At 34.0% G+C, this 111,395-nt stretch overlaps 2 protein-coding genes across 2 annotated transcripts; one reads left to right on the top strand and one right to left on the bottom strand.

Moving 5' to 3' along the window:
• Window positions 1–32,760: 32,760 nt before the first annotated feature.
• On the top strand, window positions 32,761–71,543 carry LOC126735355 (uncharacterized). The gene is made up of 5 exons (XM_050439315.1): window positions 32,761–32,855; window positions 61,091–61,298; window positions 67,665–68,427; window positions 68,582–68,904; window positions 70,359–71,543. The coding sequence occupies exons 1-5, from the start codon at window positions 32,832–32,834 to the stop codon at window positions 70,841–70,843; spliced, it is 1,803 nt and encodes a 600-aa protein (XP_050295272.1). The 5' UTR covers window positions 32,761–32,831; the 3' UTR covers window positions 70,844–71,543.
• Window positions 71,544–84,036: 12,493 nt separating this feature from the next.
• Window positions 84,037–110,514, bottom strand: LOC126735683 (odorant receptor 30a-like). Its single transcript, XM_050439748.1, has 8 exons — window positions 110,467–110,514; window positions 110,046–110,313; window positions 101,916–102,205; window positions 101,517–101,749; window positions 94,477–94,576; window positions 84,379–84,483; window positions 84,146–84,301; window positions 84,037–84,093 (listed from the first exon to the last, which is right to left on the bottom strand). Exons 1-8 carry the CDS (start codon window positions 110,512–110,514, stop codon window positions 84,037–84,039), a joined length of 1,257 nt encoding a protein of 418 aa, XP_050295705.1.
• Between the last annotated feature and the right edge of the window lie 881 nt (window positions 110,515–111,395).

Raw genomic sequence — 111,395 nt, 5'->3', positions numbered from 1 at the left:
AAGCTTAGCCTTGGTTTGAGTGATGGTTTTTTTCCGTAAAAAATAATGCTTAATGAGCACACGAAATTAACTTTTTTCCATTTTCTTCTCAAAACGAGTGGTAGTCTGCTATCAACAGCTGTCAAACACAAACTAAATGATGCAGCTTGTTCAAATTTTGACAGGCGTCAACTGACAGTTCTCTGTTAACAGGAGCAGAGTTGCCATTTCCATTAAAGGGCGGGAAATTTAAAAAGTCACGGACTTATTGACCCGCCCTCGCATTTTAAGCATTTTCTCTGTGTAGTTCTCAACTTCAGCTTTAAACTTCTTAAAATTCTCAAAGACTTCATCCTTTGATTTAAGAAAGTACACAAAAGCCATTCTACTATAATCGGCAATAAAAAGCAAGAAATATCTTGATCCACCTAGAGAAACCGTTTCCATTGGGCCATAGAGATCTGTGTGTACTACTTCCAGAACAAACTTGGCTTTAGTACCGTCCTCCTTAAATGGTAATCTTGACTGCTTAGCCTCGCAACAAATTTCAAAATTTGCCTTTTCAGTTTTAACCAAACCACTGTAATCCAGCCCTTTCACCATTTCTTGAGACTTCATCTGGTTAAGATAACTGCTATTGATGTGGCCAAATCTCCTATGCCAAATCTCTCCACTTTCGATAGTCAAACCAGTAAACAGCATAGTACTTGAATTTTTGACATTCAACCGATAGACTCCTCGAACTAAATCTGCTGTACCAACCAAGTCACCAACCGAGTTGTAAATCAGGCAAACATTTTTGTCAAATTCCACAGTATTGACTGTTACAGGCACAGTTTTATTTCCAAACACTGTATTAATTAAAACATTGCCACAACTCGTGGCCTCTACAACTGTTCGATCAGCTATAATCTCTTGGATCTCAGGTTCATACCCATTTAATATCCAATCTTTATTGGCTGTTAAGTGGATACCCGCACCACTGTCCACATACCAATCAGACTTATTAAAATGACTACTCAGAAAAACAACACTAAAAGTATTCACTCTTTTCTGATCATTACCTGATTTCTCAGATCTATTTTGAGGACACTTGTTTCTAAAATGTCCAAGTTCAGAACACTTAAAGCACCTTACTTCAATTTTGTCCTTCTTATCACACTTTTTATACTGCGAACTAGACTTTGAATAACTGGAACTCGAACATTTACTAGCAAAAGCACTGCCTGAAGCACTAGTTACATCACATTCCATTTCCAACAATTTTTGTTTAATGGAATCAACTGAAATATTCATCCCAGCATGCTCTATCGCTAGATAGGACTAAATTTTTCTGTGAGTCCAGCTAATAATAATGACCCAATCCATTCATCATCTATTTTAAATCCTGTAGCACGCAATTTTTGTCCTGTTTCTATAACCTGGTTAACATAGGATTGCATTGTATCGCAATTCTCCAACCGTATAGAAATTAAATTGCGTAAAAGACTTATCTTTCTACTGTACCCGGAATCATCATACAACTTCTTTAAAATTGACCACAATTCAACACTAGTTGTAGCATCCCGTACATGAACGTGTAACGATAAATCTATAGTTAGAATTATCTTCGCCTTTGCTTTCGCATCATTATCGGTGACAACCTCCGATAAGCACTTTTCTAATCCTTCTAACACAAGGATTTGTTCAACGGCAAAAGACCAATCGCGATAATATTCTCGGCCACGCAGCTTCGGCACGTTTAACATAAAACTCGAAGCGGCCATCGTTCACTGAACCTAGTCCCGATACTATAACGACAACACACACAGGACTCCGCTAAATCCCAGCGGCCTGGGCCCATAACCTGTAAAAAACTGAGGTTATATCGGGAAATAAAACTCACAGGTCCAGTATTTACAAGCGACTGACTTGACTTTATTATTACTTATCCGTTGACAGTATGATTGACATAAGAGTGACACATATTAAGACAAGTTCACATACATTATGTAACGCAGCGCAATAAGTTGCTACATGCATTAAAAACATTTAAAGCATACTATTCAACAGTTTCTTCCATCTAATAATATTAAATAAGTTTTTGTTTATTCAAGGCTTCTTAACTTTCTGTCGCATTATCTTTTCTTGAAAACTTTAAAGTAATAGTCACAAAGGAAATTATAAAAAATGTACCACATATCAGAGGAAGATTCACAGGATATACATATTTGATCCTAGTCTAACTTTCCTAAATCTTTAAAGATATGTTCAAAATTTGTCACTAAGGATTTATTTTGACGAGTGCTGTTTTCTATAGTGGGTAAGAAAATTAGAATTTAGAATTGTATACTTCTATTGGTTTTCGATTGTATCTTAAAAAAAAATGCACTTCTTGTACCATCCTTGGCGATTTTTTGACAGAAATTTTATTATCTACAACTTTTCTATAGATATATATACACAAAAAATGCATTATTTTAGAGATCCACCAAATATAGAAATAAAAAATACATCAACGTATTAGTACCTTTTACAATATAATGGTTTTATAAAATACGAGTAAATCTTGATGTTAAATAACAATTAACAATAACATGCCCAACAGCATGACTCTTAATGAATAGTAGATACTGATAATCAATACAAAATAGAAATTAGGAATCAAACATCATATATTACATAAAATGGTGTTTCTGCATATAGCAAGAAAGGTGTGTCAAACTATAACAGTTTAAATCACGTTCTATAAAGACATAGTTGAAATTTCTGTACATTACATAAATGGAATTATGCATTTTACCATCATATCCTGTTTTATTAGGAACACTTGGCTTGTTATATTTTTAAATAATATGTTGTTCTTTTTTATTCAGATTTATTATTAAAGACATAATACATAGAATTGAAATATTTTATAACCTTCTTGGTAAGTGTCCTACTTTCGAAAATAAACTATACTTAATATAAAATTTTACTTAAAATATTGAGAGAATGATAAATATCTAACTAAGCTCAGTAGTACCAAAAATAGAAACTTTTCTAGCCATATCTTAAAGTTGAAAATAAAAGAGAAAAAAAAACTAGGAGAAAAGAAGAAAAGGGGAAAAGAATAAATATTGGGAGATCTTCCGGATATTAGCAATATAGTCCAAATTTCCCGTTTTTAGGCATGATGCACGTAATTCCTACCTGTACTATCCTAACTTAACTACCTACAGTAGAGGTAGTGGCTCCCAGATTGAAAAAATTGATGCATAATGCCTGGCAGGTAATGTCGAATGCAGGTTATGCATAGAAGAAGATAAAACAGGAAAATCCTATGTAAAGCTCCAATACTAGAAATAATTGCACCGGCTATTCTTGGAACTGTTGAGAAATAACCCAACAATAGTTTTTTCTATCATCAAGATGTATTTATTCTTATTTGTGTTATGTTCACAATTTTAAGGACATCATCAATCCCTAGAAGGTTGCTAGAGGGCATCAAATTCAAGTGGTAACTCTTGAACACCAATACCAATTGTATAGCTCATAAGTTCCCATGAAACTGTTAGGCACCTTCAGGTCTTAGGCCCCTTTTCACATCCCTTTTTGATGAAGCATACACTTATTAAGCACTTTTGCACATACTAAGTAAAAAAAATTGGAAAGATTTACTCGGCCAAAGTTAAGTTGTTCCAGTCGATCTTAGTTGTTGACAATCGAGCTGAGTCTTTGTCGGAGAAAGTGTGTGAGTCGTAATCGGGGACTTGTTATTGCTTAAACTCTAGCCTGGGTCGCTCTTTAGGCTCTTGGTAACTAATTACGGATCCAGGAATTGCAGTACACAGTCAACTTTTGTTGCTGTTACAGTCGAGTTGACTCGTTGTCGGAGAAAGTGTGTGAGTCGAGTCACGGTCGCAGTGAGAAGTTGCTCACGAAGTTTTTTCCTATTTTCCCTACTACCCCTAATACTGAAGATGAGTTTGTATCTTTCTCTCTATCTATACAACTTTAGTGACCAGGTATAGGTCAATAATCCGTAATAACCAAAACAAGGGTCTCTATCCGTCACTCTTAATCACCTAGTGAAGGTTCATAAATTCCCTTATATTCTGAACGTAGTAAAAACCTACTTTTATGAGGTAAATAGGTGTAAAGAGAGAGGTTTCTAGTGAGTAAGAACTGAAAAAGTAAAGTTCCCTGCTAAGTAGCAAAAGGAAGTGTAAATAAGGTTAAGCATACGTTAAGATAGCAAAGATATTTTGTAGTTTACATTTGCCATACTGAAGAACTGGTTTATTTTCCTATCTTTGGAGCTAATACATGGGTATATTTTGTATTGTACAAATTTGTTACGTTAATACGAGGGCGGGTCATTAAGTCCGTGACTTTTTGGATAAAAGACAGGTTTTTATATAAAAAGTTATTTTATTTTTTAACATAGTCTCCTTTGAGTTCTATACACTTAGTCCAACGTTTCGTCAATTTTTTTAATCCCTTCGGAAAAATATAATTTGTCGAGGTCATCAAAATAGGCATTTGTTTGAGAGATGATTTCGTCGTTGGAGTCAAATCTCTTTCCACCGAGCCACTTCTTTAAGTTTGGGAATAGGAAATAGTTACTGGGGGCTAAATCTGGAGAATAGGGCGGATGAGGAAGTAATTCGTAACCTAATTCATGGATTTTTGCCATGGAAACTGCACATGTGTGGACCCTTGCATTGTCCTGGTGGAAAAGAACTTTTTTTTTGGTCAAATGTGGTCTTTTTTCTTTCAGTTCCTCATTGAATCTATCCAATAAGTTGGTATAATATTCTCCATTGATTGTTTTCCCCTTTTGAAGATAGTCAATGTGGATTATACCGCGTGCATCCCAAAAAACGGTCGCCATGACTTTATTGGCTGACAAACCCACCTTTGCCTTCTTGGGCGCCGATTCACCCCGAGAAATCCACTGTTTTGACTGCCGTTTGGTCTCCGGCGTGTTGTGGTGGATCCACGTTTCGTCCACGGTGACGAAACGACGCAAAAATTCGTCCATATTGCGGTTGAATAACGCCAAACACCGCTGGGAAATTGTCACACGGTTGCGTTTGTGGTCGATTGTGAGCAAAGGCGGCACCCATCTTGAGGAAAGCTTTCTCATACCCAAATGATCATTTAAAGTTGAAACTACCAAACCATGTGAGATACCTATGGCTTCCACAATCTCTCTCACTTTCAATCTCTGATTGGCTAAAACCATATCGTGAATTTTTTCGATTGTTTTGGTAGATGGTGATGTAGAGACCTCGACTGGGCGTCCAGAACGTTCGGCATCTTCCGTGCTTGTACGGCCACATCGAAATTCAGTAAACCACTTCTTTACTGCTGATGCATACTGGATGGTGCAGAGTCCCCATAATATTTATCAAGCTTAGCCTTGGTTTGAGTGTTGGTTTTTTTCCGTAAAAAATATTGCTTAATGAGCACACGAAATTCCCTTTTTTCCATTTTCTTCTCAAAACGAGTGGTAGCTATCAACAGCTGTCAACAGCTGTTAAACACAAACTAAATGACGTAGCTTGTTCAAATTTTGACAGGCGTCAACTGACAGTTCTCTGTTGACAGGAGCAGAGTTGCCACTTCCATTAAAGGGCGGGAAATTCAAAAAGTCACGGACTTATTGACCCGCCCTCGTATGTTATGTTGATTGAGCGCCATATAAATTGTGGCCCTTTGATGAAGATAAAAAGTAAATGAATACCGTCTACTAGTATTCTTTACTCTTCAGTAGCACAATAATTAGGCTGTTGTGTCTTCCTTTGTGTTTGGCAGAAGCCAGGCAGCAGTTCTCCCCTGAATAGGAACTGCCTCACCCTAACCGCACCGCGAAAAAATGGTTTCAGATAAACCGCATGGATGACGCGTCAGATAAATGGCTAAAGACAGATCTTGTGAATGTACACAGGGTGTTCTATTTTTATGCGTTTTATGGGGTATCTCGCTTATGAGTGGAGATAGAAACTTGCGGTTTTAGCGACAGTTGGCTACTTTTTTGTGAAACCTAATAGGCCGTTTTCAAAACTTTGACAGCTGTCATAGTTTTTAATCTACAGGGTCTTTATAAAAATTTTAGATTTTCGAACACTCCTCGTATCTTTGTTACTGTATAACACATTGAAAAAGTAAAAAAAGGTTTTGATACGAATTTTTCCATAAAATTTGATTCCGGCATCTATTTTATTGTAAGGTTTTTTATTTTTGAGAAAAAAAATTAAATATAGTTTTCTTAAATAGAACACTCTGTATATTTATACACCCTTAAATTGGTCGTATTTTACCCTTGTCAAAAATATATAACACTATGTACTTTTTTCAAAAATAAGCAAATAGATAACGATTTTATAAACTTATATACAAATTTTGATATAGTAAGCCATGAATTAATACTAAAATGTATAAAAATTAGGTGCTTATAATCCTACATATAATCCTACCTATTATAATTCTGCATAAAAAAGAAGAAAACTTGTAACTAGAAGAATAAAACATTCAATAAATTAACAATAATAATTATTAAGGAATATACCACTTACATATGTATATAAAATTATAAACATTGCTCAAATTGTAACCCATTTTCTCTAATACACAGTACATATATTCTCAAATCTCTAAAGGCATCTTGTATAGCACGCATATTTTGAATTGAATCATATCGTCTTTTGTAAACTTTATTTTGAAGATGGCCCTATAAAAAATAATCAAAATCGAAAGGTCAGGGAAGCTAGGTGACCACCGAACAGCTCCATTTGTCGATGTAGTTGCCAATCTAAACCTAAGTGTATGGAAGGTCTGGTCTGTTTTTCATGGCAACGGAAAGCATCTCTTTCATTACACTCCCGTGCAAGATCTTGAAGAAAACGACTACCAAAGACGCATTCAATTTTGCAGCCTCCTGCTACATATGGGTGTGGATAACCGCGATTTCTTGAAAAACATACTGTGGACAGATGAATTCAAGTGTTTAAGGGAGGGAATTCCCAACTTTCATAATTTGCATTATTGGGCACCAAAAGAAGAAAACCCAAAAATGAAGAAAGTCGTGTCTTTTCAAAGGAAATTCTCAGTAAACGTTTAGGCAGGCCTAATTGGTAATACCCTTATTGGTCCACATTATTTACCAGATAATTGGAATGGGGATAATTGTCTACACTTTTTATTAAATGATCTGAACTCTTGAACGGGGTTCCAAATTTTCTCAATGAAGAACAAATGTCGTTCCAACACGATGGGTGCCCAGCGTACTGAAGATTGGCGATCCGGGAGCACCTAGACAATGCATTTCCCAATACTTGGATTGGCAGAGATGGCCCTATCCCATGGCCTGCAAGATCACCGGACTTGACGCCGTTTGATTTTTACGTCTGGGGCCGTGCAAAAGAACTTGTGTATTTCGAACCTATAAATACAAGGGAACAATTGATAGGAAAAATTAATGACGCTTTTGTAATAATGAGACGAGAACTAACATTACAGTATACCACAAGAGAAATAAGAAAGCGATGTTACGCGTGTATTAGAAATAATGGCCATCAATTTGAGCAAGACTTATAAATAAACGATTTGAATTAAAAAATATGTTTTTTTTATCAACCTGTAAAGGAAAGGGTCATGGAAACGAAAGGGCACAATAGGTTTAGCTGTTTTAGAACCGTGAAAGAGATAGCGCAACAGATTTAGCAGTGTTAGAAATAGACATAAGTTTATACCTGCTCAATTAGGTTGCTTTAAAGAAATTGGTTCACGTGTCCTTGAAGACAAACTTATTTGTTTTTCGTAAGTTACCTAATTAGGTATTTTTGTTACATGTGCCACATCGTTAGAAAGACTATTAACTAGAGAAGTTTTTTAACCCATTTTAAAACCACACAACTTTTTTTATTATTTTTTTTTTCCTTTGTAAAGTTGACGTAACATTTTTTTTCTATTGATTTGAGAAAGTTTATTACTATTAATTTCTCAGTTATTACCTAAATCTGAATGAGACAACATTAGTCTTTAAAATAACATTAATTGTGTGCCATTTTAGCCAAAAATTTAAAAAAAAATGAAGGTTAAAGTAAAAAAACGGGGAAAATCTAATAAAAAAGGAAGAAATATATTATTTCTTAAATTTGAGAAAAAACAAAAAAATACTATGCGTTTTAAATAGCCAGTAACTTCACCTATTCACCATTTCCGTTTGGCTGCTCACCTTCCAAACACCCTGTATATTTTGAACTTGAGTGATAAGTAGCGATTAGCTCTTAAGCTACCTTCATACATAACACATGCAATTTTTCTTCCAAAAATAAAACATGAAACACTAAACCCAAGTCTGCCTGACGTTCTCTTGGAAACATGTTATGCGGATTTTGTTGCGCCCAGTTTCGTGAATTATGTCTATTCAAAATTCCACTACTTGAGAAAAATGCCTCGTCCGACCATATAACTTGTCTCTCAAAATTTCTGGTACGGCACCGGTCTACGAACCAATGACAAAATTGAAGGCGTCTTTGCCAGTCACCGCCAGGACGTAAATTGTGAACGAGCTTAAACTTATATGGCTTAAATTTATTTGTTTTAAGTATCCTTTGCATCTCGATTTCGAAATTTCTACATCACGCTCTTTTTTCTTCTCTTTTTAGCAAGAAATCATATCATATTTATGACGATTTTCAAATCTAACTTGCATAGCCATTATTTTATTGCTTAAAAATTGATAAACACAAATTTATAATTTTGAGTCTTGCGGGAGAAAGTTTAAATTATTGATTGAAGTGTCAATCATCTCCATGGTTACCGATTTATTTTGTATTGAAAACTAGTATTTTGTTTTGGTCGTATTTTGATTAAAATATGACCAATTTAAGGGTTTTTTTTTACAGAGTGTTAAGAAAACTATATTTAATTTTTTTTCTCAAAAATAAAAAACCTTACAATAAAATGGATGCCGGAATCAAGTTCTACAGAAAAAAAGTCCTATAAAAACCAATTTTTTACTTTTTCAATATGTTATACAGTAACAAAGATACGAAAAGTGTTCGAAAATCTAAAATTCTTAAGTACCATCCCTCATGTTGTTTAATGGTTACTGGGAACATATCTTGGAGCCAAGATATCAAACAAGATCAAACAAGCCTTGGAGTAATGTGATGAAAGCATATTTACTAACGGCCAACGGTTAAATCACATTAGATACGCAGACGATGTACTGATCTTCACAGACAGTCTAGAACGCTTTGAAACTCTAATAACACGTATCCACAGCTGACTATCAAACGACAACCAATTCAAAAAGTTAAAAGCTACACATATCTTGGCACGAATATAAACAGTCTCTGGGATCAATCTTCTGAAATAAGACAACGTATTGAAGAAGCCAGAACAGCATTAATAAAAAAGAGCAACGCGGAGGTGCTCAAGGTACTCCTACGAAAATAATGAAAGCTTTCAAGATGTGGTGTTATAGACGCATCCTAAGAATCCCCTGGGTCGACGGAATCATAAATAATAGCTTGATACGCAGAATAGGACAAGAATGTGAAGTTATTACCACATTCAGAAAACGTAAATTGGAATACCTAGACCCTATTTTGAGGAACGAGCAATGGTGTGGCCTCCTCCGACGATCAATCTCCTGGGCAGAACTCAAAAAAAATGGTTTAAAATGACCACGACTGGACTATTACATACAGCTGCCAACAAAGTAAGAATTGCCATGTTAGTCGCCAACATTCGAATAGATCGCGTTCTAAAATATGGTATTAACTAGTACCTAATTGGAGTGTAGGCTTAATGAAAAATCTCGATACATATAAGGTCGAAATACTCTTGTTAGAGCAGTTTGTGGCTATATTATCACTTGGTTAAAAAATGTATAGACACACCTAACTTAAGAAATATTTGCATGTGAAATGCCGAAGAGGTGTAAATCTAACAGATGTTGTTATAAACATTTAATATTATCTACAAATAAAAATTAGGAATTTACATATTAGTCAACACGTTTAACCTAATTAGCTATAAATTAACAAAACACACTAATAAAAATACAAAATGATTACATTACTAATTTCTGGGTCGATGTACTTAAACGAAATGGTAATACAATAATCTATTGCTTAGCTTAGATTCTTTTATTCCTTTAAATAATTATATAACAATTATTATGAAATATTCGAGTGATATTTAAATTCGGCGTCATACAATAATAAATGTTTTAATATTAAAAGCAAATTTGTTTTAATAACGTTCACCCATAGGTAAGAATAATGAGTTGGCCATCGCTGCATGCTTAAAAATTAAATTTAGCCAATATTCCCCGCATACAATATTCAGAACTTTGTTGGTAATTAATTTAAAGGAGACTGTTGTATGTAGTTCGCCTGATGCCTTTCCAAGAGTCATCTGAGGCCAATAGCCTTGGAAAAACTAATAAGGTGCCCTGGTCTGAGACATTTTGGACACTACATTGGATTATCCCGATGACGTGGTCTAAAGTTTCCTCTTTTTCCAATATCAACGGTACTGCAGGTTGTCCGCAATAGTTGCGGTGTGAATATGGCTACCAGTATCCAGTTAAAAGACATAGAAAAAAACCATGATTAACCGAATTTCGCACTTCTTTAGCAGTAGTGTTTGCCTGGTGCCTTAGCCTGTCTCATGACAGGTGCTTTCGTCCATCTTCAAAGTGCTCTGCTATAGAACAGACTTTAGTAATGCAACAGTTACACATTTGATAATGCTGATTGAAGGTTCGGGTCTATTGGAACTTTCGCGGATCCCAGTCAAGCAAGGAAGTCTACTTCCTCATTACCAGCGTTACCTATAAGTAGACACTCGTACAAGCTGAACCTTGCAGCCAGACCACCAATATTTCTCTAAGACCTTTATATACTTCAGTTTAATTTCGAAGGGTGTCACAATTTGAAACTTTCTGTCTGTATTTTTACATAGCGAATACTTTAGCTTGGAAGACAGTGGCGTTCTCCCACAGTGAGTATATGAGGCCCTACCACAAAACCCTGCACAAACTTTATCGTTCATTCTGGAGCCGTCTATATACCACATGGCTTCCCTGTTCACTAATAGAGTATTGCTAATCCTTTCTTCTTAGCACATGGGTCATGAATCTCTTATATTATCGCAGGTGCCACATAACCATTAGAATACAGTTTCCTTATGAGATTTTCATTTCAGGCCCTATGAATGATTTTTCTATAGCCGCAGTCCAAACATGCATGATATAAGCCAACAGATCGCCAGTAAGCTTGTGTTTTTCAAAACTATATCAACGGTTGCTAACGATGTTGATAGACTCCAGGTAATTTAAAATTTGCAGGTTGACAAGTTTTTCCATTACCTTGGCGATTCATCATAGTCAAAATGTTATTGTCACACTTCGCACCGTCAAAACACTGGCCTGGTATTTTATCATAGACGTGCATGAATATTACACTAAGTTAAATATAATATTATAATTAAAATGTTACATAAAACATATAAAAATAAAAGGTTGTTGGATCTGATTCGAAGATTGTTTATCGTTGGATGGTCTGTAAAGGATCCTGGGAGTTCCATAGCTTCTTCCTGCTGGTAAAATATGTCGCTTCTAATAAAGACGGAGAGTCTGAAGTTGAACCTTGATTGTTTCCGAGTTCAGTTTCGTGTATGCCAGTGCTAAAATGTAAAGTCTGTTTGTTTGTAGCTGTTGGTTCACAGCATTTATGTTCTTGTTGGGACCTTTTATACTACAAAGATCCATTCCTAAATGTTTTACGCCTGATACATCCATTGGATCAGCCTTCACCCTGCTATCCGAACAGGAGGTTAATTTAACGCCAGAGTCTTTTGATTCAGGAGGGATCATTATGCAATTTTGTTGTTGTTCCTCACTTTAAAAACTGGACATATTGGCATGGCGATGAAACTTCAGTTCATACAGGCTACATATACTTGGTGAACTTCGAGCCGGGAAGACTGGCCAGACTATAATATGGTCGCAGGCCGTACGGAAATACCCTCTTCATCTTGTGATAGAGACAATACAGAAGAGGTCTCTGGAGAGATCCCTGGAGACTGGAAGCTTGCGCGGATTAAACCGACACCCAAAAAAGAAGAAAAGATGGTGCCCATCACTAATCGTCCGATTGCTATAGTACTGGCAATTGGCAAGATAATGGAGAACCTTGTCAACCAGCTAATTTTTAAATACACATGCATCTTATCCCTTACCCTCTTCCTATTATATTTCAACGACCTTCTCGACAAGACTTCTAACTCAGTTTTGCTGATAACAGGATAGTGGTGTGTTCCTTTAAGTCGCCCAACCAGATGACTTCGGCCGAGACTCAGTGTCATAGGTGCCACCAGGTAGCGATTAATAATGTCGATCTTAACATAGTTTTGTAGTAAAGTAAGGGCCACCTTATTGAGTTTAATGCAGCTGAGACTCAGGCTGCTGTACTTACAACGAAATCTGCCTCTGCCGTCACAAGTCCTATTATGTCTGGGCTTACTTTGCTGCTGTCTTCGTCAGTTCGCTTATTGAGTGTGGAGGTTGGAAGCAATATGTCTTGGTATGACCATGTAGTGGGATTAGCTAAAGTGGTTTCTTAAAAACTTGGGACTTTCCTTTAAAGTGGAAAGGATATACACCGTAACAGGTCTTAACGCAGTACAAGGCTCAACAGGATTGGTTTATCCTTTGAGTATTGCCCTCACATATGAGGTTCTGCACCAAAAAATATTTTGAAGCTGCTTGATTCCATTTAAAAGACGGCCATACGTTTAATAGGAGATCTAAAGATAACTAGGAACTTGGATAGTGGTCGCATAGAGGTAAGGTGGCGGATCTGACTCTGTTTTGTCAATACCATTACGGTAAATGCTCTTTTCAACTGGCCTATATCATTCCACCTAATTATACATACAATATCTACTCGACAGGCGGATGCGACTCATAAATATCGAGGGCATCTGTACAGGCCTAGAACCTCGCTACATCGGGACTCCTTTTTATGTAGAAGTGCAAGTCTGTGGAAACAACTCCTAAAGCACGTCTTTTCTGAACATTGCAAGTTGCAAAACTTTAATGAAAATATCTACAGACACCTTCTAGCACTGGCGCTACTCGTGATACTCGAGTACCACAGGGTTTTTCCTTTTTCCCTTTTCTGCCAGCGTATTCCATACAAAAAAAACGCATGGCATTGAATTGTTTCATAATGTTTAGAGACGGAAGGTTCAACATCGATCTCCAGGGGTTTGGTTTGAGTCTTTTGAATAGATCCTGTGATGCTTAGGCATGCGAGGCAGTATATTTCTTCTAGTTTCACTAGAATTTTTACTTTTTCGTATGCGGTCACCAAACTATAGCTCAGAAAATGATAGATAAGTAGATCCAGTAAGGGATCTAAGGAAAAGGACAGATAGCAGGTGCGTGATCTTACCAGAAGAATTTGAAATCCAGTGTGATTCAGGTTATGATATCCAATTGTCCTGGAGTATTTTAACTGTACGGCTCACATACTGTTAAATTTATAAAAACTTACGACAAAAAACAAAAAGTACGAGTCTATTTTTTTAGAATTAATCCTTATTTTTAATTTTTTACAGATAAATCTGTCTAGCTTTATTTGCATATTTAGTAACCTGCAATGCAAAACGTAGTCTTATCGTATATTCTATTCTCCGAATTTATTCATGAAATTCGTAATTTATCTGTTAATGGTTTCTAAATAGGGATCACTTTCATTATGTTCTATTCATTTCTAAGCAAACATTTTGGTCAAGAAAGTAGATTACCAAAATCAGCATTTATAATTCATATGAGTGTTATAACTGATCAGTTATATACTGCCTAACTAAAATAATAAATGCCACAGAATACAAATATTCAAAATGAATATTATTCAATTGAGAAATTACCGATTATCTAATTATTTTAATGATAATTATCAACCACAATAGTTAAAGGTAGTTTTTAAATTTCCTTGCGATTGACTTAGACTGTAGAGCAATTATACACACACGAGATCTACGATATAGCTTTCTTTATTGAAGCTCTACATATTGATTTATTGCTTGTTGTTTATCTAAACAAATCTGAATTTAACAGCCCATGATCTGAGGCAATTAGCAATAATCTTGTATTGTTAAACCCTTGTTAGGGTAGTTAGAGAGTGTCTTTAATCGGTCATAGTATAAAGTATCGTCCCAGATATTAAATTGTTAATTAATCATTTCTTGGAAAACATATAAATTATGCCGATACCTCCTCTAGAAGAGATGTTATCAAAATCTTGTAATTATAATTGTAAGGCAGTAGGCAGCCGAAGGGGTTGCTACGCACAAAAAAGCCAATAGACTTGGGAAAAAACAGTAAGGTACTCTGGCTTGAAAGACTTAATGTCACTGGGCAAACTGTTAATGTGCCCCCAGATTTTAAAAACTAGCGCACGTACAGTTACGGTCTGCAGTTCCATCCTCTTCCCAACACCATCCGGTAGCATTTCGGAATTTCCGTAATAATTATGGTGTGGAGAAGAATGTCTTAAATGCGAGTGTCCAGTTAAAAGGCTGTAAATATCTGAATTTTGCATCTCATTAAGCGCAGTAGTTATCAGTTAAAACAGGCAGATGGCTCATATATGTTTGCCTTGGCCTGTCTCATGTCAGGCGTTTCCGCCCATCTCCAGAGTGTTTACTTGCCCAGCAGCCTCCTGATTGATGCAACAGCTACATATTTTGCTATACCAGCTATAGCTTTAAGGCCTATCGGGTGATTCACAGATCTCAATCTATCAAGTTGGTTTTCTTATATCCAGCATAGTCTGAATGGTCAGGCACCCAGACAAGCTGAACACAGCGGTCCACCTTCGCTAGTTCCGCCACTCTAGCACGAGCTTGAAGCTTCCTTTCTCGGTCATAATAGCCTTAATAGCATCCTTGCTGTCCAAGCAGATTGCTACGACTCTATTGCAATGTCCGAAAGATTTTCTGTCCGCATTACAATGCAGCGAAGACTTCAGCCTGGAAGACAGCAGCAAGCTCCCTTAGGAAAAATGCCCTTCTGGTATATGAAGCTCCACCACAGAACCCTGCACCAACTTTATTGTTCATTCTGGAGCCATCTATATACCAAATGGTCGCCCTGCTTAGCAATAGCTTATTGGAGTCCTGCCACTACTCTCTGCCTGTAGCATCGGTCACAAAAGCGGTGCAATCCACTGTTTTAGGTGCCATAAGCAGTTACTTCATTAGGCAGTTATTGGCTGTTAATTAGTAGTTGTAGAAGCAATGCCCACACTATGCTTATTAAAAAACAATAACAATATTTTTTTTTCTATTATAGTACATAAATACATTTTAAAAATTAACGGCAGATCCTTACATTGATTCAGCCTCCATTGTCTGTGCAAAAGAGCTAGAAAGAAGAGCTCTAGAAATGGACACGTTTGATAAGTACCTTCCAGAGTGAGCCATTGAAAGCAAGGGTTCTTAAAGAAAGAAAGAAAAAGAGTGGGGTAAGACTCCAGGAGTTTTTGGCTGAGATGCAGAGAAAAGAGTTGATAGAAAAAATCTAGAAAACGTTAACATCCTAGAGTCCCATTTAAAAGCGTAATTTTTAATTTAATAATAATAATAATAATAATAATAATAATAATAATAATAATAATAATAATAATAATAATAATACGTTTATTTCCAAAATTACAAAATTTAAATACAAAATACTTATTCTACTTTACGTACAAGTACAAGGAAGAAATAAACGATTAGTACCGAAGCTGCTCTATTTTGCGGGGCTTGTGCTTGGGCTCTGGACCAATGCAAGATTACCTCCTATATTAAAAATACAATCAGCCAACCTATATTCCACTGCCATGACCCAGCCCCAGACCCGCCTAGGCTCCCTCCACCTTCAGAGCTGGATTCAGGAACACTCCTCCCGAACCCAGACTCAAGCCCGTTCCGCCCCTACCCAAGACCAAGATTCCTCCCATTATTATAAGGGAGAAGCAGAAGTTCGAGGAAGTTGCGGCCACCCTACGAGCGAAAGGAGTACACCATGGCTATGTCGTCAACACACGTGATGGAATTAAAATCTACCCCCAGTCAGTTGAAGACTACAGAGCTACCCAGGACTATCCGGACTCGAAGAAAGTGCCTTTTCACTCCTTATCCCTGCTCGAGGAAAGGAGACTCTACATCGTCCTCTGAGGACCTCTCGAGCATTGGCCAGCCGAGGACCTTAGGAAGCTGGGATTCCACCCCCACACCGCAGCCCGGTATTAACCCGGTACAACCGCAATAGGTAGCCTACGTTGCTAGTCCTAGTCCAGCTCCCGAGGGACGAGAAATCGATCTTCTCGTTATCGGAGCTGAGAGGCGTAAGGATCAGGGTGGAAGCCCAGCGAGTTCAGGAGGATCCAGAGCCCCAGGTGCCAACTCCATGTACATGCCCAGGCCAGGTGCACGGCGGCACACAAATGCGTGAAGTGTGGCCAGCTTCACGCATTTGTGCACCAAACCTCTAGATCAGTCAGCCACATGTGCCAACTGTGGAGGTGCGAACTACCTGGGATGCTCCGGGAACCCAAAGCAGATCCTGAAGTCAAAGTTGTCAGACGGCATCGCTCATTCACCTGGGGCGTCCAGGACAACCACAGCTCAGCAACCAGCCGCAGCTGCCGTCCCCCCTTCGCCTGGTACAGACCCGAACACCATGCTACAAGCATTCTTCGCTTCCATGCAACAGCAGTTCTAAATGCTGCTGCAGAGCATCGAACCAGTAGGAGTCCAATAGAAACCACACACTTCCTCACCAAGGCCACCAATTCTTTGTTTTAAGTCATTACCTTAGTTATTAAGAAATTATCCACTTAGTTAAATAGGTATAAATCTTAGGATTAACCTGAATATGTAAAAATATTAATAAATGTCAGTTTCAAAGTAAAACATATTCCACTTCCACCAGACACAGATGGCACCAGTGCCCAATTCCTTTAGTATCAAAATAGTGTTCCTAATAATTCACGTAATGTTTAAGAATATTAGTTTTAGAATGGGTTAAACGTTAATTAAATAAACTTTAGGAAAGAATTTACATTTTTTGAAGCAGTGTATAAAAGTGAATGTACCTGCATAACATTTAACACATACTGCTATACAATAAGCAAATTAGTAACAGTATAGCGAAGTAAGGCCTTTTCTTCTTAGTAAGTCACCAATATACAGATAATCTTTAAATATGAGATATATAACTAGAATCTAGGATGATTATATAGTATTATTGTGCATACCTTGTTATTATTATTAAGGCCGTTTGAACTAAGAAAGATGGACAATATAGTGAAATACTATACTAAAAAAGGAAAGCAAAGAAGACTCAATATATCGCATATAATTTGATACTAAATTTATTATTATTAGGTTTCTTTCAAAGTATGAATTCTAGTTTCAGATATACTATATTTGGAAAGGTATTTTGATGGGTTCTTGTAGTCGGTCAGGTAAAATCCTAAAAGGTAATTGTTTAAAAAGATTTGAGGGCATTACGAGTACATACCTATATAAAAATGTACTCGTAATGCCTTATTTATGCTTAGAAATTTTTTTTGTTTTTGAAATTTTATTATTTGACAAAAAATTACGAGAAGAACCAAACAGAAAAATGTCGGTTACTGAATACCTATAAAGCAGAATGTCATAAAACGAAATTTCCGTATCCTTGATAAAATCAGTAGCATGAGAAATTGTAAATCCACTTAGCTTTTTAATAAGTCCTGGTTAGAATACTGGAAGTTTTTTTAATGATCTTAGAATTTTAGGATAAAGTAATCTTCAAGAAGAGCGATCAATGCGAAAGAGGATATCATAGAACTATTTTACTTGATACAATTAGAGCAATCTAATGGGCTAAATATCAAGTTTTAAATATATTAAACAGAGGATAAAAAATAGTGGTAATATAGAGTATTGAAAGCGTACGACGGTATCGACCATAACTTGTTGCATAAAAAATTAGAAAAATATACGTTGCGTGTTTTTACAACTGCTCTGCTCTTACATGTCTGATCGAAAACAGCATATTATGCTAATGCCCGCTCTATATGTTACACTTAAACGTGGTTTTTAAGAGGTTCTACACTTGATAGTCTGCTGTTTATCATTTATACCAATTAATTTTCAGATATTGTGGATAATGCTAAGCAGTTTGTGGATAATATAGCCTTAATTCTGTCAAGAGTACCATATATACTATAAAGGGAAGATATTATAATATTGTTAATGTCTTGTCAATTTTTGAGAATACCAGCAATATCCTTTAACTGAATGAGTGAGCTGAGTGTCAGTTCTCGAACGACCTATTTTCTCAAATTGCAATTATCTCGAACGTTTTTTTTTCAAAACAATATTTTTTTCGACTTCCTCTTATCAGAAACAGAATTTTTTCTAAAGCATAATTTTTCTAAAGCACCATTTTCCGGAAAAGAATATCTCCCGTACTTTCTCGGAGGGTCAATAGAAATAGTTTGATATTTTTATTTAAATAAAAATCGTTAGATGAAACTACTGAATAACCCGACCTAACCCAACCCACTATTCTGAACTACAAAACTTTTCTTGGAATTAGGGTTGATTAAGGTTGGGCTAGATACATCATATCCACATTTCTTGCAAATAATATTATTTCAACCGTTTTTATTCTGGCGTTGCCTAAGTTATTAGCATATTTTAATAGTTTTGACCTGCATAAAATCTGGATGCTGTATTATCTGTTAAAGATAATCCAGATTTTTTTATGGACTCTAAAACAACATCGTCATCATATAAGGCAAAAAAAAACATAATGTAAAATAGTTTTCACCAAAATGTGTCAGGGTTAAGGATTGATAAAATTAAGTACATTTCGAATCAATATCATTTTCAATTGTTACTTAATTACTTTTCTTAATGAGACATGGCACTCTGAAAATATCACATATTATGTTTGATGACCGCTTAGTAAGATGAGAGTGTATAGTAGGTTCAAGGGGAGATGATATATTAGTGGCTGTATCAAAGGAGATTCCTGGGAAATTTCTTAAATCAACATAACTTAAGATACTTAAGCAGTGGCTTATATATTATAGTGAATTCATATATTTCATACCAAAATCATATTTTAATAAATATCAACTACTCAGTAAAAATGTTATCCCCCTTTCGGAAAAGTATCTGTGCTCGCTTCTGCTTGCCCAAGGCTATATCGATACTGAATCAGTTTTGCTCTCGAACTATCTACAAGTCAGAACCATTCCCAACCAAGATTTAAGAGGCAGTATCAGTTAAAGCAATGTTAAACTTAAATGCTTTTAATATGGAATTCTTGTTAGAGGACTTTAATAGTGGTGGAGAAATTTAGACTATCTAGGAAGTTTCCAAGGCATTTGGCAGAATAATAATAATAATAATAATAATAAACGACTTTTATTTGCAAAAATTCATTACATAATATTTGTATAATATGTTTCTTAACCTATCAGTTGGCGAAGTCTAGCCTAGGGCTATTCAAACTCAACCCTCTAACAGATTTCAAAAAATGCTAAATAACACACATGTGCCAAATAATTATGCACTTGAAACGCACTTTAAATAATGTAATCTTAACTTATAGTTAACAGTAATTAAAGAAAAAAAAAATGCTCAAAAAAGCAAATATAAAGGAACCTGAAAATGTTTCCGTAATACACCCAACAAAAAATAAATAAATAAACAAAAACATCAAAAAGAAATGGTCACTTTGCTGAGAAAATTTTACGCTTCGGGCAGCAGGCGACAGACTAGCGGTGGGTCAAATTATAGTCCTGTACTTGCTTACTCATTATTATAGACTTTAACACAGATTAACATTTTTTTGTTGTAAATACTTTCATATAATCGGGCAAAGAATTATAAAGATGAACAGAGGTATACAAAGAACTTTTTTGAAAAAAGGCTGTTTTATGTTTAGGAATCACGAACTTTGTTTTATTTCTAGTATTTCTAGAGTGTACACTGTCATTGGTCTTGATTTTTTCTATGAAGCACGTTGAAATATATTTGCGTTTATTTATAAGTTCATGAAAAAAGATTCCAAGATGTAATAGCCTTCGATTTGTCATATTTAACCATTTAGTTTCATTAATTTTATAAGATATGCTATCATATTTTCCAATATTGAATATTAAACGGCAACACATATTTTGGATTTTTTGTATTCGAAACTTGTCACAATGTCTGAGGCACGGGCCATAAACTATGTCTGCATAATTAAAGTGAGACAAAACAAGGGTTTCACATAGCTTTCTTTTTAATTCGACACTTAAAATTTGACGACTATTATATAATTGTTTTAATGATATATATGCTTTTTGAATAAGGTTTTTAATATGGCTTTCAAAATTTAATTCAGTATCTATTACTACCCCTAAATTACGTGCTTCTTTACAGAATTCAAGCTTTTCACCATTTATTTTTATATTACCAACAACTGAAAATATATTTTTACTTTTTTTTCGGCCAAAAAACATAAGCTTAGACTTTGATGAATTAAGTTTTAATGAATGTTCCTCTGAAATGTTTGTTATTAATTGCAGATCCCTGTTTATGTTTTCTATTGTTTGGTTATGATTTTTAATATTAAAATGACAATAAAGCTGAGTGTCGTCAGCGAACGCTTGAACTTTGCAACACTGAGGAGATCTTAAGACGTCAGCAGTGTAAATGATAAATAAAAGTGAACCCAATATTGACCCCTGTGGCACTCCAGATGACACTCTACACTCCTCTGAATACTCTTCACCCACTTTAACTCGCTGTGTTCTGTTTGAAATGCATGCTGTCACAAGAGCCAGAGCATCAGCACTGAATCCATAATATTTAAGCTTGGCGATTAGAAGTTCGTGATTAATCGTATCGAATGCCTTTGAGTAGTCCAAAAGTATTAGAACGCTCTCTAAACCTTCATCATAAGCTTGAATAATATCATGTGTAACAACTGCCAAAGCTCCAACCGTCGAGTGTGCTTTTCGAAAACCATTTTGGAAGTCTGGGATAATCGCATTTAAATTAAAGTAATTATACATTTGTTGATGTAATATTTTTTCCAAAATCTTTGACATAGCCGGTAATATAGATATAATTCTTAAATCATTATATGTAGTAGGATTTTTATTTTTTGGTAAAGGCAAACCTACACTATTTTTCCAAGAAGTTGGAAAATAACTCTGTTCAATACAACAATTTACAATATTTGTAATAAAAGGATCTATGAAAGGGCTACACTGTTTAATCATATTGGCTGTTACACCATCAGTCCCACAGGCATTCGTTTTAATGCTTTGAAGTGCTTTACTTATGTCATCAACTGTGCATAACTGGAAAGCAAAATCGCTAAAATTAAATTTATTATTATTATAAAAAAATATTTTATTATCACAATTTGAGACATTTTGTATATACTGCGCAAAGTGTTGAATCATTGTTTCTGGATTTGAAAGTTCCTCTGGTAGCTCCATATTTTGTTTTTTTCTACTATAGACACCTAAATCTTTTAGTGCGGTCCATAAATCCTTGTCCGATTTCCTATTAGAAATGAAGTTAATATAAGCCCTCTTTTCAGCTCTGACCATTGAAAGTGTATAGTTACGTAATTCTTTATATCGAGACCAATCAACAGGCGATTTTGATAGCTTATATTTCTGCAGGGCTTTATCTCTTTCTTTCATGAGGTATTTTAAATTTGGCGTCAGCCAAGGAGCCCTAGACTTTGTAACCCTTACAGTTCTTATTGGTGTATGAATATTAAATATTGTTAATAAAAATTCATTAAATAATTCTAGCTTTTTCTCTATAACCTTTTCGTATAATATATTATGCCACGGTAATGACTGTAAGTCAGAAAGAAAAGCGTTATTATCAAAGTTTTTATAGCACCTATATGTAACAAATTTTGTTTGTGCTTTTTCTATTTTTAGCCTCAAATTTGCATACACCAATCTATGGTCAGAAAACTCATCCGCCGATTGTGTACCACAAGTTAGAACAATCTGCCTATCTGAGACAAAAATAGGATCTATTAATTTACCACCATGAGCTGTAATATGTGTGGGTTCATCCAAAATCTGAAATAAGTTATATGATTCAAAGCAATGCAATACTGGATTATCCAAGTTAAAAAAATCCACGTTAAAGTCCCCCAGACATATTACAGTGTCATATTGTACAGCCAATTCCGACAAAACATTATCAAAATCTGGGATAAGCGAATCTGCATTTATATGGGGTGGCTTATAAAAATTTGCAAAAGCTATTACTTTAGTTCCCACTTGAAGTTTCAAACATATATTCTCTAAAGAATGAGATATAGGAAAGTTGAATTTAATCGTTTCAACCTTCAAATGGTTTTTAAAATAAGCAACTACACCACCTCCTCTACCAAACTCCCTATTAGAGTTAAAAAATCTGTAGCCTGGTATTTCAAATACCTGTGCATCCTGGTTATTATTTAGCCAAGTCTCGGTTACAAAGATTGCATCAAAATTATTATTATCAGTGACCAAAGTTTTAAAATTATTAAATCCGGTGTTAATTGATTGTAGGTTTATGTGTGCAATCTGCATCGTTATGTGGGTAAGAAAGTAACAAGACAATCTAAAAAGAATAATATGCCCAGCACCAATCCATCGCAAATCTTATAATAATGATTATTATCAATATTTCCCTTTCAAATATATAAAAAAATCAAGATACACAAATAAAATTGTAATTGATATGTAAATTTTATTACTACTTTTCTGCGAGCACTCCCCAAAGCGTAAAAAAAATATAGGTATATACAGGTAACCTAAATTCCAAGAATTACTATTTTAAATATTTAACCCCCTTCTAAAAACAAAAGAAACGTCCACCGTACTAGAATAGCTGCGTACACATTAATGTCAATTAAAATAGACTTGAAAAGTTTAATGAAAAGTTTACACAAAAATATTGATCAATACGCAAAAACAACCAACAAAAATGTATGTATATTGGTATTTAATACAACAAACAAAAAAAAAAAAGTATAATACAGCTAAGTGCTTGATTGTTAATTCCCAAGAATAAAAAACAAAAACAAAGTTTAGAAATGGTCTGTTAACCATGATTCTTAAAAGAAATAAATCAGAAGAAGTTATATCGTCAAAATTTTACAAAGAGAGAAAAAAAATAAGAATAAACTAGTTTACCCAAAGCTTATTACTTTAAAACTATTATGTACATATAAAATATTATTAATAAAAATAACAGATAGAACAATATGTTTATTTATGTATAGGTATTATAAATGAGTAATACTGTTTCATAATATTTACAGGGCACTACGAATGTGTAGATAAATAATAATAAATCTGCCCAAACAATCACACCACCCGCCAATTATTGACTGATTAATATTAGTAATCACTAATTGAGGCCATAAGAAAATAAAAAAATTAAGTACCTGAAATTCTATAGTCTCCGATTTAAATCTGTTCTAGATCCATCATTGATTTTAAGTATTTTATGGTATTTTCTTTTCTAACACATATTACACCATTGTAGCACCACACGGATTTATACGAAAATTTCTGAATCGCGGCCGTTAGAAGTTCACGTCGAGACTGTGTTAGATCCTCCTTGATTTGTATAGTTGTTTTTAGTTTTTTTTTGTTTTTAAGTACGGTCAGCCGTGCGCTGTCGCTTCCAAATTTTACCAACACAGCTGGAGGCTTATTATTGTTAGGGAATTTCGATGCGATCCTAAAACAGCTTACTATTTGGGAGTCGGGTATGGGGGAGTCCATTTTTTTAAACAAATCGTTTACTTTGGAACGGATATTTTCATTTTCAGTTTTTGGGATCCCAAAAATTCTAATATTTAGGCTTCTTGATGACTGTTCGTGGTCATTGAGTGTTTGTTTACATTTTTGATACGAACTTTTTAACTCATTTAATTCCGTTTGAAGACCATTGATGGTTTCCTCCTGCTTTTTCAACCTTTCGGTAAATTTATGTTCAAGTAATTTTGCTACCTTTGCAACGATGGTGTCCAAAAATTCATCAGAAAATATACCTTTAATGCTATCCAAATCACTCCTTGATAACACCATTTTCCCGCGCACTGTTATAACCTTACTTGTTTCTAACAGCAAATTTTACAGAAGCCTAAGGATTTTACTGAAGAAGACTGACTTTGCACTGCACTTGGCCACTTATACTTAAGTATAAACTTAATTTAGTGTATTTTAATTGTAATAATAATTAGATAAAGCCAAATTAGTACGACAGCTACTGCAAAGCGTGCTCACGCGTTAAGCGCCATCTCACCGATTAATCAGTAGCAAGACTTTGTTGGACAAGCTGGGACTGGTTGGAGTAAGCGGTAATTTGTGGAAGTGGATTGTCAGGTGTCTAGCTGAAAGATCCCGAAAATTAAAGGATTTAGATCCTATGGAGGACAGGTGCCTTAATTGTGTTGTACCTCAAGGGTCTCATTTAGGAAACCTGTTATTTAATATCTTTTTTCATAAATCGATGAGTATTTCCAGTTTTCTCAATTCATCTCTTTGTAGATAATCTAAAGTTAAAGTTACTTCTACTAATACTTACTTTAGAGCTATTTCTATCGTTAACGACTGTATTAGCTTCCAGTAAGATTTGTCTTGACTGTAGGAAATAATGTAGGAGTATTGGTATTGACCCAAATTCAACAAAATGTCATAGCATTTATTTTTCTATAAGGAAAAAATCCAACAGTTTTCGAAATTGCTAATGCTTCCTATGTCGATATGACAGGATCTTGATATACCAATTGAAAATACCTTATAGGTCGCATATTTGGGAAATTATTTCCAGGACACTTAAAATGTTCGGTCTTTTCAACTAGAAAAGGTATTTAAAGAATCTTTACAAAATTGTTAATGGGGTGGTAAATTGCCCTAATTTACTATATTCTACTGGTCTACTATATTAACTATAACTATTCCTCCAAGAAATACAATATCAGTTATTTCACCAGCTATATAGTAAAGCTAGTGTCAAATATAATAGTTCTATCTGTATTTTTGGTCTTATATAATACTATTTTGTAATTTGTTTTAAGTAAGAATATTGTTTGTGTAAAGTTTAAGGTTGAGATGAGATAATTACTAATATTTATTTTAGGTTGTATCTATATGCTAGATTAATTTGATTAAGTCTAATTTTTGAACTTCCATTGCCTTTGTTGTAAATTTAGTAGGACGTTTCGGCTGGAAAGTACCCTTGACCATTAACTAGTGTAAACTAACTACAACAACAAAGGTATGTGACTTCCGGTCATGTGTGACGTGAATTAGATCTTGCAGTGTCCTGATGTTGACAATATCAACACTGAGCTGACTAAAGATTCCCTGATTTTGCGTGATATGAGTTGCTTTTAGGAATCTTTGTTACTTTTAATGTTTTCCCTTGCACAAAATCTTTGCTTCTGCCCAATGTATGTTGTGTCCATTGGACCAAGCGTGTTCTAATATTTCTGACCTAGAAACGTGACAGTACAGTAGACTCGCGATATAGTGAACTAATTAATGCACCTCCAGTTCACTATATCGATTTGTTCACTCTATCAATTTTTTTTTAATGTACGTATTAAAGCAACGTTTGTCTTTAGAAAACTAACTTTATTAATGCGAAACAGAAAAAATATTACATATGTAATTAAAATAAAATAAAAAAATGGCAATCTAATCTATTTTTTCAAAAAATGAAGTAATTTTTGTTTGCTTTTTTGTTTTTACTCCTGTTTGCACCATCGTATTCCTTAAGTTTTGTAAAACAAGTATACTAGAATATTCCTCTTTATCTTTATTTTCTTCGGTCCATTGAAGGATGTTGTTAATCGACTTTATTGCCGAATTTGTTGTCACTCGTTCCTTATTTACTACCATTTCTTCTTGTACTCCATCATCTTGATCGCTTCCATCACTTTCACTTTGGTCATTAATTTCTTTTGTGTCAGGTAAGTTTTCTTTATTCCCATCGTCTACATCAATAGGTTGAATATGAACTTCTGGATTAAAAGTCTTCAATAAAGTAATGATTTCTGATCTCACTGTGTCAATGTCTTCATTTCTTGTTAGGCTCCGTAAAACACTTAAGGGGATGTTATCTTACTCATCGTCCACTTCGTTGGCTAATGGTGAAAGTAAATTATGCCAGCATTTTTCTATAACTTCAGGTCTTAAATTTTTCCAAGCCAAAGCCAAATTTAGAATGGCGTCCTTTAACGAAATATGTTTTAGAGCATTTCCGATATCCTGGTTAGTTCCAATAATTTGTGATAACACATTTTTTCGATAAAATAGTTTTGTCAGACGAATAGCGTTTTGGTTCATTGGCTAGATTAGCGGAGTAACGTTAGATGGCATATAAACAGTGAAAATGGAACCATCATCACTTCATAGCTGTTCTGCAGGTGGATGGCTTGCTGCGTTGTCCAACAAAAGCATGGCTTTAACTGGAAGGTTTTGGCTCTGTAGGAATTCCGTAACCTAAGACAAGAACAAATGCTAGAATAATGTGCAGTTTAAATTCTTAAAAGGAATAAAAAAAGGGCGTAAATTTGTAAAAATCGTAGTCTAAAAGGACTGAAACCATTTTTTCTAATTCTCGAGATACAAAGATGGTAAAATTTAAAACGTCTTCCTATGAGAAAACTTACCTCAGGAATAAACATTCGGTGAAACCATTCTTTGAAAATTGCAGCCGTCATCCAAGCAGTTTTGGAGTTTCTATAATGGACGGGACAGTTAAAATTTCGAAACGAACGTGGATTTTTTGCTTTCCCAATAATTAAGTTCTTTTAAAAGGATCAACAAGCTCGGGTTCTGACGATAATTTTTCTCCTGAAATCGTTAGGAAGCGTATTCCAAAACGTTTTTTATACTTTTGCATCCAACCACTGCTCGCATTAAAAGAAGGAGTTTCCTTGAATTGACTGTGAATTAACTTGGCCTTCTCTTGGATCATTAAACCAGTTACCGGAAAATTTCTCTCCCTTTTTTTTAAGAACCACTTATATAACGCTTTTTCCATTCTAGGACATTCTGATTGTCTCAAAGTTTTCGCTTTTCCAGGTCCTGTGAAAGTACTGTTGACTCGTTTCAAAATCTTTATCTTTCTGTGACGAATCGCGCATATAGTGGATTTAGCAACACCATATTGTCTAGACAAAACGGTCACTCCGACACCTTTCTTTAATTCTTCTAATATTTTGGCTTTATCGCTTAGGGTTAAATGCTTTATACTTTTTGCCATAATTATTCTGGCGGCGTGACGCGACCTACTGCACCCAAATACTAAAGAAAACTAATTGCCCGAAAAGAAACAAACCGTTTAATATCTTTTTTTTGTCTTAACTTGTTTGTTTACCTAATAAAACTATTGGGTTTACAATTTTGAGAAACAATTTGTTCACTTGACAGAATACATTAAGGAAAAAATGTCTGTTCACTATTTAGAATAGTTCACTAGACAGTGTGTTCAGTATAACGCAAGTCTACTGTATTCACTTTGTCTCGCCTATGTATGACTCTCTACAATGGCAGGGGATTTAATATACGCAATTCTTGATGTCCAGTAGCGATTCTGATTACTTAATATGCGTTCTGGATAATTTTTAGGTTTGTTTTAAACACTTACTACACTGTTTTATTTTATAGTCGATCTTTGACTGTCGTTACTGTTTGATACACCTTGCATCCCTTTGTTGGTTTTTTATTTATCGTTCGGACAAATTTATGAAAATTTTTTGATTTTTTTAAAACTTGAATTGAGCTATATATTAATAATAATAATATTAATAATAATAATAATAATAATAATAATAATAGTAATCTCTATCAATAATAATCAACAACCAGGCATATCACAACAAGAGAAATATTTTTACTGCCTACGTCGACTATAAGAAAGCCTTCGACTCAGTACCACACGAATGGCTTATAAACATTTTAAAAGTGTATAAAGTTGATGGTAATACTTTGTCTTTTCTAGAGAGCGCTATGAGAAGTTGGAGAACAACGATCCAGCTCAAAGTACAGGGTAAAAGCGCAGTAAGTACAAACAAGATTCCAATTTGAACAGGAATCTTCCAAGGGAACTCACTGAGCCCATTATGGTTCTGCCTTGCTATGAATCCTCTTTCGAACCGTCTTAACTCTACCAACTATGGGTTTAGCATCCGAGATAATAACACCGAGATTGCAAAGTTAAATCACTTACTGTATATGGATGATTTAAAAATAATGGCTGCAACTAGGAACCAGCTAAACCAAATGCTGCATATAGTAGAAGAGTTCTCCAACGACATCGGCATGCAGTTTGGACTAGATAAATGCCGTACTCTCAATATAATCCGAGGAAAAATTCAGCCAGGAGAATATCAGATGCAGAATTTCCAGACCATCGAGGCCATGGGCGAACACGAAATTTACAATTACTTGGGGATGAAACAATCACAAACGATTGAACAACAAACAATGAAATGCAAAATGACTAACGAGCTTGTGAAAAGGGTAAGACAAGTTTTGAGAACCAATCTCAACAGCAAAAATATGTTTAAGGCACTTAACTCCTACGCATGTTCAGCTCTTAGTTATTCTTTTGGGGTAATTAATTGGAGTAGGACAGACATAGAAAGGCTACAAAGAAAAGTGAGGACCCTACTTACTAAAACGCACAACCACCACCCTCGAAGTGCCACTGAAAGAACAATGCTTCCCCGCCACCTTGGAGGAAGAGGATTAATAGATCTGGGTAAACAACTTGAAAAACAAATCACTAACTTAAGATCCTATTTTTACAGGCAAGGAGAAAATTCCACGCTGCATCGCGGAATAAATCAAATAGACGATTCCACTCCTCTACAACTTAAGACCGAGGAAGCGCGCAGCTACCATCATACGGACCAGGAGAAACTCCGCATCTGGATGGAGAAGCCCCTTTATGGGCGGCATCCTAATGAGATCAGCCAAAATCATGTCGACACTGCTTCGTCGAACTATTGGTTGGTATCAGGCAAGATGTTTCCAGAAACCGAGGGCTTTCTACTCGCCATCCAAGATCAGGTTATACCAACAAGAAATTATCTCAAGCACATCGTCAGAGATCCGTCCGTACAAAACGACAAATGCCGGTATGGATGCCAAACATCAGGGACAATCCAACACATAACAGGAGGATGTCAGGCCTTTGCAGCGACAGAATACAAAAAACGGCACGACTCAGCTGGGAAAATTTTACATCAAGAGCTGGCAATGAAGTTGGAACTTATTACAACAGAGAAGGTTCCGTATTATAAATATACTCCAGAACCCGTAGTGAAAAATGACCGATATAAGTTATATTGGGACCGCAGTGTACTTACCGATCAACATGTAAGGCATAATAGACCAGATCTTATTTTAATAGATAAAATTTCCAGGAAAACAACTCTAATTGACGTAGCCATACCGAACAACAATAATCTGCAAGAGAAACACACTGAGAAAATCGCCAAATACAGAGATCTAGAAATTCAAATCGGAAGGCAATGGAGAATGGATAATGTTGAGACCATCCCAATCAGCGCCGTAGCAACAACATAATGGGCCTGGGTTCGAGACTATATCCGCGGGCCCCTAAAGAGATACTAACTTTCGTCTCTCCCTAAATCGACGGCTTAAGGAAAGAAAAAATTAAAAGGCTATTACATGTTAACTAAACTTTTATGAAATTAATATTAAGACAAAAATACTAATAACAGTAGTTATGGAAAAATATAAAAATATTAAAAACATATGTACATAATTATAAAAAACATTTACAAAAGGATACAAATACAAAGTTAATATAGAAGAAATACACCAATTAAAAAGTTACTTTTCGAGATTTAGCAGTCGCAAATGATTTAATAATTTTACTTTATATCTATAAAGCGAGCAATTTTATTTTCAATGGACAGCACTGCCAAAGAAGATAATCGATTTTGATTCATCGAATTCCTTAAATATCTTTTAATTAATTTTAATTTTGAGAACGATCGTTCTGCCGATGCAACCGTTACAGGAATTGTCAGATATATGAAGCATAATGTTATTATTTCAGTAAAACTACTACTAGACGAATAATTGTCAACCAAGATAAATTTAAGCAAATCTTTAACTGACCTAATATTTTTAAGTTCTTCAGAAAAACATGTTCCAAATGCTAATATTTGATTAGAAAGTATATCTGATATATTTCACGAATATTTTCAGCCATTTGGTATATTACTGTGTCACTAGAATTTTATAGAACTTCTGTATCCAAAATATTGAAGTTAGTAGATATTTGTTGTAAACTATCTCTTCTACGTTGTAACTGACTAATAATAATGTCCAGCGTTTTATAAAAAACTTCAACTCTAAAGATATCTTCCGCAGTTTGAAAAACAAAGTCATTTGCAGATTCATCAAACAAACGTCTACGTTTAGAAATTAATTTTTGGCCAAACTCTGGACTTATACCCTATTTACTCGCCGTGGCTTGAGCTTCTTCTTTTACATTTAGAAACGCATTTCGAAGATTAGATGTCATTTGTAACGTTTTTTAGGAGTTTACTCGATTTTTGTATATCTTGCTGCTCATTTTGTAAAAGTTTTAATGCTGCGTCTATGCTATTTAAAATTCTAGATTACAAAATAATTAGAAATACTGTTTCAAAGTTTTGCAATGTAGTTTTATATCCTTTAGAGTCGTCAATTTCAGTTTTATTATTTTATGTTAAAATAATTTTTGACAAGCCCTTAAGAGCATCAAGATACCTAAATCTTATGGCTTTTATAGCATCATTTCGTGAAGACCAACGGGTTGCTGATAGTTTTTTTAAGCTTTATATTCGACTCGTTCTTACATGACTCAAGCAACGCCCATCTTTTAACACTGTGAGCAAAAAAAACATTCAAGCTTTGCACTAAATCAAAAACATTTCTAATTTTTTCTACATTATTTACAGAATCGTTCAAAACCAAATTAAGATTATGCGCAGCACAGTGTACAAAAAGAGCATTTTTCGCCACTTTTAAAATTCTAGATTGAACCCCATTATACATACCGCTCATATTTGCGGCACCATCGTAACCTTGACCACGCAATTTCAGTTGCTAATTTCATTAATTGCATTTATAATTTCATTGGTAAGATTTTCCGATGTCTGATTTTCAATTGGAATAAAACCCATAAATAACTCTTTAATAACAATATCTACTAACTTCGGTATTTACTAATATTAGTAACTAAATTTCGGTATTTGCCTAAGTTCAATTTCAGGTTCAGGAATATTTTCACCTAAAAAAAAAAGTTAAAATAAACGATTATGTTATGATTGTTATACCACAAAACATTCATAATAGGCATAACCATTGATTTTAATTGCTTTTTTTACGGGTACACTGTTGTCGGATAATAATAATTATTATATGTATGTATGGTCTGCATCGGGACCGTCGTTTATTTATTTATTTATTATTATGTTTATTAACTGGCTACGGGTCCTTGAGAGTAGCGGGCCTGGTTCCACCGAACCCGTGGAACCATTGTAGCTACGGCGCTGATCCCAATTGTTATATCGACAACGAGTGTTATACCAAAGAGTCTACTGGAATACCTTAAACAACTAGGAACTGGCGAACATCTATATAAATAAGCACATGCAAAAGGCAGTACTACTGGCAACTGCTCGCAGCACCCGAAAATTCCTAGGACATCACTCTACATTTCAGGTCACTTAAGGGCACCGAAAAGGCCCCCCACAGACCACAGAGCTTAATCCTTTTGATATCGGAGGTATCTGGGATAAGTAAAAGTATCTTAGAGGGAGTGCGAGCCTTAACTGGCTGTAAATAATAATAATAATAATAATAATAATAATAATAATAATAATAATAATAATAATAATAATAATAATAATAATAATAATAATAATAATAATAATAATAATAATAATAATAATAATAACGTTTATTAATTCCCAATACAATTAACAATTCAATATTTACATTGCTGTAAAAGAAATAATAATAATATAATTGTGCGGGATTAAATGGCCTAATTTTCAGCATCCTTACAATTACGTAGGGGCTGTTGAAGCCACGAAGCCACGAAGTTATTTATTTATTTATAATTATATATATAAGAATGTATTTACAAAATAAAGAGGGAGAAAGAGAGAGAGAACAGTAAGAGAGATCGAAAGAAAAGAAGGTGTAAAGAAGAGATGACACTATAAATGCAGCGCTACATCACATATTGTATAATTAAATAGTTAAATAGGTTACATATTAAACAAAAATTTTTTTTCAAATTAAATTTCTAAATGAGCGGACTGACAATGTTAAATCACTAATTTTATACTTATTTATCAGATTGGCAGCATTATAGGAAAAAGATGATTTAAAAATTTCCTTATGATGTCTTGGAATGTCAACAAGATATCTTTTTCTTAGGTATATGATAACGTATTTTTTAACTAATTTTGCTAAAAAAACGTAGCTTTCAATTTTGAAGTTTATATAATATGTTCTTTCTTACGACAGTAAAAAATTGTTAAATTGTTAAACAGTAAATAATGTTTTTTTTTATTTCTTCATATTTAATTTAAGACCATTCACCGCTTTTCAACGCTGTTCTAACGGACTTAGTGAAGAGTGGGTATCTCATCATTCGCGGTTCTTGCATCGCAGATAAAATTCTAGACGATCTTTGCGGAAGATACAGTCTTCAGGAAGATTCGGTTTAGTGTAACGAACGGTGAAATGAAGTGCTTTTACGTAATTTTGGTATGTACCACTTTTAAACGCTTTCGATTAACATGCTGAGATTTATCAAATTTTCTTCGTGATAGATAATAAATGTTTTTCATATTTAAATCCTTTATTAGTTAAAAGCATTTTTTTTTAAGTGAAAAGTGTCCTGCTATACATACAATTCAACGAAAACTTTTTATTTCTGAGATATAGGGATAAATATACAAATTTAATACGAAATTCAATTTAATATTTCTCTATTATATATTCAGCTAGTTAACAAAAAAAAACAACAGAACTTAGTCTGTCTTCAGTCAGTAGTAATCATTTAAACATACAGAAATTTAACAAACCTAAAATCTATTATAATAAAATATCGATAAATCGATCCAGAAAACGTGTAATTACTTAGCCATAAAGTGTATAAATGGGAAGTGAACGTTTTAATATTTAATGATAAAGTGAGCCTTTCTTTTTTTTTAAATTGATGTTTATATTATTATCTCCATATTAAGGAATATCAATATACAAACTATTTATTTCTAATACTTTCTCGTATTATACTTTTTCGTACACAAATATGATACTATTATTTATATTAATATATTATTATTATATATTAATTATATTTATGATATTTGTGTTTCAATTTGTTGTTTTCCCTCTTCGTCAGGGTCTAATATCTGCTGATGAGGTTGTATTTAGTGTGCAGAACTTCATATGCTTTTTAAACAACATAATACCTCAAAAAGTTAAACCTGTTGTACATTATTTTTTAAATATTCTCCGACTTAGAAGCTTCATAATTAATGAGCAATTTTGTTCTTTTTCTTATTAGGGACTGATTATTGGGGCTAGTGCGTAAGTTGTATTATTTTTCTCCTAACTAAAGGTTCTATAATCAATAATTAGTATTTAATTTTTCTTATGATACACATAATATAGTTTTGGTTTATGTAATTATTTTTTGTTGTAAAATTAGGTTAGTGATTAGTTTATATAGGTTATAACTATAGCCAATTTTTTACGTTACTGATTTTAGTTTTTTATATTAAATAATTCTGCCTCGCTACCTATTTTATAAATGTAATTTTTGTGAACGGTGTTTTATGATTCAGCAGATTTTTTTATTTTGTTTTTATTTAAAGATATTTTTTCTTGTAATGCCTGTACTCTATTGCTATAAGTATATATTGTATTAGTTTAGAAGCAATAAAATTCTATTGTCTTGTCTATATTGCTATGAGTAAGTGTGAGAGTGTGGTGTTTTTTTCAATCTTCTTCCAATGTATGTCTACTAACGTTATGTTAATGTTTGGAATAACTTTTTCTATCTGTCTGTTCCTTGCAATGCGTATCATCGACTACACATCACAGTCCACAGTCTGATGTTACGTAGCCATGACATTTTCTTAGTTCAGATTCCTCTTTTTCTCTCAATCTTGCCCTCGACCATCAACTACAAGAATAGGGTTCTTGTATAGCGCTTGATGTGCTCCAGATATGCCGTTTTCCTCTTCTTGATGCTTTCAGAGAGATCGCATTTCTTGTTGGGGCGTCTTGGAACTTCCTCATTTGTCAGTTTCGGCATCCAGGGTATCTTAAAGATTCGGCGGTACATCCACGCCTCAAAGGCCTCCAGTTCCTTACTTGCACTTATCTTTAATTTCCAACTTTCCATACCATAGAGAAGCACCGACCAAGCATTTTGGGAATCTTAGTCATAGTTCAAGGTCAAATTCAGAGCGGGCAACCACCTCGAAACTCTAGGAGTGTTTGGCAAACTTGTTCAAACCAACATTTTACTTTATTAACCGATGTCCAATTTTTGAATAAGTGAGTGCTGAGATTTTTCCACTTTTTCTTCAAGTGTCAAAAGTTATTCTGGAGTTTTTAAATGCATTTAGATTTCTGAAGAAAATCACAAATTTTGTGTTTGTAGTGTTGATATTTAGACCAATTTATTTGCTCTGTTCTCCTACTACATTAACCAATTGTTATATGTCGTGTATATTGTCGGCAATCAACCGCGTCATCAGCATAATGGCTATTGTTAATCCATCCTTTATTAAACTTTATGCCTATGTCAACTTCTTCTAAAGCTCCCTAAAAAAATTGGTTAAATATAAATGAAATAGGAGTGGAGATAGAATTCCTGCCGAACCCGTCTCTTAGATTGTATAATTACCAATATATTTTATAATGTAATATATTACATATTAATTTAAATGTAGTAATTACTGTTGGATTATAAAATATATTTTAGCAATGGAACAGTGTAGAAAAACAGTTATGTTACAAAAAAACCAAGAAACTAAATATGCTATAAAAGAAAGACATAGATATATGATAGAAAGATATTTACTAAAGGGTGTTTCAATAAGAGCGCAAGATTTTAGTGTTCCTTAAAACATAATTTTCTGTAACAACGTATTAAAATATTTATTGAATTAGAAAATGTACATTTGGGATTTATGTATGAAATAAAATATCTTGTAAATGGCTGCCACGGCTTTTCCAGCGTAGCCGTTTGACGAAATTGTATACAATAACGTTATTGTTATTGTATACGTGTGGTGGTATTTTATTGATACAGCGTCTAGTTTCGAGATTAAATGCTTCGATGGCTGCAGGCTTATTGGCAAAAACCTATGACTTCAGATAACCCACATCCATATGTCTAAAGGCGTTAAATCGCAGGAGCGTGAAAGCAAATTCTGGTCACCAAATCGGGAAATGGCACGACCAGAAGCAAATTTGTGAAAGATCGTCATTGTTTCACGGGCGGTATGACATGTGGCACCACCCTGCTAAAACCATATGTCGTCAATATCAATAGCTTCCAAATGAGGCACAAGAAACTGTGTTATCATCACGATAACGTTCAGCATTTACCGTTGCTGCGTTACCTTCTTCGTTTTCGAATAAAAACGGTCCAATGATTCTTCCAGACCATAATGTACACCGTACAGTGACATGTTGTAGATGCATTGCTCTCTAATAAATCATTCATGGATTTTCTCCAAGCCCCAAATGCGACAATTTTGCCTATCAATGAAGCCAACAAGGTAAAAATGAGCCTCCTCACTGAAATTGATTTTGTTGGCAAAATCAGCAGGTTGACCAAGTATTGGTGAATTCTCTTCGTTGTTTATGGTCTGCTGGCAACAGCTGTTGAGTCAGTCGGATTTTCTAGGCATGCAACTTAAGTGAGAATTTGCTGAACAGTGACTATTGAAATGTCTAATTCTGGTACCCGAGGACGAATGGATGTCTCTGGCATTTCTGTCACACTTTCGCGAACTGCTGCGATGTTTTGTTTTGAACGATCTCTACAATCTTGTATCGTGTATTTTACATCACTAGCCAAATCAATACTTTCTTCAGTACAGAATTAGGGAAATCAATACAGAATTAGAAACATTATTTCGGCCGAACATTGGATGCACTTTACAAATAGCGCAACTTTCACCATTTTAATAATAATTTATGACAATCATTACGCATTGTTCTTCCATATAAAGCTACTAACCCCTTATATCTGGACTTTCGATCTGTCACGTCATAATCATGTGACGTTATGACTGCCGCGTAATTCGAATCTTGCGTTCTCATTGAAACTCTTATTGAAACACCCAATGACGAATATAAGAATCTAAATTTATATCGGAAAATGACTGGATGCATAGAAGCTGCCTTTTAATTTTCAGAAAACGATGTAGGTCAAGTTTTTTTATTTGATTTTTAACTAAGATATTCGTCTTTGAATTTGGTCACGATATTAAGCAAACATTCTGTATATTGTTAGTATGTAGTCTATACTAAAATAATAGGTGTCTTGCTTTGATTGATTGGAATCATGTTTCGTATGAGAATAATGTTGATAGGTGAGCTTTACAAGCAAATAGTCTTTATTGTTAATAAGGTAATGCCATAGAAAATAAAAAATTAAAAAGTCCCAGCATGGTACAGTCAGGACTTCAACAAAACAAGAGGTTTCTGCTTATCAGAATAAGCTTCACAAAAGACTGTCTAAGAAAAGTCTGGTCAACAAAACTATTAAAACAGATATTCTGCATTGAGACTGAAAAGTAAGTATATTATTAATCTGTGCAATCTACAGGTCGTGTCAAACATGAAGCCAATGATCTTAAAGAAGATGAAATAACTTGAGTCCTTGATTAATAGTCTACGTATGAGCTAAAAGCTTACCTAAGTTTATAGAATACAATGGACTAACGAGAGTTCTAAAGACACAAATAATGCTTTTGCTGACCTTATCTGAGGTCTAGCTGACCTTATCACATAAATACACAGCAACTGTTCCAGAAAATCTTATTTTTGTTTTTTTGCACCACATCTTTACAATTGAAGAAATACTGGACCAATTGAATTTATTGGATATTGATAAGAGGTCGAGACCTAATGACATTTTACCTTGGTTTATCAAAAATGGTTAAACTGCATCAGAAAAAATAAATTCTGCTTCAAAATTATAGGTATCGTTCACACAAATCAAAACGCAGCTTTACTTGGATCTAGTGATTTCCATTTGTTTAAAGAGCTCAAGTTTAACCTCCTTCTTACACTGATGCAACAAGGTTGCATTCTGAATGCAAAAAGAGTGACTAGAAGTGAGAAAATGGCTTGCAATTGCTGTCTTAGTTTTAACTATATCTGAGCCTTTAAATACATAAGTCTACTAAGTTAAGATGTTTACAAACCCTAGTAGAAACCATCCTTCCGAATTGGCTTACGTAAATTGCTCGGCATTCGCTATAATTCAATGCATACACGCGCGAGTTCGAAAGGACATGATCTTCATCCTTTACTTTCACAATATTTTTTAGGGCGTTAGACGTTCTAAAGGCGATTGGGAAATATATTTCTTAAAAAACTTTACCAACCCTTGTGAGATATCTCCAAAAATCTTCTCTCTTGATTGTTTTAGGTTGATTTCATTGTTTCATGGATTTAATTGTAGGAAAGTGTATGTTTATTTAAGAATTTATAATATAGTTTGTTGATGATGCTCAAAGCAAAACCGTTGTTAACTGCTATCTACCTAATTGTATTTAACTCTTTAAAGAAACCTATTTTAGTAAGAGGTAATTTAAATAGCCTAAAGAAAATTGAGTTATAGAAGAACATTTATGTGAGAAAGGAGAGTTGGAGGAAAATTGGATAATGTTTTCTGTAGCTAAGTCTTTCCTATAAGCTTTAAGTTCGATTTTGTCGTTATTACGGACTAATCCAGGAATGGAACTTTTCCTTCATTTTTTTTTTGAGGGGAAATTCAGTCATGCGATGTAAAAATATCATATATACATATCATAACATATCCCCTATAAGTTGTGGGGAAATTATAAGAATACTCATGAATACTTCACTTAAAAGGTGTTAAACACGACCCTATAGCTAAACCATTATTTTGCCTATAGATTTCATTATTAAATCTGAAAAATTCTGGTCAATAAGGAAGAAGAAACATAATCTATAACTAACTCAGGGTGATACCTATAGCTATAACATTCGTTAAGTTAAGAAAATACAGTCATCAGGAGGAATACTGGAAAAAAAGTTTTTTACATCTAGAGAAATTAAACAGGAATTATTATTTAGGACGAAAAAAAAGTGCAAGCTAGGGAATAATCAAAAAATACAACCAGTTTAATCGGTATGTTTTTCTTCGTTTTCGATAAACCATACAGGAAAGGCATTCTAGGGTTCAAAGTTTCCACCAGACATACATCCAACATCTTTTTAAGACAATGAAAAATTTATTAGTTGAGCCCTTTTGAAACATAAGAAAGTGATGTGTGCTCAAAAACCTTTATCTATACAGGGTGATTTTTAAGTTGATACTTTTTTTTTAACTGTGTATAGAACTCGGTAAAATATATATTTTTTTCAAATAACTTTTTTCGATACACTCAAGGGACATATAGAATAAAAAAAGTGAATATGGGTTTGTTTTTAATTGTCTGTGTATGTTTAGTTTTTGCTCGAATTCATGTATTATCGATCACGCATTGTACCAATCAGTTAGTCTTAGACACTTTTGGTTTATGGTTGTTAATTTTAAATTTGCAAATCCAAAAAATGGCACATCGTTATGAAAGCAATGAACTTGTGGATGTAACGTTTAGTTTTCTTAATATTTTATATGTTTTTTAGGAATTTCGAGGGAAATTAAAATCACCTGTTTTTCAGTCTTCAGTGTTTATATTGGTCTTGCTGTTCTTTACCATGCTATGTACAGATTAAAAAGGGGGAAGAGAGCCCCCTCATGCGCTTTTATAACTCACAATTGCCAACCAAATAAAACTAAATATTCCTATAAAAATAACTATTTACATTAAGCAAGCTTTACATTAAGAACTAAAGGCGAACATGTATGAAGTTATAAGTTACAATAAATGGCGGAGGCGCTACAAAACCTTTTACTTTACATCCCCCCTTATGAGATAATTATTTATATATATATATATATTTTTTTTTTTTTTTTTTTTTTAGTACTAACAAAAAGCTTATTCTAAAAAATTATATAATTCCAATAAAAAAAAAAAATTATAATTTCTAAAAGAAAGTAAAGTTTACATCATAAATTTAATAACATCATAAATTTAATAACAAACACATACATTTATACAAAATATACAATGAGCAAAAATTATTAAGAACAACGTTCTAAATTTATGTAACTAGTCGGATAACTTATTATTACTTCTTAAAAAATATGGTTCTCTGAAAAATTTTGTTTTATATTTACTATCATATTCATTATTAGATATATCTGACACAGGTTCTTTTTTTATAATAAGGTGTTGTCTAGTTCTTCTAAAACAATTACCAAATTTATCTTTAATTAGATATGACCTGGGCTCCTTACATTTATCCATAATAACACCATTTTCCCATTCATTATTTTTTTTAAACATTACATCCTGATTCACCTTCCCACCTGCCAAGTTTTTTTGAATTTTTATCATGGTAAAATTTTTTTTTTGTCCTTCTTTTAATTTTCTTTTCTTTTAATTCTTTAAAATCTACAAGTCCAGGACTAAGCATAGAATCCACAATAGGCAAATTGTCCTTTAGTCTGCGATTGAATAACATTTGAGCTGGTGACAAACCCAGATCAGGAATTGGAGTATTTCTGTATTTTAAAAGATAATAATCAATGTCATTCAGGTTACCCCTATTTTCATAAAAACATTTTTTTAACATTTTCTTATAAATATTTACAGACTTTTCAGCTAAACCATTGCTTTTAGGGTAATTCGGGCTAGAATTAATTAAAACTATATTACATTCACTTAAAAAATTTTGAAAACTTGACGAGTTAAAAGGGTTATTGTCGGATACTATAAAATTAGGAAAACCATATATGGAAAAAATTTGTTTCAAATTTTTTATTATGTCATCAGCTGACTTATTCTTAATTTTTTTTAGTTCTATCCAGCTAGAAAAATAATCCATTATTGACAAAAACAAATATCCCTTAAATTCCAAAATATCCATAGCAATTGTTTCCCAAGGTCTTTCTGGCATTTCATGTTGCAATAAGGGTAGTTTTGGATTATTATTACGAAACTTTAGAGATGTTTGACAATTCAAAACATACCTGCCTATGTCATTACTTATATTTGACCAATAAATAGTCTCCCTTGCCCTAGCTCTACATTTATTAATGCCTAAATGTCCCTCATGAAGTTTTTTTAACATTAAAGTTCTAAGATTTTTTGGTATGACAACCCTGTCCCCATAAAAAATTAAATTATTTTCTTCAGACAACTCATTTCTTATTTGATAAAATAGTTTTAGTTCATTGCACATTTTTTTGATATTTTTAGGCCAGTTGCTGTGAATAAAAGATTTTAATGAAATTAAAACATTATCATTTTTCATTTCTGATTCTAACTGAGACATTTTTCTCTCACTCATACATATTTTCTTTTGAATATCATGAACAAGAAAGTTATTTTGTGGGTCATCTTTTACAGGGTGTTTCAAAAAAGCTCGAGAAAGCAAATCTGCAATAAACATTTGTTTACCCGGCAAATAAGAAACTATTAATTGGTATTTCATTAGCCTTAAAAGCATTCTTGAATTTGTATTATTAAAACCTTTAAAATTAAAACTGTTACTCCCCTGGTTATTTCTGCGTGCTCCTATAGCGTCCAATGCACTCGTGGAAGGCTCTGCTTTCCCCATGTCCTCCATTTGTTTTTTGTCCTGGTCGTAGATCTTACACTTCGCCTCCAACTTCTCCAGAGTGAGCTTCTCCGTTTGAAATAGCTGCTCACGTAAGGACTGGTACTGCATGCCCAGGATTACCATGTTCCTGACCATTTCATCACTTTCACTGTACTCACATGAGGATACCAGGGTCTTCAGCTCGGTGATGTAGGAACTTATGGACTGGTCGGGCTTCTGCTTACATGTAAGAAATCTGTATCTTTCATACACTATGTTCTTCTTCGGCTCACAGTATGCAGTGAATTTCTTCTTCACATCCTCCAGTTTGGCCTTTTCCATCTTTATGTTTAGGGTGTTAAAAATTTCGACACCATTTTCTCCTACCAGATTCAGAAAGATTGCCACTTTGACCCCTTCTGCAGCCTCGTTTTTTTCAATCGCCATCAGGTAGAGCTCGAATTTTTGCCACCATCTTGCCCAATTTCTTGCAACATTGCCGGTAAAGAAATCCATGACAGGTGGTGCTCTCAGAAAATCCATTATCATCTAGTTTTGTACTGCCTCTCTGTGGGTTTTGTCTCTCGAAATACACACCTGACACCATGTAACGTTTAGTTTTCTTAATATTTTATATGTTTTTTAGGAATTTCGAGGGAAATTAAAATCACCTGTTTTTCAGTCTTCAGTGTTTATATTGGTCTTGCTGTTCTTTACCATGCTATGTACAGATTAAAAAAGGGGGGGGGGGAGAGCCCCCTCATGCGCTTTTATAACTCACAATTGCCAACCAAATAAAACTAAATATTCCTATAAAAATAACTATTTACATTAAGCAAGGTTTACATTAAGAACTAAAGGCGAACATGTATGAAGTTATAAGTTACAATAAATGGTGGAGGCTTTTACTTTACAGTGGATATGTTGCTATTTATGGAGAGTGTCTTTAAAGTGCTGCTGCTGCTTCGGTATTATACGCAGACCGCTTTCCTTTGCGGAATCATCCCACACCCAGAAGTTTCATAAATCTTAATCAACGGGCTAGGGATACTGGCGATTTACGGGAACATCGTAGAGGGCATGCAGGAAGAGAAAGGAGACCTGAAAATGTTCATAGGGAAGAACAAATTTTAAATCTCATCGAAGAAGATCCAATAACAAGTACTCGAGTTATTGCAGGGCAAGTCGGATTAAGTCAAACAAAAGTATGCACAACATTGCGCAAGAATCAATTTAATCCCTTTCACGTTCAACGTGTCCAGCGCTACTGTGCCTGAAGACTTCTCCCGCAGAGTTCAGTTTTGTGAATGGTTTCTATAACAACATGAAAATGATATTATATTTTTCGAACAAAATTTTAGCCATGGACAAGGCAAGATTCATCCGAAACGGAATTAACAATTTTCGAAATACACATGTTTGGTCTGTTAATAATCCCCATGCAATTTGTAGAACCAATTTTCAACACCGCTTTTCTGCTAATGTGTGGGCAGGAATTGTGAATGGGATACTTGTTGGACCATTTATATTACCAGACCGTTTGACGGGCGATGTTTATTTTGACTTTTTGCAAAATAATCTGCCTGTTCTGTTAGAAGACGTGCCACTGAATATCAGGCAAGCTATGTAGCTCCTGCAGGATGGAGTACCTGCCCATTTTAGACGAGAAGTGAGCGAATTTTTGAATATAAGTTACCCAAATCGGTGGATTGGCCGAAATGGACCAGTTGCATGGCCACCAAGGTCGCCAGACCTAAACCCATGTAGACTTTTTTTGTGGGGGTATATAAAAAGTTTAGTTTTCAAGACGCCTATCGACACACAAGAAGAACTAATAGCACATATTGAGCAGGCTGCAGCAACAGTTAGACAAAAATCGATTTCTCTATTGCATGCCGTTACGGAACAGTGGTTACGTCGATCAAATTGTTGTGTTGAAGTTAATGTTGACAACTCTGAACAACTTATTTAAATTAGACAGGACCGTACTGGACTCATTTTATAACATTTTGGCAATGCAATTTTTTTATTTTTCGGTATTTTGAATAAAGTTATTTAAAAAAAAAAGTTTATTTTACCGAGTTCTATACACAGTTAAAAAAAGTATCAACTTAAAAATCACCCTGTATAATCACATCTTCTTATTATCACTAGGTAAGAACGCTTATCAGATTAACAAAGTGTACAGGATAAGTTTTTTATTTTTTACCTGAAAGTTATTCAGAAATAATGAAAAATGAAACTGCTCAAGTAATTTTCGCATAAACTTGATAGCAAAAAACTATTTTACTTCCGAGCAAATGTATTTCCAACAATTGTCAAAGAACCAGGCTTTAATGAATTTATAAATACCCTAAACTATGTTGCTGATCTGCTACATCAAATCTTAGGTATTTTTTTTACGGATTTAAATATTACCAAGATATACATAATATACATTAGAATACCAGTCAAGACAAGCTATTTCCGACAAATTTTTGAAACAGAATTTAAACTTGGATTTGGAACTTCTCGTATAAAGTTTTGTTTTTACTGTTAGGAGTTGACTGGAAAAATTCAAACAACCAAAGAGAAACAAAACAAACAAACGTTTATTTATTACGTGACATTGCGTGCACACATAAGGATGCCTTTTACGACCTTCTCCGAGAAGACCGTTTTGTCCCGTGCTTTGATTGTCAAAAATATTAGTTACTGCCTAATTAGTTCCTGAACAGACCATATACTATATAGTTACCAAGTAAATATTTACAATTTTACAGTTGTAAAAGGAAATTTCAAATGTAAACTTAATCCTCATCTGTGACTGAAAATGATATATGAATGTGTTTACGATTTTCTTCAAAGGGCCAATTCTCAAAATAACCGTAGGTCTATTGAGACGACACTCGTTATGAGCCTTAAACATTTTAAGTAATTTACAAAATCTTAATTTAATTAAAATGAGAACGTGAGAAATGATCATTAGATAGGTAAAGGAAACGTCGAAACGACTAACGTGAGATTTTTTACTTTAAAAGAGAAAGATTGATTCATTAGCTACTAAATATTTGCCATCGTTAAGTTTATTTCTATAAATCATTTTTATGGAGGAACAACGCGACCAACTCATGAATATGCAAAGATATTATCACGCGCAACTTTCATTCATTTGTGTTTTTAATAATGTTACTTTATTTCGATAAGCTTTTACATAAGTTGATGGCACCACCGCCACCGATTTAAATTAATTATATTTTTATTGCCAATTATCTTCTTTCTTTTCTTCCGAGTGCAATATGCCGTCTTATTCCTCGAGTTTTTTTTTTTAAATACTATTAATTTAAAAATAGCATATTATTAACTTAAGACCGAAAGTTTTAGAATTCCGGTTTAAAAGCAAAATAACTAATGGTTATATTTTACGTTTCTTAAGGCGGAATAGGTTGTTTTTCATATAATCTTGTATGGTTGTGTCTATGTAATCAGATATATACATAAGATGCACGTCTATCATTGTTGAAAAATAAGGAACTTTCACCGATGGTTTTGCTGTTTTAACTTGAATTTATGTCTATTTTCATCACCTATTAACCCCTAGCATTTTTTTCGGGTGAGTTAGTATTAAATGTAAATGAGGTATAAGCTATATACAGTGAACTCCGGTTATAACGTACCCTCTAGGGTGAATAAAATTAGTACTTTATAACCGGAGGTACGCTATAAAAGAAACGCATAAAAATAAATATGTAAAGATTTGTTTGTTTTAATTAAAGGACTAAATTAACAAAAAATACATTCTAAGTATTAAATACAAAAAAAGATATAATATTAATTTGTAACATATAACATTGAAATAGGATACATATACATATGTAATCAAAATAAATCTGTACTATTTATTAGTTACGATTTTTCAAATAACATAACGTAATATAACGTAATATAATAATAACACAAAAATAACGTGTTATTTTTGTTTGCTGATTTTTTTTACACAATTTGAAATTCTCGATGTGCTTCTCAACTTTTAACGAGGCTTGTAAAATTGTATCATCAGATCCGTAGTCAGTATATTGTAAGAAATTCGTAACAGTTTTAATTGCACAAAGTGCTTCACAATAACTTGGAATGGGTTCGTTCACTGGTCCATCATCATCGCCGCTTTCGTTATTGGAACTTAAATCATTCGTTGAACAGTTTGATTCTATTACTTCGGCAATAATGTCGCAATCCGTTAAGGTCTCCGTTGCTACCAAATTATCGTCGATGGTCGTAAAATTATCTAGTTCAGGAAGATATTTTTCTACAGTAGTTACCTCTTGGTAGTGATTTTGCAACCAATAACTTAGCGGAATATCCCAGTCATCATCAACACTTTTATATTTCTCGTACCACTGATTCAGAGGCAAGTCATCATCTGAATCAAACTCCTCCATCGATTTCACTAGACCAGCATGTCGAAAGCAGTTTTGAATCGTTTTTTGTGAAACCTCATTCCAAGATTTCCGCAATTATTTGTATCGAGTCTAGGATTATTAAATTGAACGTTTCCTCACTATCCAATGCTTGAATTAGGCGATACATAAAATATCTACAGTAATAGGTTTTCAGGCATTTTATTATGCCTTGATCCATCGGTTGTATGACAGAAGTGCAATTGGGAGGCAAAAGTTCTAATCTGATATTTGTCAGATCTACATTCTTTGAATGACCTGCACAATTGTCCACTAGAAGCAATATTTTTCTTTTTTGACGTCTTAGTTTTTCATCTCACTTTTTCAAATAATTAATAAAAATGTCTGAAGTCACCCATGCGCGTCTATTCGATTTATGAATAACAGGCAGGTTTTTTATATTTTTCATGCACCTCGATCGTTCGTATTTACCAATGACAAGAAGTTTAAATTTTTCACTACCTGTCATATTTGCACAAACCCAAACGGTGTATCTTAGCTTTGATTGTTTGCCTCCCACACACTTTCTCCTCTAAATTTCAGTGTACGGTCTGGAGTCATCTTGTAAAATAGTCCGGTCTCATCCCCATTAAAAATATCTTCACAGCTGTAATTTTGTGCAATACCTGGCCATTTCTCGGTTTATCAGTTCACCACAGCTTCCCTGCTAACATCTCCTGCTTCACCGGACACTTTGCCGACATTGATGTTGTGACGAACTTAAAAACGCTCGAGCCAACCCGTACAGCACTTAAAATCTCCACCGTGTAATGCCTTAGATAAATCTTCCGCTTTTGCTTTTAAAAGTGGTCCACTTATAGGAATATTTTCGGTTCTTCTTACCACAAACCATCGAATAAGAGCTTGATCCACATCTGGGCGTACGGGATTCCTAATTTTCTTAATTCTTTGCGATTTAGGGGGGTGTATGTTCACCTTAAGTAATTAACAATACATTTATGTTGCTCCCTAAAAAAATTAAAATTTTGATAGTTCTACCTTAGAAAAAATTGTGTTTGCTGGCGCAGCTGATTAGAGGAGATAATTACGTACGTAATAACTTATTCTACCCACCAATAACAACAAAAGTAGCTCATCTTTGAATACTAAACTTATTTGTCTACATCTAAACGCTGCATAAAAAACGCTGCTATCGCACATTTCACGGCATTCATCTCACGCGGTTTTGATAACGCAGTTAAAGGAGTCCATACACCGAGAGACTTTGCATAGGCGCTTAAAAGCGGATTTTATCATGGTTAATCCCAAAATATGTAAGAAATGCGATCAAAACATAGTTAAATCGAATTTAAAATTAGTATGTGGAGACTGTAGAGGCCTTTACCACCTTAAATGCGGAAGAGTTGATGAAGCTGATGCAAAATTAATGATAGAAAACAAAACATCATGGCGATGTCCATTATGCGAGAACGATGTTGAAATCGATACTTTACGTAAAACACAACAGCGAAGATCGCTACTTATGTCCAAACCATCTGGATGCGTCGGAGACCTGGAGCTTAAGGAGATGATAAAAGGCTTACAAAATGAAATGCGGGAGGTTAGGAAATCAGTAGATTTTCTCAGTGAAAAGTATGAGGAAGAAAAACTAAGGAGTAAGGCTTTAGCAGATATGGTGAACAATCTCTCCAAAGACAACCAAGTTTTGAGGGAAGAAATTGAAAAACTTAAAACTGTGCGTAACGTCGAGGAAACTAGGAAGCTAGATAGAAATATCTGCATTGCAGGCCTAATAAATGACGATGAGGATAAGAAAAATACAGGGGACAAACTGGGTACTCTTTTTGACTTTTTGGAGGTTCCGGAATCAGAAGTTGAAGTATTTGAAAATATTGATACCAAAGCAGGAGTAAAGACTATTATCTCCCTAAAAAATAAGGAGACCAAACATAGCATCTTAAAATCCAGAGGAAGAAAAGGAAAACTTACTCTAAGTACCGTAGGTCTTGGCAATAAGAATACACCCATTTTTATCAATGAGGAGATGACCAAAGAAAACTACAGACTTTTTAAGAAAGCAAAGCAGCTCAAAGGCCTGGGGTATCGATATGTATGGCATCGTGATGGCAGAACTTTGGTAAGGAAGAATGAAAATGATAAGCCAATCCATATAAAAAATGAGGCTATGTTAGAGGAACTTTTTAGCTAATTATTTTATTTATTGTACTTTTGGATTTCTTTTATATTTTTATTTTATTTGTTTTTTAAATTGCTTATTTCTTTAGTGTTTTGGTTTGTGTATTTTTATATTTTTAAATGGCTAAAAACAGTTTTAACAATTTAAAGGTAGGCCACGTTAATATACGTTCCTTGCTACCTAGTGTTGTTGAAGTAAAGTTAATCCTTTCTACTCTAAACCTAGATATACTAGGAGTAACGGAAAGTTGGCTTTCAGAAAATATTTTAGATAAAGAGATCGAAATAGTAGGATATAACTTTTTGCGACTGGACAGGAAAACTAGAGGTGGGGGAGTTGGCGTTTACGTGAGGTCAAGTTTAAGGGTCCATAAGGTGGAATTGGTGGAACAAGAAGAAATTTTTGAGCAACAATGGTTTATTTTACAAATAAACAAACTTAAATTAGGATTTGGGGTTTTTTATCGTCCGCCTCAGTTTAATGTCCTTAGGGCGTTAGAGCATTTAGACACCTCGATTTCAAACATTCTTCCCATGGTAGATGAAACAATAATAATGGGTGATCTCAACATTAACCTTCTAGAATATAAATCTGTTAATGAGCAATTTGATTTTCTCTTGGACTCATTTAATTTTAAGCAAGTAGTAATGAATCCCACTAGGTTTTCAAGGGAAAAAGCTAGCTTAATTGATGTCATAATTCTGTCAAATGAAAATCTACTAATAGGTAATGTTGAACATAGAGATATGCATGAGCACTCTGACCATCAACTTATTTATTGCACTCTTGCAATTAATGCTCCAAAGATTTTCCCAAAGTTTGTTACGTTTAGAAATTTTAAGAGCTTCGACAGGGCAGCTTTTGATCTTGATCTTAACGCCGCAAATTGGGGTAAGGTGTTTAGTTTTGCGGAAATAGATGATAAGGTCCAGTGTTTTACACATATTCTTACACAACTTTTTAATAAGTATGCACCTTTCACCACGGTTAGAGTAACAAAGCCGAAAGCACCTTGGTTTACAGATACTCTAAAGGAAATGAAAAAATACAGAAATTCTCTACTTTCAAAATATAAAAAAAACAAACATCCTGGCGATTGGGAATCCTATAAAAATGTGCGTAACATGTTTACAACCGCAGTCAGAAACGAAAAAAGGGGATATATAAATTTTCTGCATAGAGACAAGAATAAAAAAGCCCTCTGGAACGGTTTGGCCAATCTTAATATCTATAGTAAGACAAAAGGCACTTCTACATCAAATCTACCAGATAGCCTAAAAGATCCGGAAGCAATAAACCAGTTTTTTGTTGAGTCGGTACGTCAGGTATCCACGCCAGTTTCAGCGGAGACCATTCGGGAATACCTGGGTAGAAGAGCCACGGATCAAAGGTTCGATCTGGAGCTGGTGGATACTGGAGGAGTATATGAGGCTATTTCGCAAATAAAATCAAATGCCAGTGGCATTGATAAAATATCATTAGAAATGGTTAAGATGTGCTGTCCTCGTGTCATTCCGGTGCTAACTCATATTTTTAATACTTGCATCGAGATAGGTAAATTTCCCTCTTTGTGGAAAAAGGCAATAGTGTTGCCGCTACCTAAGGTCTCTAACCCGGATGGCTTTTCTGACTTACGACCAATAAGCCTACTTTCTGTATTGTCCAAGATTTTTGAGAAACTCATATACAACCAGATGATTGAATATATCGTGAAAAATAATTTGCTCTCGGAAACGCAATCGGGGTTTCACCGTGGCTTTAATACTGCTTCAGCCCTTCTTGGAGTCTTGGATGATATTATTGATGCTTGGGATAAGGGTGAGACGACAGCTTTGGTTCTGTTAGATTTCAGCAAGGCATTCGATACTCTACATCATAACTTACTTTTAGCGAAGCTCTCCTATTACGGATTCTTACCGAAAGCTGTGCGTTTTTGCAGTAATTATCTTACAAATAGATCCCAGATAACAAGAGTGGAAGACTCGTTCTCTGAGCCAGCCGATTTAAAAAGAGGTGTTCCCCAGGGATCCATTCTGGGCCCTTTGCTGTTTATACTTTATATAAATGACCTAAAAAATAAAATTCGCGACTGTCGTATGGCTCAATACTGTGATGATACACAAATTTATAAACAGTTTACTAAGAATAACGTTGATGAATCTATGCAATCATTAGGTCAGTGCTTAGATACAATTCACCATTATTCAAAAAAAAATGGTTTAAAATTAAACCCAAAAAAATCGGCTGTAATTTACATTGGCCCCTTGGCATCATGGTCTCGTATGAACTGTGATCTTGTGATAGATAGTGAAAAAATTCTGAATTTAAAAGAACACAAAAACTTAGGTGTAACTTTTGATACAAATTTGAGGTTTAAAACACAAGTATCTAAAGTAGTTCAAAGAGCATATATGTCCCTGAGAAATTTGTATAAAAGTAAGGATCTATTAAGTATTACACTAAAAAGGCAGCTTTGTGAAGCTCTAATTTTATCACATTGTAATTACTCTAATTTTGTTTATGGACCATGTCTTGATGCTTCTAGTAGGTACAAACTGCAAAAAATACAGAACTCTTGCATTCGCTTTGTTTATGGGTTGAGAGGAAGGGATCATGTAACTTGCAAGCTAAAAGAATTGAAGTGGCTTAATGTGCAAAATAGAGAAAAACTTCATTACTGCAGTTTCCTATTCAAACTTTTAAAAAACAATAGTCCCTCCTACTTACGAAATAAACTTAAAACAGGAACTACCAGACATAATCGAACAACACGCACGGTTTTAAAATTTAATATCCCCCGACATAGCACTGCGATTTTTCAAAGATCATTTTCTTTCTGTGCTTCAAAACTAATAAATAAATATATTATTAGTCACTGTACTGATAAGTCTTTCCAATCCTTTAAAAACAACCTAAAAAAGATATTGATTGAAAGCCAACAATAAATATCGAGAAAAATAGCAATAATATAAAGTAATAACTTAGAATTAAACAGTCAACTGGATGATTTTATTTCAACTTTTTTTGGGATTGTTTTTTTTTTTTTTTAATTTTATTTCTATTGTTCTATTTAATTTTTTTAATAAGTATTTGTATTGTTAAATCGGTCATGCATATATATAGTATTATGATGTCAAGTAGTCGTTAAGCTGTAAAATTTGTATTTTTCTTTGTGAGTTATAGTTAATTTTTTTTTTGTCTTCTGTATATTTTAACATTTTCTATTAGTAACTACTTAATAATTATGTGTTTTTGTGATAGTAATAATATTATTGTAATATTTATGTGTACTCGGTTAAGTTAACAGCATGCTGCCCTTCGCCGAGTATAAAATAAAGGCCTTTTTATTTATTTATTTATTTTCACTTGCTTGCTTGATTTTTTCACGATTGCTCCAAATTGTAGAAACTGTTGTTTTTGCCATATTTTTCCTTCTCACAATTTCCGATTTGTTAATGCCACTTTCAATACTTTTAATGATGTCTATTTTTTCTTTCAAATTTATAACTCTGCGCTTATCCGTCATTTTACCAAAAAAACTACTAAAACTCGCACTCGCACAATAACCCGCAATGTCCAAACTAAAACTACCGGTCATCTCATTTTGCGTATTCTATAAAAATTCTCAGAGTCGAGAACTGGAAATCCCCGGCGGCCTCGGTGCCAACGCGCGACGACAGAGAAACTTCTCAGTATCGATTAATGGGAATCCCCGACAGAGGTGGAAAATTACTCTGCTTATAACGTACCTTTGTACGTTACAACCGGAAAATTACTGTCAATCGGGCAAAAATATTGAACGTTATAGCCGGAGTTAAAATTTTAGTTAGTACGTTATATCCAGTAAAATGACAAGACTATTTGGGCGGGTTCCGAATTATAAATACGTAATAACCGGAAATACGTTACATCCCATGTACGTTATAGACGGAGTACACTGTATATACTTTTGGTCAAAAGTAGAGAAACTAGCTTGTCAAATTGCATTGTTTTAGTAGCACACAAAAAAGTCATAGATACGTAAGTAGTCGTCATTTGAAATAATAATTATACAGATTGAAACAGATAATAAGATTAATAAATCTAGAAAGGAGCTTACGCTACATTGAATGTTTATGCCTTTTTCCTTCATGTAATAGACTCAGAGTTTTAAACATTATTAATTTAAAGGAAGCTGTGCTATTTTCCTTTTTAATTTTATTTATAGTGTATTTTGTACAACGAATACTCGAAAGTTTAACTAGCAATAATTGTTTAACCGAGTTTTTCACAGCAACCCCACTAACTCAAAATACCATTTCTTAGATAGCCAGTCGAGACTACCTTTAATTTATTAGATTCTTCTATGCAAAGAAAAGCACTTAGGGTTCTGGCAGGTCTTAACTTTAGGGATGATTGTCGCCAATCCTTTAAGCATCTTAAAATTCTTACATCCTCAGTATATCCTTGAGAATCTAAGAACCTAAAAAATTATTTCCATCAGTATGAAACAAGGCACAGAGAAAATCTACTACTGGCGTGGGGCATAAAGTTAAGACTATTACTTATTACTAAACTGGTTCATTCAAAAAAAAGTAACAGTCTTTACTTTATGCCCCACGCCAGTAGTAGATTTTCTCTGTGCCTTGCTTCATACTGATGGAAATCATTACGGCTTTTATAGCTATGAAAATTATTTTGTAGGTGCTTAGATTCTCAAGGATATACTGAGGATGTAACAATTTTAAGATCCTTAAAGGATTGGCGACAATCATCCCTAAAGTAAGGACCTGCAAGAACTCTAAGGGCTTTTCTTTGCATAGATGAATCTAATAAATTAAAGGTAGTCTCGACTGGCTATTTAAGAAATGGTATTTTCAGTTCGTGGGGTTTATTAAAAAAAAAACACATCAAAAACCGTGTCACCACGAACCGTACATGTAAATTACATTCATTGTTAATATCTGGATAAAAATTAAAATCCCTTGGGAATTTCAAGAGATACGGGCATTATATCGATTAAATAACAGGGGGCGCGGACTATAAATAGGTTGCTGGCGAACGTCATATGCTGCGTTCTCGATTTTGGTCGCTGGATATCGATCAAACGCTATAACATATATATAGCATATATATAATACAAGAATAACGAGCGCAGTTGCCAAATATCTTTATCGAGAGAATATCTCCGGGCGAGATTTACAGCGGTCCCATTCTGTATCGAAATTTGTCGATTTAAAAAAGCCAAATTAAAAATATTAATTATTATTAATGATTAGTATAAATATATTACTAAATAGTTTTGGTTATTTAATGAATTTCACTCTTTCTTTTGCTTTATAATAAAGAATGCAATTCAGTTTTTGCTAATTACAATAATTTATTATATCACTTTATTTTTTTCTATTAAAGTTGAGTAATCACTGGCAACATGGAATTCTAAGCATATTTATCAACAAAATATCCCCTCTGCTGAGTAGCGTATCGAGGGGGGGCCAAAGGAGGTGTTTGCCTCCCCCCAGAGACGAGGGAACGCAACTGTTACCTTCAGAATTTTTTAATCAATATTAAAAAAAAAATATTATAAAGCGTGCGAATAATAAATTACTGCAAAGTTAATATCGTCACAATTTATTACAATACAGGAACACAGTATTATTGTAACACCAATCTTCGAGTCACAACCATCGGCTTCTACTTTTAAAAATCCATGTTGTCCTTTAAATGACATTACTATTATTTTTAAAAGAATATTGTCAGATCAAGAAAGATATGAGGCAGTAAATGGCCTCTAGTTTCCACCACCAGGTTTTAATTTTCTAGCCAAACAACAAGGAAAGTGTTTAAGGAAATTTAACCAGGAATTTTTAGATCAATACAAGTGGCTTATGTATTCTGAAAAAGAAGATGGCGTATACTGCAAGTTTTTTTGTGCTCTTTATTCAAAAAGAGAGGTAGGCCACACAAGCCGACAAGAGGTAAGGACGTTATGTAAGAACGCATTTCGCTCATGGAAAAAATGTGGGGAAAGGTTTTCTTTGCATGAAAAGGCTGAATATTACAAACAATCAGTTTTAAAATATTTAAATTTAGAAGAAGCGGTTTTCGCCTTTACTCCTTCATTATCTAAAATTGTTCACTCAAAAATTATTGATTTGTTTCGTGCCATTACTCTTGCCGAAAATTGTATAGAAGAACTTAAGTCTATGAGAAAAACGCCAGTTTTGTGTCATTTCCTAGTATTTTTAAGGAAGCACGGAAGACTATAGAAAAAGATTTTGAAGGTGAGTTGAAAAAGCCAAGGTTAGCAAAATCTCAAAGAAATAGAGCAAATTATTAAGCCGAAACACCGCAAGACTACAATAAAGTTGAAATATATTTATTCCATTTTTAGATGGTAGTATTACTCAATTACAAGATAGGTTTCTTAAAGATAAGGATATTTGAATATCTTTTAACCCCCTTATCCCTACGCAAAATAAAATTGCTATGACGGGCTACAGCGTTTTGATCGTTTAGTGGAGTTCTAAAAAGTTGATTTAGGTAATCCTGGTTCGTCAATAATGTCTGCGGAATTTAAACATTGGTACCGACAGTTTGAAGACTTTCCTAAATCGGCTTTAACTGCCTTGGAAATGTGCGACACAGCCGTTTGTCCAAACATTTATACTTTATTACAAATTTTTTGCATATTACCTGTATTATTTAAAAAATATACACGTACATATCCTTACTTCCATTTATTTCTTGTCTGCTTAAAATGTATTAATCTATTTTCTTATGCGGCTTAGAACTAATTATTTTGTTTTTTATTAACATGATTGATTACAATTTCTATTTTCTGTTTTTACTTGTTTAACATAAATCTTTTGTGCAAATATAATCAACCTAGACCGAAATGAGTAAAATGAGTTGATTAAAAATATATATATATATATATAATCATTGTTTAAATATTTAGTTATAATGTTATAAATATCTGAATATATTTCTTCGTTCTTTATTATTGTTTACTATCTTATCCTCTACAAAATAGATTAATGTTTACGATTTGGTAGCAAAAAAAAATTATGGCGCCCACAATAATATGTACATAATTTAATTTTTCAAAAATTTAAATGAAAATCATCATTTTCATGGTATTAGGATTTATAGGATTCAAGTTTATCAGAATAATAAAACAAATATTTCAAAGTGCATGCATCTATCTCTCTCTAATCTATTTGTTAAAACCACCTCATTTTAGGTGAGAATTACTTTCTTTGGTAAATTTTAACGAAATTCTTAAAGAAATACAAGAAAAATCTCAGATCTAACGCAACTACCTTATCTAAACGTAACTTTCAATTTGGTTTTTGTAACATAACCTCCCAAAAACTTAATTGCTTTGTTTCCCTACAATTGGTACAACTGAAGTTTGTCAGAGTGTCCAACGTCGAAAGGACAGAATCACGCAAAATGGCAGTCACCTAGTAGTGGTCATTTACTTTTCATTGAATTGGCAGTCCAGGTATATTTATTAAGAATCTAGGAAAAAAACCCCTAGGAAAAAACACCCCCGGAAAAAAAACCCCAGAAAAAAAACCCTAGGCAGAACAAAGAACTTTCCGAAATAAATGGAAACATGAAAGAAAAAATCATAGCATAAATAATAATTTGATATTTACATACCAATACAGACTCATATTATCATTGGTTTAAACCTTATGTTATGAGAAATGGCATTTAAAAAATTATCTATATCTCTTTCCCCGTCATTATACTGCGGACATAATAATTTTAACCTATCCTGCAGTATTTGGTAGGATGCTCGCTTCTTTTTTACCTAGGGTTCGAGTCCAATTTTCACCAGTTTCGCTGAATCGACCGCTAGCTCCATTTTAATTTTTTTTATCAATAATCAAATAGAGGGATGTTTTCGACCAACAAGATTAGAGAATCGATAATTCCACCCCTCTGTTTGATTATTTGTTCGATCTTTATCTGCCAGTGTGGTCTCATGAACATTCCACAGGTTAATAGGAAATAAAGATGCAATATTTCTGATTCGCACAAAATTTGGATAATTTCCAATATTTTGAAATGTTCCAGAGACATAGGTAGCGTCGAATTATTTAAGTATATCTGGAAACTCCTGCGCCTCTGGACTTAATTATAATAATTTCATTCCCGCCTTTACTTCTTCTTCGGGAAGAAAAGCCAGCCCATCCAATTTTCCGCAGAAACTTCTAAGGCTCTCGTTGTCCATGTATGTTTTCTGCAGACCTAATTCTTGCACTTTTCGGAATGTGCTCTGGCATAGATGGTAAAAGCAGCCCTTTATGCGAATGTGATCGCCAAAGATTCTAGTCGCTGCTTGCATAGCTGCTTTCTTAAAGTCCATATATAAGACTGCTGGATCAAGAAACAAATTGCGGAAAGCACATTCATCAATTAATGATTGCAGCAGGATTTCATATGTCTGCTGGGTCTTCTTCTCCAATAAACAGTAAACCGCTGTAACGATAATGTTTTCTGGCGCCACTGAAACCCTTATTACATAGAGCTGTTTAAATAAAAGTGGCACCAGGGAAAAATTTCCATCCAGATACCATGTTTTGGCTGCTGCTAAATTCTTAAGACTGTCCTCATTGCAGAATATTATCACTCTTTCATCCCCTGTAGTTTTCCAATTGTCTGAAACATTGAAAACAATCAATTTAAAAACTCTAATATTTACTCAACGACTTAAACAAATTTTTTTTAGAAATGTTTTTGAATAAATGCTCAGCATATAACCAGAAAGATTTTTCTTCAAATGGCATAACAACTCATACAAGGTACCTAAGTTAGAAATAAGTAATATTTACCTTCTTTGATGAGATTCGTTAAAGTAGATGGTTCCTTAGGATTGTGACCAGCCTTGATGTTCCTTAGAGTTCTTTTCAAGTGATCTTCTTTGGTTACTCGACCTCTGGTTTCTGATGGTAACGCGGCTATACCCTCTGCGTATATTTGAGTTGGCCTGGCTAATGTATCTTTGCATCGTTCTTTCATACTTTTACCACCTCAACATTTTTTAAGTCACACGGATGATTGTGCTCAATTTTCTTCTCTCCAGAACGGTGATTGCAATCCGTGGCAACCAATCCTCTGCACTGTAAAATATACGGAGCGTCCATAAAGTAACCGCCCCTGCTACTGCGCTACATAATATACTACTAATAATTATTGAGCAGAGAAGTACTGCAGTTATTGTATTTTACAGAAAATAAAAGTAGATATTTCTGAGTATTTCTTGACTTTGTGGCATTTTGTTAAAAATGTAGATACTTTAAAATAGGATCTGGTGCACTTAACGGCTCACGAATTTTGGGATTTTTTAATTTAGAAACTGAAAAATCCTTCCTAATAAAACACATTAAAACAAAAAAATTGGTGGACAAACCCCTTTTTGTCCAGAAAAAAAAAATAAAAGTTGACATTTTAACCATTTATTCAGAACATATTTAAAACATACAGAAATAAACAACCCAACCCAACCTAATGCCAACCTTATATAGATACTTATGTACCTCCTTTTTTATATCAGCTGTCTTAGGACTTAACCATACCAACCCAACCCAACCCAACCTAGTGCCAACCCCGGTTACCGATCACCTTTTTTATATCAAGTTATAATATTAACATTTTATTCATATTTTTGATTGTATTATAGTTGAAATACATTGATTCTTTGAGTTTTATATATTTTCACATAAAAGTATTAAGGCTATGACCATGTAAAATTAAGAAATATGCCTTATACCTGATGTTATTTTGACTTTATTTTTGCAAAAAACTTGAAAAAAATGGTTTTTCCTCCATTTATTTGACATAAAAGTGTTTAAATAAGGGCAATAAATCATTTCCCCCTTAAAAAGTTTAGAGATTCTGTGAGCCTTCAAGTGCACCAACACCTTTAAAATATAAAAAATTACTTACTTTGAATGAGTTATATTTGCTGCACTTCCATCGTACGTTGTTAGCACAGGTTTTATGTACCGTGTAAATATAACCGTCCCAACATAATTTTGGATTACCGCTGGATGTTTAAAAAAATTCCATATCGACTTCACAAAATTTTTCACACTAACATCAACAATTCAATTCGAAATTTATAATGGTATAAACATAACATATAACTAAAAATAGACCCAACTTGCTTACATTAGCGGTACTCATACATTCCCATGATATTTGAGCCATGATGCCAAGTTTCCAATCATCCTTTCACAGAAGCTATTATTTTGTTTCTGCGAATACAAAATGATCCCATTTATTGCTCCACTTTTATTTACAGAAAATTTCCAGGCGGACCTCAAATACCTATATCAAAAATTCAAACCCTAGGATCATAAAATAATATATTTTTATGACCCAACAGACTATTAAAGAATCCCCCGAAGAAATTTTTTTTTTCCGGGGATTTTTTTTCCGGGGGTTTTTTCCGGATTTTTTTTTCCGGGGGTTTTTTTTCCTGTTACGATTTATTAAGTTCGTGTAATAGATCTATGTTTAGTCTGTAGTATCTTCCAATCAGATTTTATTAGCCTTGTTTGCTTTTGAGGACACTATTCGCCTATTCTGTTTGGTTGTTGAATCGCTATGAAAAATTTCTGTATGCATATCAAAACAGTTTGATTCAATTCTGTTTGGTTTATTACGTATAAAGTTCACGAATTTGAACATTAAACATTTTCAAGTATATCAATCACAGTTTCTTTCTAATTCGTAAAAAAACATTTTCGTTATGTAATTAGAGATCTATTTAGATTACCGTAATAAAGAAACAAATTATCGTAAAAAGTATCATTGAGTAAATAATTTCATGAAAAATGTTTAGACAGGTATCATGGATCACAAAAACGTCATGTGGCCGACTAGAGTGAAAGTACTCGTTTTCGAACACGTAACGTTTTGCGTACGTCCTGTGAAAAAGAATCACCAGTAAAGTGGCCTGAAACTGATTATTATACGTGCCGATGTAACGAGATGATCTCGAGTTATGTCGGTTAATTTACCAATTTAATTGTTTTATTGCGTAAGTAACCTAACTGGGAGTACAGAGAACAGATTGTTTAATGTTCTTAGGTTAACGTGTTTATTATCATTATAACGATCGCATTTAAATAGCAGTTAATACTTTTATGCTTTAATCAATAAATAATGTTTATAAGTAAGGTATAATAAGCAAACTATAAAGTACTGTGTGTGTATTTTCTATTAATTTTTTTTTATTCAGATGTGTGAGGTCTGCATTTCATCTTTCCATTTTACAAAAACAAGTATTGTTTAATAATATTCTGTTAATAGTAAGTATTGTGTTAATAGTATAGATGCAAAGTTTACTATGCATAAGAGAATCAATACAAAATGAAATACAAAACACAGTAAAACTTAATTTTCTCAGATTTAACTTAAATGCAGTTAGCCACTTTTGGGCTTTGTACCACAAAAGTATATATCCAATCCGGAAAAGCAAATCATGGAAAAGAATGTCGCCAGAAAGCAGTTTGAGGAAACTGAGTGGTACGCGAACAGAACAGAGTTCCAGATGAATGGGTTGACGTAGGTAATGACGGTTGTGAGGTACTTATCCTTCCTTATCTGAAAGATCTCTCTGTGATACGAATGAACCATAACTTCCATCTTGGAAGTAAATGTCCACATGGAAGAGGCGTACGTAAGGATTAAGCGGACGTTGATATTAAACAAGCTTGCCGCCGAAATAGAGTTAGGCATATATACTTAGAGATATCCCTTGAGCTTTCATGATCCATAACAGTTTCCAGGCAAACATGAATGGTGGACCAGAAGAGGTTAGATTCGGTTCTCCCTAAAAGAGACAGAGATGCATATATTCCTAGAGAAAAACGCAATATACGTCTTTCTGGGATTGAACGTCATCCTCCAGTGGTCCATCCATTTCTGAAGCAGGAGATGAGACTGGTGGCGTAAAGCAACCAGAATTCTTGAGGCATCAGCATATATAATTAGAAGCCTACCTAATAAGAAGTTCCTCAAGAAAGATTAAGAAGATTAAAAGGGGCTCGTAGTTCTATGCCTGTAGTTCTCCTTTTCTAAATAAAGCGGGTGGTGAAAGTAAAGCCGTTGGCGGTGACCCTAAAAAAGCGATTGGTGAGAAAAGAACACCAGCAGGGCTGGATTGGGCATAGATCAGCTGGGCATTATCAGATATCTTGTTCCAAAATAAATCTTTCTCAATAATTAGGGAGGGTGGAATCCATATTAGCCTGTATTCACTGGAGTCTTATTGAGTAGTAGCTGGTAAGGAGAATGGCTGATCATCTAGTTTTAAAAGATCAATAATAAAAATGATAATTTTTTCAAGATTGAAGGAAAAAGATTAATTTGAAAGCGTTGATGACCTGAGTGGGATTCTCAATGTGTCCTTCGAGTTTTAAGTGGACTTGATAAGGTTTTTAGTCGGTGGAGTTTAAGCTGTCAACTCATAATCTAGGAGTTTATATCCTAGAAGATTTTATCCTTGTTGAAGTCCATTGAAAGGTTGGTGGTAAATTATGTTTCTATGAGCTCAGTGAGAGCTTCTATCTTAAACTTGGAATCTGAGATGCGGTCTTGATAAGGTACGGTACGGACATTGGTTAGGTTAAAGTATCTCTCTAGGGACACGATCGGCAATTTTATTTCATTTTGTTCTAGTTCTTCAGAGTTAAATGTTCTCGAGTCTCTAATATATTAGTCCTTATTTGTCTATTAGAGTGGTTGTGTTATCGATTTATGACTAGGTCATTGGATCTAATACAACTTGAAACGACGGGTACTTTATAGCAAATTCTCATCGGTAGAGATTTGACAACACGCGTTGTGAACTGTTCCCATTTAGGGGAAAGGAGAGTCCAGTGCCTCGAGCAGTTAAACCGAGAAAGAGTAATTTACAACAGTATTGGCAGATACATAATATTTAGATCAAAGAGATCCGCAGTGATAGCATCTTACCAAAGTAGATCATGCCTTACAGAATACTAATATCAAGTCATATACCAACCACTATGCATAACTTTAAGCTTTTATCAATTGACCAACGACAACTATTTCAGTTCAACTTATTAAAAGCAAAGACAAGGAGCGCATTTCGAAAGCTATAAAACTAAAATAGAGAGTGTCTTGAGAATTGCAGTCTTTTTCTCACTCACTCCTTTTCTTACTGAATGTACATAAATACCCTAAGTAAAGAATTTGTGACAAAACTGGTTTCGTAATATGCCGATAATACATGTACTACTGTCTGGACATGACTTGACTCTCGAGAAAAGACTCATTAGTAGCGAAACAAATACAGGTTTGCTGTGAGGAGTACTGATGACTATTGAGAAACTTTGAGAACTTTGACTATTGAGAAAATATTTTATAAGTTGCAAATAAATAATTAAAACTAAATTTCAAAGAGTTGTTATGCAATAGCGTATTTTTAAATTTATTTTTATTTTCAGTTTGTGTTATTAGTTGTTTCACCATCAAGAACATCTTCAGCACAAACCAAAAAGAATGATGTAAAATCATCAAAAGAAACATCAGATGTATCTTCCGAAAAGCCTCCTCCAGCTATTATTGCTATAGAAATCGTAGACCCGAACGAGAACTCCACGTCTGCCAAAAACTCTAAACGTACGATTGATAGTGCTCTTGGATATGGATACAGTAAGTTATAGACTTTTAAATATTTATAGTAAAATATGTAAATCTAAGATTTGTTTTGCCCCTATCGAGGTTTGTTTTAAAAAAGCAATTAAGTATATTAAAAGAAACTTTTTATTTCTTTAAGGCAGAAATGTTAATTTACTTATGAGATTGCAGACAAGGCTTGGCATTATAACTAAAAATAGTAAATACCGAATTTCAATTAGTTAACATAGTTAACAAAAAATGAACACAAACTTGTATATTTTTCAGCTTTAGTTTTGGGATCCAAGATGTCAAGTTACTAATTAACTAAAAAAAACCTTTTCGAAGAACAATTCAATGTTTTATAGGTTCTTTGTATAAATTAAATGATTAACGTTAGGGTTTATGGTATAGCTCAAATATGAATATATTCATAATACATTCTATGATACGGTTTAAAATAAATTTATTTCATTTTCATTCCAAAGACTTATGCAGCGACACTACATCTAGAAAAACAAATGAAGCTTTTGAAAATAATAGAAATTTGTTTGTGGTTTTTGGACTTGGCAAAGCCTTTTGACAGTGTACCGCAAGTCCTTTTGCTTGTAAGTGTCTTGAAGGGAACTTGAGGGACAGAGAACAATTCTCAAGAATAAATAATGAATGTAGTGAAACATCTTATATAAACATTGGAATTCCACAAGGAATAGTTATTGCTTCTATACTTTTTGTAACTTACATTTATCTCTTTACTAATTTTAACATTCAGAATGGTTAACTGATATCATATACAGGTGATACGGTTGCTGTGTTTCATGGAACATCTTGGCAGGACATAAAAGAAACATAACCGGGATGGGCAATATGTACTAACTGGTTAAATTAATTTGAATTAAGTCTAAACTTTTAAAGGACGAACTATATTGCCTTTTCTTTAATGACTACTAATCGCCCTACCTTATTATTAAATTTGAATCCACCAAGTTAAAGAAGTTCCATTCACTAGATATAGGGCTGTTCTTGATAAACATTTGTCATGTATTTATTTTTATTTATTTATTTATTTATTCATGCCAAAAAGTTAAAACTCTTACACAAGTCAAAAATACGGAAAAAAAAGCATTACAATTAACATTACAATAATAATAAAACCCATGCAGTAACTATATAATACGATTAGATAAAAGCATTAAGTAAAACTGACAAATATTTAGCAGCTTTAACAGAAATATAATATAAACATAAAAAATGCAATACTTCCAAATAGCCCACAGTGGAGCAAAGAAATTCCTCAAATAAGTAAAAAGGGTTGTTAAATAAGAAATCTTTAACTTTATTTTTGAATATACAAAGTGGCAGAATCCTTACAGAGGCTGGAAGAGCATTAAAAAATTTTACTCCGTAGTGCGAAACCCCAGTTCTTGATCTGGTGAGTCGACGAAAAAATGGAGTTAAGAAGTCATTATTTCTGGTAAAGTGCCGGTGGGTATTAGTATATGTTGCATATACTATATAGATTTTCTCTCTATGTTAGAGAAAATGTGACTGACTAGGCAGACTAGAATAAACGCACAGGGTAAAGTGAGAATTTTCAATTTCCTGAAGTGGGACTTACAAGACTCCCTGTAGCCGAAACGAGCAATCACCCTCACACATCTTCTTTGCAATGCAAATATCTTAGACATGTGCACCGAGTGCCCCCAGCTCATGTCATTATAGAATGAAAATAGCTGAAATAAGCAATTCTGAGTATGTCCATTGAGACAGAATCCACTAAATTACGGAGAAGGAATATGCATCTTGATAATTTGGATGATAGCTCTCCAACGTGACTCATCCAGAGTGAGATCCAGGAAATTCACTGTTACATTCGAGAGATGTGGGAAAGAACCAAGATCTCGAAGAGAAAAATTAATCTCCTGGGTTTTGGTTTCGTTCGATCATAATATGTTTGACAACATAATAATATGTTCGACAATATTCGATTCACCAGCATCAGCAATTAAAGAAGTTGTGTCACCTGCGTAGAGATAAAATACAGAGCCAGTATCGCAAATAGGGAGATCGTTGACGTAAACCAAGAATAAAATAGACCCCAGAACGTAGCCTTGTGGAACTCTATGTTTTAGTGGTAAACTTTGCGATTCACACCCCCCAAACAAAACATACTGACTTCTATCATACAGGTAGCTTCGATCCTATCTAAATGAAGACTACTGGCGTCAAATTTGTAGTAGTTTAATTTTTGTAGAAGAATATCATTCTCAACACAATCAAAGGCTCTCGATAAATCATAAAATGTGGCATGAGAGTGCAATGGGATCGACACATCCTAAAACTGAAGAAAAACATTCGTGAACGTATACAGTGTGTTAGGGGTTCGATTTCCGATACCTTAATTACGTGTTTTATCTCCAATTTATTTTCGATCACTTTAATGCCCTCCACATGCATAAAAGTGGTTTTATTTTAAAGGTGATTAAATTCACCAACTTTTAAAACCAATTTTCCTAAGAAATTAGTTGAAATAATAAACGAAAAACTTTAATTTTGATGAAAAATGTGATAAAATTTTTTCAGTTATAATGCTTTCAGTAATTAAATCAGACCCTTAATATATCTTTTTTTTAATTTAGTTTGTACGCAATAAACTATGATAACAAATTAATATTTAATTATTACCGCCACTTACGCTAATAGTTTATGTAAACGGCCTGGCCAAAGCAGATAAAAATTTACAAAAATAAAATCCCTATAACGATTACATAGAAAAACAACATTTAACTTAAAGCAGATTAGAAAAAATTAGATAGAAAAAATTAAATTCACAAAATTTGCTCAAAGAGGCCATCATTGTTGTGATCGCCAGCTATTGCCCTCAATCGAACCTGCTGAGTAGCTCTCATAATCATTTCTCGGTCGTTCTTAATCTTCTCAGCTATAGTCATTATTTTTTATGACTATAGGTTTTTCACTATTTATTATCAAGGTGTGCCCTTATATCTCCTTATTGTAAAAATACTCCTCTTCCTTAATACCTAATAAAATATTATCTGTATAGGTGTAAGGATGCTTTATTAGCGTAAGTGGCGGTAATAATTTGACGTTTATTTATTAGCATAACTTATGGCGTATGAACTAGAAAAAAAAGATATGATAAGGGTCTGGTTTTTATGTTAAAGCATAATAACTACAAAAAAAACACGAAATTTTACCATTTTATGCATGTGGGGGGCATAAAAGTGATTAGTTTCAGTGAACTCGAGTAAAAATTCGAGAAATAAAATTTGTATATGGATGTAGATATTATCCGCTTTGGTGTAGACTATGCAATTCTGCAATGTAGGTTGGGTTACATACTCATAACTAACACAATGTGAATATAATTATTTTAGGGTATTATTATTATGTTGGTAACATTTTATTCTAGAAAAGAAAATATTAAGAGAACATGTGATAAAGTAATGGGTGATGTAGCTCTGCAATTCGCGTGTGTGCTATGTCCTATTATATACGGTTATCCATTTTATGCTTGGAAAAGTTAAATTAAACACACAAGATATTCAGATGAAGATGAAATTTTTATTTTGTTTTAAATATTGAATCATTCCATTATATGTGAAACACAATATCATTTAAATATCAGTGACATTTAAATGATATGTCCTGTGAGATCACAGGATCTTGCGGGCCAATACCCTAATCTTGAAATTAAACGTCCTGGAAACTTCTCTTGCAAAAGAGCTCGGTTGGCCTATGTTGTGTGACTTGTGGCCTCGTCCTCTTGGAACCACATGTCTTCCAGATCTTCTTTTTCGATTTCTCTTCAAAAATAATTGGTCAACATGCTTCCATACCGCTCAGAGTTTACTGTTAAGGCTCTCCCACGATTGTTTTCAAAAAAATACGGACGTGATGCACGTGCCTTACAATATCAGTAGCCGATCCAGTCTCTTCAAATGTTCTTACTGTATTTGAAATTGTTTACTCTGTAGGACGATTATGTCGACCGTAATCAGCTCGTAAAGCTCTAAACGTTGACACAGGAGAATCACCATTTTTATAGAACAATTTAATAATTTTAGTACGTTGTTCGACTGTTAAACGATCCATATTTATAAATGGCAAACCTTCAACTAAAAAAAAACGCTTCACATGACGTTTATTTCTGATAGGTGTCAAACGGCAGGGTTGTACTTAGCCAACCTCGAATTGGATAACCCGCTATTAATACATGCCAGTTTAGTCACAATCGGCTTGTCTATTAATTAGTATATATCATAATGGCTCATATTCAAAGGGGATAAAGAGTGCGACATCCATTTATATGGTTTTTATCGATAAAATTTGACGTACAACACGTGATTAAAGTCTCGGAAATCGAACCCCTAACACACTATATAATATGAAAATTTACTGATTTTAATTTATCTATTTCTGGTCGAATCACTTTTAAGGTTTTGCTAGAAATTTAATTAAGGTTAGGTATGTATAGAAATTCTTTGAAACAACTTAATGTAGTACGAAAACTTTGTTGTGAAAGTGCTACGGTTGGGAAGTATCTTCAACAGTAATCAGATGTAAACTAAAAGCAATAATTATTCTACAGGCTAAAATTCTAGAGGTCTATGACCTCTTAAATTTTGTGGCAATTCTGAATTTTTCCGAATTTCCTTTAACATACGGAATCGTTAAAAATCCTGTAGGATCCTCTAGTTGCTGTGACTTTTCTTTTATCTTATCTCTGCTGCTTTCATAATAATTATCTTTATTAGTTTGCATGTCTAAGGTGATATTTTTTATATCTCTGCTGAGATCCTACCTTTATTGAACTAGAATGATTGTGCTTAGGCTTCCATTATTATTCTTTACCAGAACACCTAAGAGGGGCAGTGCTGACTCAGTTTCCAACTCCATCGTAACCTTAATGCTTGGCCTAATGTTATTAATGTAATGCAGGAAGTTTATTAGCTCGGTATGGCTGTCCCAAATAATAAATATGTCATCGACATATCAAAGCCATTCCTTGGGTTTGGATGGAACTATACTTATAGCGTGCTTCTCGAACCACTCCATGTACTCGTATAGATTGGCTACTTGGTTGGAAATAACGACAATCCCCTTGGATGCCCTTCGTTTTAGGTGTAAAACCTACTTTGATTTTAAAGTTGAGGTTACGAACATAAATCCTCCAAAATGTCCATGATTCCTTCCAGTGGATGTCCAGTGAGTATTGCAAGTGTCGCGTCCTGTCCGTCAGATATTTCCCTGATGATGTTTAACGGATTCTCCGATAGGCAAGATAACAAGGGAAAAACCACAGCAACTTGAGGATCCTACAGGATTTTCAGGGAAACTTCGGAAAAAATCAAGACAACTGCCAGAAAATTCAACATTAGGACTACCTTCTAAATTATTTATGTTTCTTGGTCCCCTGTTTAACGAATGTAAATATTTTGGATTATTACTTATAAGGATATATGACGAGCTTAGCGTATAGAGTGAGATCATCACATACCAGGGCTGAACTGTTTGGCAAAATTAATAATATCCTATATAATATATCGGTATAATAAGTTATTATACCGACAACGCTAGGCTTTCAATGGAATGTTAAGTATACTTTAACCTTCACATTGAAACTTTGGTGATTACGATTGGCATATAATAGACTAGAGATTTAATATGGATTAGAAAAGAAGAAAACAGATAAGAGAGCTCAGCATATAAAGAGCTGAAAAGAAGACGAAGAAGGAGTGATGAATTAGCTTCACGTTACAATAAATGATTTTTTACAGAAAATTGTCTAGACAAAAAATAAATTATTTCTAGAACTGAATCGCTGGTTTAGGAACAGGTTATCAGCAACTTTGCTCTCCAGGTATCACTACACTATATTTTTAGGGACAAAAGAACCACTATCGGTTCGATTTTTCGAATTCAGTGTTTTCCAGAGTTCAATTCCGAAACCTTGAACACGTTTTTTTCTGAAAACTTCAAAAAAAATCAAAAATTGTTTATGTGAAGATTTTTAAAAGCGAAAAATCACTTTTTTTAGTTAGTTTTGACGTAAAATATAGACAGCACCATTTGTGGGATTTTTTGTAATTTATTAGATCATAACTTTGCGTTTAAAATTATCCACTTATTACTCGAAAAGAAAAATAAAATAGTACAAGTATACACGGTATACAATTTTAATAATAATTATTAATGTCTCAGAAATTACAACAAATTAAAACTTAATTTTTTTAATTTAACATTACCAGAATATGAAACTTCAACTTTAAGATTACTAACGGATAAAAGACCGAAATGTTTAATGTGTATCTTTATTTCCATTTTTCTCAACATGTGTGTTTCTTATTTCCCTTTATAACATAATATTTATTGTTTTAGATACATATGATACTTCCAAGCAACGTTACGAAATATACAAATATTCTCAGCACGATATACCGCCTTACAAAGGAAGTACATCGACCGCATTCAAACCGCCGTCCAAACAATTTTCACCTGTAAACGTGCAGCAGAGCATCCAATACTCCCTGCCCACAATAACACAACATATTCCAAATATGCAAAGTATATTAAGCCCTGGCACAACCTTATACTCCAGTTTAAACTCTCAGGGTCACGTCGGAGGCCTCACGTCTAGTTTATCAAAAGTGTCTGGAATCGACGAACAAAATGGAAGCCCTGTTCCAGTGATTGTACTTCGTATTTATCCAGATCAACTAAAAGATTCTACTATCCAGGCAAATTTGCCAGATAGTCATCCGTTTGCCAAGTCAGTAAACTCTATTAACATTCAATCTTTATTATCGCACTATATAAAAGCCCTTCGGAATCCAACTCCAGAAACATCATATGAAGGTCAAGGTCAATATACTTCTCAAAGATTTAAAGGACAATACCATACACCAAATGATGGTTATCAACAACAATCACCTCAGTATCAACAATATCAACAAGCACATCAGTACTATACTCAGGAAAGTTATGACCAACCAGAATATCAAACTAGTCAACCTGATAGTGGAAATTATCAATACTATCGGCAAGTATATCCAGAAGAAAATCGACCAACTCAAGAGAGTTATCAGCAATATAGTGCACAAGGAGTGCAAGTTCAAGAGGCACCTGCTAAATATCAGTTCAGGTAAGCAAATCCCACCTCATGTTTAATAATTAGTAGTTAAAGTAGTGCATGAAATATTAAAAAAAAGTTTTATAACAGTGCTAATGCACTTTAGCAAAAAAGACATTTTTGCATTGGTCTAGAAACTTTACCACTTACTTTCTTTTTTTTATAGGTATGTAGCAACTAAACCCCAAAAACAAGCACCAAGTAAACCCACAGTTCAACCAACACAAGAGCCACAACAACAGTATTACTACGTGACTCCTAGTAATTATCCTCAAGACTCTGCTCAATACTACCAATTACCCCAAGAAAGTCCAGTTTCTCAGCAGTACTATCCTGCAGAGCAGCAACAATACCAACCAAATTATGAGTCTAATCCAGAGCAGTACTATTCCCCTTCCCAAGCTGCGTCTAATAACAATGAGAAGCTTTTAACTGAGGAAAATTATCCTGGAGTTAAACATACAAAAGTCATATTTAGGACTAAGAATGGTAAGTTTTGATAGATAGTAAGTTACGTAGTTCAAGATTTAAATTCAAGCATGAGGTAAAGTTTTTACTTTTCTGTACATTAGACAGGTCAGTAGTGATAGTAAAAGGTTTTTCGCTGAATGTATCAATATCATATTGTCTGCGGGTAAATTGATGCACCCCTCAATTTCCCATTGCACCAGATCAACAGCCTTGGAAAATCTGTTAAGGCGCACTGATTTGAGAAGATTTATGTCGCTGGGCAAACTCTGAAGTTTCCAAGGTACCTGGACCTTAGAACATTGAAAGGCTAGAATTAGCATTGCCGTGGAACTATGGGTGGTTTGTTTGCTTGCAACATCTCTGATACAATGATGCCGAATGCTTATGTAGGAGTTGCAAAAAACACTTTATAATATCATAAAAATTTGTCACATATTTTACAGGCACGAAACAATACAAATGCACAAAACAATAAAATATGTAGCATTTTTTTAAATAAATTTTTGTTAAATGAATGTATATAACGTATATTAGAGAAAAAGGCAACATTGCATTTAGAAAAAAAATTTGATTACTGTTTTTCGACAGGCAAACCACACAAATCTATAGGTGGTGATTGCTGAGATACCACTTTATATCACGCGATAGAAAAGCGCTGTCGAATGCTTTAGAGAGATCATTGTTCATTGTATCTACTTGATGTCCCTGTTCTACTTCCGAAACTAAAAATTCTTGTAGATCTCAATATTAGTTGTTGTAGATCTCCTTCTATAAATAAAACCGTGCTGAAGAGGAGTGATGTATATTTTGAAGGTTCTACAAATTTCCTCTCTTATGATTAATTAAAGGAATCCAATGATCCTTGAAAGATTCTGTGAAGAGGGGAAACGAGGATATACAATATTGCGAGTTTTTGCATTATTGGATGTGATCGTTTGTGTAGATGTTGTACAACAAAACATAGTTCAGTTAATAAAAAATATCGCACTTCTCATATATTTTTTGGTTGGCTTATTCTTTTATGGGGGCTTTAATTAATTTGAGTAATTATGGATTGTTTGTAAGTAAGACCATTGTGCTTAATAATGGGAGCTGTATTAATCCACTGTAATCATTTGATTTGAATTTATAGGTTTACATCAATTTAATTCAACTCGTGCAAAAATTTGGTGGAAGGGTTCGAGACGAAATTGCTGAAAATCTTATTCAGTGATTAAGCTCATTTTTTGGTTAAATATTCAATAAGCAAAACTGCTACGTTTAAAGTAAAGACAACATTTGCCTCGTTATCACTGATGTATGACCTTAGCAAAACGTAATCGAAATTGGATTTTCCATCCTCTAAAAAAACACCCTTTACATTATTAATATAGCCTTTGAGCTGAACCTCTTTATAAAAAATTGAACCAGTAGATATATTAATTAAGATTGTGCTATTTAAAGTTTGATTTTAATTATTTTCTTTATCTTAGGAGGAATAAGAACTACGCAACAGGATTTAGCCCAACAAAATAAAGTAAAAACCATAAAAATTCATGTTCCTAATGACATAGCAAAAGTAGAGGTTCAAGAAAGTGAAAAGGCATATCAAGGTCAGCCTGAAACGTATTTAGAACAGCAGCCTACAGCACCAGAAACATATGAGCCAAGCAGTCCTAATGCAAATCAACAAAACAAATACGTCTTACCGCAGCAAGAGTATTATACTGAAAAAGATACCACGTCTTCCAATGATGAGCGGGGATATAATTATCAAAATATTGACTATGATCAGATGATTAGGTATTTTCAGCAAAGGAGCGCGATGCCCAGCTATTTTTACCAGAATCCTGAAGAAAAAGATAGTAAAACGTTACCCAGTGAGGATGTGATTGCTGCCTATGAAGAAGCTGCTTTTCCTTCTACCACAGGATCACCCGAAAAAAAGAGGAAGGTTAAGGGAAAGAAGAGGACATAACCAATAGGAGCTAAAATAAGTAATTGAATTTTAAAAAACGTGAAGAATTTTCTGTTGTATTTATGTGATGAAAAAAAAATGAAGTGAGTACCTGTATTAGTTAAGATTTAATAGAATTTAATACAAGATAGTGATGTAATTTGTGAGATGTTCATTACGAGATGATATAGAGATTTAGAAAATTTAATAAATTCGTGTTAAGATATGCAAGGTAATAAAGTCATTTTGCGTTATTTAGATTAGTTATATATTTTGGAATTTTATGTAGTATCACAGTGCACTACTGAAAAAGTATCGCATTTACTGACTAATAAATATGTTTAGTGTCCCACCTTACATCAAAAAAATCTCTTTGTAAAGATATAGAAAAAGATTTCTGGATCTGTTAAGAAATCCTTAAATATATTTTTTAAACCGCCTTTTAATGTGTCTTTCTTATATTACGCAAGAACTTGTACTACTAATATCGTATATAACTCAGGTCAAAAGGTGTGAGATGTGACTTGGATAATTTGCTATCCTTCAGGCAGCAGACTTAACACTTGTCGAAATTCACGTTCTTTTGCTCTTCGGTGTGCAATATATTACTAATAAAACAAATTCGAATTTTTCAATTGTAAATTTATTATTATATGTTATTATACTTTATGTTAGAAAATAATATGATTGTTAATTAAAATAAAGATAATATTTTTTCAGACGTCTTGTATGATTAATAAACCATTAAAAAACTGATAGCATTATAAGTTATTCTTCTGAATTTATAAATGACACACACTATAACGCAATCCTCAATCAATTTTTTACAATCTAAACATAGCCTTTTTCTGGACTGTATAACAGTGGCGGCTCGCGCCCTGTAATCTAAGGTAGGCGACATATTATTATAACAGTACGCACACCGAGTAGCCCGAGCTCCCCCTCCCCCCGCTTTTTCGGGATTTAAAAAAAAATTGTGGTGCCACGGCCAGTTTTCATTAATAATTTACTAAAATTAAGAAAAAAAATAACGTTTTCGAAATCTTTTAAAAAAAATTACCTACAAATAATATTTTTTTTTTAATTTAGATTTCAATCAACAAAAAAAAATGCGGAAACAAAAAAAACATAATGAAACACACCTTTACAAAGATGTATGAATTTAAATTATGATTATGTGTTATATCCATATTTCATTTAATTTCACTAAATCCTTAGATATATACACTACCTACTGTTATTGACAGATACCTACTATAAGATGCAAAGATGCAGTAAATATTCTTCTATATTATAAACAAATACAAATAAATTAATTTTTATTAACATAGATCTTTTTTACTTACTTACCAAAAATGCATGGTTATTTAATTATGCACCTTTGAGCTTATGTAGTTTTCTTCTTTTTAATACTATTTCTAAAAAAGATTAAAGTTGAATACCATATAACTAAAACTAGACTGCCATGAAAAATTTACATGTTTAATATTTTTTACATTTAAGTAAGAAAACAGAATTTGTATTGCGTGCTAAATTTTTTTCCACTTGAGCTAGGTTTAGTACAATCGTACTCTAAAATCACCAGCCCTTTCCCCTTTATCGATCGACGAACGAGCGCTTCGAGCGAATTGACGAAGACGGTCGAACAGTGCACTTTTTGTCGCATAGAATAATTTTGTTTCACGTCGGCCGCTGTAAGTTTTGTATGGGAGATTGCTGCCGTAGAGACCATTAAATACAGGCGGTTGGAAATGTCGCCTTCCCATATTGTATAATATCGTATTCATTTGATTTTATGAGGCGAGTCGCTTTAGACTAGCTCAGGTTTCACGTAAAGTGGCGATAGATGCATGCATATTAACATTAGACTAGGAGGTTTATCAGATATTTTAATATTACATTAAAAAGAATGATTATATTATTATGAAAATGTAAATACGTTAATTATTCTCCTAGTTTTTGTACAATTTTATTAGTATTCTGTAGTTAAAATTGATTCGTAGGGTTTCTTTAGGGTTCTACTTACGTTTGGTTTATTATTTTTATCTATAGTGTTTAGTTTTTAAGTATTCATCTTGTTTGAGAGCCCCATTTTGGCCCAAATTTAGGTTATTTAGGTTATATTATTGTAAATCCCTGTAGTTCTAATTTTCTAGAATTTGTATACTTGCTTGTTTTGACTGTCAGTATTCTCCTAAAATTATTGGTCTCTTTCGGCAAAAACAATGAAGATAATTCTAAATATTTCGAAACTGTTCCATCGGGTTTTAAAAAGGACACGCTTTGTGACAATTCATTCAGTTTTAATTGTTTAGTTAGTTTTTACCTTGGAAACAATTAAACGACAGTCAAGGCGAGTTAGGTTAGTGTTTTTGGCGTTGACAATAAAAGTGTGTTCCCGAATTTCGTTACAATATAATATAAATTATAATGGTCATTTTTTTTCAAATTTACAAGTGCATTTTATAAGGTAGGCGGCGCCTACCTTGCCTACCCTTACGAGCCGCCGCTGCTGTATAACCGAAAGAGTAATCCAAGTCCAAAACCAGCTAATAAGAGACAGCCTAAGGCTTGACGTCACAGACAGGGGTGGAGCTTATACCGACTCCAAACAATTTCGTTGATAACAGTAAGCATTAAAACCACCCAATTCTGCCACCCAATCTAGCCATAGCCCCAAATTTTGGCCAATCAAAATCGATGTGGCTACTTTGAGTGGCATAATGTTATTGTATGGGCCAGATTGGGTGGCAGAATGTTTTCGACGCAGAGCATATCTATTATAATTAACAAACAATATGTTTGATGTTAAAATATTTATATTGATTTTTGTATTTAGAAAGATAGATTTTATTTAATTAAATTGCTATTTATCCATAGAAATAGACTAGAGAATATAAATTAAATTAGACATTACATTTTTAAGCAAGGATCAGTACGTAATATTACATAGTTTTTAACACACGATACATTATTTAGTATGTGGCACTTTTAAATATTAGTAATATTTGAAAGTGCCACATACTAAATAATAGATCGTGTGTTAAAAACTATGTAACGTTATAAAGAGTTCCTCTTAGAGAGTCTTTTGAGAATATATTGAATAAATAGTTAGTTTTAAATATTTGTATATTTTTTAAATATTAGGTATATTTTGCAATCTTTAAAACTTGGTTTTGCTAACGAGATAATGATATTTAGATATTGTATCGCAATGAAGGATATATCATATTTTATATGTATATCACGCATGAGCGCAATTTTTAATAAATTTAGGGTTTATAAAAAAGGGGTATTAATTTAAAATTTAAGTTCAAACACTTTCAAAAACACGCAGGATTTACCTATATTTAGATACATACATATGTAAGTACATACTTACTTTTTTATGGTAGGAAATTTATTTAGGCAGATAGTATTACTTGTAGGATTATGTAAATTATATATGAAAATATCACATTTATAGAAATTAATTTTATAAAAAAAACGACATATTTTTAGGGTTTAAAAATGGATATAAACACATATAATTATTATGTAAATGTATATTAAAAAAATATAAACTAATCCTTTATATTATACATAGCTGTATTTGATATACATTAATTTACCTAGAAGTTTAATGTAGTTTAATGTGCATCGCTATGTTTTAAGGCATTGGGACGATTTTCCCGAACGTTTTTTGCCAAATTAAGTATGTGGCCGTTTGGCCCTTTTTCTTAAAGATTCGCATTGGGCTGGGCGGCCTATAGAAGCTCTTTTGCATCCCCTTACTACTCCTGGTCTTTGTCGAGCAACAGCAGTAGGTTGCACATTAATAGCTGACCTCCTTTTAACTTTAAGTGGGCTGCAGCCTCCAGCTGTATTTAAAAAAGTTTCCCAAGCATTTTTTGTTTTAATTGAGCTCAGTCGTGACATAAATTTGGTTGAACTTTGGGCAGTGGTACCAAACTTTACATGATTTTGCTTCATTAAAATAATAAGTGAGGTAAACTGATCCTCACTAATGTTCTCCTCTTGCTGAAGGTCAGTTGATGTTTGGTGATTATTAATATTATTTTCCGATATTAAACCATTATTTAAGTTTACATCAGTAGCCAAATTTTCGTCAGCTTCACCCACTCGTTCAGTCATGTTTTGATTTGTAGATGTAAATCTTTGATTGGGCATTCTCTCCAAAAGCTAGATGAGCCATTAAAAACCTTGATTCGACACTAAAACTTTAAAGATGTATATAAAGGTATTTAAAGATGCTTTTTGAAAATAATTCAGAACTCTAGCCTGGTGTTTACAAAAAGAGCCTAGCCAACTTCACAGCTGCAAACTCCGTTTGAAATATCAACGTCATACTTTTTATCCGAATTTTCCCTCGGGACAGAATATAGGGTATTAGATATAATGATCATTTCAATAATTCCTACTTCTACGTTCATGAACAAAGCGACAAGTTATAATAAGGAGTAAAGTTTTTGAGACTAACTTGTAAACTAGGGGGTTTAGGGTAAAAAGTGTAGGTCAGTAGTGTAGTTGATGCATTTTAGTTTATTTTTTGGCCTTTGGCTTGGCTTAAAAAATAACCTTTAAGTGCTCTATTTTTTGCTTCAAAAAACTATAATACCTCAAAACAATCACCAAATAACCCTCTACAATATTCCAAAATATATATTTTTTTAATTTCAAGTACAAGGAGTTAAGGACAAATTATTAAAAAACTTAATTACGTGATAGGTGCCTCCTACAAAACGATTTATGGAACTGTATGTAAAATTCATATTACTAAATGAAAGTAGATAAAAATATATACCTAATATATTCATATTTACTACTCACCCAAGAGCATCTTGAACAAACTCACTGGGAATCTGTTTCTCCGACATTCTGAAATAATAGCACTAAAGTTGCTAGCAGTCAAACGAAATTTTCTCACCAGATACCATTTTTCATTTGAAACCTGACCAGTAGTGGTAGCCACAATGTCTTTTATTGACTGATCATCAACAGCACATTTTTTTTTAAACACAGACACTATCTACGGCCTCCAAAAAGTCCTTCGAATCAATTATATCTTCAATTACCACAACTTTATTTTCCAACGGATTTTGTGACTCCTCATTCAATATCCACGTAAAACCAACTGTATTTCCAAAGCTGCGAAGCCTTTGCTTCAATCTGTTAATAGACGCATTTGGCACCTCGCCTTCAAGTGCTGTATAGGGCTTTGGTGGATAAAGCTCTTCTACAGATTTCACCGGCCCATCTTTCGGTCTAGGTGGTGCATTACATACACATGCTTTATCTGTTATCGATATGTTGTAATGCCCGAAAAGGGCTAACGCCGCGATGTGATGGCATTTTATGCCTCTTGGACAAGCGCAAGTTGTTTCCTTAATATCACCGTTTTTTTCCAAAGCTAGAATAAAATTTTAACTAAATTAATGCCATATTATATTAACAAAAGTGAATGTTCCTACCTATAGATACCTTGTAGCTCTTGTTTCTCATACTTGCAAATACATCCCCTCTGATGATTTGCAAATCAGAGTCAAAGTCCATCTTCTTGACGTGGCTGGATTCTAAGGCATTTTCATCTCTTTTTATAATTTTGTTGTCATATATAAAAGCATTGATGCTCGAAAGTTTAAGAACATGTTTCAAAGCCATTCTTTTATCAACAACAAAAGGTTCTGAAAATTAAACAAACAAAAATGTACTGCAAAAAAATATACATAACTTCAAAAAGTTTTAAAGCAGAATTACTATCTTAGATTAACTCACCTGGGCAAAAACAAAAAGAAATCACTTAAAAGACACGTTCCTTCCACAATTTATCCAACTGAATAGTCTTATTTTTTCGTATAAACCACAGAAACACTAAATGAAAACTTCCTTATGGGGATTTACCGTTATCAACGAAATTGTTTGGAGTCGGTATAAGCTCCACCCCTACCTGTGACGTCAAGCCTTAGGCTGTTTATTGTTTGGAGTCGGTATAAGCTCCACCCATGTCTGTGACGTCAGACTTAGCCTGTCTATATGGTAAATACCAAACGCCAAACAGCTGATCCGTGACGTCACGTTTTCCCCTATTTTGGTTAAAACCAAAATCGCAGAAACGCATTGGAAAATATCAACTAAGAACCGCCACGCTGAAAATCGGCTCTGGCGTCCGATCGATATCCAGCAACCAAGCAAATCGAGAACGCAGCATATGTCGGTTGCCAGTAACCGTATTTATAGTCCGCGCTTGCTGTTGTTATTAAATATAATGCCCATCACCTGAAATTCCCAAGGGATTGTAATATTTTTTTGTTTAGATATTAACAATGAATATCTAAATTGAATTATGATGGTCCCAAACCTCAATAAACAAAAGTTTTTTGGTCAAAAATAATTGAATTGTTAGAAGTTAAAAATATAAACGGCTATAACTTCCAAAACTCCCTAAAGATTTGAATAAAACTTTTTGCTGTAATAAAAAATGAACATCTAAACTGATTTCGGATGGTTGCAAACCTCTACGTACAAACAAAAGTTTTTTTTGTAAACAATTATTGAAATGTTAGATGTACAAAAAAAATGTAATGACCATAACTCCTAAAACTCCCAAAGGTTTTGGATTAAACTTTTTTATGTAAATAATAATAAACATCTAAACCGATTTTAGATGGTTGCAAATAAATCTTTTAACATCCAACAATTAAATACTTTTTTACGAAAAAACTTTCGTTTGTAGAGATTTTCAACCATTTGAACTCGGTTTAAATATTTAACTAAACTTATGCCTTAGAGCCAAGGTTAATGCTTTATTCACATCAAAAAATGTAGGTTTTGTTTTATTTATAAACATATCTGGAGGAAATCTCGTAAGGAATACCCATAGTATTAGTAAGTATAGGTAATTCTATTAACTTAATTTATACAGGGTGTTCATTTCAAAACTTCCCACCACGGATTTACCGAAAACCACTGTTTAAAAAAAAAACGCCGAAATACGTCAAAAGGTTTGTCAAGAGGGACAACTTTCTAACCTAAAATTAGTTCACCTCCTTTCACCCATTGCCCCCCAGGGTCATCCCCTTAAAAATTTTTAATGGCAAGGGGTATAGAGTAATAGCTTGTTTAAAAGGTCTTTCGAAGTCTTTTATTTTGACGTTTGACTTTTTTAAATCGGACTTTTTAAAAATCTTTGTTTATCATTTGGCCAAACAATGATATAAGCGATGTTAAAATTCCTGACGGACATTTTCAAAAACATGTTGTGGGATATCATGGCAGCTGTCGATGATGCGTTGAAGAAGTTCATCCAAACTTTCAGGTGATCTAGCAGGCCATTCTATAGGCCTTCTTCGCTTCGCCCTATCCATTTATCTGAAACCTCGTCGTCTAGTCATTGCCGAACGGGAAGAACATAGTGAGGAGGAGCGCCGTCTTGCTGAAAATATATTTCAGCCTCATCAAGTATAGGTTTTCCATCATCATCGATTTGGTTTTCAATGGTTTCAGTGATAAGCGGATTGATGGTATTTTCCAACATATCCAAATAAATGTCTCCATTTTAATTTCCGTTAATAAATAATGGCCCAATCACTTTATTTCCTAAAATGCCAGCCCATACATTAATTTTTTGAGGGTACTGGGTATGCGCTTCTACAAATGCATAAGGATTTTCATCCAATATCTACAGTTATGCTTATTAACAAATCCATTTAGATAAAATGTGCATTCATTGCTGAAGCAGATATTCTTTACATGAATAGTATTATCATTAATCGCTTCAGTCATTTTTTCACAAAACTCAACTCGCCTATCAAAATCGTCTTCGGTTAACTCTTGCAATATTTTCATTTTGAATGGATGAAATTTATGAAGTTTGGTAACTGTGTGAACAGAGCCTAATGAAATACCAGTGGCAGCAACAATTTTGCGTAATGAAGTATTAGGATTTATTCCAAAATAACCCAAAACTTCAACTTGAGCGGCTTCATCCAAAATTCGCCGATGATCACGTTTTTTATTTGCATCAGATCCAGTTTTAGTAAACTTAGTAACAAGGTCCAAAACATTCCTATGCGAAGTTATCTTCTCCGGATGTCTGGCGTTAAACGTGACGGCAGTTTGCCGAGCACATTGAATTTGGGCACCATAAATTAGAATAATTTCCACTCTTTCGGCTAGTGTGTAAACCATTTTGAAAGTAAAATCTTCAATTCAACAAATAAATTTTCACTATTCCAAGACTGTCACAAATGTAACTGACGGCAAAATAAAATTTTTATTTTCCTTAGCAACTATAAATAACTAAGCAGGTATAACAATAAATAGAGTTCGCCCAGGATATCTGTGTTAATGAAAAGAATGCGGAAAAAAATTCAGGTTGTTATTTAGTTTTTTCCACGTCTAATCTTGCTGTTTGATTAGAATTGCTGTTTATGTTGGTAGTTTCCGTTTTAAATTACAAACGAATTGTAGATTTGGCAAACCCTAACGGGCAACATTTTGAACATTTATTGAAATAAAAACTGATATTTTCATGTTTTTGTTTTCTATCTGAACAAATTAAGATAAACAAAGATTTTTCTAATTTTCTCGAAAACGAATCGACCGATTTAAAAAAATCCAACGTCAAAATAAAAGACTTCGAAAGACCTTTTAAACAAGCTATTACTCGATACCCCTTGCCATTTAAAATTTTTGTTCCCCTTGATAAACCTTTTGACGTATTTCGGCGTTTTTTTTTTTAAACAGTGGTTTTCGATAAATCCGTGGTGGGAAGTTTTCAAATGAACCCTGTATGTAGGAATTCATTGAAGAATTTTTTTGCCTTTTGAAACATGCCAAGTCCCTGCTGTGTTCCCGGATGTAAATCTAATTACAAAAGTAGTTTAAGGGCAGGAGAGGCAAGTATTTCTGTTTTTGGCTTCCCCAAAGTAAAAAGAATAACTTAAAATTAAATGGCTTAAAGCCATACCTAGAGATAATTGGGCTCCTACTCAATATTCTGTGGTTTGTTCCAAGAATTTTGACCCGAATAATATTATCCGTGAAGATGATTAATTTTTACCTGATGGCACACTCACTAAGTTTAGAGTTAAAGCAAGATTAGGTTGCTCAGCAGTAGTGATGGTATAAAAGACCTGCACCTGCTCTTTTAGACCTAGTTCGCCATTTCGGAGCGGTGCACCTGATCCCAAAACCTATAATACCCAGGTGTAGGTGCACTACGGATTTGTTAGTGTAATGTCAGATCTTGAACCGGTTCGAAACGAATCTGGCGTGCACCTACATAAAAGATTACAGTGCAGTTGCCGCCATCTAATCGCAGATTGTCAATCAGAACAGCGAAACAGCCAAACATACAATTTCAATGGTTTGATCCTCTCAGGAATCGGGATATCAATACCAAAGCCAAGCAGAAATCTATAAGTTATTACAGTATAATAAGTATAAGTACATAGTATCATAGTAATAATATTCATTTAAATTCTTAAAAGGGGTATTTGATTTGAACTATTTGCTTTCATAAATTCATACATATTACATTACATATACCTACCTAACAGGAATAACATGATGATTAGTTATAATTGAACATAGAAATCATAGACATAGAATTTAGAATGTAAAATTTTTGTTAATAATAATAATACCTATCTCATGTGAATATTATTTAAAAATCTTTTATTTTTATTAATTTTAACTATAACACTAAAAGGTGGAAACAGTAAATAGGAGAGGGTCATATAAATAAAAAGCATAGTTCGAATCTTGGTTCAGACCCGTGCACCTGCACCTGATTAACGGAGCTAGGTTCACAGCCGGAACTGGAGAAGGTGCACCTAATCCCAAAAAGGAACTGATCTTACCACCTCTACTCAGCAGTGCCTCAAATTTTTCCAAATTTACCTGCATATTTAACAAAAAATAGCCTCTTTCTAGAAAAAGTCCAAATAAAGTAATAGTGAACAAGAAAAATAAAACATAAAACTTTTACCAGTCTTTGTAATTATTATCTTTCTTTCATTTACAATAATAACCTATATACTTAGTTTTATATCCTACAATCCCAAATATGTTCATGACCAAATAGGTACAAACAGGTAACAAATTAATGTAAATAGGTACTCGCGTATTGGTATTAGGAGCCTATGGAATTTCCAGCGTTCCCCTACACCCTGGTAAACACTATCACAGATCTAAATAGCTACGCAACAGATAAATTCTCCAATAGGCAAAGTGCGGGCCCGAAATGTCGCCCGACTTTTAAGCCGGTTGACCAAACGAAGATTTTCTTTCCTTCGTTGCAAAGTTTAATCGCCGCAGACGGGAGACGGGCGACCATTTCGAATGAAAATTATTTTGCATCGTCAGAAGAGATTTTATAATTTTAATGTTATTCTCTGCTTGAACGCTGTGTGTTTATCGGCTCTTGATACGATATCGGAAAATATTTATGTGATCATTAGTTTTATGTTTTTTTGAGTATATAATGGTAGTTTAAACTTTTTTAGTTGCAGATATTTAAATTAAAATAGTAGTGTTTATTTTTTTTATTCTGTGTCGTTTTTTTTTAACATTAAAACGTTTTTCTAACACCATGGCTGCCGCCGTAAGAACTTGCGTAGAAAAGGAATTAATTAGTAGAGAAATGGGCACTAATACTGCAGACTTTATACAAAATATGAACAATTTATTTGACGCATTGAACAGCAAACGCCTATATACAAAAAATCCATTTAGTTGCGGAATTAGTGACCAAAATTGGTCGGTTTTGGAAAAAAATGTTTGAATCGTTGCTAAAAGTAAGTGTAGTTTTAAATAAGAAAAAAAATGTCAGGGAAACGATAAAAAATAGACCACCGTGTTTTAATGGACTGGTTCAATCAATCAATGCAATTACAGGTTTATACGAAGATAATAATTTATACAAAAATTAGAAAATAACAATTTTTTATTAACAAATCGGTTAAACCAAGATTTTCTGGAAAATTTTTTTTCAATGGCTCGGCCACGTGGGGGTTGGAACCTAAACCCAACAGCAAGATCTTTCTGCTTGTTTTTTTAGGATTAAAACAGTTACAGACCTACTTACCCTATCAAACGTGTCTAATTGTGAAATTAACACTGACAAACAGATAATTTTAATTGATGAAAAGAAAAACCAAGCGGAAAATCAAACAAATATGCCAGCAGAACTTGAATATGAGAGGGAAGACATTTCGAAAAATTGTGATATAAATGTAGACAAACTGTTAAGTACCAATTCCACAAATTTTTTAGAAGACTGTGCTAACACCTATTATGCTGAATAATTAATAAAAAAGGTTTTGGAAAAGTTCAATTGTTCAACTTCTCTAAAACTAAATAAATAAACTTCTGGACAAAATTATCCCACCACTAATTATTTTGTCAAGAAAATTTAAATAAAAATAAATATCAGTTAAAACAGTTATAATATCTTTTCTCGTATAAAAAGCAGAACTGGACAAAAACTATGTTTATGCATTATCATGGAACATGCTGCTCGTGAGGAGTGAGAATACATCCGCAGGAAAGTTTTCATAATTTGATACGAGGAATGCTGCGAAGACTTCAAGCGGTCATTGCAGCTAGAGGTGGCAATACACGTGATTAAGAATTCATTATGGGTCTATTGTTTTATTTTTGTATCAAAATTGAAGTTAGTGAAAATCGATGCTTTTCCTTGTATTGAATTTAGTTACTTAAATCTCGTTTTGTTAAATAGAATATAATTGTTTTTGTTAATTAATAATGCATAGTTAACAATGCTTATAAGTTTGCTTATTTTTTTATCTTTATTAAAAAAAAATCTCTAAAAATCAAGTGGTGCGATAATTTTGTCCAGGAGTTTATTTAAGTGAACCATCTCAATTATTTTTATTAAATAAAAACTACGGTGGACATGAAACTACATACTTGGTCTATCCGACCGATGATGTTTCAGTGGTGGTTAAAAAATCAATGAAAAATTTTGTTAATGAATTTAAGAAAATTGGGTACCATGAGTTTCTACGAACAAAAATAAAAAGTAAAATTTTGTCCAGAAATTTTAATTGGTTGGGATCAAATAGTCATAAGTGCTATGAGCACAAAATGTTTTTGTTAACAAAACTTGTGCATACGAATTTATATAAGTTTTGTAAGTGGTGCCGAAAGAACTCGTATAATCGACAAAGATAAATACCAATAATATTCTATTATTTTTTTCTGTAAAATTAATTTAACAACATTTAATATTTAAGATCCCTAACTATTTTGTAACCCTGTATGTAGAAATGTTTATACTTTTCAATAAAAAATATGTACATATTATTTAAAATTCCCATTTGTATTAACGAGAAAAAAAGTTTATCCGAAGCATGTTTTTTAAAAAGTAGTCAACTTTGGGGCGCCATTCTCGCTAAACGGTAGGTGATGGACATATGCTGTCGCGGACTTTTGTAGGAAATAAAGTCTTCTACTATAAGGGTTTTTTTTAGTAAAATGTTTAGTTTTTTTTAGTAAAATGTACAGGAAATGCTACCTTCGCAAAAAACCAAAAACTACCCCCTTTAGGGGCTTAAAACGGAGTGATTCGGGAATATTATTTTTTGAAATATTCCGGATTCGTAATCAGCGCCCCAAAATCTATAAAAAAAAATGAAATCCCACTATCATTGTGTTTGCGTAGTAAACTGTACGTTTCCTGGAGTATTACGCGGATAAATTTAAAACGTGGCAACAAAGCGTCGTCATTTTCTGAATATATTCCCAATTGCAACGAGTGCTGCTGCTAGCGGACCGATTTCTTGGGTGCCAAACTTCGCTACAGCAGTATTTATCTGTTGCGTAGCTATTTAGATCTGTGACACTATCAATGGTCAAGATTTTGGCTTTTATTGCCCCGGTCTCCACACTCGTTTTAAGAGCTGTCGTCGAGTGACCCAACTTGTTGAACTTGTATTCTATTCTGTAAACTTTCGTTTTATATTTTTTTGAACCACGATGTTCTTTAGTTCGTTGAGGTTTGAAAGAAGAACTTACTTAAATAAGGAATAGAAAAAGAGTGATTGCTTTGATAAGTACTATGTATTATATTATTGCATAAAAGAACTTTCTAAAGCTCCTCCTATAAGCCTATTTTATCTTTAAATAATTTAAAATTCGTCCATTTGTAATTATATTTAAAGCATACTTAAATATATTTCAGCCATGGTTCATTCATCACTGGTATTAATAAAAAGCATCATATATGAATACGTTGCCTTAAGAATCTAAAAATTACAAAGTATTGTAGAAAATATTCATATTTATTTGCCTACTTACCGTGATAAATGTTTCCAAGGACATTATTGCAAAAGGTCCAATTTGAAGTCTTATTGGTCTTTGACATCGCGCAATAAAAAACATAAACATATGTTTAACGTCTTTGCTAGAGTCACACCAATTTGCTTTCCAAGCCGTTATAGCTAATTTTTGACTCTAAAAATATTTATTAGTTTCTAACATATTGTTTACTTGGTTATAACGTTACACAATCATTAATATATATCACCTACCTGATAAATTATCTCGTTAGCATTAAAATAGTAAATCACAAGTCTTATAAGCATAGTAAGAAGAAATTCTCCAACAAAAATAATATTTTGCACGTTAATCTCCATCTAAAATCAGATAATATCAAATTACCACCCTTGAGTATTATACTATACAAGATATTTTAAATAAACTTGTCACTACTGTGCTAGAACTTTTAAGTCTTTAAAATGAATTTTAACTGAAGATTTATAAAGGTTTATAAAAATATAGTTATTATTTGAAAAAAAACATCGGATGCACTGAATATAATTTACATATACTGCAAGAATACCGAATGGTCGGTAAACCCGTGTAAAACCACAATAGTGCCTCTCACTAAAAGAACTGGAAGAACTAAAAAAAAAACATAAAACGGAACACAAATACCGTTTAAAATAAGTTGAATACCTAATAGTACTATTTGAGCAAAGATGGCCTACACATCAACAAGGTTATCCTCAAAGCAAAGGCTACTCCAGATAGATCCAGGAAACTGTGTAGCAGAAATTAAAGCTTGAGCCCAAAATTAAACTAAAAATTGAGTAAGCACCCCGTTGTCGTATGGTTTAATGGCCTGGAAAAGGAGGGATTAGATTACATGAACAACAGCAATTAGGCAACTTGTAGCGTTTTTATTTTTTTGGTTACTTTTATAATGTACCTAATAATTTAATATTGTATGAAAATGTACCGATCGCGACATCTAGTGTAAAGTCGGTTAATGGCATTGTAAAACATAAGAACTCCTAGATGGCATTAGTTGCTCTGCGTTTTGAATTTTCAGCAATTTACTGGAAACAGGTTGTTTTTCTCTCTCTCTCTGACTAAAGTGATTTTCCTATCTGTCTATCCTTTGTCATTGGTCATGTACGCCATACTTAAGGATCAACTTTTTACGCATTGGCATTTTCAATACTGGGCGGTTGTTGCCATTATTTTTTCTGTTACTTGAATACTTTGCTTTTTGGTATTAGATTGATCTTCTCGCTGCAACTTAAATCTAAGTAGGGCAACATTTTATTCTTAATTCTTGTAAAACTGGGCCTGCGTCAGATTATCCATCGAAGAGGTATAGTCTATTTAAAATGAATTCGAACAGCAAAAAAACCAAATCACAATGAATAAGCGGCATCTTCTTTATAAAGCATAGGCGTGCAAAAAATAGAGAGCTATTATTTCTTAAAATATTTTAAAAATCCATTTTTTTTATGATAAACACAAGCACAAGAGGAAAGTCCTATGTCACTCTTGGAGTGGTGCTTGCGCGAAGATATTTGTGGACATTTATCTTGAATCGCTGCAGGTTGTATGCGTCGGGAAATATGTGAGGTGGAAGCCCGTTCCACAAAGAAGATGTTCTCCAGATGAATGAGTCCCAATACAGCGACGTCCTTGGGGTAGGCAGGTGGACTCGATATTGATGAGCCGCAACTGCTAGACGCGTCCTTCTTGCCGGAACAGCCCTGGGTGGAATCAGGCCTGCCAGCTCAGAGGAGCACTTACCGTGATAATAACCGTGATAATAACGGTAGAATAAACAGAGATCAGCCACCTTTCTCCTGTGCTCCAGACTATCCAGACTCTTTGTCAGTTCTGGATTGTCGATAAGACGAATAGCTCTCTTCTGTATAGAATCTAGCAGCTTTAAACTATGCTTGGGTGCAGAGCTCCAGACATGCGAGCAATACTCGAGGGAAGGGCGTATTTGAGCCTTATAAAGAGTCAGCAGCTGTTCTGGTGTATACAGTTTTTTCGTTTTGAAAAGCACGAGTTTTTTGGAAGCTGCCCTGGCGATCTCGGCAACGTGGTCATGCCAGGACACACTGTTGGTGACTTCGACTCATTCTTCGAAGATGTAAAGATGATTTCATTGGCAATGTTTTCCCTGCCATAACCAGCTTCGGGCCACCAAGTCTTCATCGTAAATACTGCAGCCTGCGTTTTTTTAGCGTTAAAATTGACCAGATTGTTACCGCCCCACTCCAAGATTGCTCTAATATCGTTGTTGGTTGAAGCTACTTGTTGCTGCCTAAGATTCTGAGAACTTGCGGCTGTCGTTGGTTTGGCGGACTTAAATGTGGAAATAAGTGTGCTATCGTCCGCAAAGCTGTAGATTGGATTGACAGTGGTTCCTAGCAAATCTTTGATATATATCAAGAAAAGGCTGGGGGATAGAATGCATCCTTGAGGGACTCCAGCGTTAATGTTAAATTTGTCGGAGAGGTGTCCATCAACGGCTACTTGGATTGTTCGTTGTTCAAGAAAACTTTTGATCCAATTCAATAATGAGTTTTGTATGCCGATTGAGGAGAGCTTGGTTAGTAGTCCCTCATGCCACACTCTGTCAAATGCCTTGGAAATGTCAAGAGCGACTGAGCGGGACTCGCCGTGCTTCTCCATGGCCTCCGTCCACAAGTGTGTGACGTAAGCCAGAAGATCGCCGGTGGATCTAAGCTTTCGGAAGCCGTATTGATGATCGCTGATTAGTCCAGATAATTCCAGATATCTTAACAGTTGTTGGTTGACTGCTTTCTCCATAATCTTCGATATTACTGAAACTAGTGCAATCGGTCGGTAATTGGATTGGAGGGTATCGTCTTCTTACCCTTTTTGGGTACAGCTTGCACTCGAGCAGTTTTCCAGCTTGTTGGAAATGAGCCCTGCTTATACGATGCCGTGAACAGTCTACATAAGGGAGGAGTCAATCCGTCTGCACAACGTTTTAGTACTAGGGCTGAAATTCCATCGGGTCCAAAAGCTTTGTTGGTGTCTACGCTTTTAAGAATTTTATTTATAATTCGTTGAGGAAACGAAATTTCTCCCATCGATGAATTCACCCTTGGCAAATATGGCGGTGTTTTGCCTTGCGAGTGCAGAGTAGAATTGGACGCGAAGAGTTTACCCAGTAAGTTGGCTTTTTCCCTTGCTGTTACCGCGATAGAACCATCATCTGCTGTTAGGGGTGGCAAGGCCGACTTAGCAAATCCTTGACTAACGGCTTTCGATACCGACCAGAAAGATCTTGTTCCATTTGGGCAGTTTACCAGTTTGTTTTTGATCCTGTTGTTGTGACTCTCTTTGCATTCATCAATAATTCGCTTGCAGCTATTTCTGGAGGTTAAAAAGTTCTTCCGATTTTCGGTGGAAGGATGTTGACGCCATTTGCGATATGCTGCGTTTTAAGTGTTTACTGCCTTTTTGCAATTCAGGTTGAACCATTGCTTGTTGCTTGATCCACATTTAGTAGAAAAAGGGATATAAGCTTCCATTCCTGCCAAGATCGTTTCTGTAATTTGGTTTACACATTCTGAGATGTTATTGGTTCTAAAGCAGACCTCTTTCCAAGGGAATGAGCGATAAAATTCCCGAAGATGGTTCCACTCTGCTGATTTATAATGCCATACCTTCCCCGGCATCGGAGGATCCTGTGTTTTAACGTCCAACTGGCAAGAAACTGTTATCAATTTGTGGTCCGATGTTCCTAGGGGGGCCTGTACTGATACAGTGTACGAGTCAGGGTCTGAAGCCAAGACCAGATCTAGGAGACTCGCGAACTCGCCGTCTCGATCGGGGATTCTGGTAGGTTTCTCCACAAGCTGCGTAAGCCCGCATATGGTGGCAAATAGCTCAGCTTCTCGTCCTTCATCGTCGGTCTTGTTGCAGAAGCGCAGCCAGTTGATATTGTGAACGTTAAAATCACCCATGACGATGATTTCTGCGCTTGGGTAGTCAATTTGCAGTTGGTTAATGCAATCAACCAGGTTCAAAAAGAGCCGCCTATATTGGGTGTCGCTTGGTGGTCGGTAGATACAGCAGATAAATTTCGTGGCACCACTGGCTATTATTTTGAACCACATGACGTCGAAGTCCGCAGGTTCAAGCGTTTCTTCCCGCTGGCAACTCAAATCGCTGTTGACAAATACTGCCAATCCAAAGTTTAATCGAAATCGGGTGTATAGATCGTATCCAGGATAAATGAGGTGAACATTTGTTGTTGAAGGTTTCACCTTTGTTTCTGCCAATGCCAGAATGTGAGGCTTATTTGATTGCAGGTGTTGGTGTACTGCATGAATATTGGTGTTTAGGCCTCTGATGTTGCAGAAATTGATTTTTAGGCTTTTAAATCCGCCTGATGGACCCCCTCGACCAGCCTCCGCCCGGAGATCCGAATGGGAGGCGAGTTTACCTCCGGAAAGTTTTGGTCGTGAGGGCGCCATCATGCATTTATTTTTATTTTCCATTTCCCCTACGGAAACCGGACACATCGGCATGGCGGCGAAACGTGAGTTCCATGGAACCACTTCACGCCGCCTAAGTCCTATGTGGTAGTATTGAACTGGGCAATGCAAGTGGACATTTATCACCAAAGAGGTTGCTCTTTTAGTCGCCTTTTACGACAGGCAGAGCATACCGGAGGGCTATTCTATCCCGGCCCTCCCCGGTTTAAATTAATTAATTGGTTATATTTATTAATTTATTAATTTTTTAATTGGTTATATTTATTAAAATTTTAATGGCCATATGCACCGTGGTATTTCAGCTCCGCTTTAGGCTTAAGCCTTCGATTTTACATGTAAAATCAGTGGCTTAAGCCTAAAGCGGAACCAAAAGAAAACGGTGCATATGGCCATAAATCACTCTATTTTAGGATAGTTATTGCATGTAATGTTACGCATGTTTTATTATTTAGCTAATATTTTATATACATTTTTTAGTAGTTTTATTATAACATATTGAACTTAAATTTGAATAGGTACCCTATATAGATAAAAACTAGTTATATTCAGTAAAAGTAAGCGATGTATGGATAATGTAATTCAAATGATTTATACGAGGATTTATAAACTTATTATATTTATTATTATTTTTTATATTTAGTAATTAAAATGTTTATAAAGAAACTCAAAAATCACTGTTTGAATCTTCGGAACTGGAGTCCGAACTTGGATTTATAATAATGGGGTTAACATGAGGTAAAATACCATACTCATTCTCTTTTTCAATAACACTCCGAACACAATTCCTCCATATGTCTGTTTTATTAATTTCTTCTACAACTGCCCTTATAGTTTCTAATACGAAAGTATTGTTAGTTGGAGATTGATTATATTTTCTAATTTGGTCCTTTAAAGTAGCTAAAATCATCTCTATGGGATTAAAAATACAGTAGTACGGCGATAGACGTAATACGGTGTGGCCATTTGCCTCGCAGAGTTTATCGATAACGTATTCTTTTTTTAAATGTTAATTTTTTATGAATTCTAATATAATATTTTTTGTGGCTTTTTGTGGAATGCTCATATTTTTGCTTTCCATAAATTTCATCCTTTTTTCTGGAATTATTTGGGATTATTTGTTTACCGCGAGAACTTGGTCCACTTAGTGAGCACTTTTTAGTGTCGTCCACCCAACCATACTTAACGACATCATAAGTATCATACCAAGTTTCATCTAGGTAAACTATGTTCCTGTTTAATTGACGGTATTCCTTTATTTTTTCTGAATATTCCCGTCGCCATGTTACAATTCGAGGAGATTCCATAATAACCATCCTTTTTTCTAACTTTTTATATTTAAATCCACATTCTACTAATACACAACGTTATGTAGCAAAACTTTTATATTTGTAGTCGGGATAATCCGTTAGTAGCTTTCTTTGAATGTCTTTTAATAATAGAACTTTGTTTTCACTATAAAATTTATAAATAGATCGACGAATAACATTTTTGTCGCTATCATCAATTTTTCTAAGTTTTTTATCACATTTTTTTCATTTTACAGAATGATGAATGACAAGCCAGTTTAGTAAGCTCACAAATTCTTGTTAAAATTTGATTTTGTGAGGCTTCAGGCATTTCACTTTTCAAGCAATTAAAAATATTTAATATTAGCCGCTGTGATTGAACATGTAGGTCTTTATTTAAAAGTTCGTTATGTTCCGGCCTTTCAGCTTCGTTATCTGACACATCAAAGGGTCTGCACAATGTCATCTTGGTCTTATAATTTACGAAAATTAACGACAAAAAAACGTATTTAGCAACAAAAACAGCAACAACAACAACACAGCAAAAACAGAACAAAAAACAGCTTATAAAAAGAACTGCTAAAAATTACAAAATAAAGCGATAAAGAAACGACAATAAGGGAGCACACTTTTAAGTACCTACCAAACAGATATTTAAATATAAAATAATAGAAATTAGAAATAAAATATCATCCCCAGCCGCCCGCACATGTAAAACCACGGCACGTCCAACAATCAAAGTCAAACCTTCGAGCTCGAATTCGCAGTCTTTTTCCTCGGCTGTTACACGATATTGCGGTCTCATCGGTGTATCTCTCTCTGCCAAAAAATTGATCGTTGAACGGTCCGGAGCCTGGTGATTCCGTGGCCAGACAGCCTAAAGTATACCAGGACGGCTCGCATATATTTTGTTTATTTTTTTTTAGTACCTTGTTGTGGATTCTTGACCGTTCCCCAATTTTAGCGCCGTTCAAATTCATTTTAAATAGACTATACCCAGAAATTGCGTTTTGGCGTTCTTTCCAAAGTTCAGGTTAACAAGTTCAATTGCTCGAAGTTGGGATTCGGCCTCATGGTATCACTATGGTATCACATCTCATGGCAACACTAGCCATGTAATATGAAGAATTCCTTTAATACACTTTATAAAGACCCTCCAACATAACAAATCCAAATAACAATAACAAATCATGACATTGCTTACACATTCCTCTTGTCTGGTTTGACCTGATAGGCCTATGGTTGGAACCTTTGGTGTGACATTTAAATTACTAGACAGTTTTACCGTTGATTGAATAATAGGCATATATAACAGGTCTATTATAGGTCTATTATTATATAATAGGCCTATTATTCAATCAACGGTTTTACCAAAACTCTTTTAATTTTTAATCTCGACACGTGTTTCGCTAACGATGTTAGCAACTTCGGGAGAAGATTAAAACTAAACTAAAACTACTTACAAATCTCCTTATATAGTGATGATATAACTAATAGAGCGAAAAAGGCAATGAAGCATGGCCAAACAAATCTTAAACCCTAACTAAACTATATATATAATTGACTATAAGGGATTGGACCGTTATCCCTGTAAAGAATAATTTTTTGAATTTTGAATATTTCTAAACTTTCGTGTATATCTGATTTTCTATTGTTATTAACTGGTTTTAATAATTTTAAGTTGTCTATCCCTATAAAGTGACCAGTATTTAAAACATGTTCAGCCAAACTTGACTTTTCAACTCTTTCATATTTCACAAGAGCTACGTGTTCTTTAAGTCTGACATTAAATGATCTTCTAGTTCGTCCTATATTTTTTTTATCACAGTCGTTGAAATTAATCTCATAGATTTTAGACCTAAGCCTTGGAAAACCTTATCAAAGCCTTTCTTTAAGATAGGATCATAAATGGTATTGCCAAAGTAATGCAAGACTTTCGTTGCAGTACCATATAATAAAAATATGATTCTTGAGCATAGCTTGAACATCACTTGTTGCCAGTAAATTGCTTAAAATTCAAAACGAAGAGTAGGTAAGGCCATCTAGGAGTTCTTACTTTTACAATACCATTAACGGACTTTACACTAGATGTCGCGATCACTATGTTTTCATACAATATTAAATTATTACTTTATAAAAGCAACCAAAAAAAATAAAAACGCTGCCAACTATATAGGCTCTAAGGGCTAGCATATTTCGCATCAATCTTTAGCATGGTTACTAGGCCATGAAGAAGCAGGCAACCTAACGAGAAAAGGCTAAGTCACAAATTAATAGCCCTCTTCAAGACTAAGGTCACAAACTGGGCATAAGACAATCTCACAACTGGTGGCTTCAAACACCAGAATAGAGGTAGGCTGAAATGTTCATAAAACCCTGTATGCCCAAATTTACCACAGACCCTTTGAACCACAACCAGAAGGCAGTAAGGAATAATAAATAGCTGGTCTACTTATAGGCTACTAATAGGCAAATAAAAAAAAGAACAATAAAATTGATAGTCTTAAAATTCTCAGACAAAAATCTATGCAGGCTTTATCAGAAAAAAAAGAAGCATCTGAACATGTATATAGTCATAATGCAGGTTTATGTTTAAGAGTTTGGCAGAACACAAACCAGAAACAAGCAAATACATTTAGGGGTCAGTATCACACCATGGTTCCATTGCAATGACCGCAATGGAAAAGGCAGACTTGCTGGTTCAGATGTTCGCATCAAACTACTATATTTCCACAAGGCAAAACATTAACAATTTTACCAAGAAAAGCTTCTTCGATGCCAGAGATAGTCTTCCGTCATAGAGATCTTGAAAAACTTTCAAAGGCTAAACACTACTAAGGCTACTAGCCCTGATGGAATATCGCCAATAGTATTAAAAAAATGTGCTATCGTGCTAAACTGAAAAGGTCTGTTCCTTGTTTACTGGAAACTCGCGCGGATCCAACCGATACCCAAAAAAGAAACAAAGACGCCTATCAATTACCAACCGATTGCTTTAGTCCCAGCAATCGCCAATGTAATGGAAAAACTTGTCAACCAGCAAATTTTGAAATACCTGGAGGTCACCAACATCATTACCGACCGTCAGTACGATTTTCGAAAACACAGGTCTACTGGCAAAACTGTTGACCTATGTAATATGTATGTATCATGTTTGGATCGGAGCTATCGAGAAATATAGTGAAGCCCGTGCAATACCTCCGGATATTTCAAGAGCATTCGATAGGGACTGGCATAAAAACCTCCTAAACAAACTGTATTCTTATGATTTGCCACCAACTCTCACTGCTTGGCTTTTAAGTTTCCTTGAGAATCGACACATCTCCCAGAGGTTTCAAATTAACGCTGGTGTCCCTCAGAGGTCCATTTTGTCCCCTACCTTCTTCCTGTTGTATATCAACGACGTTCTCGACAAAATTTCTGATCCAATTTACAGCTTTGCTCATAACAATACATACATAACAGTACTGCCTTAGGTCGCCCAACCAAATGACAGCAGCCAGGTAACAACTATTAATGCCGACTTTAACATCATTTTGCGTAAAATCTGATTAAGTTTAATACAGTTAAAATTCAGGCTGCTGTATTTACAAAGAAGGCTGCTTCTGCCGCCCCAAGTCTGGTTACGTCCCGTCTTACTTTGCCGCTGTCTTCGTCAGATTGCTTGTTAGGTGTGGTGGTTTTAAGAAATATGTCTTGGCATGATCAGGTAGCAAGAATAGATAAAGCAGCTTCTTAAAAATTTAAGGCTCTATTTAAAACGAAAAAGTTTTGTACAGCGCAACAGCTTTTAACGCTTTACAAGGTTTAGATTCATTCATCTCTTAACTATTGACTCCCACATGTGGAGCTCTGCACCCAAACACACTTTAAAGTCGCTTTTTTCCATTCAGAAGAAGACCATACGTCTTAAAGGAAATCCAGAAGTAACTACCTTGAAGAGTTCGGCGCCTAGAAGGAACGTGCCGGACCTTACTCGGTTTTATCGATACCATCACGGTAAATGTTTTTCCGAACTGACCAATATCATTCCACCTAGAGCTATGCTATACACGCAAGATTTACTCGACAAGCAGATGCGACTCATATATATCGAATGCATCTGCAGACGCCTAGAATGTCGCTATATCGTGACTCTTTTTTTATGGAGAAGTGAAGGTCTTTGGAATGCAACTTTCAATATCCACCGATACGTTTGTAGCGCTGGCGCTACTCGTGATACATATACTATAGTGTTTGCCCTTTTGTGTCAATGTAATCCGTAGAAAAAAACTCTTCAGCCTTCAAAGAATAGGCACAGAAAAATGCTTCTAGCACTGTTTGGAGGTGACTTGTTTATAAAGCCTCCCTTCTCTCCCAATCTAACATATTCTACAGAACTGTAGCTTCCCTGTGTTCAAAAAAGACTGAATATTATAGGTACTCAGCATACTTTTGTAATGAATTTTTTATGTGTATGTATTTTTCTTCATGATATAAAAGGTTAATTATATTAACAAAAAGGTCTATTTTACATTCCTTAATGTAAGAAAATATAAAAAAAAAAACATATTACCACCAAAAGTTGCAAAGTGATCGTCGCCATTTGAACAGAACATTGCAGGAAGTCGAATAGCATAACGTATTTCATAGATTTATTGAAGGTATCCACGTAACTAAAAGAAATGTATGATTTATTTTTTGATTATATATAAATAAAAATCATGGGGAGATGGCTGAATTTTAATTTATAATATGTTTTCATCAAAACAATTATTGCTTAAGGCCTTATGGAGTATATTACAGAGGATCAATTTTAGTTTTTAAGTTTTTTGTAAATTTCATTGCTACTGTAAACTTTCTGTTATTAGAAGATTCAAGAGGAGAACTTTCTAAGGTTTCTTGTTCTTCAATCGATTAAGCACAACTAAAAGTATTTTCATAAATTGGTTATGTTAATTCGCGCTTTGTGTTAAGTACTGAATGTGATTAGGGCCATAGGAACACCACAACCTATGGATAATCTTCTATAAGGAAGTATTTTACTATTAATTCTACTAGGCAGTTGATTTCTCTGAAAAATATCTTAATTCAAACTTCTTCGTGAAAACTGCCTTGGAAGAGATGAAATCATTTTACTAATTCCAGGGACTTGATAACAGAAAAGTAAGCTTTAACTTTTTTATACGATTATTACGAAATATATATGTCGCAGCCTTCTATTGTAATCGGTCATTACATGAAAAGTCTGGTATTTTCATGAAACGCTGCCAAACACTGAAACAGATAACTGTTACGCCGAAAGACTATAAATTTTAGACGTTAGGTGTAACGTCAGCGTGCTTCGGCCGCTTGATGAAAACGAGCAAAATTACGTTAGGTGTCCGACTGTATTGGACGTTTCATGTAACGCTTCGAATCTACTTTGCACTTGCTGAATCAACATCAACGAAATAACACACATACTAACCTCAAAATAAATTTTATTACAAAAGAAAATCAATATAGGCTAGCTACAGTTCGAGAGCAAAAATATAAAAGAAAGTAAAACACGCATATATTAATCAAAGTAAACAAATGATAAGTTACTTATTAAAACACGGCAAGCTATTATGGCACCGACTGTTACAAAGTACGCTATTTTTTTTACAGATACACTTATTTTTAGTATACTATTGCTTGCTGGGTTTACACGAACATTTGAGAAAGCCTTGACTACCTGATCCTAATGACACAGCCAACAGTGAGACTTTCAGCACCAAACAATCCCTTTATAATACCGTGTTTACCTGCAACCTGATTTACACCATTTTTCTGATCTATTATTAAACAAATCATATTCCTGGAATCTCCTGAACCTCTGTCGACTTTAGGAATATTTAACAACAAACTTAAGCTGCTTCTTCAGTTTTATTTCTAGCTTCGTCGCGTTCCTCAGAGATGTTTTTGCTAGCGGAACATAAATTGCACAGTACTGAAGATCCTTGTTGACAAACTTTAGTAATATTAACAACACGTAAACAATTTTCGCAAATTGCTTCTTCAGATCTTTTTTCCTCCGAGCAAGACACAATATTGGTAATGTCTTTGATATTAATGAGACTTTCATGTGCATCCGATATTTCGACAACTGAATCATCTTCGGAATTTATAATTTTCATAAGCTCTTCTTCGGAAGTTAATGTTTTACAAGCGCTAAGAGGATGTTACTAGAAGATAGACCAACTTTAGGTTCACAGCCTAAAAGTGCTGTATACGGAGACCGTCCTATTGTTCTGTGAAATGAGATATTCTTTTGCCATTGCACAAACTGAAGCCCTACCGACCATCTTTTGCTATTCGTGTCAGACATCCAAGCTCGTATCATGTTTTCAACGTCTTGGTTTGAGCGTTCAATGCTGCCTTGACTCTGGGGGTATCTAGGACGACCGTGTACTATAATGCATTCAGGCCATAACTCTTTCAAGTATAACCTTATTTACAAACTCGCGACCGTTGTCGCTCTGGAGAATTTTCGGAGCTCCTATTAACAGAAAAATACTTAGTAAGTTGGAAGCAACTTCCTCGGCACGTTTGGTTTCCATTGGTCGTAAGAATACGAATTTTGTGGCATGATCTTGATAATTCATTATCCATTTGAATTGCTTGTCGGGAAGCGATTGGAAATCTATCAGGTCCACCTGCCCTCTTTCATTAAAATCTTTGCTTACAATGGGACGTACTACAATTTTTTGTCTGCCATGTTTCTTGTCATTGCAGCTTTTGCAGCATTGAACAAAACATTCTATGGCCGGACGTGGGATACTCAATTCATTTTTAAGAGCTACTTCCATTTTAACGCGACCACCGTGCTATGTTTTGTTGATATGATAATCACATAATTTCTTAAATTAATCTTTGTACGCCACCACAAACTAGATTTCATCCTCGCTTTTATGTTTCTTTATTAAATGTGATTGGTCAAAAATGGTCATAACATCAGATGTCTGCAGCAAAAAGTATTCGCGTCTTTCTTTTCTTCCTCTAAAACAGAAACCTATTTTAGAAAAAATAAAGAAACAAATTTCAAATAATTAAAATTTTCTTGTGCCTCGCTATTATAGAACCCCCTGTGCAGCTAAGAATAATTTCCTGCGAAAGTACAATGCTTCCCATAAAACTTTTCTAGGAAACATTTTTTCTAAAAAGCTAACTTTGCCACACTATTGGGCCATCCTGTATACCTAACAATATACAGGTTTGTGTTTATACAGGTTGCCCCAATAATCCGTGGACATAGAACTGCCACGTATTTTTGGAATTAAAATAAGTCGATTGGACACAATTTACCTCTATACAAAAGTGCTTCGTTTGTCCGTTAGAAGGCATCAAAGTTTAACAATAAAAACACAGTTTGATATTTTTATTATATAAAACAAAATATAATTGCATAGAAAGTAGCCTCTTATTACTGCTATCAACTGTACCAAGTTTCATCAAAATCGGAGAAATTGTTTTTGACTAATCAACAACAAACGATTTTTTTATAAAAATTTTAACACCCTGTATCTCGAAAACTAAGCTCTAACAGACAAATGAAGCACTTTTGTATAGAGGTAAATTGTCTCCAATCGACTTATTTTAATTTCAAAAATACGTGCTAGTTCGATGTCTACGGAAAATTAGGTCACCCTGTATATCTAAATATTGCTATCCAAACTACACAAGTGTATAAAATTTCAAAATGATAGCAGGTACTAACCTATCATTTTGAAATTGTATTACCTTTATTACCTTAATTTTTTAGTACCTACTAACAGTGGGGATATGTTTTTGTAATAGCATGAATTAATTCAGAGTGTACACTGTACAAATCACGAGTTCACGAGAAACCTGGGAAATCCCGATATAAACCTAACCTAAACAATCTATAAGAATGAGATAAGTACTTACGGTTTCTGCTTAGCTGCTACAATTTCCTGTATAACTGTTTTAATTTTGTGCTTTGTGTAAGGCAGTCGTAGAGGTTTCTGGGAATAAAACTCTTCTAATTTCTTGTAGAATTACGTTTGTTGTGTCACAATAACATTCTCGGCCGTCGTCATTTTGAGGTTAGTATGTGTGTTATTTCGTTGATGTTGATTCAGCAAGTGCAAAGTAGATTCGCAGCGGTACATGAAACGTCCAATACAGTCGGACACCTAACGTAATTTTGCTCGTTTTCATCAAGCGGCCGAAGCACGCTGACGTTACACGTAACGTCTAAAATATATAACGTCTTTCGGCGTAACAGTTATTTATTTCAGTGTTTGGCAGCGTTTCATGAAAAGGCCAGACTTTTCCTGTAATGACCGATTACAGTAGAAGGCTGCGACATATGCATTTTGAAATGGGTTTAAAAAGAAAGCATCATTTGGGATTTAGTAAGAGAATATTCATTCCTGTACTTATTGATGTAGGAACATCTGTGAATTTTGTTCTGTAGGAAAAGATGTTGCTTATTTTTAAACTTTACCAATTTTACCAATCATATGGAGATATAAGATAATTATCACAATTTGGATATATATTATCATATAGTATGAATTGTATGAGATTTATATACAGATTGGCGAATAGAGAACTACACATAGGCGTTATAAATGGCAACACAGCTTCTCGCTTAATTTCTGGTTGCTATTGACATGGCAGAATCAGCAGATCTCATTTTGCTGTGTGATTGCATACTGCACGGTTGAGTCTTAAAGTGTTATTTGATTTTTTTAAATATTTATCATTATGGCTGTTTATATCCTTTCCGAAAAAGTTCAATTGATTGAATGGTTTTATGGTGATATTTCGGCAGTACAATGCAGGAATTTATTCTTAGTAAATTTAGAAAATAGACCGATTCCTTGTGCTAAAACTGATATAAACACGGGATTAGTCTATTTTTAACAAGATAGTTGACCTGCTCATAATACAGTTAGAGTAAAAGACTTTTTAACAAATATTTTTGCTAACTGCCTTGTTAGTGTCAAATGACTTTTATTTGTAGGGTTATCTTAAGAAGACTATTTATAAACATCATAACAATAGGCCAACGAATTTAGAGGAGTCGAAAAACAAAATTGTTAAGGCTTTGACGATAGGCTAACCTTTTGTTTAGCTGAAGAAGGAGGTCTTTTTAAGCCTTTTATTTAAAGAATTATTTGTTAGGTTTATTATTTAGAATTTTATTTTCTGCTTTTTTATAATGATTATATTAATAATTTTACATTCTATTTTTATTAGAATTTATATTTTATTCTAATAAGAACAGCGCTTAATTTTCAATATCGTCTGTCTTATCATGTAAGGGCGTATCTCAGAAAAATTGAAAATTGAGTCCGCCAAAAAATTACTGAAGCCTCATATTTTTATCTCACGAACGGGCATATATCCATATTTTATATTTTGGCTGTTCCATTATTTATTTCTTTGGTCGTATCTCAAAAAAGTTCAAATTTTAATCTCACGTATAGGCCTAACTTAAGATAGGCCCATACGTGTGACTTAAAAAGCATGCGAAATTAAAATTTTCAAGGCGTATTTTGAGTTACGGCGCGGCGTTATCTGGGCGATTCACAGATGCTGGCAATCAGTCATAATCGATTTGCTTAGGGAAATCGTACCTACCGCTTATGTATCCTGTTGTTTTTTTGTGAATTTGTGCCTTCTGAGAGTTATTTAAGGTGAGTACGAAACTCTATATAGGTTATACTTATAGCTTTTAGATTTTAGAACAAGAAGCAAAAGTAAACAGCTCCTTGCTATGTGGGTGGGTGATCTTCAACAGGTGATATATTTACCTACCTACAACGAAAATGCGCTATTTTATAAAAACAGGCTGGCCAATTTCAATTTAACGTTTTATGATATTGCCAGCAAAGACTGTTTCTGCTGGACGTGGCATGAAGGCATAAGCAAAAGAGGGGCATCAGAAATATCGACGGCAATTTATAAAACTCTGCAGTATTACAATGACAATGGGGTGACCCAAGAACTGGCCTTTTTTTCTGATGGATGTCGAGGCCAAAATAAAAATACTGTCATGGCTGCAATGCTTCTCTATGCTGTAGCTCACTTAGAGAATTTGAAAGAAATATCTTTAAGATTCTTCGAATACTTTCACCTTTCACGGACAGAATGAAGGCGATTCTGCTCACAGTGCTATAGGTTATGCAATCAAACATGCAGGAAATATCTATACGTTTCATCTCAGTTACACCCAGTTTTTGCACTGGCAAGACAGAAACAGCCATACAAAGTGAGATCTCTGAAGACTTTCTCGATTTTAAACAGCTTTCAAAAGATGTAAGGATCTTGACCGTGAGAAAGAGCGATTTATGAAACCAGATTAAGTGGACAGATATCATGGAAGTGAAAGTTAAGAAAGATTCTCCAGACCAGATCTTTTTTAAAAAGAGCCACAATCAACAAAATTATGATGAAAATTGGCCCAAACAATATTAGTAAGGACAAGTACCAGGATTTGGTTTCTCTATATTCAGGTGTTACTCCTGTGATTAGACAAAAAGAGCATCAGGATTTCTTTAAATCTCTGGCTCATCTTAATGACTAATAATTAGTTTTTTTATTAGTAGGTTGTAGTACCTTAGTTTTCACGTCTTTTCAACCAAAAATTTTCCAGTTTTATGAGAATTACATTGTTATATCAGTTGTTTTCAGAATTTCCATTTTTAATTTTATTTTCTAAGTATAATGTGAGTTTATTCCCAGTGGGCTTAATAAATAACGTTATTATGAATCTTTTTGTGTTACTCCAAGGGCGTATCTCAGTTTCGTCTCGCCAAATCGGTCTCACGTAGGGGCGTAACTCTTAAAATGTTTTTTCCGCTATTTGTAAATCACTTAACATTGTTTTATTACAACATTCTTTAAGCTATATAGCTTTAGTTGCTACATACAAAAAATCAACAAGGTATAAAAATTATTACTGAAGTTATATACAATGAAAGAGCGTAACATTATTTAAAATCGCATTTCTGAAAAATGAGCAAAACTGAGATACGCCCTTACGTGATAAGGGCGACGATATGCAATGCACATCATAAAAAAATTATAATTACAATTCTATGAGGGTTTTACACATGTAATTTTTGCATTAGAAAAATATTAAACCAATGCCGCGTAATATTTTTTAAAATTTTGCTGCAATAGATACGACTCTCACCGATCTCGCCTGTTAGGAACTTTATATGTGTAAAGATCCATTCGCTAATCTGTATATGTTAAAACCTCTTACTTTACTTCCCTTTCTTTAACTTGAGTTTCAAGCAGGATAAATGGAAATTACGGGACACCTAAATAGAATCAAAGTATGCAATGGAAATCTGACCTGTCGTCTGTACAAAATAAATCAGAAACTGTCTGTGATGTAACCTGCACTTGCGAAGCACCGTGTCACAGAAGGCAACAAATATTTGGGAAGGACACACTAGATTTTGAAGAACTAGAACTGAATTGTCAAGATGGGTAGAATAGACCGGAGCACAATAAGTCTATCACAGGCTTGAAAGTAAAAGCTAAACGAGTCCCAGGAAGAAAAAAATTCAATAGCAATCTGTACCAAAATATATTCTGATAGTTACTTACCTTATTAATTTTTGATGTTCCTTTACTAATTCGATAAACTCATTTCTTTCAATCAGTTCTTTTTCTTTTTCACTTAGATTTTTACTAATATTTTTTCCAAATTGTTCAACTTTATAATCTAAAATGTGTAATTGACTTAGAGCAAAAACTATTAAACTAAACGTTAGCATATCCGAGTTAATGACTATGGAGCTTCCTAAAGTACCATCAAAGATATTCCAACAGTAAGCGAACTGAAACAATGATTAATTAAAAATTATATATTATCTAGCCAAGTAACCAGGATTTAGTCTATTAGGCTTTGATGACATGGAGGTGTACGATGAAGTGAATATAAGGAAAGGCCAAACAAGGAATAAAATTATTAATAAGACTTATTTTGTATATTTAATACATTACCCAATAATGTTCCTGAATATCAAATGGCCACCAAGTGGATAGTGGCAATACTCTCAACGTGATTGTCTTATTATTTACAGTAACCTCCGGCAATTCAATTAAAAATGGATGTATGAAATACAAAAACGACACCACCCATCCATTAAAGCAAAATAATATGTTATAAATGGTAGTGCTTTTAACAAACAAATCATAGAGTTTCCTGATCTTATCGTCTGGATTTTTCGATATATCATTTTCTGTTTCAATCACTGTGTTGAATAAAGCCTTAACTTCATCTGAACTGAAAGCTGAAAATAAATTCAATTAACTCGAATTCGGTCTTTAATATGTTCTGTTAAAGAAGGGAGTGTATGAGTATGGAAAGCGCATATTTGATTGTTGTTTTATTTTGAGCCAACCATTTTTGATAAATGTATGAGGGGTATTCAAGGGTTGTTCCGAAGGTTCTGTGGCGTTAACTTTACAGTGTTACTATTTTGCCAAGAGTTTGCAGACGGTAGCTCAGAATTATTGGAGGCTTGGGATTGTTCGAAGGTTCACTTATGACTGGCTAATAAAGAATCTAAACTTGATTATAACTATTTAATAAGAGGGCGCCCGAGTTTTTTTTTAAATGAAAGAAAACTAAGAAAAAGACTTGGTATATAGGTTTCATTTAACAATTAAATGACCTTAGATAAAGTAGATTTAAAGAGGCAAAAAAAATATCTTAACAATACAACCAAATTATATTTACATCAAAGATATTATACACCTCATGTTCTAATCTGTCAAATGTTAATAATTTATTATGAAACAAAATATGAACAATGTTGATATGATTAAAATAAGTTTGACAAAAGTAACATTTAAATTATGATTTCGCTACTAGGTAGATTTCAGCACTTGAAAAATAAATTGCAATTATTAAAGTTTTTAGTACATATTTGTATTACGCAGGGGAAAGTTCATAAACCTTTTTACCTAAGGCATATCAGCCTTAACCGAGTTATATCTACTTAATTACCAAAAAGGGTACTGAAAAATACTGAACAAAAAATAACTAAAATTATAGATAAGAAATTAACGTTTTCAATTATGATATTGATTAAATATTTGTAGCAATAAATTGAAATTAAAGGTATATTAATAAAAATTTAAATAAATGAGACAAATCTATGGTTAGTAATATTTAAATAAATGGAATAAACTGGCCTGTATATTCCTCCAAGAAATGAACGGCTAGTCTTCAAAATCAAGGCTGTGAATGTATGCCATTTGTAGCTTAGCTATCCGGACTGGAAATATCTAATACTAGCTTTAGTTTTGGCTCCAGCTCCACAGCTTTCAGCAATTTCCCAGGGAAATCAAAAGCCTGCAGTTATCAATAATTGAAGAAGAATAAAGAGGAAATCGGAAAAGTAAAACCCTAAAACAAGGGTTGCCATTGTATTCACTGTCCATAAAAAATGAATGGCGTTAAAAATGTGACACACTCACCTTGCTAAGTTTCATTCTCTATCCATCAAAATCTTGGGGATCCTGCACCAGAATTATGAATTAAACGATTCCCTAAAGGAACAAGATCAAGGACTATAAATTACAAACCATATTGACCACTTCCTGCTTCACAACTTCGGAAATAAAAAACTGGCCTTTTACGTATGCTCCTACCTGCGACACGGGAACAAGTCGTCGAAAAATGGACCAGTAACGACCCCACATCTCGCCTGAGCTGTCAATATCAGCCAATCAGAGAAAACATTAATTAAGACCAATCAGAAAAGTGACGGACCGTCAACAGAAAGCATGGATAATTAAACCAGGAGAGTGATTACCAGGTGGCGTTACAGTAGACAGTGTGAATTTAAAGAAATATGAATAAAAGAAGTTGACTGAAATTATTGAAATTAATGAAATATCAATGGAGCGTTAGTGAACATAAGGAGTAGAAAAATAAATCGCTACAGTTCAAAGGATTCAAGAAATATGTAGAGAAATACAAGGATCTCATTTCAACTCTAATACCGTCAGAGACTTGTTTATGAAAATAAACTTCTCATTCAAAAATTTAAACAAAAAAATTGGACAGTTAGAGGCAGTGAGGGAAACTTGGCGAGTGATCTGGATCAGGTGATTGTGGTCTGGCATCAGTATTATACGGATCTTAATGCTGACAATAACAAATTATCTTAAGAATCGTGAAAACAACATCACGCGATATATACCAGATTTTCTGCTCTCGGAGGTTCAATTTGCCATAAACAAGCTAAGATTTAATTAGTTTCCTGGAATTGATGCTAAAACAGCCAAGGCACTAAGGTCTATGGGATAGGAAGGCTTGAGAATAATATATCAGTTATAGCAGGGAATACGGAGAGCTGGTTTATGGCCAGGTGACTGGAGAATATCAGTCTTTGTTCAACTTCAAAAAAAATGTGACACCAATAACTGCGATAATATAATAAAAAATATATTACTTTCCTTCATATCGCAACTGTATAGCAGAAATCCCCTGAACAAGTTTGACTCACAAGAGGAAAAGGCACGAGGGAATAAATTTTAAATATTAGACATTTCATTAATGAGTCGAAAAAATTCTATACTTCCACGTATTTATGTTTTGTCGATTATAGCAAAGCTGTTGATAACGTAAAGTGAGTAAAGCTCTGGTCTATTCTGTTCTCAATGGTAGACCATCTAGTGTATCTCATACAACAATTATATGATAACAATATTGCATGCATAAACGCTTGTCTGGTAAAGGTGCAATATGCAAATGTGTGAGACCAGAGGCCGTATTTTCGAAACCATGCGAGAATCTTCGAATGCGAACAAAGTCGAGCAGCAAAATTCGCACACGAATTAAAAAGTGCATTTTTGAACAGCATTCGAAATTTCATTGGCATACGAATATGAAATGTAGTGGCAATGTAGCAAAATCGAGTGCTATTGGAAGCCATGTCCAAGGGGATGATAAAGATTTTTTAATGTAACCTAAAATTTAAGTTTAAAAACATCAGGAAATTTTGAAGTTTCTTTCATGGCGTTTCTTGGGTTTTTCGAATTGACTTTTTTTTCAGATAGATTCCAAAAAAAAAATATATTGCGGTTTTGTGTCGAGTGAGCAAAAGAAAGAACTAATTTCATTTGTGGAAGAGCACCCGGAATTTAAGTCGGTCAAATTCACCCAAGATTTTTCAGCTAAACCTGCACAAGTCTTGTGGATAAAATCTATATAATTTATTAAATTGAGCATCTGAATACATTTCAAATGGGTCAAGAAATGAAGAGTACATTCTTTTATCTGCCAGAGTTTCAGTCTCTTCCAGTTCATCGACGACGTTTCTTTGCATAAGATTGTTTTATCTTGTCATTTGATTACTGTTATTTTTTTTTTCAATAAACAACAAAAAAAACACTACGAAAATACTTAACCAACTCACACAAATTAAAAAAAAGCTAGTTTAGCTAGTTTAAAATCAAAACAAGACAAGTGGTAGAATCAAATTGAAAATCGTACACGAACTTGGTTTTAAAAATACGACCCCAGGCTGTGTTCTCTTGCCGCTTCCTTTTAATATCGAGTAAATATTGGCGGCTCAAAATTGTCTAACTTATGGTTTGCCGATGATAGCTGCCTCCCAGAGAGAAATTCTGGAACTCCTGAGGAGATATGAAGATGTCAGTTGGGCTAAACATAAATTTTAATAAAACCAAAATTATGATCATCGATAGAGATCATAACATAACATAACATTTACCCTGGAACTCGAACTATTGAACATTGTGATGTTGCCTAATAGAAAATATTAAAGGATGTGATGGCGAAATAAGATAACGTATTCAGCTTGCTAGTTTCACAGTTAGAGACAGTTCAATAAAATATGGAAAGATCATAACATGATTTTGAGTCTATAGAAATATAGACTTCAGAAACATGGACTGTCAAAAAAGTAGATCGTCATTGGATTGATGCGTTTGAGATGTGGACGTGGTGATAAATGTGATACCCTAGACCGCAGAGAGAACATGCTGCGGTTCTACAAGAAATGCATGCATCAAAACTTTTGTCTCGAATTCTGAAACAGTCAGAGTGAGCTTATGGAGGGGCTTATTGTACTGGGAAATCCTGAAGGAACTAAATGGTATGACCGATCACCAAATCAATGGGTACTATAGAGGGGCGGATACATAGCACTGCTGATTAGACCACGATTCCAACCACACTTCGTATTCTCCTTCTAAATTATCGGTACTTTCTTTTATAAATGATTTATACCGCTCTACAAGAGCTTTTACAAGTTCCTGAGAGGCTTTTTTTCTGTGGAATTGTATCTTTAACGGTACGCGATGGTAGTAATACGTTCAGATTAAAAATGTCTAATACATCTTGAGGCAGACGTTCTTCTAGATCAAGAATGACATGATCAAGCAAAGGGATAAAAATAGCTCTCCGATAGTACTCCTCAGCATCGGATGACGCATAATTCGCTCTATGAATTTATTTTCTCGCGAGTCGAGGAACAGCAATATCAAATTCTAATTTTTCTGCTAAAATTTCAGTTTTTGCAGATAGTTCAGAACATCATCTCCCGCCTCTGTTCTGTAATTTCGAAGAACGTTCAATTTATTATTTAATGCATCTGAAGCCTGATTAAGATCAATTGATGTAGATTGGAGGAGTAAACTTAGAGGACGTGTTACTAACAATATTTTGCGTAGGCAAATCATCGAAATCACGAAGTCGGTGTCACAAATAGATTTCAAAATAGAATTAGCTTCAGATGATGTATTAGAATCTTGCCGGATTGTCAATTCTTTTAAAATTTCTACAATTTTCAATATATTATCTTCAAACTGTATCACGCCAACATGCTTTTTACACCACCGTGTTTCACATAAATCTGTCAAAAATCCTTCAAGATGTTTTTTGAAAACTTTGAACCTTTTAGAAGATAAATTTGCGGAATCAATATTTTTTCTCATAAGAGCAATAAAATCTCTTGTTTGAGGAACTTTAGATATTTTGCAAGTGAGTTATTTAGAGCGTGGTTGAAGCATGGACAATGACTAGCATTCGTACATCGTTTCATAAGTTCCTGCACAGCTCCTTTAACTTCCGATACCATGACAGAACATCTATCTGTTCCTATACTAACGCAATCTTCGTAACGATTACTATAGGTTACTAACAGATTAGATTAGATGCTATTCTCTCACAAGCGGTTCACATATTATCTGATCGAAATAAATGGCGAGATGCAGTCAAGACAGCAACTCAAAACATTGATCGTTATATATTCGTTAATATGAATCACAACATATCTTTAAAGATGTTATGATTAGTAAACGAGGAGTATGTCTAATCTAAATTTAAATCTGTTATAGGACCTTAGTTTATTATAATAAGTTTACGAATATTCATTATGTAAAATCTTGACCAAGTGTGAATTCAAGATTTTTACTCTTGGGATAAAAATCAGGAGAAGTCACTTATTTGATTTATAATCTGGTAATTAGTGAAAAAGGGTAAGAAGGATGACAAAGTATGGGAGAAATAGAAGTAAAGTAAATTTTTTGAGCAAATCAACTATGAATAATGTCAAAAACAAAATTCACTTTCATGGTACACCATACTCGAGATTTTCTGGCCAACAACTGTACACCGTTTAGTCAAATACGACTTTTTAAATGCATTTTATGCATGTTAATTAATGCAGTAAGTCATAAAAGTATGTAAAGAAACTACCCTGCGTCTCTGGGGCATAAGTGAGAGAATTTTAAAAAAAATTGTCGATTTAGACAAAAACTGCAACAATATATAAAATAGTATATTAATCAATCATCTTTTATAACAAGATATCTGGCTTGCAGTTTATTGATGCAATAAAGTGATTAGAACTCCTATTATTTTTGCATCCCTTATTTTAGGCCATATAAAACTATATTTATATGAAAAAAATATTTTTTGCGCTTAGTTAAACCACAAAATACTCTAACCCAGAGACAAAAGTTCCTACCTAATATGTATCTTTATTCGTCACGTCCCGACTACTATTAGGTACCAGAGCATCTCACATTTTAGCATGCCATCTAATGGTAAATATGGGAGTTATCATTATTTCGTCTACATATTTGCATAAACCGCACCATTAAGTTTCGATTTATTTTTATCCTTCTAACCATTTTGTTCTTTACTTAATTTCAATTGATTGCGTTTAAATGTATAGCTAGCTTATCACAAAGCTTTTTACCAATACACAGATTTCAAAACGATATTCAACATCTATACAGTTTATCCGCAGCCGCTATTCGTTGGCCAGAATATTTTATCATCTATGCTGTTTATCATTTTCTCGAGGACGCAGAAATGAATTTGCATTTTGCCGCACCTTTGAATCTGGGTTAGGGTAATTTGTAGAAACAGGTAGTCGGACTGACATTGTCTTTGTTTTCGTACAACACGACGTTTCGGTCAATAAGTATCTCCGACCGTTATTAAGTGCAAACTAAAGCAATTTCCTATTCTGCAGGCTTATATATGATTGATGGGATCAATGAGTCGTGAAGTCTGATGATGCGTGAGGAGAGCGTCTGCTAGAAGAGGTCTCCATATGTTGGGAACTTCCACAGTGGGTTGGCTGAAGACGCGCGCTGGTTTTGCGTTATGTAGGCAGCTTCCAGAAATTTCCTTTTTCGCCAGTGTGATTCCTTCCTTGGGATTTTTGTTTCAGACCAGTGAATGTTATGGCCGTTTGTCCAAGCATGTTCAGCAATGCCTGATCTGGCTACTTCTCCAGTGGTCGTCCATTTGCGATGCTCCTTGGTCCTAACTTCCAAAGGCCTTTTGGTTTTGCCAACATATGAGTCCCCACACTTACAAGGGATCTGGGGCCGTATTTTTGAAACCATTCGATGTGAGTTGGTTAACTATTTTCGTAGTGTTTTTCTGTTGTTTATTTAAAAAAAATAACAATAATCAAATAGCAAGATTAAACAATCTTGTGCAAAGAAACGTCGTCGATGCACTGGAAGAGACTGAAACTCTGGCAGATAGAAGGAATGGGATGTACTCTTCATTTCTTGTCCCATTTGAAATATATTCAGATGCTCAATTTAATAAATTATATAGATTAAACAAGCCTATTACGATGGAATTGATGTGCTTTTTATGTGCTTCAGAGACTGTGTAATCTGTCCATTACTTCTATACACAAGGCTTGTGCAGTTTTAGCTAAAAAATCTTGGGTGAATTTGCCCCACTTTAATTCCGGGTGCTTTTCCCTAAATGAAATTAGTTCTTTCTTTTGCTCACTCGACACAAAACCGAAATATTTTTTATTTTTTGAATCCATCTTAAAAAAAGTCAATTCGATAAACCCAAGAAACATGGCCCAATGGTCTCCAATAGCACTCGACTTTGCTACGTTGCCACTACATTTCATGTTCGTATGCGAATGAAATTTCGAATGCAGTTCAAAAATGCACTTTTTAAATCGTGTGCGAATTTTGCCGCTCGACTTTGTTCGCATTCAAAGATTCTCGCATGGTTTCGAAAATATGGCCCCTGGTAGATGCAATTTTTGGTGTCTGCGGTAGATTCTGGCTTTCTTTTGAAAACAGAACTTCTTATTGTATTGTCAGATCTAAAGGCGGTTTTTAGATTACACTTCTTAGCAATTCGTCGGATTTTCTCGGATGTACCTTTTATATAGGGGATTGCGAGAAGCCCAACTGATTTGGGATGACCATTGGGCTGCAGATCTTTAGTATGAAGTGCTACTTCCGCCTTAAAGTCTGCATCGTTATTGCACATGGTTACAGCTCGGTTGTACAGAGACCTGATGATTCCAACTTTAGTCGAACCAGAGTGGTTGGAATCAAAGTGTAGGTATTGTTCAGTATGTGTAAGTTTTCGATACACAGACATTCTTATAATGCCTTTTGTATTCTTGACAAGAATATCTAAGAATGGCAGCGTCGAATTTTTCTCCGTCTTCATGTCAGTCCGACTACCTGTTTCTACATTACCATTGTCTACCACTTTCAAAAACAGGGTAATTTGTGGTTAAGCCTTAAAAGGTAAATATACATATTGCACATTTTGATTAAAACCTTTTACCTTTATAGAGCAGATCTGCTTACCTTTGAGTCGAAACATTGACACAGTATAAATCAAAGTTATACAAACATTTCCTAATATTTCTTCTACATTTAAATTATCCGCCCTTAAGAGTACCGTTATTTGGTAATAAGCTCTGAAAATATACTCTAAATAGTAGTAATACAAAATGGCGGCAAATATATCATATAGTCTACGAAGATGAGGATTTTCCACTAATATAATTGGCCATATTCCCACTAGGCATGACAAGTACATCGGGATCTTTAAAAGGCGATTAGTTGGTAGAACCTAAAATAGGATAATTATATAGGCATATAAACGATAGTAACACTTCGCTCAATAAGTACCGGGCTAACAGTAATTTTATTTTATTTTTTTAATCATTCAATTTTAGTCATCAAGGATACAATAATTTATCTTTTCCTTTAAAATAACTTTAACCTCATCAATCACTTTTTTATTGGAGCCAAATGTCCTCTCAAGGAGCATTCTTTTAAGGCCTGCAAACATCCACTAGGGTAGATCAGCAGATTTGAATAATACACTAGGTGGTCGAGCAATAAGAAGTGCAATTAATTTAATTTTCACTACCGATTTCATAGATTTGTGACATGGTAAAAAACATTGTTCTAATTCACTATAATATATTGAGTACCTTCTAAAATTTGGTATTACCGACAAATAAAAGCGGCATGACACTGGTGGCGCCACTTGTGTTCCAAGGAGGACTTGTTGAGTGACATGTGATTGATAAGGTTTAAAATTAACCAAGTTGTGTTTTTCATGACTGAACAAACTGGTAAACGCCGTTAACATAATGGCATTTTTATCTTTTACAGATGTTTCATCGTTATCTGCCTGATCCTCACCATGATTATCAATTTAAGGAAGACACAGAAATTAAGAAACTGCCACATTGCAAAAAATTTGAATTGACAATAGTGTTTTGATATATTTTTCTATGAGATGTTAATAACTATATAGATATAAATAACAGAAACGTGTTTCACACCACCGTCGCAATCAGTTCACATATGCAAAAGTTATATCAAGTCAATAATCGTGTCTTTCAAAACTACGAATAACGCCTTGATCCATGAAAGGAGATCAAACAATAGAGCAGTGTTCCAGAATGGGTCGTACAATAGAGCAATACAGTATTCTAGAAGTAGATACTGCAATGTAAGTTAAGGATCTGTAAACAAAGTCAAGTACCCTCATAGCTCTAAATGTAATTTGACTGGATAATGTTACCTTAGAATTAATCATGACTCCCAGATCAGAAATTGTTTAAATGTTAGGTACATTACGAGATGTGTTGTCAATTGTGTATACAATATTAATAGGACCGCTTTGACTTGTAAATAAGA

The sequence above is a fragment of the Anthonomus grandis genome, chromosome 4 (genome assembly GCF_022605725.1).
Source record: "Anthonomus grandis grandis chromosome 4, icAntGran1.3, whole genome shotgun sequence".
Classification (NCBI taxonomy): Eukaryota; Metazoa; Arthropoda; class Insecta; order Coleoptera; family Curculionidae; genus Anthonomus; species Anthonomus grandis.
The sequence above is the reverse complement of the archived record's forward strand: the minus strand, read 5'-3'. Positions and strand labels throughout refer to the sequence as shown.

Coding starts and splice junctions, on each gene's coding strand:
- LOC126735355 (XM_050439315.1), top strand. CDS start 32,832: ATGAAGTGCTTTTACGTAATTTTG. Junction 61,299..67,664: donor TGCTCTTGGATATGGATACA/GTAAGTTATAGA, acceptor TTATTGTTTTAG/ATACATATGATACTTCCAAG. Junction 68,428..68,581: donor CCTGCTAAATATCAGTTCAG/GTAAGCAAATCC, acceptor TTTTTTTTATAG/GTATGTAGCAACTAAACCCC.
- LOC126735683 (XM_050439748.1), bottom strand. CDS start 110,514: ATGCTCCTTGAGAGGACATTTGGCTCCAATAAAAAAGTGATTGATGAG. Junction 102,206..110,045: donor GTCAATGTTTCGACTCAAAG/GTAAGCAGATCT, acceptor ATTTATTTTCAG/CTTTCAGTTCAGATGAAGTT. Junction 101,750..101,915: donor ATATTCAGGAACATTATTGG/GTAATGTATTAA, acceptor TCATTGTTTCAG/TTCGCTTACTGTTGGAATAT.